We start from the raw sequence: 133,325 nt of genomic DNA on the forward strand, positions 1-133,325 counted from the left end.
TTTGCTGAATCATTACTATCAGAATAATCTATCTGACCTGGAATTTATGTAAATCCCTTCAAGTTCCCTTTGTGGCAGAAGATGGTGGATCTCTCTTCTGGATTATCTTTTCTTACCTAGTCTCTCAACTTTAAAAACTATTACTAGTAACTACTGATGGGTTTGGGGCTCAGATTTAATTTATACCCTCTTTATAGAAGCCAGCTGGGTAGCATATTAAGAACAATGTTGTTCACAACACTCAATTCTATACCCAGCTGGACTCCTTAAAGATGCTCCATTTCCTCATCATGGCACAATGAATAATGGGCCATTTAATCTTTATGCAATTATCTGTTATCCTTATCTATCAGATGGTTTCAATGTTCATGGGACTTAATGCATCCAGACTGGCTGAGATTGAATGCAAATCCTATCACTTACTAGCCATATAATCTTGCCCAAGGAATATTAACTTCCTGATGCCTCATTTTCCTCACTGCCTTCTTCTTTTTAAATGGAGGGAGGAGTGGGGGTAGAGCAGGATAGGGGAGGGAAAATAACACTTACCACCTGTTGTCCTGACACATAATAATTACTGCATGTAAACCACTTAAAACAGTGTCCGGCTATTAGCTTTCATTTAATCTGGTCAGCTCTGAACCACAAATGACAGAAGGCTGGTCTTTTATGATCTACAAACTGGACTAAATGACCAATGTACTAGTGTTGTGCAGATATAAATCATTTTGAGAGTACAATGCAAATCTTACTAACACATTAAAGATTACAAGAGCTTTTGCTATGTAAATTTTTTCAAATGTTGACTTTTACTCACCTTTCTGTCTTTTCTCTCCTTCTTCCCCCTCTCATGCCTTCCCTCAGTATACCCTGCCAGTTTCTTCCCTAGCACTTACTACAAGTTTGCTTTATTTTTTTCCCTATTTGTTTACCCCATTAGATGTATTGCCTGTCTTGCTCATTTTCAGATCTGTTAACACATATCTAGAATATAGCAGGTATTAAAACATATCCTACGTGAAACAACACATACATTTTAAAGAAATTTTAACCCATACTAGATAAAAATTGAAGTAAAAATGGTTGCAGGTTCCTATTTTTAAGTAATAATCTAATTAGGGATTTCATCTCATTTTAAAAATTTTATTATTTATCAAAAACAAGAGCGGCAATGTTTTCTATACATTTTCCCACCCAAACATGTTAAAAGATGTGACAGTGAATATGTTCTATACCATTTTAGATACCCTCTTCCCTCAATTGCAAAAGATAAAACATACAACATACTGTAGGTTTATTTTTATTCAAAAAGTTACTGTCTCAAGACATAAATACAAATCAGAAAACAGTACAATTAGGACAATAGAATGTGGAGGACAACAGGTTAGAGTAATATATAAAACATTTTTTAGCTGGTTGAAAACAAAGCTGTAAGAACTGCTTTCACAAAGAAGTACTCCTTTCAAGAGTGAGAAAAAAAATCAACTTAGGTTTTAAAATCATATATACAGTCCTCTCAGCAGTTCTAGTAAATGCAGTGGTGTGAAAAACATAGGCAATACTTTTGCACATAACAATATATGTTGATGGAAAATCTGTTAGACAAGTGTGGTTTCATCTGTTATTAACCATGATTTAATAAAATAATTGTATCTTATCATGATCTTTTAACTAACCTATGGTTTTTGGCTACCACAGCCCAATGCTTGTTGATTTCTGACCCTAAGAACTGGAAGCCTTTTGGTATTCACCCATCTGAAGATATTCTTGTATTGCAAGCATATTAAGGCATGGAATGATTAAAATAATACACCTCAAGAACTGAGAGACGACTGACAAAAGATAGATACACATGTAATATAAGTTAATATTTTGTTTTAAACGATGTCTAGCTGCCTAAGCCTCGCAAAATGAGTTGATGTCAAAATGGCAAGTAGCCACTTTCTGTTTTAAACTAATTATTTGTGAAAGGACATAAAATGAAGTTTAAAGCTTAGCTTTCAAAGAATATTATGGGTTATGAATTCTATTATCCCATCTAATTTACATACAGAGGAAATGTACTGTAACCTGTTAGAAGTATCTTTACCTGAAGACTGCTTGCAAAGACAGATAGATAAAACAATATAAAATACAAATTTAAAAATCATTTTAAAGCATGAACACTCATGCTTTTCTATTTTTAAACATTGTTAAACTTTCAATATATTTCTGAAACCTCATAATTTTAAGTTGGAATTTAAAAGTAAGAAAAAACTAAACAAACTGCGCAATTATAAAATCAGCACCAATTTATATATATATATAATTTTATTTAAAATTTAGATCCCTATTCCCACACTCTAATAAGCTGTATAATTTTTGTTTAGAATTTTTCTGCAAACATACTACAATAAGCTTCTTTTATTTGGAGACAAAATACAGTGGCACTACTGGAAGGAATATCACAACATTACATTTTTATCTTAAAGGACAAGCAAACTTTCAGGGTTGATAATGGGATAAGCATGTTTGAGACTGGTTACCTTCTGGCAGTTCACTGCATCTGGATATTTCTGAAAAGTATAGAGAAGCTCTTGGATTTTTAAAAATATCTTAAAATACATTTTAGATGAAAAAATTGTAAAAGTTCTGCTTATAAGTTTACCTTTCTCCACAATTACAATATTTAAAAGAAAGTTTTGTTGATTGATGTTTTAAGCATTTAAATTTAGAATGCTAAAAACAATTCATTCTATCCTATAATTTCAGGGTAGGGGAATAAATTCATCCTTAACTTTGTTTCTTGGATGTAAACAGAAATCCAGCAGAGGTCATCATTACCTAGTACACCCAGTAAATAAATGTGAGAGGATTCATGTCTGTACCAAATGCCTCTTCAGATTGTTATATTTTCTTTTAAAAAAGCATGAAGTAATTGATTCAAAAGCCAACTAACAGCGCATAAATAAAATATTTACTTTCTAAGAAAAACTGTAGCTTATCATCAAATTGTTTACTTGTCCTTTACTTTTTTCAGGCAAACAAAACTGCCCTTCAATGCACTTGATCTTGGTAAGCATAAGCATGTCATATTCTCCTTAGAGAAAAATCTGTACAGAATTTCACTGTATCTACCACACTTTATTTTAAAATTTCTTCTTCCGTTTAGAAAATGACTTCACCACAGATTTAATTGTGTACTGGTATTAAAACATTGACACCCCAAGAACCTAATGAGAGAGAGGGAAAAAAACTCATTAAAATCATCATTCATTTCTTTGTAAAATATGTCTATAAATATCACATTAATAATTGATAAGTTCAATAACATGCCAATAAAATCACTTTGAAATATTCCCCACTTAGGATACACAATTCTAAATTTAAAATGGCCATCAATATATAATGAAATAATAACATCAGACCTAATCAGGATGCTACTTACCTCACAAATAAAACTAAGACTAGGGATCTTGTCTCATTTATGTTAACACATACCCCTAATACTTAGATAATGCTCTGAATATAAGCAGTCAACATTTGTCAAATGAATTAATGTGATTCTGAACATAAAGTTCTGGCACAGATTCATTACAAAGAGTTAAGAATGTGTTACAAACTTAGCCATTTGCACTGTGAAGTGGGTACAGTTTTTATAAAGAGATTTGAAAATGCAGGCCAAAAACATCCAAGAGTAATACATGTAAAAAGCAAACAAACAAAAACCCAGAAAGCTTCTATATAAAATCTAGCTTGAGAGAATCTACAAGTTTTAGGATATCAAATAAGTAAGGTGAAATCTGGTCAAACTTATATTGATGTTTTTGTACATTACAGATGGAAAAAGAATATTAGGTAAAATCTAATAATTGTCACTAACTAAAAAAAGCGAAAGCAGTGGGCTTCTCTGGTGGCACAAGGGGTTGAGTCTCAGGTCTATCAAGCTATCGCCAGCTACTGCAGCATGAGATCGATCCCTGGCCAGGGAGCTAAACCACATGGCACAGCAGACCCTTCCTGTCTCACCCGCAGCTCCCCTCAGCAGTATATTTCAGTAGATCTGCATGTTCTGCTCCCCACTCTCTCTCTCTGGTGAATCCTCTCACCGCCCGCAACTCTGGCCTACACCCCAGTTCTTGTATGCATAAATAAATCTTTAAAAAAAAAGTAAAAGCAGATGATAAGTGGAGCAACTTCCCCTTGTTCGTTAAATAAGACAACTTATATATATATATATATACACATATATATATATATACACATACATACATACACACACACACACACAAAGTTAGGCTAGTCAATTAAAATTCTAGCACTTACTACAATTTAGGTCACATTTTAAGATACTATAATGGACTAGTAAGAATACTAAAGGAAAAGATAATGAGCCAAGATTGTGATGACAGTTATTTGTAAATTAAATCTCATTTTAACCAAAACCATGAAAATCACAAAATGTTCTGATCTGAAGGAATTGTTTATTTTCAGACCAAGAAACAACTATCTGCAGCCTCCTTGTAGTAAATTACCAAGAAAAGTGTTTAGAATTCCCAGTAATGAGAACAAAAAGAATTAATGCACCCCCACTTCCTGTCAGTCACCAAAGCCATACTCTTCACCCCTCGTTCCCACCCAACTCCCAACCCTCCAACAAGGTTCATGGTTCTCCTTTATTTAGAGTTTGGGTGCTTATTTCAATGTTTCCACCAAAGATGCCTAGATGATGTTTAAAGGCCCCTTTTATCCATAACACTTTTGGGTTGATGGTCTGATGATGAATAAAAGGATCAAATCTTAACTAGCAATTCCTAGTGTAGCGTGTGGCATGCAGATGAACTCAAGTTCTTTCCAAACTGAAAGCCTAACTAGAAACCACCTGAATGGATTTTTTTTTTTTGTTTTTATACATTACACTGAACCCTTTTGCCAACTTCATACTACAGAAAATACTAATAATATGAACACAGGAGAAGAATGACAATGGTGACACTCTCTTTTCTGAGCCAACACAGACCACACCTGCTTGTGGTGTTGACATTAATGAACATTTAAGCATGTATTTTAAACGTACAAATAGCAAGCAAGTGTTCGTATGTGATGGCAATACTGGTCCATTAGTATCAGGAAGTAATCATTAGTATAATGGGATAAATCAATGTTGTTATAAGATATAAAACTAATTAATTTATAAATTTAGAACCTTATGTATATGCAATCCCCAAACTCATCTGCTCAGAATTTTTGTATCACCACTTTGAATCATATCATGATATCATGTTACAAAAGGTAATATTTAGAATATTTTAGTAAAAAAACTGAAGTATCTATAGTAGAATGTTTTGAATTCACTCAGAATGGAAGACTCTTATAACTGGGTATAAAAGGATTTAAATCCCAATTTTACTATTGTTTTTGATGACTCACATTATCATAGGTTTGAGTAAAAACAGATATAGGTTATTATATAAAGGTAATCTCACATTTTCACATTCAAAAATCTCTATTCCATTTCTCAAGTTTTTGAGACAAGCTAAAGATTAATGCATATTTAAAAACTATTATTAAATATATATACAATTTTGAAAATATCTAAGCCTTTAAAGATGAGCACTCAGTTATGCTAATGCTGCCATCATGTGGTAATACTGTGAAACTACAGGTAGAGACACGCGCTCATCTTCCTAATTTTAGTAGCAGAGCAGCTAAATGACTTTTTCTTTAGTTATAAAATAATAAGCATGAGGATGCCAAAAAATTTCTATTAAGTAACAAATAACTTTAGGTCCCTATTTGGCGTTACTCAGAACGTAGTTTTCTCTAAATATTAAATGTCAAAATATTTTTATACGTGATTCTCATTTGTTTCATTACTTTGTAATAGCTAGTCAGAATATAGCTTTTACAAATCCAGTATCTAAAGTAAAAAAAAATGCCTAATTTTCCTAACTTCAGGTGAAACACTTGAAAAACACCGAGATCTCTTAATTGCACATATCAGTTTTAACTACAGTTAATCATTTCAATTTCAAAATTAATTTTCTTGATAGTTCTTCTAAATGAGGCCTTAAATTAAGTTCTGGGAAGAATAATAGTAGAGACACCATGACATTTTTCTGTCAAAAGGAGCTCAGATTAAATTACTACTCTGACACCAAAGTTGTATAATTGTAAGCAAGTCAACTGAAACACCACTTCAGTTTAATTTTGCATAGGAGTAAAAGTAGGAATTCCAACACCTTTCCCACAAGATTGCTGAGTGGATCTAACTAAATCACCTAACATAGTGTCAGATACGTAAGTTCTCCAACACTGGCTTCTTTCCTTTTCACTTCAAAATGAGTCAAGGTACACTAGAAGATGACGTTCTTGACAACAGGGAGAGTATCTTATTTTAGCACCAACTTCCATCCCAATAAATTGTTGAAATAATGGACTCCATCATACCTGCTTGAAATGATTCTCCCTCAATATGCACTTAACTCTAGTCATATCGGCAGGTCTCGGTGACCTATGCTACTCAAAATATGGTCTGCAGACCTGAACCATTAACAGCACTTTGTTAGAGATGTAGGACCTCAGGCCACACTCCACACTCCAGACCTACTGAAGCAGCACCTACACTTTAATAATAAGCTCTCCAGATGACTCATATGCACATTAGAGGCTAAGCACTGATTTAAAGAATTATAAAGTGTTTGTACAAAGATTTTTCTACCTGCTGCTTTATTATGGCTTTCAGCTCAAATAACTGGTCTTGTTATTATGTCAACTGAGAGTTAAAAGTTCTTCTAAGAGCTAACTTAAAACAGATGATGAGGTAAGGAAGGGTAAGGAGTTAACAGCAGAAATTGGGGCACAGAAGTCAGGCCTCAGAGAATGATACAATCACCTGAGGCGGTAGGTGTTAGGAGGATAGGATTGGAAAAAGTGTGGAGGCACTAAAAAGTGAATGGACAGGCAGGTACTTAACTGACTTATTCATTTGACAAATGAAACCAAACACCTAAGGTAGTCAGAATTCAAAATGAATAAAATAATTTATTTTATGCCCAGATTTCAGTCTATTAGACAATGTGTAATATCCTTTCTTACTACTTCAGTATGGTAATTATCAAAATACGAGTGTACATAAAATGTTGTGGGAGCTGAAGAGGTCTGTAAAAACTTCGCAAGTAATGTGAGAACTGACTATTAAAGGAAGAATTCACTTAAAGGAAAAAGGAAAAGGGCAACTCTGGCAGAGAGAAAAGCTTATACAGAGTTACGGAGTCATGAAAGAGCAGTGTGTCCGAAAGGAACTAAAAGATTTGGTATGGCTGGAGTGCAGGATACAAGTAAGGAAAAGGTCAAGGTTAAGCTGACAAAGGACTCAGATCACAAAAAGCTTTGTTTGCCAGGCTAAGTAGGCTGCATTTTTTCTTAATGGCAATGGGGGAAAACAATCAATAGAAGACCTAAAACTATAAGTGAAATGACAAGATTTGCATTTTAGAAAAAAATGACCCAAACGAAATATATAAAAAGGAGTGGGGCAGCAATCCATTTTAAAGGTTACTGCAATAGCCTAAGTGAAAACTGAGATGAACCTGAGCCAAGGCACTACAGGGGAAATCTATGGCACAGTGGAGACTGTTATAAGAAGTACTTAAGAAATAACTGAATTGATAATGCCCAATAATAAACAATTATATCTCAATCCCCTTCTCTTAATTTTCAAAGCCTTTGTTAAAGTTCTATTTTTCACCATGGCTTCATGTCATGATTATTATTATTATTATGGTCATTTTTCTTCTCATTCACTCTACTATCTACAAATGCCAAGCAAATTTTTCTGAAACACAATTCTGATCATATCGCTTCCTCATTCAAAATCTTTCACTGAACTACTCAGGTCTACAGGAAAAGTCCAGATTCCTTAACAGAATACTTAAGTGCCAGTTGGTCAAGGATTCAAAGGTACTTTAAATCTGTTACCACCACTGCATCACAATTCCTGACCCCTACTCCTGAAATACAGCCTGCCTGCCTGCCTGCCTCTTTTGCTCCTGTTCAATTGTTTTTATCTATTCTCAATATGAGTCCTAGTCCTAGTTCTTCAACTTCAAACTTAGAGACTGCCTATACTTTTGATTTTGTAATCCTGGGTTATATTTAAATTAAACCTACTGATTCATCCATAATTGAAGCTGGATCAAAGAAATCAGGCTTCAGTTCTGTTCTCTCTCGTCTGTTCTTTGATGGTGGCTAAGGGGAGAAAAAAAAGGAAGTTGGTAATTGCCATACCTGTAAAGTCAGATAGTAACAGAAAATATGGAAATTAATGATCATTAAAGGTGTTCACATGGCCTTTGTAATTGCAAGTATACCTCACAATACTTCAAATACTGTATAATTCAAACTACAGAATGTTTAGAAAAGCAATTCATTGGTGGAAAATTACTCTTAAAGACAACTAGAAAACTCACTTTTCACTTTACCTTTAAAAATGCCTCTCTCAAATAATTTTCCTTTAAGGGGACCAAATTACATTATTCTGAACAGAAGCCATATTGAATAATTTTGTTTTACCAAAAATATATCATGGTATACTGAAAAGCCCAATCAGAAGACCTGACTTATTGTAAGTCTCAGTTTTACTGCTTACTAGTTTTGTCTCCTTTGATAGGCAAACAGTCTAAGTTTTAATAGCCTCACAAATGTCTCCAAGCTATTTCACAAAGTTGAACGAGATGAAATATGCAAAAGCATTTTATATAGAATGCAATCCTAATCATGGAATTATTAATTAAAACTGCAATCATTAAAATTAATAATTATTAATAAAGGATACATCCTTACATTTATATAACTTTCTCCTAAGTTAATTTTACTTTATTATCTAATATGGAAATTTGTCTCAATAACAGAGTAGTATCAAGTTAATAATGTACTATTATGGCAATGTTAAACAAATGGAAAATTATAAAGTAATATGATACTTAGTACAGTATTAAGTCAAATGTATTCTTTAAACTGTATTTTCATGAATTAGCCTGAAAGACAGGCATAGTATTTATCATCTTAAACTAGGATCTACCACAGTTTTACCAACTTCACCCTCTTTATCCCAATTTCTTCTCATATACTTAAATACCTGTTAACTAATAATTTAGCAAAACTGTTTTCATACCAAGTATTTTTCTCTTCTAATAAACAGACAATATAATTTCCAAAGGATCTAAATTGAAAATCTTATAAAAATCATTACGTGTCTTACCAAGTCTATATCCATAGTGTCAAAATCCATTCCCTCATTAAGATCTTCAATCCTCCCTTCCGAGGACATCATAACATCTTCAACAATTGGCTCTTCATCATCTTCCATTAGGCTCGTACCACGCCGACTAGAGAAATATAAAAGAAAGTCAAGATCTGAACCTATATTGTGACTATTAATATATTGGCAGCAACTATGTGGCACTCTATAGTCAAGTGTAATGGAAAATGATGGAATTAAAGGTCAGGGAGAATGATTAGGCATTGAACATGTCATCAATGATGTCAAAACCCCAATGTTTACTTATCTAAAAAATGCTTAGGATTATGTTTATTTTACATTACTTGAATACATTTAGCTTGATAGTTTTGATATCCCATATAAAAGTTCAATGAGAATTTCCCACATGGGAACAGATAAGATACCTCAAATCCTTTTTGAAAGTAGGCAGGGTACAAATTAATAAACAAACATAAAACAGAGACCAAAGAAATAACATTTTCAGAATATATAAATATTTTCATTAATATATACTGTTAAATTTTTCCCATCACTCACTCATTCACTAGGTAACCAATATGTATCAGGCATTCACTCACTCATTCATTCACACAGTGTCCACTACATGCCAAGTTTCTACTGTGGACTATGGATGCAAAAAAATAAAGATGATTAAGACATGATTCCTGCCCTCAAGGAGCTCACAGTCTACTATGGGAAACAGAGAAAATTATAACAAAAAGCAATAAATACTCGAAGAGTATTCATCAAGTGGCATGAATATATACTGACAGAAACCGATCTGCTTCAGGAAGAAATGAGCAACACTGGTGCTGAAACTTGGGATTCTGCAGCCCATGAAATTCAAAATTAAGACATATCAAGACAAGTAAAATAAAAATTTAGACCAAAAGTTCTGTATGTTATAATTAACAGGAATAAACTCAAATGTCAAGTTCATAAATTAGCCCAGATCAGCATAAAGGAGTTAATGAAATAGTGAATTTGGAGTATCTTGGTTCCCCCAGTTTTGGCCAATGTTACCTTCTTTTTCTCACTCAAAGACTCCCTCCCCAAAATCAATTATTAACTGAATACTTGCTTACAATTTACACAATACTATGTTGAGTCTTAAAAGATAATATAAATATAGTAAAACATGTTGTCTAATCCAAGCTACCCAGACAGATATGTTGCAATGGTCACTATTTCCTAAGAGTTCTGGGTAATAAATGAGTGTTCCTGCATTTGGTGGTGCAGATGGTGAAGGGGATATGTGTGCTCTGTGGACTATGTTATAGAACATTAGAAATCCATTCTGCATTTCATTTGGATTATATGGAAGAAGTATGTGCTATAAACTATAAAAAAAAGATAATTTGGTAATTTTCATTTACAGGGTAGATAATGTTACAGAAAAGGCACAAAACAAAAATAATTTATGGTTTGAGCATTAGGCCGCTTAAGATATAACAACAAAAAGAATTTTCTGATAGGTAATAGTCAATTAATTGGCATAACCTCCTTTAGTTGCCTGGGGAAGTTTACCTATAAGGGTGAACTAAACTATGAACAAAAGAATAATGATAAATGGTACTGAGTAATGAGATGCTGTTGGGACTGACAAAGTTTTCAGGGGAGAGATATGGACCAATGATTGCATGGCAGGATTCTGAAAGGTTTGGATTGATGACTAATTGGAAGCTAAGAAATGAGTTGCTGAATCCAGCATGAAATAAGTGAGGGCATATGTATGTATCCAAGTATATACATTAATTAATAAGTATGTGGCTACAGAAAAAGAAGACAAAACCAAGTAATAGTATAGATGATGGTCGTATTAGATAAAGTTAGGAACAGAATCTATGCATGTCATAGATAATGTTTTGTCTACCAAGGTTCATAAGATTACTCACTATAGGACTAAGTAAAAAGAAATTAAATGGGCTACCACTCATGTGGTAAAGGATCATTTCTTTAGAAGAATGGGTGAAATTCTCATCATTTAAAAACCAACAAAGCAAAATATAAATTCCTTAAAAAGGTAACAATTACTATCTCCCAGTATTAAAACATATACAACATTATTTACAGATACAAAGCTTTCAAACTCAAAAAATTAAATAATTAGAATAATAACCAATCATCTAAAGATTGCTTGCCGCTCTTTTGGAGCCAAAAATAATAAAGATTTGTAAAATCTTCATACAGATTCCAGTGAAAACAAAGTATCTAAAAGTTAAACTACAATTTTTCTTAGCAATGACATCTATTCATTCAATGAACATTTTGGATGTGCCAAGCACTGAAAGGCGATGAAAGTGGTCCCTGCCCTTGAGGAGCTCACAGTCTAGAGAAAGGGATAAACTCATAAACAAATAATTACAATACAAGTGGTAAGTGCTACAAGAAATATGAATATACACAGCACTATGGGAGCACAGATGACCGCAGCTTCACATAAGGTGACACTTGAGCTTATTCTTTTACCAGGATTTTATCTGTCAGGGAATGGAATATAATCGGGGCCATATTTTAGAAGATCTCGCATGCCATGAGCTAAGGAGTTTGGACTTTATCCTGCTAGCAATGGGGAGCCATGAAAAGGTTTTAAGTTAAAGAGTTATGTAATCAGATTTTTATTCTAGAATAGTAATTCTTGATGGCAGTGTGAATGATGGAGTGGTGGTGGGAGGGGAGTGAGGGGAGGGATTCAGCGAGAGGATAAATGGGAGACTTGAGGGAAGAAAACAAGTTAGAAAGCCAAAACAATAGTTCAGGTGAGAGATGAGAACCTGAACTAAGGTGGGGAATCAAGATAGCTATAATTCTGTGTACCAAAATAAACAAGGATTCATAGTTAAACTTTTCCAACAGATCAACCTAAGATTGGTCCTTTAGCTAACTAGTTAATATTTAAGTTAAAAAGGTTTTTTTTTCTGTTGGAAAGACCAATTTTTAGTTCCTTGATTATTTCAGCTTAGTTACTCTAGAGTTTGCTGAAATTTTTAGGTAAGGCACACAATATGTTAAAATGAATTAGTGAACTTCCTAGACTCAGACAATAAGGCACTCTCACTTACATGGCATGCTGAAGATTAGTTCGCAGTTTAACATAGCTCATTGCTGCTCTCTCCTGCTGTTGCCTTGCTTCCTCTTGTTGTCTTTGAGCTAACATCCATGTTACCTGCGTGCTTCAAGGAGAATTTTATTCTTCTTTTAACTTAACTTTTCTCTATGTAATTAACAAAGTTATACTACAGAAAATGAGCAAATGTACTTACTTATAATCAAGAGGAGTTTGATGATGTTCAGTCTGCATTGGATAGACACTCATGAAGCTATCCTCAGGTCGTAATCTTTTGGGTTCTCTCATAATAGTTGAGGTGAGTTGTGGTGTCTGCATCATAACTGGGGTATGCAGTGTTTGTTCTCTGCTTAGCCACATACTATCACTACTACTGCTTTCTTCAGCTGAAAAAGAAAATAAACAGCAATAAAGTTCAGTCACTGATTCTGACTGATGAGATGTCTAAACAACCCGTTCAGGTCTACAAACATCTGACTGCTTTTCAAATGCTAATGCTTGAAAGAGAGGAATACAAAAGCATGTAAAATATAGACCCTGCCCTTAGATCTAGTTGTGCAGAAAGAAAATACAATTACAACACAGTGTGCAAAGTGCTGGAAGAAAGGGAAGCACAGGTAGAATGGGGGCAATTAGACGGATCAGCGGCAGCTACCCAAAAGTCACTTCTAACTAGATACTGATTGGGTGAACCATGAAGTTTTCTAGGCAAGGGGAAGAACTTAAGCAAAAGCACTGAGGCATGAAACAACAATGACAAAACCATACTAATCCTTGATATTCAGCAATTTTTGACCCATAAAAAAAATGCAGTTTGGATGGTTCAAAATCAGTTTGGTACTAGTAGGGTAAGCGGGGAAAGGAAGGCTAAATAAAGAGGCAGGAATCAACTACGGAAATCTTATTGTGCTAAGGTAAAAGGAACTACTTTGAAGGTTTTAAGACAGGAAATAATGTGGTAGGTTACAGGTTTTAATCAAAAGTGTGTGGAGGGTGGGCTTAAGAACACAAAGATAGTGTTCAGTATTTATCCTTTTTCCTTCAAACTTACTAATATATCAATTTCTATGGCCTTCTTCAAAAAGCTAAAGAAAGAACATTGACTACTGTGAAATCTGAAGTAATGTGGTTAGCTAATCTACCTTTAAGATGTTATATAAATACCAATTCAAATATATTCCTTGAAATCTAAGGAAATAGAGATTTGACGGTTTAGCAGAAATCTGTAACTATTAAATATCTGTTCAAATAAGGAAATCTTAAACATTGGTAGTCATATCCAGAAATACATTTAATTAACTCTTTTTAAAAAAAAGAGAAGGGGCCTCCCCGGTGGCGCAGCAGTTGAGCGCTGGGTTGCGAGGCTGCCCGCTGCCTCTGCGGCGCCGGTTCGATTCCCGGCTGCTCCCCGGCCACCGGAGGAGGGTCCCACATGGTGTGCAGACCTCTCCTGCCGCCCGCTGCTCCCCTCAGCAGTGTACTTCGGTCCTTCTGCCTGCTCTGCTCCCCGCTCTGGCTCTGGTGAATTCTCTCACCCTCCCGCGCTTCTGACTGTACCCAGTGCATGTACAAACAAAAAACAAACGAACAAACAAATAAATAAATAAATAAATAAAACATGCCTCTATAAAAAGAAAAAAAAAAAAAGAGAGAGAAAAAAAATTTATTTCCATTTCCCATAAACCGTCAAACCTAGTTATTTTAACTAGTCGGGGATACTGTAAGAGATGTTTCCATCCACTGAGATGTCAGGATTATATATACCCAATCAAGTCTAAGATTACATGAGTTCAAGTCTGCACCATTATATTAGTGAACGAAAGACACCAAAACTATTCATTCCTGAGAACCACCAAGTTCTAAACACTTATATACCACCTGATAACAGCTGAGGAATTATGTGCCATTTTTTTTAAAGGCCCATAAATCTTTGACACGCCTCACATTAAGAAGTGCGGGATACGTCCCCTTCCCCTTGAATCTGCGCTCTATGATTGCTAGGTCAATAAAATAAAAGTAGAATTAATGCAACACCAGTTTCTGGTCTTAAGAAACTAGCAGCTTCCATTTCTTTCCTTTCTCTTGAGACACTTGCTCTGATAGCCTAGCCACATGCTGTGAGGAAGTCAAATAGCTACATGGTGAGGTCACATATAGGTATTCTGACACATAACCCAGCTAAAAACCACCCTCAGATATATTTATAAGATGCCTTCATATGATTTTAGTTCCCAGCCTTTGAGTTTACGTATGCAAATGCGTAAAACAGTACATTTATACATACTGAACGTTGTGCACAATTTTTAATAACATACCTCAAAAAAGAAAAAATTCTTAATAATTCAATCGGTAAAAGTCAAATATAAAGAGAATAACTATGTTCTTACTGAGTGCAAGTTGCATGCCTTCAACCACTTTCCGTTTTCCTGTAGATGGTTTTGATTTTTTACTCCGCACAGTGGACCCCCTACTGCTGATTCCACTAATGACTGACATTGTGTCATCATCACCACCAGCTAGCAAAGAATTTCGGTATGACATCAGTGGAAGCCATACATCTTCTCTTCGGAGTGACATCTGAAAGGTCATGAACTTTTCCAAGTAAACATACCTTAAAAAGGAGTACAAACCATTAGTTTTAATATATAAAGCTGTCATAAGACTTTTCTTCTGTTTCTTTCCTATCTTATTGCTCGCATACTATATAGAACATTCTGTCATTCAAAATTAGAACTAAATAAAAGGCAAAGTGAATTAGCAGAAAACAAAATAATAGTTGATAATTCACAATTTCTCAAAGCATACAGTAACAATTGAAGACTATTAAGTGTTTTCTACAGATGGCTCTGTTCTTTCGTGACTTTTCAAGTCCTCTACTAGAAGAACAAACCCAAGTCATATTTCTGGAAAGAGAACTGGATCTAAAATCAAACAACTTGCGCCTCCCCTGGTGGTGCAGCGGTTGAGCGCTGGGCTGCGAAGCTGCCTGTAGCCTCTGCAGCGCTGGTTCGATCCTCGGCCGCTGGGCAAGGGTCCCACATGGCGCGCAGACCTCTCCTGCCGCCCGCTGCTCCCCTCAGCAGTGTACTTCCGTCACTCTGCCTGTTCTGCTCTCCACTCTGACTCTGGTGAATTCTCTCACCCTCCCACGCTTCTGACTGTACCCAGTGCTTGTATAAATAAAAATAAATCTTTAAAAAAAATCAAATCAAACAACTTGGTTCTAGTCCAGTTATACCCATTTTTAGCTGTATGAGCATGGGTGTATTACTTCACTACTGAACCTCAGCCTCATCAGTACACTGATGAGCAATTTTCTACCAAGAATCTCACATTAAATTATTCAGAGCATTTCACTTTAGTGAAATGAGCATTTCACTTGTTGAGCATCTAAATGACACTAGCAATGAAAATAAAAACACAAAAAGAGACTTTCGAAATTTTCAGTATAGAAGCAGCTCAGGACACACAGAATAAGATACTCCTGATGGATTGCGAATATTGCCTATTAAAAGCTTCCTTCTTAGTTAGGTTAAGGCCAGAAGGCAAATAAGAGTAAGTTGGGCCTCCCTGGTGGTGCAGGGGTTAAAGTCTCAGCGTTGTCAAGCTATGGCCAGCCACTGTGGCATGAGTTCAATATCCGGCCAGGGAGCTAACCCACAGAGTGCAGCAGACCTCTCCTATCTCACCTGCTGCTCCCCTCAGCAGTGTATTTCAGTAGATCCACCTGTTCTGCTCCCCACTCTGTATCTGGTGAATCTTCTCACCCCCTGCACTTCTGCCTTACACCCGAGTTCTTGTATGCATAAAAAAAAAAAAATCTTTAAAAAAAATACATAAGGTAATGAAACTATACCTCTTAAATTTACAACTATACTATGAAGAAAAATTATAGAACTAAAATGGGAAATTATGCATGAAATATAGTTAATAATTCTTAAATTATAAAATTTCTGAAGTATAAAGTTTTTGTGTTAATACAATCCTATAATTCTAATCTGTGGATGCAGCAAGGAGAGATGTCAAGTATTAACAAGTGATCTTTAGGAATTCCAAAACAAAATTGAATAGAATCTTTGCAAATACATACACTGTTCTTTTGTCTTGTCGGAGTAATTTAGAAGAAAATTCACTCAAAATATCAAGAAATGCCAAATTTAAGGGTGGGTGGCTCTCCCCTTGTGGATTAGGCTCTTTAAAAGCAAATTCAATGCCATCTCTGCAACAAAAAAGACAAATGTTTAAGGAAGGACTACAATACAAAATTAATAACTTAGAAAGGAAATTTCACTGTAAACTTTCATTCTACTACAAAGATGTTTACTTTGCCATTCGTTTAATATGAGTAATAGAGAACAATGAGACTATAGTGTGAGAATAAGGAAATATACTGAGAAAACAACCTAAATTCTCTCACATAATAGTGAATACATTTATTTTTAAAGACATAAAGGAAACCTACTATAACACATAGGAGTAACTTCAAAATAATGATTAAAAGATTATTTACACTGATGCATTTAAGAGTAAAGTCTCAAAATTACATTATCCTTGGTCCATTTTAACTAATCTTTTTTAACAATAAATATCTCTATTAATCAAGACAACAACCTAGCATTATACTCTATCAAAAATAGAACTATAAAAAATTCAGATGAAGCCGGGGAAGAAAAAAGGCTTTGAGATGAAGAAAATTATATATTACTTGTCAAAATAATTATTACCTATGTGATCCTTAAATATCACCTAAACTATCACCTAATGTATTAAAAAGGCCTAAAAAGGAATATGATAGTGTCAGAGTACAGTTGAAGAAGGCATGGTACTAAGTTACAAAGGAGTGGAAAAGTTTTGTAATGACACATTTAACACTTTGTAACTAAATAAGCAAGAGAAGTAAAAGAGATGCTCAAAATAAACACATTTCAATGAAAGAGTCTAAGCCTATCATTTTTTCCAAAGACAAGACTCCTTAATCCATAATTAAGAAATAAAGGGTATTAATTGTTGGTTATGTTAAAGCTCTAAAACAGACTCATCTCAAAAGTACAACTGACCACTACAGTACATGCCCAAAAAGAAATCAGACGATTTCCAATTTTGATAGGACAAAAGATATTCAGAAAGAAGGCTATGGCTCGAAACACAAGAAAGGATCACTATAATACAGAGACCAGAACTAAAAAGAGAAAACTTGAAACAATGGACTCAAACCCCAAAAATCTCTCTAACCAGCTGTGAGATAATGACAAAAGCTGCTAAAAAAGAGATTTTGTAATACCTGGTGAACATATGCTGCTTTTCATCACATAATTTACAAAGATTTTGTATGGTTTTAATTAAAGCAAAGATGTTCTATAAAAAGGAGCTTTAGTTCCAACTCATGTTAATGAATTTAGCAATACAAATGGTTCTTAAGAGATACGTCACAGAGTTGTAAACAAATAAAAAAGCATCAATTGCATTTGGTGAGTCTAAACAAAAGAGCTAGATAAAAAAAAATTTCATTAAAAAAATATGAGAGCAGAATAAAGTATGTGGAGATTACTTGTGTAGCATAGCAATGGCCTCTCGGGTTTTCAACTGATCGAGTCCAAAAGTTAAAGCAAAACGTCGAGCAAGTTCTTTGATGCCACTGAATGTTGAGGATGATCTATCAAAATTATAGCCATTTTCCTGTATCATTTCATTAAAAAGCTGTGGGGGGGGTGAGGAAAACATGTTAAAATTGTGGTTTTTTCCAAATTAACTGGATTATTAACATCTTTTAAATTACCATATTTTCTTTTCAAAATACACTACTGTTCCATAAATGAGGCATTGTATTTTATTTTAAAGTATGTATGCCTATTTCCTTGTTGATAATTAATGAAGCACCATTATTTTACATCCTTGTTAATACATTCATTGACAGTATAGGATTTCTCCCTTCAGGTGTATTCACTGCAGCTCTCCCACCACCAAAGCATCCATAGTCCTCTGCCACAGTCCATTATGCTCTCCCCCCACCCTGAAACATGTATTCTTAAAAAATGATACAAATGACCACAATTGTAGCAATTTATAAATTCACACTAAATGCAGTTATTGACATTAGAATCTCTTTAGGTTAGTAACTGCAGAATTCTATTTTGGTATTAAGTGGCTATTACAACAGCACATAAAAATGTAAAGAAAAAGGATGGGATTAAATTATTAGGCAATCATGCTCTATTATCGACATTTAAGTGGTGAATCTTTATATCAAGAATTTTCATCATTTAAAAAAAAACTACTTTTCAATTAGCAAATTGCTAGGGTTTTTAACAGGTAAATTGGCTACCACTAATAAAAATACAGTGAAAAAGTGGGCACTCTGATCTGCTAGAACAAAAACTGAAATTTAGCAACACATGGTGAAAGCTTTTAGAATATAGACGTTTTAACTAAGCAATTTTACTCATTAGAGTTAATCCAAAAGGATTAGCAATATTTAAACACAATGCATAGCCACAAAAATGTTTTAGTACTATTTATAATGGCAAAGATCATTTAAAAAAGAAAACTCAACATTAAACAAGATCTTGGGTAAATTATAGTCCCTCTACAAAATGAAATAATACACAGTCATTAAAATGCTGATGACAGTACTTAATGACATGAAAGTGTTTGGGACTTATTAATACCAAAAAATGCAGGCTTATAAAATAGAATGCATAATGTTACCATTTTTTGAAGAAAAAAAGATTTCATATAGACATAAAAACATCTAAGAATTAACTACTAGAAACTAAACAAGTTATTGTCAAGCTCAAAAATTAGGGGTAAGTGGTACTTTTTCAGGTACTTTTCCAGTATTTTCAATACTTTCCACAGCAAGCAGCTGTTACTTTACAGCTAAAGAGTAGTTATTTAAAGGCTACTTTTAAACCTTGTAAATGCAATTAATTTTAATAAAGAATACCCAAACAGGCAAATGAAATTAGAACTTTTATGCCTAGATTTCTAAAGCAAGAGTGTAGCAAGCTGAAATAAGTTAGGTTATATATTGCACACAAATGGTATATAGCAACAAAAGTATATCAAGAGAGTAACCGTGACTTAATTAAATCTGCCTGCCATTGCCAAAATAAGTGATGTTATGATTTATGAGATGTTTATTAAAATAAATACAGAAATGTATGAAAAAAAAGGAAAATTTACCTAAAACCTACCAAACAAAGCTAACCATGACAATCATTATTTTGAATATCTAGATAAAGAGAAATGTGTAATTTTATAGGGATGCTGACCTATAATCTTTTTTCTTTTAACTTTAAACTATAATATTTTTACAAATTAATGAACATAGAACTATAATTTTAAGTGCTACACAACATCTGCAGAGATGTACTACACAATATATTCATCTAATATCTGACTGAAGGACATTTGGATTATTTCTATTTCTTGCTATTACAAGTATTGCTAGCATGTACAATTTTGTATACCCATTTTTACAAACTTGTACTATTAACATCTTGGATAAATTTTGAAAAGTATAACAACATGCCTAAAATGGCATATACATGATAAATTTTAACATACGGATAAACTGCCCAACAGGAAGTTTTCATCAACATATCCCACTGATGTTATCGATTTCCCCCATACCTTAGACAGTGTCAACTTTACCAGTATGAAAACAAAAAATGATCTCACTTGCACAATATCTACTAGTAAGACCGAATATCTTCTATTTCTACTTTCATGACTTGTCTATTTCATCGTTTGTCCATTTTTCTACTGTTACTTTGAAACAACTGTGTTAATTGTATTATCCCAAAGCCAGTACTCAATGTCTTACCTGTTGCAAACTGAGAATAAGGGTCTTTGCACACTGAATTTTGTCTATCTGCCTTGTTTTACTCATTGTTTCTTTGATGATATCTCCATAGTCATTATAATACTAGAAAATAAATTTCCACAAATTAAGCTTTGTCACTAAAAACTACTGGGCAATTAAGACCTATTTTATATTAGTCTTGTATGTATGTCACAAAGCACGTATTTAGTTGAAATTATGCATTCAACAACATCAAAGAATGTTACTGAAACTTTAAGATTATCTTGAAGCACAACATAATCCCTAACTTCAGCAAACTCAGAAATATCAAACAGTTAAAATCTAATCACATTAAGCTCTAGATTTGGTTTTAAGGAGATATGTATTAAATAATAGGTTATATAGATTATCAGAATTAATACAATATAATCAAAGTTCTTGTGCTCTCTATTTAATGATAAAGAACAATATAATCAGTCACTTTCACAACTTATTCATTGCTATTGGGATTAGCTCATGTGTAGTTTTTAACTTTAATATTTGGTGTACAGAAACTAAAGTCTTTTAATAAAAGAAAATTTACATTACACATGAAATTTTTTTAAATAAAAAATACAACTAATACAACTTTAAAACACCTAAGTATGAAAATCTAAAACTTGCAAAATTACTTCATAAACATCTCTAGTGTTAAAAAACAACTAGCAATCATGCCAAACGCTTACAATTTAAAGTAATTTTTAATTGTACTAACGCTCTGCCACGTAGCAAAGTATCCCAAAGCAAGAACTAACTAGGAGTGATTAACTTATGATGATTATTTTGTGAAAGCAAAGACGTAAAAAAAAGTTACATTTATAAATTGGATTTTACATGAAAAAGGATGGAAGAAAACCTATTTTACTATATTTAGTACATTGACAATAAATACCCTTTCCAGCATTACTTTACAATGAAAGGATTTCACATGCATATATGGAAACTGGGAATTAACTACTACGAATCAAATCATATCAGAGCCAAAAGGAACCTTAGCAATCACAGTGGAACAGATGAAGAAAGGCATAATACCAAAAGATATTGAGATCCTCAAGGTCACATGCCAGAACTATCACGTAAGTCTTCTTACTCCTAAAACACTATTTTACGTTGTATCAAGCAGAGGATGGACATCATGTAATCTTTAAATCACGAAGGGAAATTTCAAAGATAAGCTATTTCCAATAGTCCAAATTTAAATGAACCCAATAAACCAATAATGGCTGTTAATGGAGTTGTGGAGGTATTGCTAAAAATATTAACTATATTCAAAGATATTTCTTTTATACTAGAAATGTAATTTACTATTTAAAAAAAAAATTCAGTGGTAACCAAGCATAAAAACCAATGTCAGTCATTCTCTGTAAGCATTATAAAAATATCTTGCTTTTCATTTTTCCACTTTACCTTCATATACTGTTTGAAGATATCTGCAGCTGTATTCATCTCCACCACAGTATATACAATTAGCTTACAAAATGCTGCAAGTAAATTTCTCCTCTTGTGTAGAGCTTCAATTTTACTGGCTTCATCCTCCTGCTGACCATCTGGGGGAAAAAGTTTCAAACACTAAGCCATCTGTATTTTAATTCAGCCATGTATCTTTTTTTTTTTCTAATTCTCACTATAAAACACCCTTTTGGGAGACAATTTGAAAAATAAGGAGAAAATATTTAAATTAAAATAAAAATTATAATCACTCTTAATATCTTAGTGAATGACTAGCCCATTAATTTCAACAGACAACATTTTTGTGAAGTCAAATAATCAGAAGGTTGGCTGGTAAACAGGAACAATTGGAATGCATTCTGGAAGCATCAGAAGAACTAATGCTTAGTGAAGCTGCTATAAGTTTGTTTAACACTCATAAATGAGAGATGCATGTTCACTCTGTTGGTTAAGGATCCTTCTTCCCTGAGGGGTCAACCTCAGAAATTCTCCTATCCCTTTCAAGGATGATCCCATTCCACCTCACTCTACTCTTACTGACACATACTTCCTTTATACATATTACATATATTCCTTTATTTTTTATTTTATATAATTCTTACATCATTTTTCATTTTTTGCACAATGTATGCATTTTAATTTTGGTTATATTCCCCATATAATTCCCACCCCCCTTATTTTGGCTCCAATCCCTTTTCCCCCCACCCCCGTAGTGTCTCTCTGGTTTATAATTGCTTGTTGCTTTTGATTTTTTCTTTATTATAATTAGTTTTTTCCTGGTCCCTTATTTAGGTTTTCTAAATTCCTGCTATGAGTGAGACCATCCAGTATTTTTCTTTTTCTTTCTGGCTTATTTGACTGAGCATGATCCCTTCCAGCTCTATCCATGTTGCAGCAAATTGCATGAGTTTATCTTTTTTGATTGCTGAATAATATTTCATTGTATATATGTACCACATCATCTTGATCCAGTCATCTATTTTTGGGCATTTGGGTTGATAAAAGGACTGATCACAAAAATCTACAAAGAGCTGATGAGACTCAACAAAAACAAAGTAAATAATCCAGTCAAAAGATGGGCAGAAGAGCTAAAAAGAAACTTCTCCAAAGAGGAAATGCAAATGGTCAACAGGCATATGAAAAAATGTTCAACATATATTCCTTTAAACTGACCAAGGAAACCATTTTGTCTTTTTTTCTCTCTTTTTAAAAGATTTATTTATTTATTTATTTATACAAGCACTGGGTACAGTCAGAAGTGCGGGAGGGTGAGAGAATTCACCAGAGCCAGAGCAGGGAGCAGAACAGGCAGAAGGACTGAAGCACATGCTGAGGGGAGCAGCGGGCAGCAGGAGAGGTCTGCGCACCATGTGGGACCGGTGGGTCGGGGATCGAACCAGCACCGCAGAGGCTGCGGGCAGCTTCGCAATCCAGCGCTGAACTGCTGTGCCACCGGGGAGGCCCCCATTTTGTCTTTTAAAGATAACTTTACTTACTTTTGTTCTGATCCATTCTATGGGATCTTGACATTTGGCTATCAAGGGGAAAGATCTATTTCCAAATTCATTATTGAGAAAAATAGACTACAGCTGCCTAACTGTCAAAGGTTTGTTTCTAATTATTTGATAGTGTGAATAAAAGTGTGATAAAGCCTTTTAAATATAAAAGGTTATGTATTTTTCCTCTGGACAAACGTTACAAATAAAATTAATTATAAAGCTTAATGTAGTTTAGTTTCTTTGCATATCGGTGAAGACAATTTTTGTGCATTTATTAGCCAGTTATATTTCTGTTTTGTGAACAGTAAGTACATATTCTATCAGATCTTCAACATAAAATTCCCAGGAACAAAAAAATTTTTTAAATGAGAATGTTGTCACACAAGTATTTATTTTACCCTGTCTCACTTATTTTACTGCCTTTGATAATTCTTATAACCATTAGTAAATTAAATTGAAATTTTAAAAATAGGAGTTTAAATAGACCATCAGAAAAAGTTTTGTAATCACAAATACATATTCCAAAAGTTAAAGCCACTTGCTTAGAAACAAAAAAAAACATATTGGTTGCTCTCTTAAAAGACGTACACACTCAGGGCCTCCCCTGGTGGCGCAGCCATTGAGCACTGGGTTGCGAAGCTGCCCGCAGCCTCTGCAGGGCCAGTTTGATCCCCGGCAGCCAGCAAGGGTCCCACATGGCACGCAGACCTCTCTTGCCACGCCCGCTGCTCCCCTCAGCAGTGTTCTTCCTCATTCTGCCTGTTCTATTCCCCACTCTGGCTCTGGTGAATTCTCTCGCCCTCCCACGCTTCTGACTGTACCCAGTGCTTGTATAAATTAAAAAAAAAAAAAGAATTAAAAAAATAAATAAAAGATGTACACACTCCTGCAAGCTAACTTTTTCTTAATGACTTTGTGAATATAACGGATTATTTCTATGCACTACTGTTTCTAATCATTGATTAGTACTGCTCCCGGAAACTAGAGAAATACATTTTCCCCCCTAAAGACTAAATTACCCAGATATTTTTAAGAGTTTTTGAGCCCTGGTTTTAAGTTTTTCCCACTTTGTATTTATCAAAAATTAGCACCTTTTCTTTTGTGGGGGTATTAAATAATGTCAAAAAACATGCCTTTCATGTTGAATGCATTCTGTATTGTCAGTGCCTGCGAAAGTATTCTTGAATTTATGCTCCCTTTCTAATCTGGTAAGTGCTAACAAATAACCAAGTGTAGACAAAACCAGGGAGGATGAAAAGCAATGGAAACTATCATGTTGCTGGTGGGAGGATAATACAATATAACTTCTTTGGAGTATTAATTTGGCAACATATGATCAAGGATAAGAAGTATGCTCTGAAAATACACATTTGTAGAGGTTTCAGCCTATAAACCCCCAAAAGATACAACAACATAAACCAACTTTACCTCAATAAACATTTTTTTTAAAAGATGCAGATATAGTATATAACCTGTTCTTAGGTGTACACTAGAAAAGCATTTGCACATATGCTCAAGCAGAAAAATACTGCAACAGTATTTCTTTTTTATTTTTTTACATCATTGTTCATTTTCAAACAATATTGTAACAGTATTTCTAAGAGAAAAATTAGAAACAGTCGAAACAATCAATAGGAAAATGGGTAAATTGTGGTTAATTCATATTATGTAACATTCAGCAGTCAAGATGAATCTTCCATAACCACATGTCAACACTGAAAACACCAAAAGCATTAATTTAAAAAGGTAAGATGATAGACAAAGATGTGTGAGATACACATAAATACCCACACACAGGAATACTATTCAACTATTTAAAAATACTGCTCTAAGTTTCTTTGCATATCAATGAAGACAGGTTTTTTGTGCATTTATTAGCCAGTTATATTTCCTCTTTTGTGAACAGTAGTGTATATCCTATCAGATCTTCAATGTAAAATCTCCAATAACAAAAAAAATATATAAGGACATTGAAGATGATTATGCTAAGTAAAATAAATGAGACACCTACCATAGGATTCCACTGATAGGTGGACTCTAAGGAAAACAAAGTCAACCAACCAAGCAAAACGAAACAAACTCTTATATACAGAAAATAGATTGGTGGTTACCAGAGAGGAATGTGGCTTTGAATGTGGGTATGGTTGATAGAAAATCAAAATCAACAAGCAACTATAAACCAGAGACACACTGCGGGGGGGGGTCGCGGGGAAAGGAAGGATTAGAGTCAAAATAAGGGGGGAGGTGCAATTGTATGGGGAATATAACCAAAACGAAAATGCATACATTGTGCAAAGATGAAAAAAAAGTAAGAATTATATGAAATAAAATATTTAAATAAAATAAAAAAAAGAAACTAGACTTTTTGGTGATGGTGATGAAGTATATACAGATGTCAAGTTATAATGTTACAAATCAGTATTATTTCATAATATTTATTTTTTTAAAAAAGCAAGATGCAAAATAAAATATATTGAATATACCATTTAGGTGGAAGTTACCAATAGAAAACGAACTGTTAGCAGAGACAGAAAATTCCAGTAAAATAAAATTAAAATGCAAAGGCATGATAAACACCAACTACAGACAGCAGTTATCTCTAGGCAAAGAGAATGGGGTTGGAAAACGATACAAAACAAGGGCTTCTTTTTTAACTATGCTTTTTATTCCTTAAAAAAAAATTGAAACAGCAAAACTTGACAAATGCTAGGGCTAAGTATATACAAAAGTGAAATATTTTCCCAAAGAACTGGAATACACTTCACTGTTAAAGCATAAATCAAAAAAATAACGAGAAAATGTCCAAGACAATGAGCATAATTTCAAGGAGCTCCTAGAAAACTCAGCCATATCAGTTAGCTTATTCTCATTCTATTTTCCCAGGGTCTAAATGATCTATAGAGGTAATAGCAACTAACAGAGAGTCATCAAAACTATCGGCTTTGGGAAAGTTTCTATGAAGTTTTAAAAACTATTCACTTTTGGGGTCCATTTCAGATGTTCGCTTTTGTCAATGTTTTAAATGCTACATACAAGTTAGGACTTCCTTTACATCCCTGTAACATTTTGTGCATGCTTCTATTTATTATCAAATTATATTACTACAATTTACTTGTTTTTAGTTATGTTTCCCACTTGAATATTTTTTTTAATTGTCTTATGTTTGTTGTTAATTTTTGGACAGTATTTGATATCTCCCCTCAGGTATAGTCTCGTAGTTCTCCCACCACCACTGAATTGGAATTCTTAAAGGAAAACACCTTGTCTAATTTTGTGATATCCACAGCATCTAGTAAGTATACTGTCTACTGACCAATAAATTTCTAACGAACGCTACATGTTAAAACATAATTAACTGATGAAAGCAAAGGTGATTTTTTTTTAAATATCAGATACTCTTAGTTTTTTTTTGTTTGTTTGTTTTTAAGATTTATTTATTTATTTATTTATTTATACAAGCACTGGGTACAGTCAGAAGCGCGGGAGGGCGAGAGAATTCACCAGAGCCAGAGCAGGGAACAGAGCAGGCAGAAGGACTGAAGTACACTGCTGAGGGGAGCAGCGGACGGCAGGAGAGGTCTGCGTGCCATGCAGGACCCTCCTCCAGTGGCCGGGGAACAGCCGGGGATCGAACTGGCGCTGCAGAGGCTTCAGACAGCTTCGCAACCCAGCGCTCAACCACTGTGCCACCGGGGAGGCCCAAGGTGAAAATTTTTAAGTATGTAAACTTTAGTAATGGACCTTCACACCTGTTTTAGCTACTCTTGGTTTCTCAATTCTCTTCTGGGTTAAGTTTCTTATACTAGAGAACAAAGCTCTTCTTGACAAACTAAGTTACAAGTCATGTCTAGAAATACATATATTTATTTTGATTCTGGTTTGCAGTGATGTGTCAGTTTATGTAAGGACATACATATATTGATGTTATAATCTCCTCCCAGGCATAACTGAATTAAAAACAAACCCAAAAAGGAGACACCAAATACTACTTGTTTTTCCATGACCTCTAATTCAAATAAGGCATCTGTGCATGCAATTTAAGTAGTGAAGAGTAACTTAACATAGGATAAGGACATTGTTTGATTATTTCTCTGAGGACATTCTGTATTGCCCCAGACTTATACAGGAAAGTTTCAAACATTTCCTAACAGTGAGAAATCAGTTTAATACTCTCAACCAAAACAGGAAAAATCTATGTTAATAAAAATATTCAACTAAAATGTCATTTAAGCATTTTATTCTCCTCAAATAACTAAATATTGCTATTACTGATGACTATGATGAAGAGGGACTAAATTTTATTAACAGTAATTAGTTACTTTGCTGAATTTAATTAAGTTGCAGTTCTGTGAGGTAGCTATACAAATTAGAAAAACAGGACCAGCCTAGTAAGAAGCAAAGACCTGACTCCAAAGAGATATCAAACTGTCTTTACACTGATGAACAAAATGGGGAAAAAAATGTGCAACCTGTACCTGTGTTTCATTTTTTAAGAATAAAATATCATGCAACAGTTAACACTTTAAGTCAGTCACTTAAATTTGATTTATGGTAGACAAACATTTAACAAAAAAGATACAATAAAATTACCTGCACTGTTACTATCATCATCTTGTTCAATGAAAACATGATCCAGAATAAAACTGAGCAACTCAGATTGCAATGAAGAATCAGGGGTGTAAACTAATGGCTCTAACATGTCACGCCCTCCTGACATAATTTGATGGCTGAAGATCATCAAAATATCACATAGGATAGTGAAGGCCTATTGAGAAAAAGAAGACACGTCATAAAACCAAGGTTTCTTATCAACTTTCACAAGATACTTATATATTTAACAGAAATAGACTCCAACTTTTCATTTTTGAAACCCTTAAGGAAAAATTAATGTTTAGCATTTTCTTAAGACTTTAAAGCTGAGGAGTATAATCTCTGTAACAATGATTACTAATAATTTCATTATGCTATATTAACTGGTAATTTCACAAAAATTCATTTCTGTTTTTTTTTTTTTTTTGCAACTTCAAGTGACTTGTACAATGTCAGCATGGCCAAAACACACAGTCAGGATTCACCCTTAGGTTTTGTGACTCCAAATCCCACAATGTTTAGCGGTATACATTCTCAAATGTGAAATATAGACTTGATACCATTATCCTCTTTTATGGAAGAAAAAATAATTATAACAAGAAGAGGATTATTTCCTAGAACAGCTCTTCGAGGAGTGATCACAAAGCCAATGACACTTTTTAAGCACTTTCATTGTCAATATATTTGGTAATTAAGTAGAACAAGTATAACCAAATATGGGCTTGCTTACTACTTATAAGGCAATACCTGATACTATCATAATAAACACTAAGACTGCTTAGTGAAAAGACAGCCAAGAGTTTTAAATGGAGTCAAACACAGTAAATTAGCCAAAAGTTAACTGGAAGAAGTTATCTTTTTGAAAGAGGTAATGAAAATAGAATTGGGGGGGGGGGTCACAAAGTCAACAAGAAATTACATTTAAAGGAAGACTACTGCCAGAAAAACATATTATAATAGAGGTAAAGCAGATCTTAAATAGTTTTGCCTTTTTACAACTAAAACATTTACTTTCTCTCTAACCTTATACTCTTACCCCCTTCTTTCAGTCTCTTGCCCTCATTTTACCACTACCGTAGTAATTTGCCTATCAGGATATTTGAATTCACAAAAACTTTTGCAACATATACAGTAAGAATATAAAGTGAAAGCTTGTGATATTTACTTATATTAGGAGAACTGACACATCAAGTGAGTGGACCAAGACATATTCCTAGAAACTGTTAGGAAAACTGACAACTAATGACCAAATAGTTAATCTATAAGGCCTGAACAGATTATACAGAAAGTTACACATGATAACTTCATAAAAATTCTACTCTCCAAAAGGTTAGCTCTCAACTCAATTTACTGTCTTCAAAAAAAGCGTGTTTCTTTTACCTTCATGGTAGAGATAAAAACTTCAGTTTCAAATTGTTTTTTTGTCAGTTTATGTACTTAAATCAGCAATGTGATACTTGCAGCAATATATTATACAATTTTGCAAGAGAAACACAAAATTCAGTAATTGGATCTTGGCCACTTAATATCTTTTAATTTACATGTGCCCGGGCATACATAGTTCAGTCCTCACTTAATGTCATCAACAGATTCTTAGAAATTACAACTTTAAGTTAAACAATGTATAATAAAGGCACGTCCTTAAAAACTACCCTTTTGTTCAAATAGTCCTGGCCTATTTTCTCCTCATCAACATTATAAGGAAACAGGGCCTCCCCGGTGGCGCAGCGGTTGAGCGCTGGGTTGCGAAGCTGCCCGCGCCCGAGGCGCCGGTTCGATCCCCGGCTGCTCCCCGGCCACCGGAGGAGGGTCCCACATGGCGCGCAGACCTCTCCTGCCGCCCGCTGCTCCCCTCAGCAGTGTACTTCAGTCCTTCTGCCTGCTCTGCTCCCCGCTCTGGCTCTGGTGAATTCTCTCACCCTCCCATGCTTCTGACTGTACCCAGTGCATGTATAAACAAACAAACAAACAGAACAAATAAATAAAGCATGCCTCTATACAAAAAAAAAAAAAAACATTATAAGGAAACAGGGTTCAAAGAAACATTACTTGAGAACCTGCTGTATATATGGGAGGGACAAAAAGGAGTTGGAAGTAACTAAAAAAATGAGACTAACGAGTAGATATTAAATGTAAATTTGTAACTATAAAAAAATCCAAGTATGTTTCATTAAAATTAGTTTGAAATTTTAAATTGAGTAAAAATAAGCAATAAGCAAAAGGGTTGGCTAAATTTACATGACTTCCTGAAAGCTTTAGGAAGTAAATATACTCAACTAAAATAAGTAGTGCACCCAATATAACACAAACGGCTGAAAATCGCTCTTTTGAAGACTATTGGGATCCTCTACCTGAATACATCAAGATAAAGCAGGATGAAATGATCAAAAAAACCTTAAAAACATCATAAGCATTTTCACTAAATCATTAATATTTCTTATAAAATGATTATTAAAACATTTTCCCACAGAAGCATTTAAAAAGTATGTACACTAAATCTTAATTATTAGGGAATTAGAACAGAGTAGGCTCTTGGCCCCAGAATCACAATTCATTTTTACATTTGGAAAAACTACCTATGGCACCAGGTAACAATTTATTTCCAGAATGAAAAGGTTGACAGTAATGGAATAACAAAAGCATGAGGTGGGAAGATAAAACTCTGAAGGCAAGTGATTAAAATTCTTATTTCAGGCAAAGTCCACATAAGGAAAAATAACTTACACACTCAGGATGGGTAGGAATGTCAACAACTGATAATATTCTCAGAATATATTCTCTTATGAGTGTTTCTTCCCTAAGGCATACTTGTTATACATGTTACTTTCAGAAATAACTTCTGCAATTTCATATACCTAACTTCCATATATAGGTCTGTTTACCAAGTGCATCATAAAGAAACAACATAAAGTAACTACAATATTGGGGCAATCTATAATGCAGTTATAAACTCCACATGAAATCAATCAATTTTATTGCGTGCAAAAGGAGTATGTTAATATATTTGGGGGGGGCATGGACATACATATCTCTACTTGTCTCAATCTCAGTATTAAGTTACGTATATTAGTTGATGTATTTATTAACAATTGCTTACCAAAGATTGCTATGTATAATTACTAACCTGTTCCTTAACAGTAGTATTCACATTGGTCAGGTAATGCTGACATATCTGACAGAACACCCTCATCTGTTTCTTTAAACGAAGCAAATCCTCCTTGAAAAAATTTAACAAGAGCATTTTAAAATATAAACACTTTTAAAAATTCACTCAGTATTTTTAATTACAAAAACAGCACAGATTTATATTAGCTATGCTTACACATTAACATCTTATTATTAATCAGAAAACAAAAACTATTTAGACCAATTTTCTGACAAATCTACAGTCTTTAGGGCCTCCCTGATGGTGCAAGGGATTACATCAGCACAGTCAAGCTATGGCCAGCCACTGCAGCACGGAGTTCGATCCCCACTTCTTGTATGCATAAATAAATCTTTTTTTTTTAAAAAAAGAAATTTATATCAATGTGTTAGGGTGTCCCTGGTGACACGGGTTACAGTCTCAGCGCTATCATGCTATCGCCACCTACTACAGCAAGAGTTTGATACCCAGCCAGCCAGGGAGCAACCCACATGACACAACAGACCTTCCCTTTCTCGCCCACTGCTCCCCTCAGCAATGTATTTCAGTAAATCCACCTATTCTGCTCCTCGCTCTGTCTCTGGTGAATTCTCTCACCGCACCCTACTCCCCATACCTCTGGCCTACACCCCATTTCCTGTATGCATAAATAAATAAAAATAAATCTTTTCAAAAATAAATTTGCTGGATGTTTAGCAAGAAGTTCACTATTTTCAGCTTTTATTTTTTACTGAGATTTAATTGACAAAACATTATATTAGCTTCAAGAGGAGAGAATAACAACTCAATACTTGTATATATTTCAAAACTATAACCATAAGTCTAGTTACTAACATCCATCACCTTATAGAGAGTCAAATTTTTTTTTGTGATAAGAACTTAAGATCTATACTCCTGGCCAAAAAAAAAAAAAATTATTTTAACAGTACTACTACATTGGCTTTCAAGGGGAAAATATCTATTTGTAGCTACAGTAGCATCTTGTACTTAATAAAAGCTCAAACATTTTAAATTTTTAAAATTATACCATCATTTTATGTAAAACATTATCAAGAAGATTTATTTATGAGAAAAAAATACCTATAAACAATGTATAACTTTCAGAAATTGCTAAATTTATTAAAAATGTGCCTGAACAACATCATACTATTTATGACTACAAATACCATGTTCAAGCTTCTAATTTACAAAAGGAAAAGGCAGTACAAGGATTACTATTATGAATAAAGTTTTGAAAAGTCAATGACCTGATAGCTAGCACATTATATTCAATCAGAAAGAGTTATCATGAGTTTGGAACATCAGTAGGACGATCCTCAGTTGAGGAAGACTTCCACAAAATACCATAAAGGCATAAGGAGATCTAGAGACAGACTGCTTGTTATTATCAATTTATAAAATATAGTAGCTATTATCTGCTTGTTTCAAAGGCTCTTGGTCATGATATACAAAATATATATATACACACACACATATTTGACACTTGAAAATATGAAAATCCATAAATTATGCCATCATCAAATCTGAATAATTTGTAATTTAAAATAATACTCCGAAACAAAACATACTGAAGTTCTTTAACACTGAATATACGTAAAACTACAAACGCAATTGTTGCTAAAGGCATACATGCCTAAATAGACTAGAAAATAAGCAAGACTACTGAAATAACTGGTCTTATTAAATGTGGACATTTGCTGAAATCAATTAATGCTATTTAGTCTAATAAAAACTCCACTGAACCACCACAAACCTTTGTAGAGCTGCTTTCAGTTATCTTTGCAAGCTGCCAAAGGATTACATAGTGAGTACATTGCAGTGCATGAATAACAATCTGTAAAAAGGACCAACAGAAAACAGTTAAAATTAAAAAGGCATTGGTCTTCATTCCCAAAGTTAAATATGTAACATGTAAATAAATAAAGACCTGCTCAGGCATGTCTCCATTTTCAATTCCGGTTTTCAATAGTTTGTAATTACAAGCAAACAAATCCCACTTTGAGAGATCATGGGCACTGTAAAAAAAATTAAAGTATATTAAAAAGTTAAGCTTGATCACATTTGTTTTAAACCTGAATGTTAAGGGAATGCTGTTAAAATGTTAGAATAAAAATAGTAAACTTCTCAGCCCAAGCATGACGCCCCCCAAATTTTTTTTAATACATTCAACTTGTCAGTCATTCCCCAATTCAAAACATGACTCTAACAAATATTTTTTCCAATGCACGAAAAACCTAATAATTCGAAGCTACAACTCCTAAAACAAGTTGGTTTTGCTTTTGCTAGTTTTAAGAAACTTACAATTGAACTTACTTATGAAAAGCAGTTATTCTCTTCAAGGTTGACAATACCTGATAAGCATCATCTTCATCAGGTTCTTCACCCTATAAATAGTAATTGTATACAATATGAAAAAGAAATAACCCCATAGGTGAAAAATCCTACGCTTATCACATAGATACCATTTTGCAAAGAGAGAAAAACCCAGAAGTCACATGTTAACTTTGTTATCATTCAATACCTAGAACTAGCGAAACTAAAAGCAATATGGTTGGAGTAATGAAACAACAGAGCTGTTATCAATTACACCCAAAAGAGAAAAAAATGAATGAGATTCTCTCTTTTTCCTTTATGTAACCTTGGCACGGAACTTAAAGACATCTATGCTTTCACAGTAATAAATGCATTAGGACAATAAAGAAAAATATATTTGAGGCCAAGCAAGACAACACCTTAAGTCAAAACACTAGTAAACTTACTGTATTGAACTCTATGTACTTACTGGTTTTTTACACACTAACTTTTCTATAAAAAAGTAATCAAGCTTAATTAACAAAGCACTGCTTCATTTTAAATTAATCTGCCCTAATCCAATCATATCCAGCCAAGAGCAGTCATTGAAAGTTTTAACTAAGAATGTGATCATTGTACATCAACACATTCGCACAAACCTCAATAACCAAAACTTAGCAAGCAAACAATGTCACATACACAAAGAGAAAATTAATTATTAAACAAGGAAACTATAAATTACAAAGTTCACATTATTTCTTCAGCACTAATAGCAATTAAAGTGATAGGGAAAAGGCTAAATGCACTGAAAAATATGACATTAGCTTATGTAAATAAAATAACCTAAATATTTCCAGAAGAGATAAAAATTGTAATAAAAATATAAGTGTATCTGAGTATCATGCTTTAAGCCCACTTGGAAACATAAAAGAACATATGAAACCCCAAAATCAAAAGCAGGCATAACAATAATTTATCATACTATCCAGGACCACAAAAGCCTTACCTCTCTAACACTGACAAACCACTAAGAAATACTCTATTCTGTGAGGGTACATGGTGATACACTAGCCCTACTTCTCTGTTCCATTAATAACCTGTTCTCCCTAACAGCCTCCTGCTCAACTAAACCTTGGTAACTACCCAGATCTTGTCTTTAAAATTTTAAAAAGGTATTAGTTTTGCTTTCACCTTCTTCAAGGCACAAATTCTTACCCTCTTCCTGTTTTGGTAGAGGAGTAATAGTAGCATGATGAATCAGAGAGAAAAAAATCTGAACATCTTTTCAACATACAACTAGGGACTCTCACCAGGACTGATGACTAATTCAGTTACTAAAGAGGAGGGGCGCAACTGACAAAAAACTTGTAATACATACCTCTTGCAGAAAATCTTCAAGAAGCCGGTTAAATTTATCTGCCAACTCATCTATCAGTTGACTTCTTGAAATATCCACTCTGTTGAAGATTGTGAACTCTTCATTACAAAGAGCATGGTAAGTTTTAGAACATGCTTCCAAAACATCTGTATCTGTGTGCTTCTCTACAATATTCCGGATCTGTCGTAGTAAGGCATCCAAATGCTATAAAATCAAAGTGGTTTTCATTAAAACTAATGTAGCTATGATAGGCATAAAACAGCTATACCACCACAGTAAGAAACTTCAAATACAGGAACTCTACAACCAGCAGGTGTAACTCTACAACCAACATATATTTTAAGGTGTTTTTCTAATCATAATATATTAGCTCATCCATACTTATTTCCTCAACTTCAATGGGAACATCACCTTATCTAATAGAGTTTTGTTGAGGATGTTAACACATATAAAAAAAAACTTAACAGTATTTCCTCGAAAACAGTATTCACTGGATATTAACTGCTTTTGTTTTATAACTGTTATTATCCAGTTACCCACCCCCAATCTCTTTTAATGATTAGTGACACAGTCACATAATGGCTAGGAATGAGGGCATGGGTGTGGGCATGAAATCACAGGGAAGTCTCATGAGCACCAGCATCCAAGTCCAAATGATCTAAAATATACAAGATACATAAAATATAGGTTTCCTTTCACATTAAAAGTTACTATTAAACATATTCCAAACAAAATAAGCAGAATACGAGGGGATGAGCTAAACTAAACATTTCTTCAAGGTTTTGAAAAAACACCGTACCTTTTCTAGTCGTCCAGTGGTATATATTTCCAAGTCAAAGTATTGAGGCAACTGCAATAAATTAGTCACCTTCTCTGCATCTACAGAGTACTTTGAAATGAAAACAAAAAAATCATGTCAAAAAACATCAAAATCTAAGTAAACATAATGATAAAATTCCATGTGACATATTTATGATTTATTAATAACACTCTGATATTGACATAAACTTACTTTAGCTAATAACTGAGGAAGGGCCACAGCAAAAAGTTCAGTGATTTTTGTCCTGTCATCCAGCTGGGTCTTCTTCTCCTTTGCTGTCAGTACCTAAAGTAACAAAACAACATTCTACTGAATGTTTAAGATATATAAAATAAGCAATAAAACTGCATTTTAAATGACAGTTACAAAAATCTCTAGTATAAAAATTAACACCCAAACATGATAGAGAATAACTTACACATGATTTTTTTCTAATAAATTTAAAATAACAAAAAAACAAACCTTTTGAGTAGTTCTAGAAGGAAAATCAATTAAACTAACCAAACTTTACCTCTGCATGAAAGGAGAAGCAGTTAGGAATAGGAAATGTAGTTTCAGGAACTTATATAATAATGGGATAGAGTGGCATTTCAGCCTATCCTAAGCTGTGTCATGACCCATGAGCTACAAAAATTCAACGTAGGTTACTATCATCACAAAAACAAGGGGGAAATATAAAGAAAACAGAATGTCTCACATCTGTAAGTTTCAGTGTTGTTTGAAATTTTGTTATACACAACACACACACACACGCGCGCGCGCGCACACACACACAGATGTTTCTAAGTCATAATATAAAAATGTATTTTCGTGTTTCATAATCAGTAAGTTTGAAAGCCATGGATGATACTGGTCTACAATGCAGATCCATATAATTTTTTATATATATAGAGGCATGTTTTATTTATTTATTTATTTATTTGTTTATTTTGTTTACACATGAACTGGGTACAGTCAGAAGCGCGGGAGGGTGAGAGAATTCACCAGAGCCAGAGCGGGGAGCAGAGCAGGCAGAAGGACCGAAGTACACTGCTGAGGGGAGCAGCGGGCGGCAGGAGAGGTCTGCGCGCCTTGTGGGACCCTCCTCTGGTGGCCGGGGAGCAGCTGGGGATCGAACCAGCACCACAGAGGCCGCGGGCAGCCTCGCAACCCAGCGCTCAACAGCTGCGCCACCGGGGAGGCCCCCAGATCCATATAATTTTTATGATAATGTATTAAAATCTAATTCCAGGAAATAAGAATTTCCTGATTTTAATGAATATTTGTCTTTATTTCTAATTTCATATTAAAAGAAAAAGAAAGCAAATCTATAAATAAACCAAATTGGACAAATGCAACATGGACTACAGTAACCAAGCAAGTATCTTATGGAAGAAATTCAAATTCCCTGAATTGCTAATGCTTTAAAATTGACTTCGAACACATTTATAATCAAAGGTTCTTTGAAAAATGAAATTTAAGATTCCAAAACTTGGTTCTATGGTTACAAATAAGAATTTTCTTTAAGATATTAAAATGAGAAATATAGTTTAGAGTACTGAGAATATACTGCCTTACCCTTTTTCCTGTTCCTCTTCCCACAGGAGGATGACATTCAGCTGCTTGTCGAATGGTACAAAGCATTATTTCAATCAGAGCACTCTCTTGTCTATCTGTTAGCGCTGGGGGTGGGGTGGGGGGGAGAGATCAGAAAGAGTCAACCTATTTCTTTTCCCTGCCACTTATAATTGTTACGTAATAGTTCATTCTTCCTGTAACAGAATCTGACCCAATATACTAACAAAAACACCCTTACTATATGGCAGAAAGTACCAGAACCAAATCAGAACTTCTTAAATATTCCAAGCATGTACACCAATAGAACACATTTGAGCAAAAAAATATCATCACAAATTTAAAAAAAAATTCAAGAATGTGGACAATTACTTGTTTCTACATAGTATAATATTCATGTGTATAAAAACAAAATTATTCATAAAGTACATTTTCAATCATTTAATTTTAACATAGGAAGACAAACAAATAGAGTAAGTAAAATTTGTTTTTAAAATTGTTGACAACAAATACCGTAATTAAACATTCTTACCTTCCTCTCCACTAAGTGGCTCCTCTAGCAACAAACTATTCATACATTCCCAGTCTTTCAGCAGCTCAGTAGCACAGTCCCACATACTATCCACAAGATATGCTGCATGCTCATGTAACTAAAATTTAAAAAAATAAAATAAAATTTAAAAGGGGGTAATGTGCTTAGACAAATAGCATATTAGCCTTAACTCAAAAGAATGGAACCTTTGCTGATTATCATTATTTGCAAAGGACTATATTAAAGACAATCCTAGGGATGTATTAAAACTGACTAAGTGAATTTAGTAAAGTGGCGACATAAAAAAACCAAATGTACTTCTGTAGACAAAAACAGAAAATTTAAAAGCTCTTTGTGATTGAGTAACATATAATATGAACAACTAAAATTTATGCTGGGGCCTCTCAAAATCTGGTAAACAGATACATCCTCAAACGCAGGAAGACCTAAAAGTTGATGTTAAATGTAAATCCTACAAATATAAAACCTACCAACAATAGTAATAATAGCCGATACCAACTACTGAGAACCAACTACATTCTAGTTCTGAGTTAAAAAGAGTTTTACATGAATTATCTCAGTGTTACTTCAGAAATTTTTGCTGACATTTTTACTAGGAAAATGAAACTTATAAACATTAACTAAAACAGGGTTATACAGTAGCAAGGAGCCCAATTCATAATCGGGTTTTTCTGACTCCAAAATTCATGCTCTGAAGCACTACATTGAAATCTTATTATTTGAACATCTTATTAAAAGTAGAAATATTTTGTTTGATTTTGTGAAATGGGTAGATCTCTATCCTATTGACTGTTATGCGAGAGATTTTAAAATGAACATTTTAATCCCATATCCAAACTATTTTGAACTTAAGTACAAAAGTAAACATCAACTAACCTCACTTTCCAGAAAGAAAAAAACCAACGTCTTAACAAGGTTGGCATTTGGACCTTGTCTTCCCCTTCTTTTCATCATTCCATCCTCCTCTGGATCTCTACGGCTGAAGAGCCTGTAATCAACACAAATTATTTACTTTTAAAGCAAAAGAAACAGGGCCTCCCTGCTGGCACAAGGGGTTAAGTCTGAGTACTATGAAACTAACGGCAGCCACTATAGCATGAGTTCGATCCCAGGCCAGGGAGCTAACCCACAGTGCATAGCGCACCTCTCCTGTCTCACCCGCTGCTCCACTCAGCAGTGTATTTCAGTCAATCCACCTGTTCTGCTACCCAGTCTGTCTCTGGTGAATCCTCTTACTCCCCGCCCCCTGCCCCACTGTACCTCTAGCCTATACCCCAGCTATCAAATGCATAAATAAATATATTTTTTAAAAACTCCCTTACCTATTAAAAAAACAAAAAAAACCCAACAACAACAAAAACATCACCAAACCTGTATGGATTCCAAACATAAAACATCAACAACAAAGGAGTTAATGTTAATGGGAACCGGAGAGGTATAATAGTGCCCAACTTTATACCCAAGCAAATTAACTGCTATAAATCTTTTTTTTTTAATTTTTTATTTATACAAGAGCAGGGGTACAGGCCAGATGCGCGGGAGGGTGAGAGGATTCACCAGAGACAGAGTGGGGAACAGAACAGGTAGACTGACGAAATACACTGCTGAGGGGAGCAGTGGGCGAGACAGGAGAGGTCTGCCACACCATGTGGGACCCTAGCCGGCCGGCCAGGATCGAACCGGCGCTGCAGAGGCTGCGGACAGCTTCACAGCGCAGCGCTCAACTGCCTGCGCCACCAGGGGAAGCCCTGCTATAAATCTTTTTCCTCTCACACTTCATGGTACTTTTAAAGTTCTCCTAAATTACCTTCTTAAGCTAATTGCTCCCTTTTTAAAAACTCTGATGTGTTTTATGTAATCATGTCCTTTTGTGAAAGTACTACAATTACTAACCTATACTATTTATGGATATGAATCTGTAGTATTAAATATTGTTCTTTTAAACTAAACATATAATAATTTCCTTCTATAGGTCTTACAAAATTTTCCCAAGTTTAAACTTAATGGCCACTTTCTACGGATATCATGGTCATAACCCTTAAAAACAACAAAGGATAACTATCACTGCATTAACAATGAAAATAGAACTGTAGCATGATTCCTTCATATCACATATCCTTTCTAATGAAGGCTTGCTTATCCCCAAAAGGGCATTTTAATAAAATCTTACAATATTGTTTAGTCGGCGTGGTTGATACTGTTCCCTTTTTAAGCCATTATAAACATTTGCTGAATGTGTTCTGTGATCAGATATTCATACTACTACCCATCCCACCTAATCTGAGGTGTCAGACAGCATTATAAAAGTAAAGACTACAGGACTTTTGGGATTTTTATGTCAAACATAATTATCATTTTAAGCAAAATGTTTTCATGCATTCTTTTTTTTTTTTTGAAAAGATTTATTTATTTATACAAGCACTGGGGTACAAGCCAGAGGCTCCAGAGGGTGAGAGAATTCACCAGAGACAGAGCAGGGAGTAGAACAGGCAGAAGGACCAAAATACACTGCTGAGGGGAGCAGCGGGTGAGACAGGAGAGGTCTGCCGTGTCATGTGGGACTCTCCCTGGCCGGCTGGGAATCGAACTGGCACTGCAGAGGCTGCAGACAGCTTCACAGCGCTGTGCTCAACCCGCTGTGCCACCAGAGAGGCCCTGTTTTCATGTATTCTAAGACAAAAACTGAATAAAGATTAAATATTAGAGTATGGGCAATATTAGGAAATTGACATCAGAGAAAAAAAAAGGAGTGAAAAATTAGAGATCAATCTTAAACATTATGGTATAGTTAAGTATATTTTTAAGCATATCCATTAAGACATGGACACATTTCCCTTTAAAGAAATAACTTTCAAAGGAAAATTGAAACTTAAAGCAAACAGTAAAATCTGAAAGTTTCAATCTCACCTATACTTAATGATTTCTTCAGTAAGTTGTATGTTTTATTTCATTTTAACATGATAATATCATAAAAGTACACTTTAGAAAATAAATTACAAATATAGATTTACTTTTTGTAGAGAAATTCTCCAGCTGCTACTGCTACTGGCCGGTGAGCCGAATAAACCAGATGGTAGACATTTTCACAATCTTCAGCAGTAAGAACTTCTTCACTACTCCTAAAAAGTAAGGAATGAATTGTTTTCTTTTAATAGTGTCATAATTTTAAGCATGACTACAGAAACCCAAAATCAGACCTTAAAAAATATTACTTTTACAAACTTGTATTAAAAAAATAAAAATGACTTTGATTATTGTAAGCAAAAGTTTGCCCTAACAAAAGAAGTATTTCATTAAATTCTAAGGTTAATGGGAAGTAAAATTAGAGCAAATACTGAATGTGTGTAGTGAAAACATATTAATATTAAAATTTGACAATGCCAGACTAAATCATATAAATATAGTGGCAACTAAAAGCTTTGCATTAATAATCAGAGAACACTGCCTATATTTCACAGTAATATTAAGGAAAGAGATATCACAACATTAAAGTATACTACCACCCCAATTATCTCACAATGATTAATACGGCATCCACCACATACTGAACACCATAAGGCAATGCAAATGGTTTTTCCAATTAAAATTTAAGTACCACCAACATTTTATTACAATCTATCACAGAGAAAAATCTCACAAAAATGTAGTGCTCCTTTTCCTGATCTTATTTTAAAAGAACAAAATTAACCTAACAAAATCTTGGTAAATCAAATCATTATTAGGCCCAGTAAACATAGTACCCCAATATAAACCTTGCTGGGTTCCTTCTTTAGGGTCTCTGCATTCAGGATCCTGGTCTCTGCTACCTCTTACCCTCCTAAATATGTGTTTTTTTTGTTTCAATCTAGGTTTTCACCATTATATGTAAATTTAAAAATCACAGAACCGGGGCCTCCCCGGGTAGTGCAGCAGTTGAGCGCTGGGCTGCGGGACTGCCCGCAGCCTCTGCAGCGCCGGTTCGTTCCCCGGCCGCCGGCGAGGGTCCCACCAAAAAAACAAAAAAAAAAACAAAACAAAAAAAAAAACAAAAAAAAAAAAAAAAAATCACAGAACCACCAAGAGAGAGAAAACCTTAACAATATTAAATGGCTAGTTGAGAAGCTCAGATCCTTTTTCATTTTCTGCTGTGCTCAAGATTTCTGAAAGCCTAGTATTTAAATACATAGCCCTCTTTTTAAGAAGCAAAATGATAATGATGAAATTTAAGTATCAAAATCACTTTGATTTAAATGACTTTATAGAACACTGGACTGTTTTTGCAGAAACCACATGTATTGTTTTATAATGAAAAGAATTATCAAAATCCATTCAAATATAGTAAATCTGCATTAGTTTACTCATGTTAGCTGTCTGAGAAGGAAAGTTTCCAACAAGATTCAGTTATAGGTATATACATGGCCAAATCAACATAAATGATTGGCTGTTACCCTTCAAAGTTATCAGAAAGAAAGACATCCATAGGGTATGACAGAGGGAAGGGGAAGAAGTTAAAGAGGTAAATATAGAATACTATTACTTTCTTATACACATTTCGGTACTCTATCAATATTTTTAAAAGATGTACACATACTCATAATTTTTAAATCCAATTAAAAATTAAAGGGAAAGGGCCTCCCCGGTGGCACAGCGGTAGAGCGCTGGGTTGCGAAGCTGCCCGCGGCCTCTGCGGCGCCGGTTCGATTCCCGGCTGCTCCCCGGCCACCGGAGGAGGGTCCCACATGGCGCGCAGACCTCTCCTGCCGCCCGCTGCTCCCCTCAGCAGTGTACTTCGGTCCTTCTGCCTGCTCTGCTCCCCGCTCTGGCTCTGGTGAATTCTCTCACCCTCCCGCGCTTCTGACTGTACCCAGTGCATGTATAAACAAAAACAAATGAACAAACAAATAAATAAATAAATAAAACATGCCTCTATAAAAAAAAAAAAAAAATTAAAGGGAAAAACTGCAATGTTAAGACTGCTCCTCTCCCTCTCCTGCAGTCACCCAAGATGCCAAAGGAAAGATGGCCAAGGGGAATTCCGAAGAGAGCCCCGACCCCAGTCATTCAAGGAAGCAGAAGGCCAAGAAGGTGGTAAATCCCCTAATTTGAGAGAAGGCCCAAGAACTTTGGCATTGGACAAAAGAGACCTCACCTGCTTTGTCAAATGGTCCCGCTACATACAGCTGCAGCAGTAAAGGACTGTCTTATATAAATGGCTGAAAGTGTCTCTCGCCATTAATTATCAATAGTTCACCCACGCCTTGTACTGACAAACAGCTACTCAACTGCTTGAGATGACGGAAACGTACAGACCAGAGAACGACCAAAAGCAGCAGCACCAATTGTCAGCCTATGCTAAGAAAGCTGCTGGCAAAGGCTATGTCCCCTCTAAGAAGCCACCTGTCCTTCGAGCAGGGGTTAGTATTGTTACCACCATGGTATGATCAAGAAGGTTCTGCTGGTGGTGACTGCACATTACGTGGATTGCATCAAGCTGGTTGTCTTCCTGGCTGCCTTGTGTCACAGATCCTACTGCATTATCGAGGGAAAGACCCAGCTGAGGTGTCTGATCCACAGGAAGACTTTTACCACTGTCGTCATCACATACGTTAATTCCAAAAATGAAAGTGCCCTGGCTAAGCTGGTGGAAGATACTAGGACAAATTACAATGGCATATGATGAGATTTGACATCTTTGGAGTGACTAAGTCCTGGGTCTAAAATCTGTGGCTCACACTGGCAGACACCTTCAAACACAATTAAGCGCAGTCTCAGAAAATGTCATTCCATCTAGAGCTGCCTTCTTTTAATGACTGCAATGTAGTTCATTTCATATAAATGGGGATAACCACCACCATGGCCCAAAGTTACTGCTATGTTATCTCATATACTTCATTAAATGAGATAATCCATATAACATGCTTATTTAGCTATTAATTTTTCCTCTATTGATAATCATTCAGTTAGTTTCAAAATCCTATCACTAACAATGCAATGTTAGAAAGTCTGTAAACTTTAAATTTTGAACAGATGTTGCTAAGCTTTTCTCTGAAGAGTATATACCAAAATTTATATTTCCACCAACAGTGTGTAAGGGCCTGTTTTTGCACAGCCTCAACAACATAGTATATTACCAACTACTTTTGTATTTTTGTCAAGCAACAGGTTAAAAATGGTTTCATTTCATTAATTCATGTCTCTTAAACTGTGGCTAAACATTTTTTCATGTTTAAACTTTTGTCTTTTGTGAGCAATCTCATTTTTTTTTAAATAGTGGAGGCAAGATTTTTTTTTTTTTAAAGATTTATTTATTTATTTTTACACGCACTGGGTACAGTCAGAAGCACAGGAGTGGGAGAGAATTCACCAGAGTTAGAGCGGGGAGCAGAACAGACAGACTGGCGAAATACACTGCTGAGGGGAGCAGTGGGTGGCAGGAGAGGTCTGCGCACCATGTGGGACCCTCACCCAGTGGCCCGGGATCGAACCAGCATTGCAGAGGCTGCGGGCAGTTTCGCAGCCCCAGTGCTCAACCACTGCGCCACAGGGGAGGCCCCAATCTCGTTATTTTTTGACAATTTTAGTATTTACCATTTTTTTAGTTTACTAATTGACTCCTATAACACAAACATTTTGCTGAATCCATCATTTGTTTTCTGAGTTCATGATAGTTAATTCTGTGATTTTTCCCCCAGTTTTACTGAGAATGTGATTTTTTGGGGGCTGTCTAGATTTTCTGTCACGCTCAGAAAAATCTTGCCCAGTCATTTTACATATAAAATTTCACATTCTCAGAGTTTTCACCCAGTATTTCAGTGGTTTCATCTATTTGCATTTAACCATATTATCCACCTGAAAACTAGTATAAGCAATGACAAAAATTCAATTCAATTTTTCTCTCAAACAGAATGTAAATGTCACAAAACCATTTATTTTCTGAAAGGAAATGCCACCCTCATACTATACTAGATTCCCAGATGTATTTGTGTATATCTCTGTTCTATTCCACTGTTCTCTGCTATCCACAAACCAGTAGCAAAATTCAAAAATTACTGTAAGTTTTGTATATGACTTTAAATCATATTGAACAGTCCTCAGAATTTCACTGGCTACTCTAAACAATGAATTTTCCTGAGAATATCAGACTTGTTAGCATGCTATGTTTTTAAAAAGACCCTTTCATGATTATTGTTCGGCTCATGTTAACAACCTAAATGTCTACTGACAGAAGAAAGGATAAATAAAATGTGGTATAAATATACAATGTAATATTATTCAGCCTCAAAAAGGAATGAAATTCTGATATATGCTATCAGTACGTAAACCTTGAAGACATTATGCTAAGTGAAACAAGCCAGATACAAAGGGTCAAATTCTTTATGATTCCACTTACATGAGGTACCTAAAATAGTCAAGTTCATAGAAATAGAAAGTAAAAGCGTGGTCATGAAGGGCTAAGAAGACAGATGAATGGGGAGAGTTAGTGTACAATGGGAACGGAGTTTTAGTATCTAATCATTTTTAAAAAGTTCTGGAGACATGATGGTGATGGCTGCAGAACAATGAAAATATATTTAATGCCACTAAACTGGACACTTGAGTGTGTTTAAAATGTGTTATATTCATAGCTATTACCACAATGTTTCTAAAAAGGAAAAAATGAATTACATATCAATATTCTATTTTAACATAACAGAATATTTTAAATTCAGCTTGTTAACAGAGAGGCTTCAGGAAATACTTTTAAAAGGGACAAAATACAATAACCATAACTAATACAACTCAAGTGCTTAACTTTAATTCAAGAGCATTTAAGACAGTAAAACAGAAAGGAAGCTGTCCAAGGGAATAACACATGAATTCCCAGTCCAGAATTTTCTAGTTAAATGGTTCTCTCTTCCTGTCTTTCTAACTTTACATGAGAAAATTAAACTTCTATCTGTAAAACCACATTATGTAAGCTATTAAAATTTAGATCAAGATAAATTTAAATCAAGTACTCTTATGTATTACTACCAGATATCTGGACATTAGTAACAATTATACTTACTGTAAAACAAGAGTGAGTAATTTTATTGCTTGGACTGCAACATCATATTCTTTGTCAAGGGTCATAGACACGATTCTATCCTAAGAATGAAAAAATTAAAATATGTTTAAAAGGGGAGCAAAAGAAAATTATTTTCAAATTATTAAGTAATTTTAAATACTTAAAGTAAGACTAACCTTGAACCGACTGGTGAAAAGCTCCAGTTTAGAATTCAACTCTTTGTTATAATAAAGCCCTTGTAGAGCAGTGAGACATTTGAGTCTTACCTCACCTTGCTAAATGACATGAGAGGAGAAAATGCATTAAAACTCTGCATACCATCAACTGGAACATTCAAGATATATTCAGTATTGACTTCTTTAATGTTTTGAAAACTTGTTCAGAGCAGTACTATTGTGAAAAACAATAGCATATTTCACAGTTTTACTTTACAGAAAGTAATAGTTTAAGGGACATATGCAATAGTGAAGAGGCAGCCTAAGAGAAAGGTAAAGAATAAAAAAAAATCTAAAAGGTCAGAGGCCAAGTTGTGACTTATAATCTGGTTAAAATACATGTTTGTCAAAAGAATGAATATTAAAGGAAAATTTTAATAAAAATATATAGCACTCAGATATTAACAGAGTAAGGACTCTTCTTTCTGCTCTAAGAAATGCCTCACCATCACAACCATCACCAGCCTACATGACTCTAATAATTCAGTACAAATATTAATTCAAGACTGAAGGTTAAAACTGTAGCCAAGATTCAATCATCTAGGGGATATTGTGATAAAACATGTATTTTCATGAAACAGACAGAAAAGAATAAAGGAAAGGCCCACAGGTACGTGGTCCCACTACATCACCTTCATGCACATAACTCATCATGAATGAAAGCTACATATAGGCTATGTCTATCTATAGAAAGACAAGCAGTCTATAGGGTGTATCTTACCTTATCATGCATAGTCCAACCAACATATTTTAAATAACTGTCATTAAGAAAGGCATCACTATACATTTTCATCCAAATGCCAATTTCTTCAATGCATATAGCTCGGATTTCAGCTATTGCATCGCTGAAGAGAGAAAGGAAAATTGTGCATGTTAGTACCACTATGCTACAACAGGACTTGTAGTTTATTCAAGACATGACAAATACTTCCGTACATACCATGAATATACCATTATCTTAAGAATTATTGGGAATTTAAAAGTAGAATTGGGCCTCCCTGGTGGCACAGGGGTTAAAGTCTCAGTGTTATCAAGCTATCGCTGGCCACTGTGGGATGAGTTAAATCCCTGGCCAGGGAGCTAACCCACATGGCGCAGCAGACCTCTTGTCTCGCCCGCTGTTCCCCTCAGTAGTGAGTGTATTTCAGTAGATCAGCCTGTTCTGCTCCCCAATCTGTCTCTGGTGAATCCTCTCACCCCCAGCACCTTTGGCCTAGACCCTAGTTCTTGTATGAATAAATAAATAAAAGTAGAACTGAAGTATAGCCCCTGAACACCAGGAGCTTACAGTCTAGTTGGCAAAGAATAATTGTTACCACATAAACATTTAAAATTAAATAAAATTACAAATAAAATCCAATCCCCACATTTTATACCATGTCATATCCCAGCTTAATCGCTCCTGCTGGGCATGATATATTCAAAAGACGGCAGACATATTAGTCTGTGGTTAGCGCATAATTTTCCAAGCAAGAATTAGTTACACACAACACTGAGGCCAAGCTCAATTTGGATTTGAATGTCAGGCTAAATTATTTTTAATTCATCCTGTAGGCACTGGTGAGTCACTGAAGGCTTTTGAGCAAAGAAATAATGCAACAAAAGGACATTTTTAGGAAAACTGCAATAATCTCCAGGTGTGAGAAAGATGAGGGAATAAACTGAAGTAATGGTAACACTAATAGGCAAAAAGATAAGAATGGACACAGGAACATTACAAAGGAAGCATTAATCTGATTCAATAACTGCCAAGCCAGAGAAATGAAGTTGAATAAAAATGCCACCAAAATTTAAGAAAAGGTTACAGCAGAAATGGTGGTAAGATTACTACTTTATTTCTTTTCTGTGCTCACTCAAAATAACAAAAAAAAGCTTCATTTATATCTGTATAAATTTTCCAAAAATATTCAAAAGGAGGAGAGTCAGGAGTCAGCATGTATAGTTTATAGTAACATAGTATTTCCAAAAACAATGAAGCATTCTGTAGCCTGACTGCTAACAATAGCAGTAGCTTCCATTTGCCCGGCAGCTAAAACATTACCCTATTTTTCAGATAGGAAACAACTTGGGGTCAGTTAAATAACTTACCCACAGTATCTAAGTCAGTAGAAGAATTTAAATTCCAGCAATAACCTTATTCCAGCACTCTTTCTACTATTCTTTGCTGCCTAAACCACTATATATCCAAACATGAATAAGTAAAAATTACACAGGAAAAAAACGTGTCCCAACTTACCGGTATCTATGTACAAAAACGCCCTTAAATATTGCATTCATCATATTTTCTATTTCATCTTGATTTTCTTGAAGCTGAAAAGAATACATCATTTCTTTTCAATTATAAAGAAGACAACCAACAGCACATCTAAAAGTTGTTCCAGGAGCAAATGGAGGATTTTCCAGCATTTTGGTGGTTATATCTAATTTTTTATTCCAGTAGACAACGGTAACCACATAGAAAAATTAAATGTTACATATAAGATAACTAAAGTCCCTTGATATCTGGACTATTTGACTTGGCTTTTAAATTTTACCAGGTAGATTAATTTTTAGTAAAGAAATGTTAGCTTGTTACTATACATATCTACTATGTAACATACATGTTCATATCAAAAAAGCATAGTCATATTTCATTATCTTGGTTTTTATTACCTGTAAAAGGACAGTCATGCTATCTAGTGCCTGCTCAAAAAACAAAAGTGAGTTGGGTAAAATCACTTGGTAAGAAATTTGTCTAATAAATTACTTTGAAGGAAACAAGGTTCATGTGAAATAATCAAATAAGGATTTCAAATCCTGGTTGGTTTGTCTACTCCCACATATTTTAATTTCAGAGCTTGAGAGTTAAGAGAAAATTATTTCAGAAATTGAGAGCTACCAGAAAACTTTTCCATAATATAAACATCAATTACCTTTATATTGTGTTCTATGCTTTTTTAAATGCATTATTTTCTTTTCCTAACTATAACCTTGCATTAGCAAATAATGCCAACAAGGTCACATACTTCTTATAATCATTAGCATAGTCAAAAGTACAGATGGTTTTACAAAATGTTTAAAATCTTAACTCTCATCTAGAGGTAATATTGTAATACAGGAATTTTAATTTCAAAGCCTATTTTCTTAAATTTACTCATTCTATTTTCACAAAATTAAACTTTCATCTAAGAAATAGGCTGTAATTTCTAGGACTAAGATGTGTGTAATGGTTACATAAAAATTATCTGATGAAATTTACTAAGTAAATCAAGGAACAAAATTCTTCAACTTCAAACTATATGAAGAATATAAGAAGTTTAGGGAGGAGAAAAATGTGGACAAAAATTTTGCTGGCTTCTTTTTCTTGAAGCAGGGCATTTAAAAAAGTTATTGATGAATTCACAATTACATATAGCTACCAAGCCCCCCAAATTTCAAGATCAGTAAATTTATGATTACGATGGCAAATATTTTAACTCCACTGATTACTAATTTTGAAACTTCAGACTGTGCCTATTAGGAAAAAAAAAAAGTCCCCAATTATAACAAAATAATTTATCACCAATGAAGGAGGAATTTAAATCACAAATACATCACAAGATTTTATTGACTTATTTAGCATAAGGCTGAAAAAATTTTCCTCATTCATTAATGTTATCCAATTGCTTCCCATACTACACAAAGTATAGCCTATAATATACTTCCCATACTACACCCTAAATAGCCTATAAGTTATTTCTCTAAATGATTTCACATAAGTGAAACCTCATTTCATCAACTTGTTGGAATGGTCCTGGACTCCTTACTTGAAGCCTTGAACTCAATCCTAGTTGACACAGAGAGAAAATTTTGACATTAGGGATGTGTTGGCATGAATAGTCATCAAAAAAGACCTGTAAACAACCTGAAATGTTATTTAAATTTAAATCTTCAAAAAAAATTTATCAGACGAACTATAACCAATATAATTAACGGTGACTAAGTTGATCACATATTAATAGCTTAAATATCCAATACAAAGGTTTACCTCTTTCCGCTTTTGTAGCAGAAGTTCTAGCCTCTCATTGGCTCGCTTTCCAATCATTTTATTCCGTTCTGCCTCATACTGTCTTTGTGTATTATCCATATTAATGCTAAGATTTAGTGCCACATTCACCAAAGCTGTCATCAACTTCATAGCTATTTTTGAATAGAAAATGTTGAAATTAGTCTCACAGATGCAAAAATTTACAAATTAAGATCAAATTAAGATAAGCTATAAGCAAGATGGGCTGCTCTGCTTCTAAAGGAAAGGAAAACTGCAACTGCTATAAATAATAGTAAAACAATAACTAATGTGCATTAAACACTTACTATATGTCAGTTACTTAAATATTAAATTCTCTCCATGGATTATCTTCTAATCCTCACAACAGCTCTCAAAATTAATTATTATCCCACTTCATTCATGATGAAATCGAAGCACAGAGACTAAGAAATGTGCTTCAGGGCCTCCCTGGTGGCGCAAGGGGGTAAGTCTCAGCACTATGAAGCTATCCGCAGCCACTGTAGCACAAGTTCGATCCCCTACCAGGGAGCTACCCATATGGTGCAGCAGACCTCTCCTGATTCGCCCACTGTACCCCTCAGCAGTGTATTTCAGGCAATCACCTGTTCTGTTCCCCATTCTGTCTCTGGTGAATCCTCTCACCGCCACCGCCCCCCTCCCCGTACCTCTGGTCTGTACCCCAGTTCATCTATGCAAAAATAAATAATCCTAAAAAAAATGTGCTTTAGATTACAGTTGTTACAAGAAATTAAATGAGGATTCAAGACAAGGTAATCAGACTTCAGACTATGTTCAAATCACATATCCCCTACAATGACCTTTTTCAGATCATGATTCACCTCAGCAGTCATTTAGTTATCTCAATAAACCAAAGGGGAAAGGAGCTTGAGCGCCTTATGTCAAATTACACTGTGAGTGCAGAAAGACTGGAGTTACATCAGTAGGATTTCCTTTAATCTCACGTTTACATATTATAAAGAAAATGAATGGTAAAATTATGAATACCCCACCTAGAAGAAAAGTCAAGAAAGAGGGAGGGAGAAGTACAAAGAGCAAAATATTTAATAAAATGCTTTTTATCAGACGTTCTGCAAATTCCTACCTTATATTACTAATTGAAAGGTCTCACCATTTTACGCTTTTGCTTACTCAAGACTGTTGCTCAGACCTGGTTCACTAAATGGTAGGACAACACAAAACTACATCATAATGTGTGGCTATTGGCTCTCTTTAAAAGAGATTTCCCAGGGGCCTCCCTGGTGGCACAAGGAGTTAAAGCACCGCACTATGAAGCAATCCGCAGCCTCTGCAGCACGAGTTTGATCCCGGGCTGGCCAGGGAGCAACTCACATGGTGCAGCAGACCTCTCCTGACTCATCCACTGCTCTCCTCAGCAGTGTATTTCAGTCAATCTGCCTGTTCTGTTCCACACTCTGTCTCTGGTGAACCCTCTCAACCCCTGCATCTCTGGTCTGTACCCCAGCTCCTATATGTAGGGGGGATTTCCCAATCACCTGCTCTGAGCTATTTTACACCCTCAACAAACTAGTTTGTCATTCTACTCTAACTAAAATCTTTCATCTTGGGTTTCCCTGGTGGCACAGGGGTTAAAGTCTCAGTGCTATCAAGCTATTGCAAGCCATTATGACATGAGCTGGATCCAGACCCCAGCCAGCAGACAACCCACAAGCGCAGCAGACCGCTCTTGTCTCGCCCACTGCTCCCCTCAGTGGTGTATTTCAGTTAATATGCCTGTTCTGCTCCCAACTCTGTCTCTGGTGAATCCTTCCCCACCCCACCCCATCCCCACCCACCCATCCCTCTGGCCTACACCCAAGACCTTGTATGCGTAAATAAATAAAAAATAAATCTTTGAAAAATAAAATATCTCATCTTATACCATCATATTTGTTATTTACTTTAGCCATCAAAGTTTTTTTAAGATTTATTTATTTATTTATTTATGCCTACAAGAACAGGGGTACAGGCCAAAGGTGTGGGTGGTGACGGATTCACCAGAATCAGAGCAGGGAACAGAACAGAACAGTGTATTCTACTGAAATACACTGCTGAGGGGAGTGGTGGGTGAGTCAGGAGAAGTCTGCTGTGCCATGTGGGTAGCTCCATGGCCAGGGATCAAACTCATGCTGCAGTGGCTGCAGATAGCTTCATAGGTTGCGTCTTAACCCCTTGCGCCACCACGGAGACCCCAAGTTCTCGACATTAAATGATAACTTAAGGTAACAGACCAAAGTCACATTCATATTTTGTGACTTTCAAACTAAAAACAAAAACAAAACCTGTAGGGAGACTATATTTTATTTTTTTTAAGCAGAGGACTTAGCAGAAGTACAGCTTTAATCACAGTTTTAATTCTTAGGAAAAATATTCTAAAGAAAAAAATCTCTACCCTTAGAGAATGAAAATTTTTTATATAAATTGAAGTAGTCTCTCACTAAGGCTTAGAATACTACAGTGACACTTAGTTGATCTATTCAAACTCAAATCAGAAAGCACATATTCAGCAATGTGTATCAATTATACCTTTAGCATAAAGAAACCAAAGAATTTTATTAACATCATTACCAAAATCACTTTTCTAGAATTGTTTGAGGTTTAGAAATGTAATTTGTTCCATTAAAATTTAAAAACCAAAACCCTAACTCAGTCTAAATTTACTAAGAAATATTTAAAAAATCAACTTTTTGTGTAAGAGTAAGCATCATCCTGTAAGGACCATCATACGAGGAGGAACTACGTAAACCAGAGACAAAATAAGGTTTATTAGGACTACATGTCCAGAATGACTGACAGTCTTCCCAAATTTGCTGTCAATATCCTACCTGGTAACTCATTTTTCTATCACTAACCACCACTTTTCTCTTCCTGTGGTATACTAAGTAATGAAGCAGATTTACCACAAGAAAATTTCCATATACAAACTATAGAATGCTTTCACAGAACTGAAACTGAAAATACCACCACATTCCCAGTAATTCAGGGGCTTGGAGGGGAGAGGAGAGCATGCTCTTAGTGATTACTTTATAAACAAAATAAATAGCATTACTTCATTTCTTTCAAGTGAAAATCATTTTCATCTCTAATCTAAGGAAACAAACAGAAAATGTTGCTAAATACTAACCTGCCAGGGTACTTGTATGTCGAAATGCTCTGACTTGTGAGTCAGACAATCCTGTAAGAAGTGAGATGACTGTATCCATCATGTACTCATCGTATATGATACTATATTGACACTGCCGTACTAATACACCAATGAATTCACAAAAACTGGATTTGAACTTTTTCCACTGAGGACCAGCCATGGTAAGTGGATAATCTCCACTATCCTAAAACAAAAATTTAAAACAGTAATTTCATTTCAAATGCATGACTTAATAAAATTTTACTTGTTTTTGAAATACCCTAGGCAAAAGCTGGTAAGACTCCTTCATCTCACCCTTTTTCTACTATAAATCCTCAAATTAAGCAGTATACAAAGACAGAGATACATTTGAACATCTCTATTCTTTTTTTTAAGACCAAAGTGGATATTCTGAACTTACCTTAACCACAGAAAATATAGACCAGTTATTCAGAGGTTAAATTAAAAGGCTCTCAGATGAAACGAGCCATTCCAATGAGCAAAGACATATTTATTAAAGTTCTTTAAAACAAAAACAGAACAAAATCTATTCTTTTAAATTTCAATTCAAAGAAATGAGATCATAATCTCAGCCAGCCTAATAGAATGATATATAAATTATAAATAATCAAAAGATTAAAATGAATAAACATAAGTTCAGGACATCAAATAGTCAATAAACATAAACAACCAAGTTATTTTTTTTTTAAGAAAAGGAAATGAAGATAGCATAAGCCTGGGAAAGACAGGACTCAGAAATCTCTCCATACAAAGATGGGGCATCTTCCAATGAAATTACACTAAGATTCTCCATTAAAAACAATCAAGTCCTTAAAAAATAAAAGCAGTGGGCCTCCCTGGTGGTGCAGGGGTTAAAGGATCAGCACTATCAAGCTATTGCCAGCCACTGTGGCATCATGAGTTCCATCCACAGCCAGGGAGCTGACCCACATGGTGCAGCAGACCTCTCCTGTCTCACCGGCTGCTCCTTTCAGTAGATCTGCCTGTGCTGCCCCTCACTCTGTCTCTGGTGAATCCTCTCAACGCCCTCACCTCTAGCCTAGACCCCAGTTCTTATATGCATAAATAAAATAAATCCTTAAAAAAATAAATAAAAGCAGAGACCAATATACAGAATCTCTGATAGTCTCGAACAAGAGTATCCAAATGTCTTAATGTCATTTTATCAGTACAGTTTAGTAAATTTTTTAACAATTAACTTCTCTCATTAGAATACTAATTTTTTAAGTCATGTCATACATAAGTTCAAATTATTCTTATTTAAGAAAAAGGACCTATTCCTCCCTCAAAAGGTTTTTTTCCATATTTTCTGACTGATTCATTTAGTGACTATATTGAAATGTATAATCTTAATGTTATTAGCAACTTGGTTTGTTGGTACTTTCAAATCATATTTCAGGATTCCTATCTCAAATAGTTGTTTCTTTTAATAAGAAGGTTCTCACTAAAACATTTAATATTAGAAAGTTAAAATATCCATAATTACCTCTCAACTACTTGGAGACTGATTAATAGCAACTTAATGATCATCAACGCTGTTTTAACAACTCTTGCCTATCTTTCAGATTTTGAAAATTCTTTCAACAGATTAAGAAAAAAATTATGATCAAATAAGATTCAAATGAGACTAGGCTTACTACTTGAAAATTCACGGTGAAAATTTTTGAAGACTGAAAGTACTGGTACTGGAATACTGATACTGAAGAGAACAAACAAAAGCCCATGCCCTGAAGAAGTTACATATTACAGTAAATCTAAGTATGCTTTTATTGGTTAATTCTTCAAAGATATCACTGTGAGAAAAAGTCAGCTCAGGTCTAATTTACAATTTACTTTTATTACTATCATTATTATTACTCATGAAAAGTGAAGATTTTAAACAGTTACATATTCCTTTGCTTAAACTACCTGGTTCCCAGCATTTGACCAAATCTTCCTTTTCAAACATTCCCATGTTCTTTGGCTCTAAATTTTATTCCTTAAATTTTAATTTTTTGACAATAGCAGTAAGCATTTAATAAGTTTTCACTATACTTTAGACAATGAAAAATGTTAAGAAATTGTTCACATTCCTAAATTCAATCTTCATAAAAAAATCTATGAAATGCTATTATTAATCCAATTTTATATGTCATAAAACTGATGTTAAGGCAACAATCTGCCCAGTATCACATAACCATCATCTGACTGAATCTGATGCCAAAGAACTTATGCAAAACACTAATACTCAGAATTTAAGAATACTTTCCAGAGTAAATCAAGACCAATGTGCATAACCTTATAAAAACATTTAGGGTATTAAGTTACCTCATCAAACTCTTCAGTCATTTTTCGAATTATTTCAGAATTCTGCATATGTCTAAACATTTCTGCTGTAACAACACCTGAAATTTGCAAGTATGAGAAGTTAATACATGGCAGAATGAAAAAAAACAACACTAAAATATCTGCAGTCACACAATAAGGCACACTTTATCACATGATCTTTACCATGATACTCAATGCTATAAATAAAACACAAGAAAATGTCACTCTCAACATGCACAAGAACACAGCCCCACTTCTAACAACAGTCCTTCCTTTACAGTACAATCACCCTTGGTCATTACTACCTGACTTACTTTTACTCATGCCTACAATATGTATACTGCTTAGCTCATTTAATATAAACCAAATGTCATCAAGTATGAGGCAGCATCCTGGATAACATTTGAAACTGTAAGGATGAACCTGAACATAATAAGGGAAAGAGTAATATGAAGAGTTCATTTTAGTCAGGCATCTTTATTAAACACTAAGATATATAAGGAAGTAAGCCTTACTTACTAAGCCTTTAAAAAGGCTTCATCAAAGCTAGAAGGGATTATGCTCAGTGAAATAAGTGAGAAGGAAAAAGAAAAATACCAGATGGTTTCACTTATAGGAGGAATATAGGGGAACCAAATAAGGGATCAGGGGAAAAAATAATAACAACAACAAAAAATTAATAGGCAACTACAAATCAGAGATATTCTGCAGGGGAGGAGGGAGAGGTACCAAAACAGGGGAGGGAAGAGCACAAGGGACTATGGTGATAGTGCACGGGTGAACTGGAGGTGGGAATTCTATGGGAACTACACCTGAGAGGAGAAAGCAAACATTGCACAAAAATGAACTATGATGTAAAATATATATATAAATAAATTATATCAAAAGGAAAAAAAAGAAAAAGTCTTCATCCTCTGAGTTTCAAATAAACATAACTTTCAGTTCCTGCCCATCCAGAAACCTGTAACCTTCTTCACAATTTAAAAGAATAACAAAATAACAACATAAAGAGGAGACAAAATAAACTATTAAAGGTAATACATAATAAATGTCATATTGAATGAGAATGACAATGGCTATTCACAGAAGGGGGGGGGCACGCGAGAGAGGAGGGAATGAATACTAAGTCAGGTGTTCCACAGAGGAAAAAATTGGATAAGGACATTTAGAATTTTAAAGGAGTACAGATAGGAAAAGGGGAAAGAATGTACATTATAAGTAGTAGTAAAAGTTAGCCAGGCAGAGATCAAATGAAAAGATTTCTAGGGAAACGTTATGAATAGGAAAACAATGCAGGAAAATGTACATGTATTTCCACTGAAGGGGGTGTCAGATTACAAAAAAAAAAAAAAACCATGTAAAGACTGGACTTTCAAAACCAAAATTCTGCATCGTTTATTCCTTGCCAGTCTTACCACTGAATGTCTTGGTACAGGAATGAGATTTGTTATAAAAACTGGATATAATAATAAGATTTATTTCAATTGGCCAGAGTTATATATTGTATATGCATGTGTGTGTACATAGATTTTAAAACACCTCATTCTCTTCTCAATCCCAAACTTGAAAAGAACTACCAATACTTGAGCTACTGAGTTCCTTCTCTATGGGCATGCAATTTAAAACCTTTTGCTAAGTTTAAACTACCAGAACAGGAATTAATGTCCATTGGGCCTCCTACATACCAACCGTTTCACATACTTTTTGCCCTGGTAACAGATACGGAAACTAAGGCTAAATCAAAGAGAAGTTAAATAATACATCTGAGGTTATTGAACTACATCATGCTACATACCCCTGAGGTAAGATCAATATCTAATGGCGGTGTGGAAAAGCCCTTACTTACCACAACATTAAAGAACCAAATGATTGTTTTTAAAATATTAGCACATTTGGAAGAAGTAACATTTCCCTGGCTAAAGAAACATTCTCAAGAAACTTTTGAAGGGTTGTCTTTTTATTTCAACCTAGACTCATCGTATCTCTTCAGAATCTTCCTATACTTTATACCCAAGTGTGGGAAACTTGACAAAATACTAGAGAAGGACAAGGAACTTAATCCCTAAAACAATGTCAATGAGATTAAACATTTATATATAAATCTCAAAGCAAATATAATACATTTTGACAAATGTCCCATTTCTAAAGCACCTCTTCTTGAATCTTGTAGACCATTTAACTGCCACAAACCCCAAAATAAGCAGAAAAGAAACTAGCTGTCACAAACTCCATGCATGTAACTCCTGAGGTCGATGTGAAAGCACCATCAGGGTACCATCAGAGTCCACTGCCTTAAAAGTATGAGAAGCATGAAGTGAGACTGCTAAAAATGGGTAAACTGAAAAGAGAGAGCTGACCAGGAAAGAAGGAAACAATACTGGCCACCGTATCACCAACCACAGAAGAGCCTGGAGCCATTCAGTGTAGAGTGAAACGTCCCCCACACCCCACTGTGCATGTTATAAGGCACAACTACAGTGAAATAACTGATGCTAGTAATGACAATCCCAAGTTTATAGGACAAGGTTAAAGTACACTGAGTCTACTTAGAAAAGTTTCTAAAGAGAATATAAAAGGATTCTATTCAAATGATTATTTTTAAAGTACTTAATGACCTTAACTTTGATTATATGGTAAACTCTCCTTTTATGGAAATTTCTTAATTCTAAAATAAATATTATAATTGTGCTTCAATCTACCTTATTTAAGTTTTCAGCACCTTAATTAAAAAAAAAAAAAACTTGCAACCTACTTTGTGACAATGTATATCCAAATGTTGAATGACAAACCTTTTGCTTTATAAACACACTAATGCCAGAAAAGAAATGAATCTGATAAAAGGAAAACGACATGACTATGACCATGTTTTAAAACTGACCAAACCATGCTGTTATAGAGAACACTGGCATCAGCTCAGCTGTTCCACAAACAACCTTTCAAAGAATCTAAAGAGAAAGTACATGGCCCTTGCTTAAATAACAGGCACATGCAAACTTCTACTCCAGAAAGACTGGATACATGCAAAATAAAGGCAATATTAGCACTGAATATTGTCATCAATAGACTCAATAAGAATGTAGTTGTCTATCAGGTATCACATACACAATGTTTAATATGCATACTGCACTGAATATTGTGATCAACTTCGTATAAAATGCATTAGCTTGTATGTGATTTTCCAATTCCAATAGCAGTAGTTTTAAAGAAGTGTTGCAGAATTAAAGGATAGACATAAGCAAACTGCTTCTTGGAATTCTTTTTGAGATTTATTCAAGTCAGTTATTCTTCAGCATCTTAATTTTTCAATATATTATGCAACCTTCCCTCCTGACTTCGATTGCTTATGTTTTTGGTGCCATATTCAGAAAAAAATGTAATTCCCCTGAAAACTCTGTAACACGTATTTGCCTGGATATCTTCTAGAATTTCAAGTATAGGTCAAGTATTAGGGAGACACAGGATAGATGAGAACTTGCCCATGATCTTTACTAACTCATTTACTAATGCAGCTCAGGGTGTATGACTCCCCAACTTACATAATCTTTTCCCCCTTGCCAAAATCTGTGCTAAATATTTTTGTCCCAGAAGATATTTCTGTATTCTGTGTTTTCTCCATCTAACTGTAAAATCCTTTAAAATAAAGTAAAAACATTTTAATTAAGACCCCACCTCCAGAGTTTACCTTTAAGAAGAACTGGCAAATTCACCAATACCTTAACTTACTTACCTACTTACATTTACTTACTTACTGTTATTCATGGCACTTTTTAATTCCCTACACTTTAAAATGCCCTGCCACTTGAACCTGTATCTCTTCATTATCTTCCTTCTCCCTTCTTAATCCATTTCTTTGTTCCTAAAACCAGATGCTGAAAGTGGGAAATGTATCTAATAAAAGTAACATAACAATTATAAATTACCCAAGTGTTTAGTTAACTTTCATGTATGAAAATAGCTTTCTTAACAGAGTTCTTACTTTGTTCTTTGCTCTTTTTAACTCATACCATCTAAAGGTGATAATGTAAGCAATTCAATAGGTTGGCATTATTTTCCATGTAAACTCTTAGTAAATGTTTGGTGGAACAAAAAGAAGAGACCAACTAAGAACACTGCTGCCAAAAGAAATTTATCTTACCTTTACAGCCCGAACACTGAATAAAAAAGTTGATGAGGTCAAGAAGTGCTATATCTCGGTCATGCTTGTATGACTCTATCCAATCATCTACCACCGACTACAGCAGAGGGGGGAAAAAAAACATTAGCTTTACCTAATGTTCTAAAACTAAGTCTGACTGAAGTTATTGAAATTCAATATTAAAAGTGGTAATTACATTACTTTAAGCTATATACATATTTACATACTACTTTTTAAAGTCAAATTTTAACAATAAAAGAAATCAGTAAAATTATCTCTTAATAGTATATATTAAGATGGTCATCGTCTATTTATTTGCAGTAAAAAGAATCTGAAAACTATAGACCACAACTCTATAATTGCTCATTATTTCTTCATGACGTTAAAAATATCCTAGAGGGCCTCTGTGGTGGCCTAGGGGTCTCAGCGCTACCACCACAACTGCCCTCCCGTGGCAAAGTGGCCTGGGAAATCAACAGTTTGATCTGGGCCAGGGAGCTAACCAACATGGTGCAGCAGGCCTCTCCTGTTTTGCCCGCTGCTCCCCTTAGCAGTGTATTACAATGGAGGTGCCTGTTCTGCTCCCCACTCTGTCTCTGGTGAATCCTTTCACCCCCCTGCACCTCTGGCCTACACCCAGTTCTTCTATGCAAAATAAAATAAAAATCTTGCAATAAAGGAATAATTCTCTTTAAAATATCCTAGAAAATACTGTCACATATTTCTTTTTGACAAGAATATGCACTGAGTAACATTTAAATATTAACACTGTAATGGAATGTAATAAAAATACTTTCAAACAAGTAAATGCCTCAATGAGGAGCAAAACAAAAATAACAATTTTTTTTCTACAGTAAGCACTAGTATTATTTATAAGAAAGGCAAACCAGCCCTATCAAAATCCCACTGACGTCTTTGTAAAAATTAAAAAGTGGATCCTAAAATTCATATACTAATGCAAGGGATCAGACTAGACATAGCAATCTTGAAAAATAACAAAGCTGAAGGACAAACACTTCATGATTTCTAAACTTACCACAAAGCAACTGCAGTAAACAAGACAATACAGTTCAGGCATAAGGATATATATGTAATTCGAATGTCCAGTAATTGAGAGTCCAGAAACAAACCCGTACAGTGGATTGTTTGATTTTTGACAAGAATGCCACGATAATTCAATGGAAAAAGAGTAGCCTTTTCAACAAATGTGGGAGTGATTAGATATCTGTATGCAAAAGAATGCAGTTGGATCCTACCTCAAACCACATACAATATGTAACTCAGAACAGATTGAAGACCTAATAGAAAAAACAGTAGAAAATATTCATAACCATACATTAGGCAAAACCTACTTAGATAAAAGACCAAAAGGACAACAGAAGAAAAAATGAATTTTCACTTATTCAAAATTAAAGCTGTGTGTTTCAATGGACTCCATCAAAGAAATGAAAAAGACAACCCACAGAATAGGAGAAAATATTTGCATATCTTATTTTACCTGATAAGCAATTTATGTTCAAATATATAAAGAACGCTTAAGATTCAATAATTTTAAAAAGCAAAATAACCCAATAAAAAAAATAAGCAAAGGATCTAAATATACATACAAATGGCCACTAACATGAAAAGATGCTGAAGATATTGGCTATTAAGGAAATGGAAATCAAAACCACAATAAGATTGTAACAACACACCCATTAGGGTAGCTATAATAAAAAATTCAGACTGGAACTAACGATGGCAAGGATGTAGAGAAATGAGACACTACAATACCACTGGTGAGAACATAAAATGGTGCTGCCACTTTGGAAAAGAATTGGCAGCTCCTCAAAAGGTTCAAGTTACCACATGATCCTGCAATTCAACTCCTAGGTATATATTAAGAGAAATGAAAACCCATGTCCACACAAAATCTTGCACAAGAATAGTCACAATAGCATGGTTCACAAAAAGCCAAAAGTGGAAACAAACCAAAGATGCATAAAAAGATGAATGGATAAACAAATTATGGTATATCCACAAAGTGGAATATTATTTGGCAATAAAACAGAAGTTATAATACATACACAGCATGGATGAACCTTGAAAACATTATGCTAAGTCAAAGAAACCACTCAAAAAGGACCATGAAAGTTATTCCATTTATATGAAATGTCCAAAACAGGCAATTTACAGAAATTAGAGTAGTAGCAGCCTAGACCAAGTGCAGCAGAGGAGAAAGTGACTGCTAATCAGTACAAGGTTTCTCTTTGGGATATTGAAAATATTCTAAAATTAGATTTTGGTAATGGCTATGCAGCTGTGAATAAACTAAAAACCATTCAATTTACACTTTGAAAATGTGAATATTTATGGTTTGTTAAGTTTATCTGAAAATAATAATGATTTTTTTTTAAAAAAATAGGGCAAAACTAAAATACAAAAACAGTACTTTATTCCATTGGCGATAGAAGAGGAAACCACCAAACAGACAAAAACAATTTTTAAAATTTTTTAAAAGAAAATGATAAAAAATAACATAAACACAAAAATCCCAAAGGGAAAAATGTTTTAAAGCTATACCAATAAATCAGAAATATTATCTATGAAATACCTGGCTTGGAAATTGGAGATATTCTAAAATTTATTTCATTTCTAGATTTCAATCCTTTTCTATGTTTTACAACAGCTTTTTGTATGTTAACCAACTCAATGTATGAAAGAAACACATTTAAGATTATTTCCAAATATGATACAGGGAATAAATATCAAAAGAAATTACGGGATTCTGACAGTTTTAAAACAAGCCATTAAATTGTTCGGCAACACTACCCAAGAACTGTGGTCTACCCCATTCCCTAGAACAGAATACAGTACAAGTAATGTTCCCAAGATTAGGCTATAGACAGTCTTCAACTTCTGCACTGGATCCTTGAAGCACTAGAAATTGGACACTCCCTCTTCTCTCAGAACACTGTTAAAACCCAAAAACTATACTGTAACAACCCCAAGTCATGGAAACAAAACTACTTGTAGGTACTACTGGTAAAAAGTGCCAGCTAAGCCCAGCCTTTGAGTCACTCCAGACTCGGCACCAAACATGAGCAAAGAAACCTCTAGATGGGCCTCCCTAGTGGTGCAAGGACTATGAAGGTCTTGGTAGCCACTGCAGCACGAATGCAACCCCGGCCAGGGAGGTGACCCACATGGCACCGTAGACCTTTCCTGTCTTGCCCGCTGCTGCCCTCAGCAGAGTATTTCAGTCTATCTGCCTGTTCTGCTCCGCACTGTGTCTCTATTGAATCCTCTCATCCCCCATCTCACCCCCACCCCACCCCCAACCTCTGGCCCAGCTCTTGTATGCATAGATAAATAAATCTTAAAAAAAAAAAAAGAAAAGAAACCTCCAGAGGATCACATTTCCTCCAAGGTGTTTATGTCACCCTCAAATACTCAAAAGCGGTCTCAGCTAAAGCCCCAACCATCCTGGATGGGAACAGAATCATCCTTACTTATTTCTATCTGAATTCTAGACCCACAGAATCATTAAGCATAACAAAATGGTTCTTTTACATCACTACCTTTGGAGTGATTTCTTATGTGGCAATAGATATCTGAAACAAGAACCATTCTCATCAATAAAGACACAAAATATTTTATGAAATCTTAAAATAAAACTACCATATCACATTAAAGAGTTATTCATGAAGATCAATTAATGCAAGGCTGCTGTAACAAAAGTAATCTATTACACTGAAATATATTTAAAACGTTAAATGATCAAATAGTAAACTAAGAGTTTAGTCGCTAAAATTCCACATCTATTATCTAATAAATCTAGTGGCAGATGCAGTTTTTCCTTTCTTAAAATGTAAGTACTATTTTAAAACCAACAGTTAATCTCATACTTATTCATTCACTCAAATTACTAAAACAGGTATATTCTGGAAATAGAAACAACACATAATGCTCAGTCTTTGATCAAGGAGTTTACAATCTAGAAGAAAATTCAGACATATACACAACTATAATATTCTAAGTGCCATAAGAAACACATTTAAGGGGGGAAGGATATAGAGCCCAAGAATACCCCTCAAAAAGAACAGTGATATCTGATACACTCAATCCTATGTAATATGAAAGGGATAAAAGAAGCCCCATTCTAGGCAAAGAGGAAATACAAAAAGAGGGGCCTAGGTACAGAGTAAATACTGTGGACATTAAATACCAAAGATGCCATAAGGAAAATTGGGCTGGAACTTCTAGATAAGGAAGAACTTTTAGAAGTTTGTTAACAGGACATTTCCTTAATCAAATCTGTTGTTAGAAAGTTAACACAAATGGATGTACACAAAATAAATTGGTGGCAAAGTTTCAGAGACATCAATGGAGAGATACTGTGGACATTCCACTTTTAAGGGGAAAACACAACTACAAACAAAAATAAATGGCATGCAGATATAATCTGAATATATATGACAAACCATAAGCAACACAAAAATAAGGAAAACGTTCCTTCTTTAAACACTGATACCACTAACAAAAAGAATTAAATATAAAGCCAAATCCTCACATTTTGTACTAAAAATGTTTGATGAGCTAAAAAGTTAAACACAAACCCTACAAAGTAGACAAAAATAGAATAGCTTAATTAGCAGTGACTAAGTTGAGATTTCTGATATTAACAAAAATGAAAGACAACAGAAAAAAAACTGCTACCATTAACTACTTAGAACAAGATATAGAGAAAAGGTATCATATAAAAAGAAAAGTAATGAAATGGTATATAATATACCTGAGATAAATTACCCATTTGATTAAATTAACCCGAAGGGGGAACTAGTGACAGGGGAGTGATTTTTTAAATTAAGAAATCACTAAACAAACCATAGCACAGTAACATAACATTACTTATTCTAAATTTTGAGGTATATGCAAAATAATTGTATAAATATTAAACAAGAAACAATGCATACACTAATTACAACTATATAAACGCCAACTTTCATATATAAATGAAGGTGAATTCAAACTTAAGAAAACACATTACTTTTGTACAACTGGTGACAGATCAAACTAAAATGGTGATATTTTACATATAAAAATGGTTTTTATTAGTCCCAATTGATGCTTGAAAAGTTATTCACAAAACCACATTTATTGTGATAAATCCTTATTTATAAACAAGGTTTATTATTAATAACAAAAAGCTTAAAATAGCTAGTTCTTGCTAAACCATTCACAGTGTACCTTTCATTGAATAAACAGTCTGCAAAAGAAAACACTTGTTTCCTATAGTTTTTATAAATTAAATAAATTTACTGGGCATTCGTGTTCTTTGAGCATAGTGATACTTAATTTTTTTAATCCATGTGGGTTCAACATACATTGCAGGGCCTCCCCGGTGGCGCAGCGGTTGAGCGCTGGGTTGCGAAACTGCGCGCGGCCTCTGCGGCGCCGGTTCGATCCCCGGCTGCTCCCCGGCCACCGGAGGAGGGTCCCGCATGGCGCGCGGACCTCTCCTGCCGCCCGCTGCTCCCCTCAGCAGTGTACTTCGGTCCTTCTGCCTGCTCTGCTCCCTGCTCTGGCTCTGGTGAATTCTCTCACCCTCCCGCGCTTCTGACTGTACCCAGTGCATGTATAAACAAAACAAACCAGCAAACAAATAAATAAAGCATGCCTCTATTAAAAAAAAAAAAAAAAACATACATTGCAAAGTCTTACTACCCCTGCTGTCATAAAGTTATGGAGATACAAAATTAAGATGATTTGACATCGATGTGACCCCAACTTTTTATTCTGCTAAGAAACAGAACAAGTAATAAAAATATGTAATAGACTACAGTAACAAAAATAATTCCATTCACAAAAGTGGGTGATTATAGTATGTCACGCAATCAAGAATTCTATATGGGCAGCTTGTATTTGTATTTTAATGGCAGCTATATAAATGTAGGGGAAATTGAAACCTTATAGTGACGGTTTACATCAGCATATTTTTGACCAAATAATTTTAAATTATATGTCATTAAAAAAATAACGCAGAAGAAAATAACTTAAGATACAGCTTAAAGCACAATACACAGATTTCCAATTTTCTGACTAGTTATTGATTTCTAATAGTACTAGAAATATTTTAAACACAATCAGAAAAATCAGGGATGTGTTTTATATAACTCACTAAGTATAAAATACACCTATAAACTGGGAAGAACATAATAAACATTACCTGCATAGCACTCTTGCCCATTTTAACAACTTCAAACAACATCATGTTTTCCACTCCATTCTGTTGGTGATGACCATTCATTCGGTTTGGTCCAGAAGGAGGTTTTCCTCCTCCATTTCCACCTTTTCCCTTTTCACCTGGGCCCTTTTTGCCTTTTTTACAAGTCTGCATAAAAATACAAGTTGGTTAATTTATATCATCCTTAATTAGGAGTTCAAAATAAAGCTATAGTAGAGACAGCTGATAGGATACACAATTATAACATGCTTAAACTTGACCTTAAGGAGAATGTGATACATATGTCATAATAAAATATGATTGTTGCAGTTTCTTTTTGTTATCAACTTTGTTTATACTCCTCACGACATTGTAGTTTTTAAGAGCACAGACTCTGCATACTGACAGAACATATGGGTCCAAATTGCCATTACTATTTAATGTGTGATCTTAAATTTAAGTTGGTTAACCACACTGCTTCAGAGAGATTTTTTTGTCTGTAAAATGGGGATAAAATAGCACTTCATGGAATTAGTGATTTAGGGTGCAGACTAGCGTGGGCAACAAGAATAACAAAACTCTTTTATCATATAAGGAACTCATACTTACTTCAACATTTTAACTGGATTTCTACTGTTAGTTTTATACATCATTTCAATGCACTCACAAAGGAATTCTAAATAGTACCAATAGATGTTATTCAACCTCATTCTTGTCCTGGGCCCGTCCTCCTCCCTCCAATACTTACGAAAATTCATTAATGAACACCATGGAAAATAAAGCCACTTTATAAGTAAGTTGTCAATATTTGGGGGATGAGAGGCACACATAAATCAGTGAAAACATTACCTTCATGCCTCAGATATAAAATACCTCCCATACCTTTAATACCTTCTTACAGAAAAGCAAGTCATTCTCTAACCCAGAGTCCTCACTTCTAAAATGTCAGTTGTAGGAAAATCTTTACAGATTAGATTACATGATTTCCAAAGCCTCTTTTAAATCTACATGTTTCGATGATCAAGAGCAAGGGTTGGCAAAGTTTCTGTAAAGTACCAAACAGTAAATACTTTAAGCCTGTGTGGGTCACTGTCTTGTCATATATTCTTTCTTTTTTTCTTACAACCCTTTAAAAATATAAAAACATTCCTGGTGTATGAGTAGTATGCAAACAAGTCATAGTTTGCAGACCCCTGATCTATGGCCAGGTCTACAATTTATTTCCACTGACAGCCTGCATGTTTCTGTACTGTGTTCCAAAGAGAACCCTGCCTGCTTCAAGAACTCAAAACCACCTACCTTATTGCTAACAATTCAAACCCCTTCCTAACAACTGAAAGATGTTACTTGCTAATTTACATTATTTTGCTAATGAGATTCAGTCTTCTAGAAGTCATTCAATTCTTAATTGCAGAATGAAAGGCTTTTGTCCCCATTAAAAAGAATTTCAGGGCCTCCCTGATGACTTAGGAATTAAGTCTCAGAGCTATGACCTGCTAAAGCCTCAGTTTCAATCCCAGCCAGGGAGCTGATCCACATGTGGCACAGCAGACATCTCCTGTTCTGCCCACTGCTACCCTTAGCAGTGTATTTCAGTAAATCTGCCTGTTCTGAATCCCACTCTCTCTGGTGAATCCTCTAACCACTCTGGCCTATAACCCAGTTCTAAAATGCAAAAATAAATATTTTTTTAAAAGAATATCAAAGTATGAAAGAAAAGATCAACTACAAAGAACACACTAGAATAGTAAAATATGTCAATGCCAATCAACATGGAGTTAGATATTTGCAATTCATTATATGCCTTAATATTTCCAGTTGATATGAAAAACTAATTAGTACAATTAAAATGGCTCAATGGATATACTGTGCTAGAAAAAACAATGTGCAAGGAGTGATAATACAGGGAAGTATAAGAGGTAAACATGCTAACCTGGGTACAATCTTATAAAGAAAAGAATCTCTACAAAAGACTATGAGGAAGTATACTATAGTGAATTATGAGCACCATCTTTCAACATGCATGGGCTCAAATTCTCACCACTGAACTCTGGATCTGAGTCTCCTATATAAAGTAAGGAAGTTTTATAATCCCTAAGACTGTTCAAGTCTTCAATTAGGTAATATATGTAAAATTAGTAATACAGTGTATGGAACATATATTAATGTCAAAACACATTTGCTCTTATTGTAACAAATCCTTGATCTGATGACCCTTAGCACCCCACATATAGCAGTGGCTATGCAAACAAAACTGTGGCACAAAAACTTCAAGGAGTACTATATGCATGTGCCACTGCAGGTTTTTCCCCAAAATAATAGATTATATCAAAGTCAGAAGTATAGAATTTTGGTTTTGCAAGATGGTTTATAGAATAAAAATTAGTTTTCTACTTAATAATCATATACAACCCAGTAAGACTGGCTGCCTTTGAATAGTCGTGAGTTGACATTTTTATATTCATTCTCTCTCTCTCCCCTTCTACTTTTAAGGGACTAAGAAAGCATATGAAATTATGAAATACATGGATTATGTACACTCTAAACAAATATTCCAGTAACTAGTTAAATAAATTATGCTCTACACACAAAATGTGATGCTACAACATCATTAAAATTAGAGACAGGAAAAATTGACTATAGCAAAGCTGCTGGCAACTGCTACTGATTTTTTTAAGCATACTGAACAGTTTGCATAGTATGCTTCCATTTAAGTAAAATTCTATGAGCATGTTTTATATACAGGTGTGTGTGTGTGTGTGTATATATATATATATATATATAAGTGTTCAAAATTAGCAAAATAAATTACCTATGGGTAATAGGATTATAGGAAAATTTGTTTTGTTCGTTGTCCATTTCTGTATTGCTTACATTTAAAAAAAAACCTCCTAAGAATATATGAATCCAATATTCATTATGGAAAAGATGATGCTGAACAAAAACAAGTTATCTGTTGCACAAGGTATTTACACATATGCACAGAGTGAAATGCACTTTCCAAAATTGCAAAATGATTTAATCACTCACCAAGTTATCCATAGCACTCAGGCTACTCACTCATACTCCAAACTTACATTCTATTGACTCAGAAAGTCACTTTGTCAGTTTTTATCCCAGATATTACTTATAAAGAGTAAAAACTGTCAAACCATTAGACTTCAATTGGTATGTTACATTTTTGGGGTGCCTTATATTTGACTACTCATGTGAAAGTAAAAATAAGTCAACATCACATTTTGCTTAACATATTGGGTATTCCAAAATAAACCACTAAAAACAATGGTGTATTTATTAATTTCAATTTTACAGTAGTGGGGACAGATAATCAAAAGATATTTAATCTAGAAGCCAAAGAAACCACATATGCACAGAAGGTTTACCACATCAGTGGGGGGGTGGTAAGGGGGGAAGGTATTTTTAAATATTGACAACATCTGAGACATAATTAAAAGTATGTGTGTATACATATATATAAAACTACATATACACATATACATACATATGAGAATGAATTGTCTTAAAAACCAAATTAAGTCACATGTTCAGTACATACTTTTCCTTTGCCCTGCTTTTGGTTTTTTCCTTCAATGTCTTCAAAATCTGTGTCAGAAGAAAAATGTGTTTCTGACTCCCTGTGACAGAAAGAGAAGCAATTATTTTAAAACTTCCTTAGAAATGTAGGGTTTCTAATTTTTGCCATATTTTCTAAAAGAAAGACCTGGTTAACGGAATTACACAACTCCATATTAGGACTGAATGTAATTAAGATGTTTCCCAAAACATCATATCCAAAGCATATTACCAAATATAAAATCACATAACCAACTACAAAAACAATAATCTAAACCATTAAAATGAAACTAATGGCAGAGAGACACAGAGAGAGAGAGAGACAGAGAGAGAGAGAGAGAGAGACAGACAGGGACAGAGAGAGAGATAGAGAAAGGGGGAGGTGGGGGGGGAGAGAGAGAGACTGAGATTAAAACCAATGGCTCTCAAAATTTTTAACCCTAGGAACTATGTTATTTTGTTGTGATGGTTGTTTTCATTTTCTGATTCAAAAAACCTTGGTGCCCAAGGTAAACTTTATTTTAACACCAGGCATGTAAAGTTTTATTAGAGAATCTTACCTCTCCTACTTCATTCAAAAATAGTATTTGTAAATATAGATGCCACTACATAAAACATGTTTCTGAAAGGATATGTTTAAAACATTTTTATCAACTAAATCATGTGAAATACAGTAAGGAAAGTATACTAATTGATCAAACTCCTTTAAGAAGTATAAAGGTGGAAAACTATAGACAGATGAGCTTGTCCTACTACTAAGAAATGGTGGTCTTGGCTAAGTGACAACTTCTCATCTATAAACAATGTAGAGGCCTCCCCAGTGGCGCATCGGGTTGAGTGCAGCGCTGTGGAGTTGTCCACAGCCTCTGTTGCGCTGGTTCAATTCCTGGCCAGCCAGGGAGCTGACCCACATGACATAGCAGACCTCTTCTGTCTCACCCGCTGCTCCCCTCAGCAGTGTATTTCATCACTCTGCCTGTTCTGCTCCCCACTCTATCTCTGGTGAATTGTCTCACCCTCCCGCGCCTCTGGCCTGTACCCCAGAGTTCTTGTATAAATAAATAAATCTTAAAAAAAAAGAACCTATTTATTAAAAATGTATATGCAGGAATTAAATCTCTATGTCTCATCAATCTCTAAGATGCTTATCTACAATTCCGAGAAATTATCCCCTTTTGGGGTAAAAGGGCATGTTTTATATAAATCTGGTTTTTCTTTTAAAAAAAAAAAGATTTATTTATTTATGCATACAAGCGCTGGGGTACAGGCCAGAGATGCTGGGGAGTGAGAGGATTCACCAGAGACAGAGTGGGGAACAGAATAGGCAGACTGACTGAAATACACTGCTGAGGGGAGCAGCGGGCAAGTCAGGAGAGGTCTGCTTCGCCATGTGGGTTTCTCCCTGGCCAGCACGATCGAACTCCTGCTGCAGAGACTGCGGACAGCTTCATAGTGCAGTGCTTAACCCCTTGTGCCAGTGCCACCAGGGAGACCCAAATCAGGTTTTTCTCATACATAAGGAAAGTAGACTAAATACACATGTGTGATACTTCCTATATGCACATGTATGATACTTCCTATATGTATCTTAACAGTAATAACATACTTCCATTATTAAGGCAAAAAGCACCTTTAAATTGGTATCTGTGTCACAGTGGATTTAGAGTTGAAACACAACCATAAAAAATACAGGTTTAACCATCCTTTATGAGTAAGCCCAGTACCAGTTTTGCTTTTAAAAAAAAAAAAAGGAATCAAAGTAAAAGTCTATTTTGTAAAGCTTGTCTTTTCTTACTAAATTTCTTCTATTTCTATTGTTACCACTACAACAACCATTAGTGAGTAGATGTAAAGTAGGAATATTTTATGACTCTAAAGTAATAGTTAAGATACTAAGTGGGGGGAGAGGGGGAGAAATAACTATACTGCTTATTTAAACAACGTTTGAAAATAGTGGCAATCCTAACAATCTCCCAAAATGTGAGGAGAGGGCCTATAATAAATACCATTTCCCAGAGTTAAAGCACCAAAAACTGAATTGCTGCTATAGTAATAACCTGAAAGTCATGCCTCTTACATCTTAAAAAGATCATTGTCATCAATATTCTTTCCACATGCCTATATGGCCTTGCAAAATAAATTTAAATATCTTGGTGTACAAGTAATACTTCTTTCTTCCAAAGATATTTGTGGAACATCAACTTTCTCAGAGAGCTCAAGTAATTGTTATAAATCTGCAAATAATCACTAGTCTTCACAATATTCCAATGGCCACAGAATAATCAAAGGCTCAATTACACTCTTAATTCTCATCTCCAGACTATCCCAACTAAAAGAATGAGCCACTAGGGATTTGATTACTAAATGGAAAACATGAACGAAACTGAAGTGAGTAATCAGGATGGGAATCTAAAATATCCCCAATCACAGAAGTACTCTTGTGCGCCTGCCTTTCTCCAATACTACCTGCTTTTAAGACCAAATGAACATCAACAACAAAAAACCTTTCCTAGGTGAAATAATGTATGCTTATGGAGCATACTGGGTTAATCTTTTAGTGGCCTGAAAGGCCATGAGTCATCTATCACATGAATCAATCTTCCATTCCTTTCTCAACTGCACCCCCACCTCACATAGCCAGTAAAAATTGGCTGTCTTCTCTACCTTCATGACATCAATTTCCTCTTAACTCATTATCCTATCCCAGGCCATAATTACTCAGGATATTCTAATCATCAACAGTCAAGTTTATAATACAAATCTTTTTTTAATTGTCTCTAATCTTAACAATTTTTATAGTTTCCTAATTTCCAATAGTCAATTCAAAAAATGTTTTCAGACCATTCCATATCCTCCCTCAGACAAACAAAAACAGGAATTTTCCTCAAGAAACTTTTAATAGTCAATATACACTGGGATTAAAATCACATTTTTTAAAACCATGCTTTGAAATATTGGCAATATCCCAGTGGACCAACAACTTTCAATGAATATAGAATTTTATAGGGCCTCCCTGGTGGCCCAGGGGTTAAAGTCTCAAAGCTATCACGCTATCACCAGTCACTGCAGCTTGAGTTCCACCCCCTGCCAGAGAGGTGACCCACATGGTGCAGCAAGCCTCTCCTGTCTCGCCTGCTGCTCCCCTCAGTGGTGTATTTCAGTGGATCCGCCTGTTCTGCTCCCCACTCTTGTCTCTGGTGAATCCTCTCACTTCCCGCACCTCTGGCCTAGGCCCCAGTTCTTGTATGCAAAAATAAGTAAAATAAATATTAAAAAAAGAAAATAGAATTTTATAAATGAAAATCTACATACCATCAAAAGCAGAGAGAAAAAAAAAGTTATGCACAGACAGTTTAACAGATCATTTTTCAGTGAGGCACAATGTGAAAATGAAGCTAAGTATGAAAACCACTATTACAAATAGTGGTTCAAATTATTTTCCACATCAAACACAAAAGAATAATTAGAATAAAAGTTGAGTAAGACATATAGGTAAGCTTTTAAGACAAGGATAAAGAAAATATGTTAAATTCACTCTGGATCAATATGTACATAAATTTGTTTTGGCACAAAACATGGAAAACATGTCTTACCCTCCTGTATTTGTTTCACAGCCTATCATTTAATTTTATAACAAAAACCTGACATTACACCCTAAATACTACTTCATGGTACATATCCCTAACTAATGACACTACTTTTTAAGAATTTCATGACACGTCCTCAAAACAGTTACTACTGTAAAGCCAATTATGGCCTCAAAAAAACTGCACAGCAATAACTGTGTAGTGCCTGATTTTTAAAATTTAACAGTGATCATTCCTGTTACAAAGCCCAAGAAGCATTGATATAAAATGTATCAAACTATACGGACTATCTTCTAAATTAGATCTGAAAGCAGTACTTTTAACTTAAATACATTTCCCATTTTGTGGAAAAAAACAAAAATCATCATAATATACTTACTGTAGCAGATTAAAATCAGTTGGTATTTCTGGAGCTGCTATCATTTCTTTATCATCTTCTGGAACGCCCCAATGTCAGAAATATAGTCATATATTTACGTGTGTAACAATGGTTTGCTTCTTTCTTCTAAGACGGGCAATTCCTTTAAAGGGGGGAGGTGCATATTTATTATAGACATGCCAAAAACATTGGGAAGGATAGTTATAACTCAACAATTAAATTCTCCCAGTATCTACAGATGTGTTTTAGTAAATAACGATTTCTTTCCCTTACATTTAACTGCTTTTTCTTGATATGGATGTTACTACTGCTATGGCCACACAGTAACAGATACAAGAAGTTTATATTATATAGGCTTTTTTTTTAAATTTATGATTCTCTAGTCTGGCCTTAAAAAGATATATGTATGGTCTATCTAGAAACAGGATATGATTCTTTTACTGGTCCTCATGATTAGTTTGAAACCTAATAAAAGACTCCTGAAAATTCTATATAGGCGTTTTACTGACGGTATATATTAAAAAACCTAAGATACGGTTTTAAAACACTTTAAAAGCAGGTTCTTCTACCACAGAAGAAACATACAGTGCAAAGTTTGGCAAATCAATAAATAACCATTTCATCATGATAATACCATACTGAATAGCAGATGAATGCCATAGGAAGGGTGTTATTTCTAGTTTTGAAGTTCAAAGATGCACCAGAGTTCTAAGTTCTAAGGCTTGCCATCACATGTAAAACTGCAGTTCTGAAATGAGAGAGTGGCCTAAAAGCAAATGACAAGTCTGTAACAAAAATGAGAAAATAGGATGTGTAAAGCTCTCAATCTTACATGTTACTTCCTTTTATAATTTTATTTTTTGTTTTATTTCCAAGTGAATCTAGTACTTGGTGACCACCAAAAGAAAAAGTAGGTAAGACTGACTTTACCCACTTACAAGTGTTCAGCTATCACATACTGATGAATTTCTATTGATCTCTTCCATTAGAACAGACATTATACAAGAAACACCGCTCAATTTTTCAATGGCTTTTAAATCTCTAAAAAGCACCTCGTGGCAACTAGTATTTAATTAACATACAAAGTTCAAAACGCTGTATTTCCTCAATCTAAGCTGCCATGAATAGCAAAATAATGAGATAGGAAAAAGAAAGAATAATCCACAAATTAAGCTCCGAATAATCAAGTGTTGTCTATACCACCACACTGAGTTTTTCCTTCTTGAAGAGTACTTATTATTTTAAGAATTTTAGACATAACTGTTAGCATGGTCTTCTTGCATTAAATCATGGTACTAGGATTGTCCCACTTCAAAACCACTGTTAATCTGGTTTATTCTTATTGTTACCTAACAAGAAATACACCAGAGTTGTAAGTTCTAAGGCTTGCCATCACATGTAGGATACACCCCAGCCTCTCAAAAAGTCCTAACTCATTTTTAAAAGTAATCTTTTTTAAAAAGAGAAAACAAATTTTGTATTTGAAAAGGAGCTGAAGAGGTATAGAGCTATTAAGTTCTAACCAACAGGTCAGGTCATCTGAGAGATGGCAATAAAGTGGTCATGTGATGCTTGTTTCATCTGTCTAACTCTTCCTTCTCCCAGCACTTTTATAAACCCAACTTGCTGCATTCCTTAAATACAGTTTCCAAAACTACTTTAAAGATAATTCATAAACATATTCTCTTTAAGGGACAAAAAGAATGTATCAGTTCTGAAAAGCAAAGAGCACTAAATTAAACAAGTAGTATATAATACACTGCATTAGTCTAAATAACACAAAATTTCTAAGGTACAATAACTGGCTACCTTCCTTCCTAGTGAAATATTTGTTTTAAAATGTTTCTAAATATTAAAAATCCATCCAACCATTTAAAATTATCTACCATTTGCCAAATGCAGCGCTGGGCACTGGATATAGAGTAGTGAACTAGAGAGCAATGATCCTTGCCCTTATGGAGCTGTTATAGAGCAACCCCGATATTAAACGGGTTCCTGGCTGTGGGTCCTCACCCGCGCGCTTTAAAGGGACTTATGAATACTCCACTACAGACACACACAAAAGGGTTAATAAAAGGTTTATTTACAAGAGAAAAGGAAATAAGGAAAATGTACAACTCAGGGAGAAAATAGGGAAATAAAGTCTTTAATGCGTCCTACCCGATCCGACGACCTGGAAACCCAAAGTTACTCTCAGAGCTGGCCGGATGCTGCGAGCTGGTGGAGAGCCAAAATGGGGGATCCCCAAAGCCCACGTGTCTGCCTTTTGTATCCACCTGGCTGCTTAACCCCACCCTCAGGTCCCAGCCACCTTCCCTTGGGTGGTGATGGGATTTGGAGTTCCCAGTGTCTTTGGCTTTGACCTGGGGTGGGGGTGGAGTCCACAAAGCCTATATGGAATTTGCTTTGGGACATCCTTTTCCCCCTAACAGAACTACCTGTAACAGTAAATGTGACAACACATTTATTTCTACAGTACACCTCCTGATCTCTATTTGCCACCTAGTATTACTAAACATAACAAAATTCCATGTATCTAAGATTTTTACTATTTTAATCATTCTCTAAATAACCAATTTGCCTCCAAAACAGTTTTTCATAGAACTAAAAAAAAATATATAAAGTTGTTCTATAATTTAAAAGCAAGGGATAATATGTAAGTTAGCATTGGGTTTGCAAATGTAAACTTTATGGGCCTTCCTGGTGGCACAAGGGGTTAAGCATAGCACAGCACTGCGAAGCTATCCACAGCCTCTGCAGCACGACTTCCATCCCCCGGCCAGCCAGGGAGCTACCCACATGGTGCAGCAGATCTCTCCTGTCCTGCCTGCTGTCCCCCTAAGTAGTGTGTTTCAGTCTGCCTGTTCTGTTCTCTACTCTGTCTCTAGTGAATCCTCTCACCCCCCCACTCCCCGCAGCTCTGGCCTGTACCCCAGTTCTTCTATGCATAAATAAGTCAATCTTTAAAAAAAAAAAAAAAGTCAACTTTACCTGCAGGAAGAATTGGAAGCTTCAACCTTTTTACTTAAAATGCCTATACTGTGTATAAATATAATTTGCTTCCCCCGAAGTCTTTCATTTAAAAATCTGCAAACAAGGTCTTTAAATATACTTAATGCCAACTGACCTAAGTTGGGAATCCAAAATGTAAGAAATTGACTTTAATAATCAAACTCACTATATCATTCCTAGCCTACAGTAGGTTATTAATTTTGGTTTAATATGCTCAAAGATCACAAGGTGGAGCTCTCACCTAATGTCAAGGAAAAAGATTTTTATCATGTGTACCAATTCTCTGTAGCTACTAAAAAAGAGTTAATATTCCAACAACTTTGGAGGATAAAGCATAGAAACAAAATTTGCTTCGACTCTCAATCACTGTTCCATCAAAAAACAGATGCAATAACATGTTTCTGGTTCTCCTTTCAAAACACTAAGTAAATACATTTGCAGATAGGTTGAGTAATAAAGTTAAACCACATCCTTGGGTACAGGTCCACACTATTCTGCCATTAAAGGTTTGTTAAATACATTCACGTGTAACTACTGGACTAATAAGATGTATATTTTTAATTCAATGCATTAAGTTTAAGGAAATGCTCTCAGCAGCACTGCTTTTAATATAGAATCAAAAAGCTTTATGTTATCTATAAGGAATATGTTACATTTGTGGCCTGTTACCTGAAGTTTAGATCCCAAGTTAAAATCAGCAACAAACTTTCTTCTTAGAAAAACAAAAATAAATAAAAACAAAACAACAGCAGCTTTCTTCTTCTATTTCTGAAAGCCTGTTGGACAACTACCATAGAATATAAACACAAATATGTATTACTGTATTATTATGTTTGCATCTTTAACTCCAAATAATGACTTGCTAAATTCATTAAAATTACTCCCCAGAAAGCAAATTACACACAAAATCTGATTTGTTTCTTTGATACTGTCTTTAAATCTTAAATTGCTTCAAAGTCCTTTTAATTCACTCCCAAGTGGTCTCAAGACTGAAAATAAAAAGCCACAAAACAGAGTCACCACTAACAAGGTCCCTCAGAATCCACATGCTCAGGATTGGGGAAGAGCACTTCAAGTAGCTGGTGTGTTAATTCTTTCCCTAAGAATGCAGAAACATTAGACTGGTAAAAGGTAGCAAATCCCAGCACAAATACTCCCATGCTACCCTCCTAACACTCACCCCCATCCTTTTATCTGTGAAAATCACACCTAGGAAATGTATATAACCTTCTGAAATGCTAAGATTATAATACACATAAAAATAGGAACTACCTAAATGGCCAGATTAATTTATGGTACAAAAATGTAATTAATAATATTCATGTACTTAAACTAAGATGACTGTAGCAACCTGATGACTGTAGCAACATGATGACTTGTAGCAACATGTGCAAAGCCTGATACAGTAAAAGGCCTATGTTATAACACAATATTAACAAAATAAGCAAAGGAAAACAGCTAATGTATCTATCAGAAGGGTGAAAATGTGGGTAATTTTTAAATTTCAAATTTATTTTTTGTATAAAAATAAGGAAATTATGAGGATGGAAAATTGTTTTTTAATGTCCTCTTAAAAATCTTACATACCTAAAGAAATACAAAACTATCTGCTGATAAAGTCTAATTTATTCATATTTCAGGACCATAATCTCAAAGTTAAGCATCTACAAAAAATGAATTTTATCATAAAACTATCTGTATTAATGTTCACCTACTCAAGATTAGCAGAGAACAGAAACTTTCTTACAAACTCCTGACAAGACCCAAAGGAATGTTCCTTTTATTCAACTTTCTTAGAAGACAGCAGACAAAAGTCTGTCATTAGTTTGAGAGTGGATGTTAGAAGGTAGATTAGTTCCCTTCAGTAGCACATTTGATCAAAACAGGAAAAGATACTCAATTCCTATGTCAAATGCTACATGGCAACTTTTGAGTATACAGGACAAGAAATGAAAAAGCTCACCCAAAAAACCCACTTTCAAAAGAAAAGGTACAGTCCCTTTAATGAATAATAACCTTTAAAAAGACTTACTGCTCAAGAAGATATTTTTCCACCTCTATCTCCCCAAGTCCTGCTAATCTTCTGAGCAAATGACAGGGTGAAAAGAACGACATGAGCAAAGATGATGTATACTCTGACAAGTAACAAAATTTTAACCTGAAAGTTTGACTGCATACTCATATTACAGTTACCACATATATCACTTGCAAATATATTCTTTCCACAAACCTAGATGGAATCCTAAAGAATTTTTTAAAGATTTTTTATTTTTTACTTATTTATGCATACAAGAACTGGGGTGTAGGCCAGAAGTGCTGGGGGCGAGAGGATTCACCAGAGACAGAGTAGGGAGCAGAACATGCAGACTGACTGAAATGCACAGCTAAGGGGAGCAGCAGGGGAGACAGGAGAGGGAGAGTCAGGAGAGATCTGCTCTGTCATATGTGGATTAGCTCCCTGGGTGCGGGATCCAACTCAGGATGTAGTTAGTGTGATAACAGTGAGACTTATTAACCCCTAGGCCACCAGGGAGGCCCCTAAAGAATTTCTAATGGTAGTTCCTGCTCTAAAGCAGGAACAGCTAATCTACAGATGTTACAACTAGAAGAAATCTGCATACGAAAGAATTAATAACTGTCTACATATCCCTACAAATTGTAGGGGAGGTCAAATATCTGCCCTCACAAGCTGAAGAACTAAAAAAGAAGGGAGGAGCCAAAATTAAAAGGGCTTTCTTAAACAAGTAGAAAAATCAAAACCCACTAACACCATAACACTTCAAAAACAAGTCCTACTTTCAGGAAGAGGGGAAGGAGCAAGCTGGGGCACAGTCCACACAGATAAGGCATCACTACACACTGCCAGAAAGTAAAGCCAGATAGAACTAGAAACATCTATTTCCCTCCTATTTTTTAAAGATCTTTAAATTGAACTTAATTTTGTCTTTTATTAATTTTATAGCAGGTGCTCAACAATCTTCCTAGTTTTCTTGTCTGCACACATTTCCCAATACTTTCCAAATGTGATTAAGTCCTCACCACAATTAGGATCAACTGGTCCAACCTATATACTCAGCTTGCCCCACTTCCTGACCATCAGTTCTGATTTCTAAAGAAATTCTAGCATGCCACCCCTAAACTTAGCAACAGGTAAGTACAGCTGGTCCTCAAATAACATCGTTTCACTCAACACTGTTTTACTTTAACACTTATATGGAAACTGCAAGGACCTGCTTTCATTCCATATCATTTTGCTTAGAGCTACAATTTCCAAGAATCTATCAACAATACTGAAGACTTAATGCACTACCAAACTGAGGAGGGGAGAAAGGAGAAAGAAAAAGCTTCTGCCTTATTCCTGCAGACCCACTAGTCTAACAACCTCAGTTGCAACCTCAGTTGTACCCTGTGCCTCAGTTATCCAAGGATCAATCAATACCCTGCCTTGTTCTTTCTGTATCGTATCTACCAATATCATCCCAGGAGCTGGATCCTTCCCCTAACACCACCCCAAAAACAGTCTCCCTGTGTCTCTGCAGTTGCCCTAATCTGAATGCCACAATACTGTCCTCTTATCTGTCTACCACAGGGGCACTGACTGCTGCTAGACACTAGATACTATATCATACCTGATATACTGGACACATATAAGCTATCTAATTCCAAGTCTGTTAATTCCCCAGTATGCCCTAACAAGCTTCAGCCAACTAGACAGTATCTGGCCCTAACCGAAGATAATTACCAAAACAGGTAAAAAAAAAAAAAATCCCCCCCCCCACATACTATGACCTTAAAATCATCTCTCAATCTGCCAAGGTCAACAGCTACATCATCAATAAATTTTAAAAGTACTGTCCAGCTCATTCTTCATCTCATTTATTCCTGAATACCAAAATTTGCACTCACCTTGTTGCAGTTATTTTTATTTTTTATAGTTTTTTTTAAAGATTTATTTTTTTTTTTTATTTAAGCACTGGGTACAGTCAGAAGCATGGGAGGGTGAGAGAATTCACCAGAGCCAGAGCAGGGAGCAGAGCAAGCAGACTGACCAAGTACACTGCTGAGGGGAGCAGCGGGCGGCAGGAGAGGTTTGCGTGTCATGTGGGACCCTCGCCAGCAGCCAGGGATCGAACCGGTGCTGCAGAGGCTGCGGGCAGCTTCACAGCCCAGCACTCAACCACTGCACCACCAGGGGAGGCCCTTTTTTATAAAATTTTTTTTCTTATATTGTTGTAGTCCCCATAGTTCTCCCACCATATCACTGGTTAGCCATCACCACATACCCCTGTGTTCATCCCTCCCCTGCACTGCCTCCCTCTCACTCCCTCTTTTGCTGTCTGCCTCAGTTCTATGGTCAGCTTGCTAGTTTTGACTTTTTCTTGACCCTTTGTTTGGTTTCTCTATATTCCACATATTATTGAGACCATCCTTTATTTATCTTTTTCCTTCTAAATTCAGCACAGTATTTTTAAAAACACGGTCCAATGACATAACACTCTGCATGTTAACAAAACGTCATTACAACTGTGTGTAGTGGTCATCAACATTTCAGAGCCAAGATTCAATTAGCTGATATAAAAGGAATTATCTAGAACTGGAAATAAAATTCACATCAATGAACTAAATTCACGTGTTAACACTTGTAAATAATATACAGTGTGATACAAACATAATACATTACTACTCTCAAACCCACACCACACTGGGCACCACTGGCTCACAGGCAGATTCTGAGCAATAGCAGACAGCAAGCTAAACTTCTTAGCAAAGTAAATGAAGATGATTCTACCTGGATTTCAAGGGAAAGCCAAATTTTTATTTCCTTACTCTCAGACTGAATACATCAAAAGCTTCTGCGTTCATTTATTCATGATAGTAAAAGGTAAAATTCAGTTATAACAAATGCAATTCATTTAAAACAAGATAAAAACAAAATATAAAATAAAACACTTTAAAGAGAATGGACAATTTTAATTCAACTTTGGAGACCTGCAGTTACTACTACTAAGCACAATATTTGTCATTTTGATGTGATCCCAAAACATAACATACATGGTGCATATTTAATTTTTGTACCTTCCACTGATTATTAGCTAATACCTTATAAATATCTAGTATTAGCATCGACTAGATACAAACCACTAACCTTTCTTCTGCTTCCCAGTACGCAATTCACAGGCTTGAATTATATTCAAGTTCATAAATCAAATACGATTTCATAATGAGGTTGATGGACAAGTATAATTACTTCCCATTTCTTTAATTCAGATCTAAGAGTTTGGTTCTTCATTTGGTAATTCTACACAGTGACAGGAGAATCACACATGTTGCATCTGAAATTATTTTAATTCTCTCTAACCCTAAGCTATCCTAAATAAAGATTAAGGCATGCACATTACTTTTTAAAAAAGGAAATCTAAACGTGATAAAGATACAAGAAAAAAAAACGCAGACCAATATCCCTGATGAATACTGACAAAAAATTCCTCAACAAAATACTAGCAAACCAAATTCAACAGCATATTAAAAGCATCATACACCATGACCATGTGTGACTTATTCCCAGATTGCAAGTCTGGTTCAACAAACAAAAATCAATTACTGTAATGCGCCACATTAAAAGAATGAAGGACAAAAACTTCATGACCATCTCAACTGATGCAGAAAAATCATTTGGATAAAATTCAACATCTTGCCATGGCAGAAATACTCAACAAACTAAAAATAGAAGGAAAGTAGCTAAATATAATGAAAGCCACCTGTGAAACGCCCACAGCTAATAACATATACAATGGTAAAGACTGAAAGCTTTCCCTCTAAGATTATAAACAGGGCAAGGATGCCCACTGCTCTCAGTATTTCCATTCAACATAGTACTAACAGTTCATACAAATCAGAAAGGAATAAAATTAGCTCTGTTCAGAGACAATATGGTCTTATATGTAGAAAGTCCTAAAGATTCAATACCCCTCTCCAAAATGCTCCATTAGAGTAAGTTCAGCAAAGGGGCAGAATACAAAAAAAAGTCAACACACAAAAATCAGCTATTACTATACACTAACAATGAACAATCCAAAAGGAAATTAAGAAAACAATTCCATTTAAAATAGCACCAAAAACAATAAAATGAAATACTTAGGAACAAACCTAACCAAGGAGGTGGAAGACTTACACACTGAAAATTACAAAACATTGCTTAAAGAAATTAAAGATACATATAAATAGAAAGAGACCTTGTATTCATGGATTGGAGGATTTTTTGATATTGTTAAGATATCCACACAACCTCAAAATGATTTACAGGTTCAACACAATTCCTATCACAATCACAAGAGCATTTTTCACAGAAACAAAGTCATAAAACTCAAGGAATTCCAAATAACCAAAACAACTTACAAAAAAAGAGTAAGTTGGGCCTCCCCGGTGGCGCAGTGGTTGAGCGCTGGGTTGCGAAGCTGCCCGCGGCCTCCGCGCCGCTGGTTCGATCGCCGGCTGCTCCCCGGCCACCGGAGGAGGGTCCCACATGGCGCGCAGACCTCTCCTGCCGCCCACTGCTCCCCTCAGCAGTGTACTTCAGTCCTTCTGCCTGCTCTGCTCCCTGCTCTGGCTCTGGTGAATTCTCTCACCCTCCCGCGCTTCCGACTGTACCCAGTGCTTGTATAAACAAAACAAACAAACAAATAAATGAATAAATAAACATGCCTCTATTAAAAAAAAAATTAAAAAAAAAAAAGTAAGTTGAAGGCTCACACATCCTTATTTGAAAACATACTACAAAGTCACAGTAATCTAATAAAGTGTGGTACTGGCAGGCAGAAATATAGACCAATAGGGGCCTCCCTGGTGGCACAAGGGTTAAGACACAACCTATGAAGCTGTCCTCAGCCTCTGCAGCACGAGTTCAATCCCTGGACTGCCAGGGAGCTACCCGCATGGCGCAGCAAAACTCTCCTGATTTGCCCGCTGCTCCCCTCAGCAGTGTACTTCGGTCAATCTGCCTGTTCTGTTCCCCACTGTCTCTGGTGGCTCCTCTCACCCACCACACCTCTGGCCTGTACCCCAGCTCTTGTATGCATAAATAAATAAATCTTAAAAAAAAGAAATGAAATATAGACCAATAGGCTACTCAGAAATAAACCCTCACATATACATTCAAATGATTTTTAACAAGGGTGCCATGACAACTCAATGGGGAACAGTAATGTCTATAATGGTGTTAGAACTACTGAATATCCACATGCAAAGAGAATGAAGTTGGGCCATTCGTTATCTTATACCATATCCTAAGATTAATTTAAAACAGATTAAAGATCTAAATGTTAATAGCTAAAACTACAAAAACTCCTACAGGAAAACATAGGGGGAAAGTTTCACAACACTGGACTTGACGATGAATTCTTGGTATGACACCAAATACACACCAAAGCAAAAGTAATAAATGGAACAAGAATTTTATACATCAAAGAATTATGTTGCTATGTGCAATTAGCATAGTGAAAAGGGAACCCACAGAACAGGAGAAAAATATTTATAAATCAAATGTCTGCTACTAAGCTAATATCCAGATTTTTATGAAGAATTCCAACAACAGAATATCAAACAGCCCAAATAAAAAAATGGGCAAAGAACTAAATCAAAACCACAATGAGATACAACTTTAGAACCTCTGGGGGTCTCGTTGGTAGGGGTTAAGTCCCAGCACTATCATTGCTGCAACCTGAGCTTGAACCAAGCCAGGGAGCTAACCCAGATCCAGCGCAGCAGACCTCTCCTGTCTCCCCCACTGACCCCTCAGCAGTGTATTTCAGTAAATCCACCTGTTCTGCTCCCCACTGTTTCTGGTGAATCCTCTCCCATACCTCTGGCCTAAACCCCAGTTCTTCCATGCAAAAAATAAAATGAAATGAAATAAATACTATTTAAAAAATAGACCCTCTGGGGAGGCTAGAATGGAAAAGACACACATAACATGTGTCTGCAAGGATGTAGAAAAAATGGAACACCTGTGCATTGCTGGTAGGATTCTAAAATTGTGCAATTTTTATGGATTAACAGTACTGAGGTTTCTCAAAAACAAACTACCATATGATCCAGACATCCTACTTCCAGGTATATAGCCAAAATATTGAAAGCTGGATCTCAAAGATATATTTGCACACTCATGTTCATAGCAGCACTATTCACAATAGCCAAGAGATGGAATCAGCCCACATGTCCATTAACAGCTGAATGGACAAACAAAATATTAGACACACATACAATGGAGTATTATTCATCCTTAACAAGGAAAGAAATCCTGTCACATGCTACAACATGGATGAACCTTGTGGACCTTAAATGCTTAGTAAAATAGGCCAGTCATAAAAACAAATACTGTGTGATTCCACTCACATGAAGTATCTAAAACAGTCAAATTCATAGAAACAGAAAGGAGAATGGTAGTTACCAAGGGGTGAGGAATGAAAAAGAGGGAAATTGTTAAATGGGTAGTTTCAGATTTGTATGATGAAAAAGTTATGGAGATCTGCTTCACAACAAAGTTTATTTACTTAAAAATGTGCACATTAGGGCCTCCCCTGGTGGCGAAGTGGTTCAGCGCTGGGCTGCAAAGCTGCCTGCAGCCTCCGCAGCGCTGGTTCGATCCCCCGAACCCCGGCCGCCGGTGAGGGTCCCACAAGGCGCAACAGACCTCTCCTGCCTGTCTGTTCTGTTCCCCGCTCTGGTGAATTCTCTCACCTTCCTGTGCTTCTGACTGTACCCAGTGCTTGTATGTATGTATGTATGTATGTATGTATGTATGTATGTATGTATAAATAAATAAAATGTGCACATTAAGGGACCTCCCTGGTGGCGCAGCGGGTTGAACACAGCGCTGTGAAGCTGTCCACAGCCTCTGCAGCTTGGGTTTGATTCCCGGCTGGCCAAGGAGATAATCACATGGCGCAGTAGACCTCTCCTGTCGCACCCGCTGCTCCCCTCAGCAGTGTACTTCGGTCAATCTGCCTGTTCTGTTCCCCACTCTGTCTCTGGTGAATCCTCTCACATTCCCGCGCCTCTGGCCTGTACCCCAGCTCTTGTATAAATAAAAAAAAAAATAAACCTTTTTTAAAAGTTTAAAAAAATGAGCATATTAAACTGTGCACTTACAAATGGTTAAGTATACCCCTTTTATCAAACAAGTTTCTCTAGAATTTACTCACAAGATTTTACAAATCACCAATTACTTAAGAACACCTTTCTACTATACAAACATACACAACTATTGATATCTTTTGAAATATAATTTTAAAAATTGACATTGATAATTGATACCAACACTCAGAAACCTTTACTGAGTTTTTTGTGTGTATTTTACATGTTTAAAATTACCAAAGTTTATGTAACTTAATGGCAAACAATCCAAAGGTATTTGTAGCTTAAAAAAAAAAAAAAAAAAGGAACAGTTGAACAATGTGAGGTAGTCCCAAAGATATATTTAAAGTTATTCATTGACAAGATATGAAAACTATCATTGAAACTCATTTAATGTTCAACATTCCTCTCCCTTGTTCAAAATATGCTGGTACAAGGCTCAAAGCTCCCTCACCAGAGAACAGCACAGAACTTATAGCTGGAAAACAAACATTAAGAACCTTCTAGTAGTTGGGCCTCCCTGGTGGCACAAGGGGTTAAGAAGCAGCACTATGAAGCTATCCACATCCACTGCAGCACAAGTTTGATTCCAGCCAGGGAGCTGACCCACATGGCGCAGCAGACCTCTCATGTCTCGCCTGCCGCTCCCCTCAGCAGTGTGTTTCAGCAGATCCTCCTGTTCTGCTCCTCTGTCTCTAGTGAATCCTCTCACCCCCCGCATCTTTGGCCTGCACCCCAGTTCTTGTATGCGTAAATAAATCAATCTTAAAAAAAAAAACTTCCTAGTAGAAATTCAGGCAAGCTGCAAAGTCTAGCATGCCAAAATGACCTCGTTAGATGACACTAAGAATTAGGAGTTACTGATCCCTAAAATGTAGCATGTGATTCCACTAAACATAGGAGAGGGAGCTTATTATTAGTATACTTGAAATGACCAGTAAGAAGAGATACCTAAATGTTTCATATATGTAGTTAGATTACTAGTGCTAGATAGTATCAGATGCCACATTTTGCCCTATAACCTGTTCCATTTTCAGTGCCTTTATACACCCAGGATCATTACTTTAGTATGCCACTCTCTAACAGTGAAAGAAAAAAGGGGGACAAGAGAATAATTCTTAGTCTGAGCTCCAGAATGACAAGAATTTTCAACTTTCCTAAAGCAACTGATGAGAACAAGATTACTTTATATCAAAACCATTACAGGTATATTAAAGCATCCTGCAAAATATCCCCAAAAGAATTATCTAAAAGCTAAGGAAGCAAAATAATGAGTTTGAAAACATTTAATATTAATTAAGAGCAATATATTATTAAAGGCAATTATCTAATAGGACTAATGTTTCTACGTATTAGGTAAACCTGAAAGTAAACTCTAATGCAGAGGCTTTTTTCTTTTTTAATCTGTTAAAATAGAGGCACTTTGATTACAAATTTATTCACTGTGGAGTGAAGAAAAAATCTGACTTACCAATGCACACATAAAACAGCAGAAATAAAGTAACTCTGGCCAGTTGCTCTTCTCTATACTTAACTATCTCCATCTATCCCTTAGTCAGAAGTCATTACTTCTCCCAAAGGGAGATTTATGGGTTGTTTGTTCCATATGAAATAGCCATTCTCTGCTGAGGTTCCAGAACAGTCAACAGATCACAGGAAGATCTTTGGGCATTTGAGTGAAACTAACAGCTATAGTTTAACTGCTGGTCTTCAGTCAGGGCCAATAATGCAGATTTTTAAACTGGAGCATTTTATAGTTATTACAATTTTGGATTTAAAGTGGTAATTGTGCCAATGATTATCTGCTATTAGTCAAATAAGAAAATTCTTCCTTTCAATTCTTCCTACAAAAAAACATGCTTTAATGGCCCACCACAAAAAGGTTTCTACCAAATAATGTAGCCAAATCTGAAAACAGCATTAGGAGAATCTTCATATGCAAGTTATCTCCCAAGTTATTGTAAGATTATTACTTTGGGTCAAGTACTCAAAGTGTACTCTTCAACATGAAAAGCAAAAATAAACTTAGTCACGGACATCAAATAAACAACATGAGCATACAGAGAAAGCAGGAAGAGATTTTATAACATAGTACTTAATTTTTTTTTAATTTTTAAAAACTAACACACACTTCATCCTTAGTGGGTGAATCTTGACGAAAAGGAATACAAAGAAATTTTAAACTTTGGTGTTTCGTCAGGGGCTGGAGGAATTAGTTTTCAATGGGCACAGTTTCAGTTGGGAAAAATACAAAAGTTCTAGAGATAGATGGTGTTCTAGAGATAGATGGTGATATTTGCACAACATGAATTACATAAAGTCACTGGTCTTTGTAAAACTCTTTTGCTATTAAAAATAGCTCATGTGGGGGGGGGGCTCCCTAGTGGCACAGAGGTTAAATTTCAGTGCTATCAAGCTTTTGCCAGTCACTGCAGCATGAGTTCGAGCCGGTCAGGGAGCTAATCCACTTGGCACAGCAGACCTCTCCTGTCTCGCCCACTGCTAGCAGTGTATTTCCATCAGTCTGCCTGTTCTGCTTCCCACTCTTGTCTCTGGTGAATCCCCTTACCCCCCCCCCCCGCACCTCTGGCCTACACCCCAGTTCTTGTATGCATAAATAAATAAAATAAACCTTTTTAAGAAGTCAGGAGAAAAACAAATACCAGATGATTTCACTCGTGTGTGGAATATAAAGAAACAGACAAAACTGAACCAAAACAACCCCTAGAAATCTGACTGTAGAATTGACACTATCAGAAGAGGAAGATGAGGATGAGCATCAAAAAGGTAAGGGGGGTCAAGTAAACTATGGTGGAGAATTATTGATGCATAGGTGGTGGGCATGATGCGGAAACATCAATCTTAAGAGGTGTGACCCTAGACCCCTAAAACCATAGTGTAATAAACCAACATTACGTCAATAAAAACTAATTTAAAAAAGAAAATCAGCTTTAAACCACGAAATCAGCAACATCTGATACACAGGATGACCCAGTTTTAGAGAAAGTATGAGTTGCTGAGAAAGAGAAACACACACACTTCCCCCTTTCTGCCTTTGGGCCACTTAATCATCTGAACCTTGTTCATTCAAATGACAGAAACCCACAGTTCAATGATGCATTTCCCCAGAATGTCCTTAAGAAGCTTCCCAGAGTCTAAGCCACCAATGGTCACCACACCATTGTTTCCACAAAAAAGAAACATGCCATTCCTAAAAGAGTGCCAAAGTTCAAGTTACACAAGACAGAAATTCTCCAAGAAGTTCATTCCATATAGACATGAACTCACTACTGGACTGTTCCTCTTGCCAGTTTCTAAACAAATCTAAATAACCCAAGACAAAAGTCTACTCAATTGGAAAAGTATCAGTTAAAGGGTGTATTTATTTTTAGTTATGAGTTTAAGAAAAATACAAGATAAATACTTTAGGTACTTGTTATATTTTAACATCATCAAGCCCCTTCACAATCCTGATGAGATGCTGCAAAAACAAAAACAAATGCTTTTTCTATTAATGAAATTGAACCCATGGCTCCAATCACAATGTTTGTCTCATTAGCCCATGAAAGGTGCTCATTCCCAATCTGTTTCTTCATCCTGTAACCGTAGCTGTCCACTTCTATTCAACCTAGAATCATTTTTTAAGATCCAGTCAAAACCCTATCTTCTAGGATCAATTCCTGGTATCCTCACAACTTAGTTATCCCTTCCCACCTTACCCCTAAATTCATTGTATTTAAACAATAAATTCTAATAATCATCTCATTATTATTCTATAATAATCTAATAATTACCTCTGTTCTATGAAATTCTCTCTACTCCAACCCTTAATGAATTGCTTCTTTCAAGTACAATACACTCACAGTCAAATGCACAAAATTAAGGATTCCAATTCAAACATTAAGCATCTCTGTACTAGCACTGTGATAGCCATGAGGATTAAAAATAGGCACAATTTTCAAAAGGTAAGAAAAAAAATGAATAAAACATGAGCTCTATTTAAAGACCTTAATGATAAAGTCTTTAGGGGTGAAAGATACTAATGTCTTCAACTTACTTTGAAATGCATTCCCCAAAAATGGATGATCAATGCATAAAAGGGAGTAATGGCTAGATGGACAGATATATGACAAAGTAAGTACAGCAATATATTAAGGTAGAATCCAGGTGATGGGTCTATGGTGATCACTGTACAATTATGAGTATTCTAAGATTTTTCACAATAGAATGTTGAAGGAAAATGAAGAAAACATAGCCACTGCCACTCACCCCCCCAAATGAGCTTACAGTACAGTGAAAGTGCCACACAAGCAATTACAATTAAGTACACTGAATGAGCATAAATATGCATTAAAAACCCCAAGGCACAGCAAAATAGCTCTGAACTGGGAAAGGGGCACTCTGATATGGTTTCCAGGTGACCCCAATCTAAATATGAAACAACATGTACTGTTATGCTGGCAAGTGGGTACAAGGGTATTCTAGGCATTAGAAACAGCTCAAGCAAAGAAACATGTAGGCAAAGAAACTACCCTGTATATTGAAGAGCTAAGATCAGTTGGATACTACAGGGGAGAGGTTGGTTGGTTTGGAATGCCCTGATAAACTAGGGAACCTCAAACACTGTCCCCTCTCTTTAAGGAACACTCCCTGTAGTCTCCCAGATAAGTACTACCTTTCTGTTCCTATACTTTACATAAGTGTTCATCATTACAATGACCTTGGTGGTTGAATGTTTTGCTTCCTTAGCTACTTTCTCTATTAAGAATACAGACTGTGGAGGCCTCCCTGGTGGCCTAGAGGTTAAGTCTCAGCGCTATTATCACTACAACCTGTTTGATACCAACCAGGAAGCTAACCCACATATGGCACAGCAGAACTCCCCTGTGCCTGCTACTCTCAGCAACGCATTTCAGTAAATCCAGCTGTTCTGCTCCCCAACGTCTCTGGTGAATTCTCACGCTGTGCTCCTCTGGCCTACACCCCAGTTCTTCTATACAAAAATAAATAATTTTTTTTTTAAAAAAATACACACTGTGTGGACAAAAACTGCCTCTTTTATATGCAGTTCACTGAGAAGACACCAATATAATACATGTATAGCAAAGTTCATTCTTTTGAAATAAAGTTATGACCTAAATCCTATCTCCACGAACTTCACTCACAACAAAAAATATGTAGGCTAACTTAGAAAAGAGAAATACACAATACCACTTTTTCTGGGAGAAAAAATAACAAATGACATGCATGCCCAGAAAAATTGTGCAATTTTAAAAGCTACTAGGGTGATTAGATTCATAAATACAAACTACTTGCTGCTAAAAAAAATGTGCTGATATTATAAATCTAAAATCATTTCAAGGGGGAAAAAGTTAAAGAGCAATACGTGCAAATATGATCCAACTTGTTTCTACCCAGAAAATACCTAGAATACCAAGAAACTATCAGCAGTGGTTTCCTCTTAATGTTATAGAGCAACCCCGATATTAAACGGGTTCCTGGCTGTGGGTCCTCACCCGCGCGCTTTAAAGGGACTTATGAATACTCCACTACAGACACACACAAAAGGGTTAATAAAAGGTTTATTTACAAGAGAAAAGGAAATAAGGAAAATGTACAACTCAGGGAGAAAATAGGGAAATAAAGTCTTTAATGCGTCCTACCCGATCCGATGACCTGGAAACCCAAAGTCACTCTCAGAGCTGGCCAGATGCTGCGAGCTGGTGGAGAGCCAAAATGGGGGATCCCCAAAGCCCACGTGTCTGCCTTTTGTATCCACCTGGCTGCTTAACCCCACCCTCAGGTCCCAGCCACCTTCCCTTGGGTGGTGATGGGATTTGGAGTTCCCAGTGTCTTTGGCTTTGACCTGGGGTGGGGGTGGAGTCCACAAAGCCTATATGGAATTTGCTTTGGGACATCCTTTTCCCCTTAACATTAATACTGGGAATAGAGTGACTAGAGTTTTTCACTTTATGCCCCTATTGTACTGAATCTTTACCATAAGAAGGGATTATTTTTATACAAGCAGTAATAAAGCACCTTCTTTTGAAGCAGTTTGCTATAACCATTTAAAAATCCCTTTAAAAACATGAGGACCATGCTACAGAACCCGAAAGTCCTCTGGATACTACTTCAGTAAAATACTTAACCCAAGAAAGGCAGACAATACAAAGAATTACAGTATAGGGAACTCTCAATGGTTTCACTTGCATACTCCATGAAGATTAATTTAAAAGGAATGGAAGAGACAGGCAGATACAGAGAAAGAATCAATTTAACAATATCCTTAACTGGAACACAACTGAAAAATCATTCTGTAAGTTTTCAAACCACCAAGACCATGACACCATTTATCCAGGCATATTTTAACAAGCTTTTTTTCAAAATCATAACATAAATGAGAAATGCAAGAATCAATGGTGCACTGTATCTTGCAGTACTCACAGAATAGAAAAAGAGGACTCAAACACCTCAACCAGTCTTTTTTATGGACGCAATGAAACAGAAAAGAACACATACCATAAAACATATCAACCATAAAATATATGAAGTGATTCAGAAGGCAGAGAGCAGTAAAGTATTTGCTTTGCTGATTGACAAGCTACACAAAAAGCAATGAGCACAGAAGATGACAAAGGATGGGTTTCCCTCCTAACACAGCAATGGGACATATACTTGAGACTTAAAACATACTTCTTTTATGTCACCAAGAAGTTGAATATTCTCATATAAATCCATTAAGGTACAAAAATAGTTATATTTAGGTCTGCTTATTTGGGCTATAATTTTCATGAACACTAAAACTCTATGGTAAAAGGCAATGGGGTTGAATAATAATGTGTTAAGAGTTAACTGAAAGAATAAAATGTTAGATGCTGAGGCTATTCTAGTCTCCTGGAAGTAGAGGAAACAATATACACCTAGGGCAAACCCCCATAATGTTTAACGGGCATTGTTCTTCAATGCACACTACATAGGAAGCATATGACCTTTGTTCCTCTCCCCACACATTAGTTTTGCAATGTCACGTATGAGTTTAGAGTCCTCAAGGCATCTTCCTGCTCTAAAATTCTACGGTTCTAAACAACAGAGAACCAGAACCAGGAACACAGACAGATGTGTGTTCTAGTGCTTAATTTACCACTTCTAGTTGTGTGACCTTGGGTCACATTGTTTGGCTCCTCATTTGCAAAATAGCAGGAATACCACCAGGCCCCCCTCCCTAAAGATTAGTATGAGGACAGAGTAAAAGTTCTATGTAAATTCTACAAAGTATTAAGGCTATAGTGGAATCATCACTACTAATACATTTGGTTAACACACAGAATTTGATACTAGGTTAATACCTTCAACATAGGAGAATTCAGTGCAAGCAAAGGTATTTCTCTCCTCCAGCCCTCCTACAAATGGTGGGAAGAACACAATACAGTTTTAACTACTCTTTTCTTACCTGCTTTAGATCTTCTACAATTTGCAAAAGAAACTTGTGTCAGTTTTGAAATACACCAAATCAGGTGCTGAAAATAAAAACTTGTCTTAACTTGTGAAGATAAAACTGATCAGAAGAAAATATGCTAATAATCACAGCTCAGATAGTGAGTTCAAACATAGTTACATACAGCATGTTTTTATTTAATGAACTTTGGATTGGCATTTTTTCAGCCTTACCTCTAATTTCTTTTTTTCTTTACTAATAATGACAGGCCCCTGAGGTCTCAAAACTTCTTGCTTCTCAAACGGTTTTAAAAACTGATTCAGGGGCTCCCTGGTGGCGCTGGGGTTAAAGTCTCAGTGCTATCAAGCTATTGTCAGCCACTGCAGCACGCTCCAGCCACGGAGCTAACCCTCATGGCACAGCAGACCTTTCCTGTCTCACCCACTGCTCCCCTCAGCAGTATATTTCAGTAGATCCGCCTGTTCTGCTCCCCACTCTGTCTCTGGTGAATCATCTCACACACACACACACCCTCACCTCTGGCCTACACTCCAGGTCTTGTATGCATAAACAAAATAAATCTTAAAAAAAAAACTAAATCAAAGCCTGAATGATTTCTAAAAGTTCAGAAATTTACTAACATTCACAATTATGACTGAATATATCTCTATAAATATTTTAATCAGTACCCAGATAAATCATTATTCACTCATTCTACAAATATTTCTTGAGTACCAACTATGCAAAAGGCATGTTAATGTTACATTGTTTCAATGTAGTGAATGGAGTCTTACTCTCCTCTCAAAAAAATCACCTTGTTTTATTTTCATGTAGCCTTTACCACTGAACTTGTTATTTTCTTGTTTCCTTGTGTTCTCTCCCCCGTCCCAGAATTTGAACACCATGGGAGAACAGAAACATTAACAATCATGATCATCTTTTGTTGTAAATATTTATGTTTCCAACTAAAGTCATAGTCTATATAAAGGATTCTTGAAATTCCAATTTGCTCCTAACTTCTCTGCCCACACCTGAATGTTTCTTTACTATAAAGTTGCTCATGGGTCTTCAATTACTCAAAAGTTAGCCAGCCCAAAGCATTTTCAGATAACCTTAAAGAACAGTATCGTTTTCTATAGGTTTCATAACACCTTGACACTGGCCAATTTTCAAGAAGGAAGTATATGGTTGAAAGAAGTCTATTAAGGACCTGGCATAACCATAAATGCAATCATAACATTTTTTAAAGACCTGTATCAAACAGTCGACTTTATCCCACTCTTGACTAAAAATAATCATTACTATCAAGAAATAGGCTGAACTAATAAAAATTTAATTTCATTGTAGGTTTCTTTGCTAAGATTACACAGTAGTGAGGAAAACAAAATCTGGGCTTTCCCCACTGGTTCTCTCACCTTTTTATTTACAAAACACTTGAGCACAAGTCATCCACAAACTGTCCACTGAATGCAATTTAGCACTACTGGGCTAGACAAGAGGATGGATTACAGATTTCCTAAGCACTAAATTTGGAAATTGAAAGAATACTACAAAATAAGGTGAATAGACATTACAAAATAATATATGAATCCAATTTAAAATAACTATCTACTATCACTACACCTTTAATTAAACAGAAAAAGACTATGCACTTATAAAACACCCTCAGACCTCCTTGGTGGCGCAGGCAGTTGAGCGCAGTGCTGTGAAGCTGTCTGCAGCCTCTGCAGCACAAGTTCAATCCCAGCTGGCCGGCAAGATACCCCCATGGCACAGCAGAACTCTCCTGTCTCACCCGCTGCTCCCCTCAGCAGTTGTATTTCATCAGTCTGCCTGTTCTGTTCCCCACTCTGTCTCTGGTGAATCTTCTCACCCTCCCGCACATCTGGCCTGTGCCCCCGGTTCTTGTATGCATGAATAAATCTTTAAAAAATTTTAAAAAAGACCCTTAGGTTAAAACTTAAGTGTTTTCAGTCATATTCAAAATATCTTGCTGAAAAGTAGAGAAATTAAAATTTGTGCAAAAGATACATCTAATAAAAGACTTATCAAAAACATGTAAGAAATCTTAAAACACAACAATATGAAAACAAATTGATGAACAGCCAAAGATCTTAACAGGCACCATACCAAAAAGAGAGAGAGAGAGAGAGAGAGAGAGAGAGAGAGAGAGAGAGAGAGAGAGAGAGAGAGAAGAAAGGGGCCACCCAGGTGGCGCAGGGGTTAAAGTCTCAGCACTATCAAGCTATCCCCAGCCACTACGACATGAGTTCTATCCCTGGCCAGGGAGCTAACCCACATGGCACAGGAGACCTCGCTCCTGTCTCGCCTGCTGCTCCCTTCAACACCGTATTTCGGTAGATCTGCCTGTTCTGCTCCCCACTTTGGTGAATCCTCTCCCTCTCCCTCTCTCTGTCTCTCTCTCTCACACACACACCCCCACACCCGCACCTCTGACCTACACCCCAGTTCTTGAATGCATAAATAAAAATAATTTAAAAAGAGAAAAAGAGATGGTAAATAAGCATATGAAAAGATGCTCCACATCAAATGTCATCAGGGAAATATAAATTATGTATCATCACAAACCTATTAGAATGGCCAAAAACCAAAACACTAAAAACATCAAATAAAGGTAAGGCTGTGATCAGCAGAAATTATCATTAATTGCTGATGAGAATACAAAATGGTATTGTCGCTTTGGAGGAGAGCACGGTGATTTCTTTAAAAGCTAAACACCTCTTACTATATGATCCAGCAATGGCACTCTTTACTATTTACCCAAAGATACACCTTGAAAACATTACACTTTAAGTGTAATAAGTAAAACAAGCCAGTCATGAAAGGACAAACATTCTGTTTCCTCTTATATGAGGTAGCTAGAATAGTCAAATGCACAGAAACGCAAAGCAGAACACTGGTCACCAGGGACTGTTTGAAAGCAGAGGGGAAATAGGGATTTGTTTAATGGATACAGGATTTCATTATAGGATAAAAACATTCTGGAGGCGGATGGTGGTAACTGTTGCACAACAATGTGAATGTACTTGACACCACTGAACCATATCATTAAAATAGCTAATGTGGTAAAATTTTATGTATATTTTACCAAAATGAAGTAAAGTTTTTGGAATGAAGTAGTGGAATTATGAGTGGTTTTTTTCGGATTGATAACAATTTCTCTTTGAAATATTATCCCAAGCAGAAAAGTAAGATTTTATAAGATACTCGTCTGGCATTATTTCTCTTTTTTTCCTAAAGATTTATTTTTATACAAGAGCTGGGGTATAGGCCAGAGGTGCGGGAGGGTGAGAGGATTCACCAGAGACAGAGCGGGAAGCAGAACAGGCAGACTGACGAAGTACACTGCTGAGGGGAGCAGCAGACGCAACGGGAGAGGTCTGCTGTACCATATGGGATTCTCCCTGGCCAGCCAGGATCGAACCCACGCTGCAGAGGCTGCGGACAGCCTCTGCAGCGTGGCGCTCAACCTGCTGCGCCACCAGGGAAGCCCGTGTGGCATTATTTCTATCAAAGGTAGCTTTTCCACAAATCCCGAGGAAAACTGAAGGGGCCTAAACATATTTCACATGAAGTACAAAGGAGGAAAAAAGACAAAACAGTTTTCCTTTTCAAAATACATATATTCCAGCAATTCCAATCACTTGTATCACAGCTATTCTGAAGAGGGAATCAAATTGTAGTATGTTATTCTAATACTAGCGACATAACATACTCAAGTATCAACTCTTTGATTATCTACACTAATAATATGTTTCACACAAAGTAATTCCAATAAAACCTTACTTCACTTTTTAGGATGTGATTAAGATGTGCCTTGTTTTCTTGCCCAGGCGACTTCCCAGCTTAGTCTTGTTCTTGTTTACCTGGAACCCAATGTGGAAGAACCCAACTCCCAAGAGATGCCACAAAGCAAACAATCTACATAAGGATAATCACTGATTCTATCAGCTTTAAAGATAATTTTAACTTGACATAATTGGAACAACAGTTTTTATATTGTATACAATTTAAAAGCATCTCCCAGATGGGAGAACATACCATCTGGATTCTTTTCAATTTGAGATGCTTATGGATTTTGTCCTATATTTTCCTAGACTTTCTCCTATCTTCCTGACCACTCTATGAATGGTCCTACTTCTTCCTCCTGCCTAATTTGACAATTAGGTTTTCCCCCTCTGCTCTTTTTTTATTTATAACTTCTCCCATGTAAAAGCCAATGTATTTTATATGTGGGACATTCTACCATATCTCCTGGTTTCAATCTGCTAAACTCCAGTTGCCTAATACTGAACACATTACTGATAGAAATTTTTTGAGTAGAAACAAAATGAATTATGTACTATCAAAGTAATTAACTAAGACATTTTATTCAGCGTTTCAATTCATGGCAATTTTTTTAATGGTTTTTATTTATTTTTTTAAAGATTTATTTTTATTTTTTTATTTATTTATACAAGCACTGGGTAGTCAGAAGTGCCGGAGGGTGAGAGAATTCACCAGAGCCAGAGCAGGGAGCAGAGCAGGCAGAAGGACCGAAGTACACTGCTGAGGGGAGCAGCGGGCGGCATGAGAGGTCTGCGCGCCATGTGGGACCCTCCTCCGGTGGCCGGGAGCAGCCGGGAATCAAACCGGCACTGCAGAGGCTGCGGGCAGCTTCGCAACCCAGCGCTCAACCGCTGCGCCACCAGGGAGGCCCAATTCATGGCAATTTTTTAACATACAAACATATGTATGTATGCAGGAATGTACATGGTTTGTGTATGTTATCTACTACTAAACTATAAAAAGGAAAGCTAGGAATCCTCCTGTTAGTAGTAGCCAGCTCTCTGTTTCACATCTATCTCCCCACTGTGCACATCACATACGTACTACAGTCAATGAAAGAACCTCTAGGCAAAATGAAGGGCTGAATGTTAGTTAAGACAGAAGCTGAAGGCACACCTCTACTAAGAGACAGATGGTTTCACAGAACCTAGAAGCTGAGCTGAGGGCACATACTCTGGGAATTTTAAGTAATTCAGGAAACTAGGAGTCTAAAAAGCACAATGAGACTCAACTGCATCCTCACTCCACCTCAAAATAGGCTCAAGCGCATGTCACAGCACTTGTCTGTTCCAAGAAATGTCCATCTTGGTGTACTGAGATTAATTCAATTTAATTCTAGATCAGCTTGCATATAAGTTTAGTGAGTCTCAGTATACACATAACATATTTATTTCTCAAATATTAAGCACGTATTATGCAGGCACGAGTCTAGGTGTTAGGATTAAGGCAATGAACAAGACAGACAAATATCCTTACCCCTCACTGAGATCATACAGAACCTATAAGTGTGAGGAAAGAGACAACCTATGTAAAATTATGCTTGATGGCTTTAAGAGCTATAAAACAAAATAAAGAGAAAAGGGAGTGCTGGAGACAAAGGATAATATTTTACATGACATGGTCAAGAAATGCTTCACTGAAAGGCTAATTATTTGAGCAAAACATCCTGAAGAAACGAGGAAGTAAGCCAGGGACCAGCAGGTACCAAGACTGAATTTGGAACCTACTTGGACAAATCACTTAACCTCCCTGCTCCTCAGTTTTCTCATCTGTAAAATGGGTACAGTATCGCCTACACCATTTAAGTAAAGGTAATTAACAGAATGTACTCAATAAATTAGGATGATTACTACAGTTACCTGAGGACCTATCATGCCTGCAAAAGCCTCCAAATGTTGTCTGGCATACAAAAGTCACTCAGAAAAAAAGACTTATCTAATTTCCACAAAAATATGTAAGACAGATTTTATGACTGGAAAACCTCAGGAACAGAGATTTGCTCTCCTGATCCCTAAATTTCCTATAAGGACGAAGAAAACACAGCCCCCAATTAAAGGAGTTATTTTAAATACACTGCCAGGATGAGAAAACTGTTCACATTTATGTGGACTTATCAGTAGTGCTGCAGCGCTAAGAACAGTCTCTACAGGTTACCTGGATTCATACACTATTATGTATGTGTCCTTGGGCAGTTTTAAGTTTTCTCTTTGTACCTGTTTCCTCACCTATAATCAGAAAATAATAATAGTAACTACTTTACAGGGTTATGGAAGGACTGAATGGGTTAATTTTTTAAATCATTTCTATTTCAGTGTCTACCATATAGTTATCAAGTTAGTAATAGCATAAAAGTAAAAAAAAGGAAATCACCATCAAAATGCTTCTACTTTCTATAGAGAACTTTAAATATACAGGAAGTGGAAAACAAAAAGGAAAATGAAAAACAGAGTAACAAATACAGGGGGTATCATAACATTGCATAGATTTAGATCAATTAACCTGAACAGACTGTCACTATTAGTATTTTCCTTTCTGGGAACACTAGTAATGAGACATAAGCCAAAAAGTCTTCTGAATAACATTTTGTTTCCAAGTTTGTTTTATAGCAAGCTTTAATTTAATTTAAAACTTAATTCCTTAAAATTTATCCAGGTGTCTCTTCACTAGAATTAAAACAAGTACAGTGTAACAAACTTTATTCTCCCCCCACCCCATTCAACCCTCTTCTAGGGGTTACTTGACACTTATTATCAAATATGAAACATATCACATGTAACTTCAGGCTAAGAATAACTTACCCTCTATAAGCTCTTGATAGAAAATAAGCATTTCTCCTACTCAATCACCAAATGTTTTCTGACTCCTTTGAAAAGTTTAACTTCCCCCTCAGTCTCATCAATTTAGGGTTCTTAACTCCTTTTATTCTCTTTCCAAAAAAGAAAAAAAGTTATCACTATGAAATCTATAAATCATCCCACTGGGAGGCAGTGTATCACCATGTAAAGAAGTGTTCGGCAATTAGGTAGAATTGGATTCAAAAGTAGGTTCTACCACTGACTACCTGAGTGAACTTGGGAAAGTCAACAATTCTAACATCAGAAAAGGAAAATACCAACTTCCTCACAGGAATACAAAATAAAATATTAGGGACCCAAGTATAATTTTCCATGTAGATGCTATAACTACTACCTAGATAACAAAACTTTTATCATTAATGCAAAGCCATCAAAGGTAAACTAACTATTTCTTCCAACTTACAGCTCTTTAATATGAATACTAATAATGCAATCACAATGCAGGATTACATTTCTGGAAAACTTAAGACTTAATTCAAACACCATATGAAATTCTGTAGTAAGATACACTACAAAATGAGACAAAGATTCAAAATTAAAGATATAATTCCTACTCCTAAAGTTATCAGGTTGTAAGAGATTTAGATATTCACCAATGTTGTATATTTAAACACTATGTATTAATAGATACACATACCCATACACACAAATAACTACCTCTCACATTAGATTTGCTGTTTTTCTGCAGCAACCAGATAACTGTTTCAGTCTAACTTCAAAGACTTATTAACTAATTTCCTACTAAATGATCTTTTCTAGTATATTCCCATATTGTCCAAATAATCCCTCTGAAATCTTTCAAGTATATTTAGGACACCCAAATATGAATGTAAATACTGCATACTTGTCAATGAATTGCAGTACTTTATGCATTGATTATTTTAACCAAAACTCAAAAAAGTACATACATATATTCAGAGCTGGAAAAATCCATTTGTCATTGACAAATCTGCTTTTCAAAAACATACCTTCATGCTTCTGCTTCCCTGCCAGCCATGGCTAGCACCACTTCCTCAATTCTCCTGCCAGGAATAAAGTCTTTGGAATGTCTTTGGCCTGAATGAGTGGTGGAAACTGGGAGGGACATATCCCACAGGGAAAATATTATGGCTCTGCTAATATTTCCTACATTTTCTCATCTGCTTTAGTGTAAAAGGGAAATTCTCAAAGTTTTCATGTTGCTATGCTTAATATTATTTCTTAAAACCATAAAAAGGCCTGTTTTATTTACTAAAAGGACACTAAACATGTTCTTTGTGACACTATCCTAGTTACCATAAAGTTTGCAAACTAGGCACATTGATGGGTGTTGAAAAATTCTCCTTGTTTTTGAAAATAAAAATTAGAAATCCAAGAAAAAAGAATATCATATACCCTAAAATGGAAATACTTCACTCAAACATGCCAAACCTATATCATATTTATCATATAAAGAAAATGAGGGGGGCGGGAGGGGAAGGATTGGGGTCAGAATGGGGTGTTTGCAATTGTATGGGGGAATATAAAAATAAAATTTAATATTAAAAAAAAAAAAAAAGAAAATGAATTTAATGAGTCTCATATTGGTAAAGATATTTCAAAGCTAACACTCCAAGAATCCAAAGTCAAAAAGTAAAACAAAAGCACGTACAAATTTAAATTCCTATTTTAAAGGAAGGATTCAGAACGAGAAATAAAGACACACAAGAGTCCCATACAACAGAGTGACTTTTTTGCCTCTTTTGTTTTTAACAGAATCACAATATTAGTTAAGTCTCAATCTTTATTTTTTTTAAAGATTTATTTATTTATGCATACAAGAGTTGGGGTACAGGCCAGAGGTGCGGGAGGGTAAGAAGATTCACCAGAGGTAGAGTGGGGAACAGAATAGGCAGACTGACTGAAATACACCGGAGAGGAGCAGCAGGCCAGACAGGAGAGGTCTGCTGTGCCATGTGGGTCACCTACCCAGCATGGGATCGAAATTGTGCTGCAGTGGCTGCCCATAGCTTCACAGTGCTGAGACTTAACCCCTTGCGCCACCAGGGAGGACCAGGGCTCAATCTTTAGATAAAAAGTAACTGGTTATAGGAGATGATCATTGGCTCTTTTAGTTTATTAACAACCACCAAAGATGGAAGCATTCCACAGCTATTAACAGTCCTAAGTTGTTATTTTTCCCCCAAAGTTTTTCAGAGTTGTTTTAAATACTTGTCACTTAATTTCAAACTAAGGACACCATATCAAAACTGCATTAATGGCTTTAGGTTTTTTTTTTTAAGGTTTATTTATTTATGCATACAAGAACTGGGGTACAAGCCAGAGGTGCAGGGGGTGAGAAGATTCACCAGAGACAGAGTGGGGAGCAGCAGGCTTGTCAGGAGAGGTCTGCTGCACCATGTGGGTAGCTCCCTGGCCGGCCGGGATCGAACTCATGCTGCAGAGGCTGCGGATAGCTTCATAGTGCTGTGCTTAACCCCTTGCGCCACCAGGGCAACAGGTTTTAGCCTACTATTTTTAACATATGGTAATCGCAGTATATCATGTTTTTTTTAAGGTTATTTTTAAGCCCTTGGGATAATAAAGCTGCACTGACACTATTACCTGAGGGCAGAGGGTAGGCAATCTAGTTTACCCTAGTATTATCTATTTCTTAGGCACTTTAAGAAACAGCTACTAAAACAATGAATGAGCTGTTTGGAGGACCTCAAGAAACATAACTTCGCGCATAATTTCAAAGGGTTCTCACAGTTCCACCCCATTCTTGTGTCCCAGATTAAAAACCAGTAATATTGTTTTTGAAAACCAACTTTACTAACTTCATGTAATAAATCAAATCCACAAAGTTGACCACTCACTATGCAGCCCACAAATTTCTTCACCTGAAAGTCTGCCTTCCAGTTTCATGATTACTATAATGAACTATAGGACTTAAAATTTTTAATAGACCTACTTAATAATTTCTACTGTTTATAAGACGAAGATACCAACAAAACCTTCAAAAGTGAACTCACTAGGAGGGGAAAAAACACATTCCTCAATGAAATATTAGAATAGTATAAAAACAAAACTCAGGGGCCTCCCTGGTATAGGCAGTCACTGCAGCAGGAGTTTGATCCCCAGCAAGGGAGCTAACCCACAGGGCGCAGCAGACCTCTCCTGTCTCACCCGCTGCTCCCCTCAGCAGGGTATTTCAGTCAATTCACATGTTCTGTCCCCCACTCTGTCTCTGTTGAATCCTCTCACCCCCCAACCTCTGGCCTGTACCCCAGTTCTTGTATGCATAAATAAATTTTTTAAAAAAAAACCTCAAAGTCACCTTTAGATCAGCTCTCAATCAACTCCATTAAAAGAAAAAAAAAGAGGAGGGAAATCTCAGTGTCCAATACAGATGAGCAATTAAACTGAGATCATTTCTCCAAATGCTTGAATTCACCTTCAGGAATCTTCTGGGGCAAGGTGGGAGGTACCACAAACAAATAGACCAAGAATACAAAACTACAAAATTATCAAAAATGAAAAAAAGGGCCTCCCTGGTGGTGCAGGGGTTAAAGTCTCAGCACTATCAAGCTACTGCCAACCACTGCGGCATGAGTTCAATCCCCAGACAGGAAGGTAACCCAGTAGACCTCTCCAGTCTCACCCATTGCTCCCCTCAGCAGTGTATTTCAGCAGATCCACCCACCTGTTCTGCTCCCCACTGTCTGTGGTCAATCTCCTTATGCCCCACACCTCTGGCCTACACCCCAGTTCTTGTAGGCATAAATAAACATAAATCTTTTAAAAATGAAAAAGAACTATTAATTCTATGAAATGACTTCAATATCTATAAAACTTACATCTCAAATTACATTACAGAATCAGCTGAACTTCAGCTAAGTCTCTAATACCACTTGTCTTTCTTTTCTAATATCACTTCTCCCGAGACACAAATTTCTTACAGCTGTTGTCTCAGAAGAAATTTCCCTCATGTATGGGAAAGAAGTAAACAGTAAATAGCAGATTCATTTCACTTTAGGTTTTTTATAATGGATGGTTTTCATTAAGGGAATCTGAATAATATGTAAGGAAAACTGATGTAAATAGTAGTTAATTTAAGTTTACTCTTTTATGTAAGTAGATCTGAGAAAATCTGGGAGCTTTCCCCACTTTTTTCTTTTTGTTAGTTGGACCTCAGAGAAGTTGCTTCTCAACATTAAGTCATAACCACTCAGATCTAATTGTAACTTGAAATAAGTCAACTGGAAATTCTACTGATCTTTTTTTAAAAAATATTTATTTATTTATGCATAGGAGTACTGGGGTACAGGCCAAAGGTGGGGGGGGGTGAGAGCATTCACCAGAGACAGAGTTGGGGAACAAGAACAGGCAGACTGACTGAAATACACTGCTGAGGGGAGCAGCAGGCAAGACAGGAGAGGTCTGCTGCACCATGTGGGTAGTGCCCTGGCAGGCAGGGCATCTATCTCATGCTGCAGAGAGCTTCATAGTGCTTCATAGTGCTATGCTTAACCTCTTGCGCCACCACGGAGGCCCCCAATTCTACTAGTCTTTAAAAAACACTGCATCTCGTCTTTTACTGTAAGACCCCAAACCAGTAAAAACTTCTTCAAAAGAGTAAAAACAAACTCAGAACCTGGCAGTTTAAAGTAATTCAAATCAGGCCTCCCTGGTGGCACAAGGGGTTAAAATGCAGCACTATGAGGCAATTAGCAGCCACTGCAGCACAAGTTCCATCCCTGGCCAGCCAGGGAGCAACCCACATGGCACAGCAGACCTCTCGTGTCTCACCCACTGCTCCCCACAGCAGTGTATTTCTGTCATTCTGCCTGTTCTGTTCCCCACTCTGTCTCTGGTGAATCCTCTCACCCTCCATACCTCTGGTCTGTACCACAGTTCTTGTATGCATAAATATATAAATCTTTAAAAAAAAATAAAGTAATTCAAATCACTTTCATACCCAAAAAAATCTCCATAGGGGTTTCAAATCCCTTCCTATCACTAATTGGGCAGGCTACTTGGCCAACCTTATGCTTTGATTATAGGGTCATCATACATTCTCATTTCTCTTTCAACAATCCTAGTTTATGCTATTATCCCAGAATGCCATCCGGTTAGTACCCGCCCCTTTCAGAAGTATTCTGGTTTGAACAAAAAAATCATATGGTCACACTATCTCATAGGGTTATGAGGATTAAGTGAGTTAATATACAAAAAGACATTTGTGACAGTGTCTAGCATACAGTAAGAGTTCAGCTAGTGTTAGTTATTGTTAGTGACAGTTAAAGACTTCACAAAAAAGATTTTAAATTGTATAATGAACTGTGCTCCTACAAGATTCCTTTTCACAAATACAATTAAGCATTTAACATCCCACATTCGATTCCTTAAAACAACTCAAGCAGCTACTAACTGCTTAAAATCAACACTAACCAATTTATTTCGGAGATGGTAATATTATCAACAGCATACATATATCATATATCAGTTTTAGTAGAGGTTATGTTAGTTTCACTGATGAGAAAGTAATTGTGAAAATTAGCAGTTTGCCTAATGCCCAATCAAGTCCCTTAATACTCAACCAGGGCTCCTCACATTAACCATGGAACTCAGAAAATGATTAGTGACAATTTCCTGAATTCTCCTCAAGAATGGTTGGTATATAACCAGTATCTTTATCTTTCTAGATACACAGGAGAAAGAAAATAATCATTACCTACAATGGACGCCTTGGGGCATTATCTTGTTGTAGAACACTAGGGTCTTGGTATTTTTAGAGTACAAAGGGGGAAATGTGGGCGAGAAAGACACAATACTGAATATAAAGAGTCTAAGTAGAAAACTGCAGTTCATTACCTGGAAAAATTATTTCCTACAGATGAAGCTTAAGAGAATGATTAACAAAAAAAAAAACAACATATAAATTTGACTCATGGCTAAGAAATACAGTTTTACCTCATTTCCACTAATTTATCTTAGGTCAGAGAGACAACATCTAGCATTTCCTTCAGCTAAAACCTATACAATTTATGAAAAGCAAAAAGGAAAAAGAGGGAAACCAAGGAAAACTAAGATCAATATTCTGATCGCTAATAAACTAACAACCCAGGGCCCCAATATTGACTGATAACATAATAAAAATAAGAACCAGAAAACTGATGAAGTGAAAAGATAAAACTAGAACAGAAAGTAAAAGCAAATAAAGGAGATATTAACACTTGGAAGGAAAGAGAGTATTTTTAAAATACCATTAAAAACAAAGAAATTCCCCTACATAACCAATCAAAGCAGTGAATTATTAGAAGAGTAACTTTAATTTTTTTAAGATTTATTTATTTATGCATACAAGAGCTGGGGTACAGGCCAGAGGTGTGTGTGTGGGGGTGGGGGGTTAGAAGATTCACCAGAGACAGAGTGGGGAACAGAATAGGCAGACTGACCGAAGTACACTGCTGAGGGGAGCAGCGGGCGAGTCAGTAGAGGTCTGCTGCGCCATGTGGTTTGCTCCCTGGCTGGCCGGGGGACCAAACTCGTGCTGCAGAGGCTGCAGACAGTTTCATAGGTTGCACCTTAAACGCGTTGCACCACCAGGGAGGTCCCTAACTTTAATTTTAAATTCAAACCTAACAACTCAAACAAACTGAATGACTGGGGAACTTTTATGAGACATACTTCGTTCAGTATAGAGCATGAATGACATAAAGGGAAAAAAAAAAATCAATGAAACCATCCTAGCTTCCATAGTATGATCCCCCCAAAATCAAGACTATAATTCAATATATTATCCCAAATGTCTGTATAATGTCCATATTCAAACAAAAAGGCTCAGATTTATTTCACCTATTTCAACTATTAACATAAAACACAATTAAGATCTTCCTATAAGATAGCAACTCATCTAACCCTGTGTAAAGACTTGTATTTGGGCCTCCCCGGTTGAGCGCTGGGCTGCGAAGCTGCCCGCAGCCTCTGTAGCACCAGTTCAATCCCCGGCAACCAGCGAGGTCCCACATGGTGCCGCAGACCTCTCCTGCCATGCCCGCTGCTCCCCTCAGCAGTGTCCTCCATCTGTCTGCCTGTTCTGCTCCCCGCTCTGACTGGTGAATTCTCTCACCTTCCTGTGCTTCCGACTGTACCCAGTGCTTGTATAAATAAATAAAGAAATCTTTAAAAAAAAAAAAAAAGACTTACACTTACCTTCCACTACACATGGAAGGAAAAAAAAACCCTCCATTTTGCAAAATTAAAATGACACATGCTTTTTCTGGTGAGAGATTAACCAAGACCTAAACCAGTTAAGGCAAACTACTGAGCTTAACAAAAACGGACAAAGGTTTTAAAGACAAAATAATTTGTGTGTGAATTCAGGCTGTCAATTAGTGTCATGTCATTGATTCTGAGAGTCTCAATTTCCCCTCTGTAAAATAATAACCACCTATCTTGCAAGTACCTGAGAAGATTAAATACATGTTAAAACACATAGTACAGCTATTGGCATTCAAAAGGAACTGAAATGGCAACTAAATTAAGAGTTTCTAAGAATATCTCAGAATTCAAGTTATAGGTCAAATCCCATCACAACAGATGTTATCCATTCAAAAGGGTAAATAGGACTTACTTTTTTTTTTTTTTGCTATCTAACAACATGCAAAAGAATTTAAACAATTTGCTTTACAAAAGGAATGTTACCTTAGAGTTGTAAGATTATCAAGAGTTCATCGAAATCTCCCTAGTTTGTCTCATCACACCTAGCCAAATATTTTCCAACCAAACATTGAGATTATTCAGTCTCTTTCCTTTGCGGGGAGAAGGGAGTTTAAAACTTCAATAATTTCTTAACTAGACTAGACATACGCAAATACCTCCAGATAGTATCAGATAGAACTATATCAAGTATACATTAAAGTTCAGATAGCAGAATAACACAGCTGCTTAAGAAATGAGGATTGTTTAAATGCACATATACATAAACTAAGACTCCACCCAGCTAACACTACTTACAATGAATAAATATAAAATTTGGCTAAATTAAATGCAAAGAAGGCAACTCGGGAGACTGGAAAACAAGTCAGACTCACACATATCATTGCCAAACAGAACAAGCAATCACCACCACTTATGATAGTCAGATATAAAAAAGTATTATACAGGGTAGTATAGAACACAAATTAAAAGTATATTAAACATACAGCAAATGTAGAAAATTACCAAAAGAAATGTAAAGAACTTTTTAAAATAGCTTGTATCTTTAAAATTTGTTACTCTCCAACGATTATAATCACATTTCTGGATGTACTGATATCCAGAGCTTAACTGAGACTCTTCCTTCACTTTGCTACACTCCCCAACTTATAAAAGGGTATATAATAGTGCTCTGCTATATAGCAAGCGGTCAAGTTTAAGTCTTAGAATAATCTGCTAATTCAAAGTGCTAATACAAGTGCAGGGTTATTTTTTAATGTGAAATGCAAAAAAGTCACAACATTAAAAAAAATATGAACGCTGTTCTTAGAGGTAATACAAATGACTGTCCATTTAATGTAAATTCTAAATGCAAAAGTTAATTTGCAGCAAAAACTTAAGTCTTCCATCTATTATAGAGAACTCAAAGCAAAAAATATGCTATTCACTGTTTACTCCCTTCCCACACATGACTGTGGGTGGCATCAGTTAAACATGCAGAATATTAAGCGTTACTAAGCTGTCCAAGGCATATTTTCACATCTAACCCTATGTTCCCAAAGGACAGATCTGAATCTGACACTGGCCCCAACACCCCACCATACCCATTTTAACTCATAAATTCTCAGGCGAGGAAGTCAAGAAAACAATGAAAAAAGAATGTAGATTTTAACTATGTGGGATTTTTAAAAATTCTAACTAAATAGACTTTAAAGTTGCCAAACTCATATTTGTTTAAACTCAAAAGTTAATTTGCAGTTAGTAGTTTAGCTCTTGCCAACCAGGATAAAATAAATCTGAAACCACAATCCTCATCTTCCACTTAAGAGTATTTGCATGCAAATAAGAATTCAAAATATGTAATTTGTCTTCTCTTAACATCCTTCAAAAGCTAAAATGTTGAATATGAAATATACAGACTAATATTAAGTTATGAAATGTCTATTCCCAACTGGAGTGAAATTTTGCTTTAATAATTAGGAAACACACTTCATGAAACACAGAAATTAAATATCCATTATTTTGGATTCCCTTTAGAACTCTGACATATACTCAAAAACGGGGGAAAACCTGACAGTGAACAACACACAATTGCAGAAAATAAAGCACTTACCTCCCCAAAAATTAGAAGCAATTCAAACAGACTAATTAAAGAGACTGAGAGTTTTAATTACAATGCACTTTTATTTTACTGAAAGGTAATGACCAGAATATTAATTCAAAAAAATCAAAGTATTTTATGTATCAACTTTTAACTAATTGCAGCACGGGGGGAGGGGAATCTTAGCTCATTTTAAAATCTCAAGTCTGAGAAAAAGAATCCACCCCACCTCCACTGCCAGTTTCTGATACTTTAGAATATATAGTTATTTCACAGTGGGAAAGAATGGCTAATAAGTACATTTCTCTTTCAATTCTCTTCTCTACCCATTCATTAAATACCAAATACTGAAACTGAATTCAACTCCTACCTCGATCTTCCTACCAGGAATGTTCCCTAGGGCACCAGAACGAATCCCTTCCACTGTCACTTATTCCAACTGCCAAAGCCCCTCCTATTAATAGTAAATCCTTTTTATACTGACTCACTGTAACTCCAAGTTAATGAAATTGACACCAAGCAGAATTCATAGAATTTGCAAATGGAATTTTCCTATTTTCAAAGGATTGAAAAAGAAACTAAAAGTAATGTGCATTCAGACTAATAAACACTTAAAGTTCAACCACTTTGTCAGGATTTATGTTGCTTATTCTATACTGGTTCCGTTTAAATATTTTCTGATGGTTTGTATATCAGGCATTGTGTAATTAGTTTATACAAGAAGTCAAGTTTCCCATGCAAATACCTGACAGGTAAATATAAACTTTAGTTATTACACCAAATCTGCCTGACAATTTGAAGTTTTTCTTCAAATTTTTTTCTGTACAGAATATTTCCAAAACACAAAAGTAAAAAGGATAGTACAATGTAGCTCTCATGTATTCATCATCCAGTTACAATCAACTCAAGGACACTTTTGTTTCATCTCTACCACTCCCTTCCCCCATTATTAGCTTCAGAAAAGAATTAAGAGGAAGACACCCGTGCTTAGTAAATGCACTGAGGAAAATCCGAAGATAACGAAAGTATCAATAAGTCAAGAATCTAACAACTTAACTACAGTCACCCTACACAACGCCTTGTCAGGTGGTAAATTTAAGATTTCGGTTAAAATCAAATCGCCAACTCTAAGAATTTTCATGAAGTCCATATAAAATCCAATGGACTTACTTAAAAGTATATCTAAAAGGATATATTGGAACATGTGTTGAAAATGAACTTAAATACCTACAATTAGCTGGCATTCACGTAGCACCTCAGCTCAAAACGAAAAAAACCAGACTATTTAACATAATGTGTCATAAAATTACAATTCAACCACTTGAAAAACCGCTGAACACTTATGCCTTTAAACTGGTCCTTCTGAGCCCTAATTATAGATTGATATCAATGCAGAAAGAAAACCAGACATTTTAACGTAAGTGGTTTAAAATGTTCAAAATTAACCCCACCGTTCACTAGAAAATATATGAAAGCAAATCTAAAGTACCTGAATTGTATGTCATTAAACAGAATGTATCCACTTTCCAGGGCTGTTTTTTTTTTTAATAAGTTCACATATACCCTTAAACGCAACGCGCTAGGCTACAGATAGAATTAGAAGACCGCCTCCTGCTTTTGCTCCCAACCAATACGCAGAGAGAGAAGGTTGGCAGGAAAGTGCTGCGAGGACAGTAACAAACACCAGCAGCTCCCGAGCAGGCCCTGCTAGAGCCAGGAATGACGCACTTCGGTAACCCGACTCTTTCTCCCCTCCACCCCCGCCCCCAGCAGCGGTGCTGACACCGCCAACAGCCCGGAGTAGGAAAAAAAGACAACAGAAAAAAGGCAGAGGTTGGACCGCACCAGGTTTCATCAAGAAACCTCGATTATTCCTCTTTCGACACTAACCACTAGGACTAAACAGGAAAAGAAGCTTCGTGCTTAAGCAAGTCCCATCATGGTGGTTTAAGAGTCACTAAATTAAGCTGATAATGAGTCCAATCCACAGAGACAAATACAGGGTGTGGCTGCTGTGAAATACGGCGGTCCGTGGGAGAAAAGGGGGTATGGAATTTACACTTCAGTGTAAGGGCAAGATGGGGCGGGGGGGGGGGGTGTGGGGGAGAACGGCCCGCGCATTTTAAGGAAACACAGCAAACCAACGCCAGCTTTTCGTTTACTTAAACCTAATCCTACATATCAAAAGTTCCTAATAGATATATCGTGTCGACTGTAAATAATCATTGAATAAAACACCATGACCCTCAATTAAAAAAACTACATCCAAAAGAAAGGAGGGGTCGGAAAAGGGGGGATGGTAGGCAACAACATTGAAAACATTTCTAGGCCACGGAAGAGAAACTCTCACAAACCGGATGAAACTAATGCAATATTAAAAATTAAAGCTGAACACTGCAGCACGAAAAATCACGATAAAACCCATCACAGTTCAGGATTAAAAATAAAATGACACAGACCAAGGGGAGCAGAAACTAAATATCGAAAGTACAGCGGTTACAAGAAAGAAAAAAAAAAAAAACTAAAGGCAAAACAAGCCATTCTCGCGATGGGGGAAAAAAAGGCAGAAATCAACAATACGTTGGCGAATGTAGGCCAGAAGAAAATGGGAACGGGGCTCAAAGTTTTGCGGAACTACTTGATGCTGTTTCGCACACCTTCACTCTCCTAAGGCCCATCCCGACCCTTCTGGTCCTAAAATCGCCGTCCACCGATCAGTGGGTTCGTGAGTTAAGAAAAAAGAAAGTCACCCCCAGCAAGAATAAAAGTGTGGAGGGAAAAAGCAGCGGCTGCCTACCTGGGGCAAGGATCAGCTCAGTTCGTGCCTGGAGAAAGACAGTGCGGGTGGGGGTGGGAACCAAAAGCAGCACTAAAACTAAAACAAAAGTGGCGCCAAAACCCCCCAACAAACAGCGTTCCACTCCCGCCCTTCCCCCCTCCCCCCTGCCCGGCAGGCCGGGCCCCCAGCGAGGCCAGGTCCGCACGCGGGGGCCAACCCCGCCAGACCCCAACCGATTTATAAAATTGTCGCCCGAAGCAAACTGACCGAAGTCGGGCCGCGGCAGGGATGGAGAGATCGATGCCAATCGCTGGCCCAAGCAGTTCCCCCACCACGCGCTGGAGATGATGGGGCGGGGGAGAAGCCGAGGGGCCCGTCACATGAATGTTGTTCCCTCTCTAGGAAGGGAGGAAGAGAGGGAGGGAGCGGAGGGAGGGAGGAAAGGCAGGAGGGGAAGGGAGAAGGGAGGGGGCACGAGGGAGGGGTGTGATCAGAGTAGATTTTCCCTCGCCTCCCTCGGTCCGAGGCCCAAATATACACAAGCGAGCCTCGGCCTCCCCTCCCCCAGTTCCCAGCACCACCATTTTGCTCTCCGCCTTCCCCTCGCCAGCCGAGCGCGCGCTCCCCCACCCGCCCCGGCCTCCCCGGCCACCCGCCCCCGGCTCGCCCCCCACCCCACCTCCAGCTTGGCCTCTCCCGGGCTTAAGAGCCGGCCGGAGAAAAGGCACCTAAGTCGACGGCTACACAGAGAAGCGGCGCCTCCATCTTGCGCTGCTCCGCGTTCTCCATTTTGGGCCACCCATGGGGGGGGGGTCTCCGTAGAGGCCCCGAGGGAGAGTTGGGCGAGGGAAGGCAGCGAAAATCTTCAGGAGGGTAGTGCAAAAGAAGAGTCCGGCGGTAGAAAGCCACTCTAGGAGTAGGAGGTAGGGAGGAAGGGGGCTGGAAGTTCCTGGGTCGGGTGGAGGTGGCGACTTGGGGGGAGGGAAGAGAAGGCAGAAAAAAGGGTTGGGGGGACGCGGGGACCAGGCGGATTCTCCCCGTCGGGACTTAGCCACCGGCTCCAGGGCCGCCCCTTTTTGGGGGGCAAAAGGCGGCTGAACGGAAATTAAATGGCCAGAGTGCCCCGTCTCCTTCCCTCCCAACTCCTCTCGCTCGCCCTATTTCCACCACACACACCTCACGGTGGGCCCCGCGCCCTCCGGGTGCCCCTCCAAACTTCTAGAAGCTTCGCCTCCGCCATTTTATAACTTACCTCCCCCCTCAGCGTACACAGAGGCAGCAACGAGACTGTTCGCCTCCCCCACTCCTCCTTCCTTCTTTCTCAGGCCGGGGGCTTCTTCACCCCTGGGCTGGTACAAGATAATTTCCCCTTCCTCTTCTTTACACCCTCGAAATCTACTCAGGGACGGAAGCTCCCGCGGTTCTAGAGCGGTGGGGGTTTTGAAAGTGGCGGTCGGATCCGGCGGGTTTTTTTTTTTTTTTTTTTTTTTTTTTTTTTTTTTTTTTTTTTTTTTTGGTGGCGCTTCGGGATTGTTTGGGGTGTTCGCTCTTCGGCGACTTGGAGGCTAATGGAACGCGCAGGCGCCATCTGTCGGCCACGAACCCGCGCCCGGCTCCCGTTGGGGGAGAGCGGCATCTAGCGGCAGCGGGCCGCCACTGCCACGCCGCGCTCCCAGCCCTCCCACCCGGCGTCCTCCTCCCAGTCACCAGCCAATCGGGGCCGACAGCCTCCCGGGTCCGGCGTCTCCGACGCCGCCTCCCCGCCCGGCGCCCGCAGGGGCGCGCCGCCGAGTGGGGTAAACAAGGTGCCGTGCCCGCGCCTGACTTACTCATTCCTTTGGCAGCGCTTCCGCCGCAGGCCCGCTCGGGCCGCGTTTCCTCTCTTTATAGGAGGGAGAGGGGGGTCGGGAGGAGGGCGCTGGGAAGGTCCCGCGGAGCCCCCGGCCGTGGGAAATCGGAAACGGGGCTCGCTGGGGGACTCTTCCTCGGCCCCTCCGCCCCCTGCGCCCCGGAGGTGGCCCCGCGTCGTCGGGCATCACCCGCCCACGTCCCCGCCGACACGCCCCGGCCGCTCGGCCCCAGCGCGCCCACCTTCGCGTCCCCGCAAGCCTTAGTCCTTCCCCAAACCAACTCAACTCGCGTTAACTCTGGCACCTGATCCCAAGTGATTCCGGAGCTCGGGGGCTGGGGGTAGCTTTGGTTTCCCTTCTGCTGCGGCTGTGGAGAGAAAAGCGAGCTGGTTCTCTACCAGGAACAACTGGCACGGGAATTTTTTTTCTTTACAACCCACTATGCGTCTCCCAGAAAACGTGGTCTCTGCTGCCAGGGGCTGGGGAACTGGACTCCTCGGCCGGGCCGCGCGCTCCACCAGTTTAGTCTCCGCTCTGGCCTGGGGGGCGTGAGGAGGGGGGTGGGCGGGCAGGAGGAAACGGGACGGAGCGAAGTGGAGGGAAATCGAAATTTGGGCAACAAGAGTCAAGGCCGAACCACCCGGTCTTCCCCGTTTCCCGGGAGCGGGGGCGGCCTCGCGCCTCATTAAGAATTGGGGTTCCTCTTTAGCCTGCCTTCCCCCCCCAAGATGTTTGAAGTGCGGAAGGACCCCTTTCGATCCTTCCACCCCAGTTAACGCTCGTCTTGATCACCCTTCTTTTTATTATTATTATTTTGTTTGTTTGTATTCGAATTCAGCTTCCCGGACCTTCGATGACCTAGAGCTTTCGACGCTGGGGGAGAAAAACTCGGGGCGGGCCCGTCCCCGCCGAAGCGCTGCTTTCCCTAGGACAGGAAGAAGTGACCTATTACAGCGTCTCCATTACTGTTATAGAAGTTCCCAGATACATCCAATAGTGTTAAGAGCTCTTTGTTTCTCTTTCTTCATTTCAATGCTGAGTGAAGATATTTCTTTAATATTAAATTATTTCGCATTCGGAGAAAAGGAATAACGATAAATTTAGTAACGATAAATTTTCCAAATGAGAAATAATGAACGCCCCCATGTAAATCATGCCGATTTCACCCGGTATCATTTCCAAAGCATTCCTAATACAATGTAACGATTCTTTTCAGTCCTTAAATTATATTATTTCCTTTCTTGTGACTAAGTTGCTCTCCCATCCTCTATTGTTATTTTTCCCTGCAACTTTTTTTAAAAGTTATGGTATATTTAATCAACTGAATAATAAAAGTTAAACAGAACGATCTAAATATCAATAATAAGGAATAAAATCTGAGACATTTTTACTTTAAAGCTTTGGGGAGTGGCATACTATTCAAGATAAATTTCCATTTCTTTAATACACCATCTTTGGTAGACTGTTACACAGTTTTTAATAAATTTGAGTTACAGAGTGATGCAGCTAGAACATTAAATAGGAAGTAGTGGAAATTTACAGTTATATGAGTCTATGCAAAATTCCACTTAAGCTAATAAAAAGTTGGGCTCTATACCATATCATTTTACATTAATTTGGTTCAATTGTGCCAATTTAATATCAATTGATATTAAATGATTTCCTGTTTTAGTATTAGCAGAAAACTAGTGCTTTCTACTCCAAACACCGCATTTATAGTACATGGTACAAGCAGTTTTTCATGTGTTTTATAAATTTACATTCTCAGTTAATTGTCTAAGCAGCAACTGATTCCTTAAACAATTTTATACTTTGAACCAAATTGGAAAACTCCACTGTTTAGTAAACTTACTTTCATTTTGTGAAAAGTACCGCTGAAGAACATAAATAACTGAACTGATGTTTAAGGATGTTCCACAGTAGCCCCTTTTTTTCCCCTAGAGTTTATATTTTTAAAAAAAATGGGCAACAGGAAAAAACATTGAACCTTTAATATGTGTAGATCACAGGGCCATGTGCCGGGTCCTGTCCTAAGAAGTCATAGGATACTGAAAACCCAAGGAGGATGCCCTTAGAATTTGAGGACAAAGTGAGAAAATGCCATCAACTGAGATATGTCACTGATGTAAAATATGCTTTAGCTTAATTATTTGTAGTATGACCTTCATGACATGGAAAAGGGAGAGTTGAATAGTTGGAACTTGTGAATATTTGATTAACTGTGTAAGGGGCAAATACTTGGATGCAAAAATATTCCTTTCACTAGAAATACATATCCCACAGTGTAGCAGAGATAATCCACCAGCCTTACCATAGTCTGAATAAAGTATCCCACAATTCTCTTTGCTCTGACTTTGTGCAAATAGAGTACACTTCTGATGATGAGTTCAGTTTTCCAGATAGTCTCCATATAGCTTACATATATTTTTTTCTAACACCATTCTAAATCTGACCTCAAATCCATAAGCCTAAATATGGATAAATGTGAGTTCACAGAAATTTTGAATTATGTAGATCAAAGTACCATAAATAAATTCAAAAGATAAACTCTAAAAGAAATTACTTGCTACATGAATGATGAAGGCTAATTTCCTCAAAAAACAAAGAACTGTCACAAATCAATCAGATAAAAATAAATACCCCAATGGGCCTCCCTGGTGGTGCCGGGGGGTGAAAGACAGAGTGCCATCAAGCTATTGCCAGCCACTGCAGCATGAGTTCAATATCTGGCCTGCCGGGTAGCAACCCACATGGCGCAGCAGATCTCTCCTGCTTCACCTGCTGCTCCCCTGAGCATTGTATTTTCAGTGGATCTGCCTGTTCTGCTCCCTACTCTCTGGTGAATCTTCTCACCACCACCACCCCGCACCTCTGGTCTACACCCCAGTTCTTGTATGCATAAATAAATAAATCTTTAAAAAAGAAAAATGGACAAAGGCTCTATAGAGTCAACTTCTTGAAGAAAAATGTACAGGACTAGTAAATAAAGCAGTGCTCAACTTTATTCACCACTAAGAAATACAAATACCACTTCTACCATCTTGGCAGAGCTTTAAAATCTTTGAAAAACATAGAAAAAATGTGTCATGACTTTTCTGACAACCCATTTTCATATAGATATGTTCATACAAATTACACAAAGATACAGAAATTTTTTCATAACAGCTTTATAGTAAAGAAAAACAGACAATGTAAATGGCCATCATTAGAGTACTGGTTAAAGAAACTAATACATCCATGCAATGGGGTCTTATGCACACCATTAAAACAATGAAGTATATGTTGTCTACTGCTATGTAAATATGCCTAAAATGTGTTAAATGTACAAAATGAAGTTGCAAACAGCTTGTACAATGTGATCCAATTTGTTAATATGTATATTTATATGCACATATATGTGCTTGCTTATGCTTAAAATATTCATTAAGAATATAGTAGAGTGGGGCCTCCCCGGTGGCGCAGCGGTTGTGCGCTGGGTTGCGAAGCTGCCCGCGGCCTCTGCGGCGCCGGTTCGATCCCCGGCTGCTCCCCGGCCACCGGAGGAGGGTCCCACATGGCGCGACCGGAGGAGGGTCCCACATGGCGCGCAGACCTCTCCTGCCGCCCGCTGCTCCCCTCAGCAGTGTACTTCGGTCCTTCTGCCTGCTCTGCTCCCTGCTCTGGCTCTGGTGAATTCTCTCACCCTCCCGCGCTTCTGACTGTACCCAGTGCATGTATAAACAAAACAAACAAACAAATAAATAAATCATAAATAAAAATACATGCCTCTTTAAAATAAAAAAAAAAAAAAAAGAATATAGTAGAGTGGGCCTCCCCGGTGGCGCAGCGGTTGAGCACTGGGTTGCGAAGCTGCCCGCAGCCTCTGCGGTGCTGGTTCCATCCCTGGCTGCTCCCCGGCCACCAGAGGAGGGTCCCGCATGGCGCGCAGACCTCTCCTGCCGCCCGCTGCTCCCCTCAGCAGTGTACTTTGGTCCTTCTGCCTGCTCTGCTCCCCACTCTGGCTCTGGTGAATTCTCTCACCCTCCCGCACTTCTGACTGTACCCAGTGCATGTATAAACAAAACAAACAAATAAATTAATTAATTAAAACATGCCTCTATTAAAAAAAAAAAGAATATAGTAGAAACCTAACTTTTGCATCTCAGGGGAAGGGAAAGGTGGTGGAGACTCCCAGGGTTTTCATATTACTTTTCACTTTGCACATCGCTACCTTGTGTTAAATTTTGAGCTGGTATTAGTTACTTGATTTTAAAGATCTTATACTCTGGAACAGTTTGGCATTTTCTTGTGAAGTTAAACGTATCTCTTATGACCCAGCAGTCTTACTCCTGGGGCATTTATCTTAGAGAAATTAAAATTTATGTTTATGCAAAAACCTATATATAAATGCTCATACATTTGTGATCACCAAAACCAAGAAGTGCATCAACTGGTGAATGGTCAAACATGCTAGTACATTCATATAAAGGAAAATTACTCAGCATTAAAAGGAACTATTGAGGACCTCCCTGGGGGTACAAGGGGTTAGGATTAACACTATGAAGCTATCCACAGCCACTGCAGCACAAGCTCCATCCTGGCCAGGGAGCTGACCCACATGGTGCAGCAGACCTCTCCTGCCTCGCCTGCTGCTCCCCTCAGCAGTGTATCTCAGTCAATCTGCCTGTTCTGCCTCCCACTCTGTCTCTGGTGAATACTCTCAACCCACACACCTCTGGCCTACACCCTAGCTCTTTTATGCATAAATAAATAAAAATATTTTTTAAAAATAAATAAAATAAAAGGAACTATTGATATATTTAACAACTTGAACGAACCACAAGGGCATCATGTTTAGTGGGAGAAAAAGCCAGTATCAAAGAGTTACACTCTGTATGACTCCATTATATAATCTCAAAATGACGAAAGTGCACTGATCACAAGCAGATCAGTTAGTGATTGCCAAGGGTTAGGTTTGGGAAAGAGAGTGACCATTAAGGGCTAATCAGAGCAAGGTTTTTTCTGGTTCTGGAATATCAATAGTTGTGTATCCTGATTGTGATGATGTTTTTGTAAATCTACAATTTAACGGAACTACACACACACACACACACACACACACACACAACTGCATGAAAAAAACTGAAATCTGAATAGGATCCATACTTGAATTGATAGCATGGTGTCAATGTTGCTTTCCTAGGTTTGACCGCATACTGTGGTTATATAAATTATTATAGGTAAAGCTGTGTGAAGGGTACATGGGAATTTTCTGGCTTTTTAAAGATTTATTTTTATTTATTTATGTGTACCAAAACTGGGGTACAGGCCCAGAGGTACGGGGATGGGGTGATAAGATTCGACAGAGACAGAGTGGGGAGCAGAACAGGCGGATTGACTGAAATACACTGCTGAGGGGAGCAGCAGGCAAGACAGGAGAGGTCTGCTGTGTCATGAGGGTCAGCTCCCTGGCTGGGGATCAAACTCATGCTGCCGATACCTTCATAGTGCTGAGACTTAACCACTTGTGCCACCAGGAAGGCCCGAATTTTCTATTATTTTTGCAACTTTTTATGAGTACTAAACTATTTCAAAAGAAAATGTTATAATAAAAAGTTTAGTACTGGTAATAAAAGAAAATAATAAGTTTTAAATTAATAAATTGAATTTCTAGTTTACAAATCAGTTTTGTATGAAATTGGATATTATGACTTAATTTCCAAGATCCTCATCATCCCTGTATGAACTTACATGATTAAGGGCCTGATAGTTTGTTAATCAGGAGTAGACTAGGGCCTGTTGTGTCAACAGAAAATAGACATACCAATAAGCAAAGCTGGCACCTTCTAGGACATCTCAAATGCCATATTACTGAATTTGCTGATTTTTAAAATTTTGAATACCATGCAATATTTCCAGTATGAATAAGTGGAACTGAAGCTATATATACTGAAAATTCACTGTCCCTATGTCTAGTTGCTTTTGCACCAAGCGCAATTCTGGTTAGAATTCTACCTTGCTTTTGTACTTACTTGCTCCCTTCTTCCTTATTTACTTTCATTCACTTACATACTCTCTTATTGACTCAGTTGGCCTATGACAATACTCCTCAAATGTTAATGTGCTTAAGAGTGACCTGGGAATCCTGCTAAATACAAAGAATGTTGCAGTTTAAGTCTAGAGCTAGGGCAGGACATGAAGTTCTGCATTTCTAACAAACGCCCAGGTCAAGCCCAGTCCATGCTACAGATCTAAAGTCCACACTGAGTGTGAAGGCCTGGAGGACAAAGTTCAAACCCTTTGGGTGCCTTTCACTGCCTTCCACGGTTTTATCCAAATCTCATCACTCATAATTATAGACTCTCGGACAACGTGCAATATAGTTCACTTTTGTACCCCCAACACTTAATACAGAACCTGAAAAGGTGCTTGAAAAATATTTGTTGACTGAAGGACTAAGTGAATAAAGAACTATTATACATTTTTTAAGATTTATTTATTTATGCATACAAGAACTGGGGTACAGGCCAGAGGTGCAGGGGGGTGAGAGGATTCACCAGAGACAGAGTGGGGAGCAGAGCAGGTGGATTAACTGAAATACACTGCTGAGGGGAGCAGCAGACGAGACAGGAGAGGTCGGCTGTGCCATGTGGGTCACATCCCTGGCCAGGGAGTGCTGCAGTGGCTGCTGATAGCTTCACAATGCTGAGACTTAACCTCTTGCACCACCAAGGAGGCCCCAAATTCCTAGTTTATATGAGAAAATCTCCACAAAGCCTTCTTCCATGTCCCATTATGAAAATAATCTCTCATTTTGCAAGACTTCTACTAGATTTTGAATGCCTTGCAAATAATAATCATAAATAGTAATCATGTGGGCCTCCCTGGTGGTGCAAGGGGTTAAGCACAGCATTGTAAAGCTGTCCATAACTGCAGCAAGAGTTCAATCCCTGGCCAGGGAGCTACCCACATGGTGCCCAGACCTCTCCTGTCCCACCCACTGCTCCCCTCAGCAGTGTATTTCAGTCAGTCTGCCTGTTCTGTTCCCCACTCTGTCTCTGGTGAGTCCTCTCACCCCCCACACCTCTGGCCTGTACCCCAGTTCTTGTCAGCATAAATAAATAAATCTTTTTAAATAAATAGTAATCATGTGTGTTAATATTTGTTATGACCACCATACTTAGCACAAATGTTAGCTCATAGTAGAAAATCGATGTTTATTAAATTGAATTGGAAGAGTAGAGAATTATTTAGGTCAGCAGTATGCATTAGAACATTTTGTTCTAATCATAGCCATTTCTATCTTCTCTGCTGTCCAGTACTGTAGCCACAGGTAGCTATTGAGCACTTGAAATGTGGCTAGTGGCACAGGAATTCAATTCTTTATTTTAATTAATTAAAACCTAAATGTAAATAGCCACATGTGGCTAGTGGCTCCATAATGAACAGTGGCTGGCTAGATAATTCTAGTTACAATTGTTCTTCATTCAGTGTTATTTACTGAGTGCCTCCTATGTGCCAGACACAGAATAGGCTACAGGCTGGTGATACAAAGATGAATAATTCATGGTCCTTGACCTCAAAGAGCTTGCAACCTATTAAGGAAAGATAGTAGGGATTAAATAAATCCAATCAAGTATTATCGGTGCTATTATAGATGATTGACAAAGTATAATGTGTGTACAAAGGAGAACATAGGCAGGCGTCAGTAATGAGTTTTTAAAGAAGGTAAGAGTTGAAATGACAGAGTAAAACAGAAGCTTTACCCAGAGAGGAGCATGAGCAAAGCCTTGGAAAATCAAAACAAAAGACTCTTCACAAGTAGTTCTTCTGGCTGTCACCTAGGAAGTGAAAGGCAGGAAGCCTACTAAGAGAAGAGCTGCAGAAGTTTATGCCAGAGACAGAGTCAGGACCCCAATCACAGAGGGCGCTTGGAATGCCACGCCAAAAAAGGAACTGGGTATCCCATATGCATGGGAAGCCATGCAAGCGACAAGCTCTGTTTGACATTTTAGAAAGATAGTCTTTGGAGCATGGATTGAAACGCGATAGACTGAGAGGTGAGGGGGCTTGCACTAAGCAGTGGCAGTGAAAATGTAGTCAGGGTTTAGACAGGGTATGTGTGCATGATAGTCTGAAATAAGGGGTAATTACAGTGAACATATTTGTTGTGTCTTTATTTGATAATCCATTCAATTTTCCTTTTTATTTTTTATTTTATTTTTTGCATGCAGAGAAAGGCACAGCCTTCACTGAATGGCCAAATCTCCATGGAAGCAGAGTCGAAACTTGGTATGAATATGTGGAAATTTCAAGGAAAAAAAACTACCTCTTCCTTCTGCTTAAATTGTCTCAGGAATACTAGCCAAAATAATTCATTCCGATCAGTAGCTAATTCTTCCACCGCTTAATGCTGGCACTCGTCCTAGTTATTTGTATTAAGCAGTTAAACATGTCAGAGGATTTGTTGTGTAGAGAGATGACATTTGCATTATTTTTTGAGTGCCAACATTTAATAAACAGCCACAAGAAAGACTTATCAAGGCACAGGCGGACCAATCAACTCAGACTTGTGGATGACTTTAAAGGTCCTATTGAGGTGCAGGATTTTTCAGTATATTCAGGAGACGTTTACCATTTTAAACCCAGACAATTTAATGATTACATTAGTCTTCATTTCGTTTGTTGCTGCTGTGAAACTATTGCTGGGTATTAGTTTTTATAGGAATAGCAGTAATTTTTGGAAGCAGAAGCATAGTTGTTAGCAGAATAACAGAAAGAAATGCCCCCCCTCCAAATAAATATTTTTTTGGCTATTTCCTTATATTGCTAATATTGATTTGGTTAAAATTAACATTACCCACAATCGATGATAAGACCCTCTATTACTGACACACATACAGGGTTATAAAACAAAGATCAGATTAATAACTAAGATGGACACTAACATTAGTATCAACAAAGACTACCCCTTGAATTTAAGTGCATTACTTGTAAGTGCATTCATTAAAAGTGTTTGTTACTGGTATCTGCCAACATTAAGTAAAATTCAAACACTGGAACCACTGTCAACATTTGATGTCTATCATTGGTAACAAGTTTACTGTTGTATGTTGATAGCACTTCTATTGTTAGACACTAGAAACTGATGCTAGAACTGCTTGTGGAAAGATTAAGAGGTGTGAAGAAAGGACAAATGGAGATTTGCAAAGCGGAAGAGGGCTAGAGCCAATAGTGAAAAAATTCCCATGGATGAAAATCAAAGATAATGTCCAAACTCATAAATTTTTTTTAAAGATTTATTTATTTATGCATACAAGACCTGGGGTGCAGGCCAGAGGCATGGGGGGCAGGGTGAGAGGATTCACCAGCGACAGAATGGGGAGCAGAACAGACAGATCCACTGAAATACACTGCTGAGGGGAGCAGCAGGCAAGACAGAAGAGGTCTGCTGCGCCATGTGGGTTAGCTCCCTAGCCAGGGATCAAACTTGCTCTGCAGTGGCTGTGGATAGCTTCATAGTGCTGCGACTTAACCCCTTGTGCCACCAGGGAGGCCCACATGAAATTTTTGTATGCACTATTCTACTTTGCTTTTAACCTGAGCTGATACATTCTCCAAAAACTTAGTGGTGTTAAATAATGATAATAATAAGTAAAATAATAATATATTTAATATGCCCTTCTCCTGGAAGTATCTTTCAAACTTATCTTTCCAAGAAAGAAGGTAAAGATCTACGTTCTCCTAGTTTTGAACTTATGTATTATTCCCTGTAAACAAAATGTGATCACCCAGGAATCGATTTAACCTTGTCCAAACACTTGTTTCCCAAGCCTCTGAGTCCTTTGGAGGACTTTGTGAAGTCTCCCATTCTCCATTGTGCTCTCTCTTGAACACCACATTCCACTTTGGCCCCTTCCTTCCAGTTCACAGAGTTGTGTGGAAGTTACATAGAAGGACATCCAGACCAACACCCTCATTTTTCAGATGAGAAACTGACGAGTCCAGAGATTTTCATGCCCAGTATGCGGCAATGTCCAAGGACAGAGTTAGTTCTCTCTAACCCCAGTTCTTTCATCCCCAGACAAGCCCCAGGCTATTTGTCTGCACCACTAGAGAACACTTACCAGACCAGATTGAGATACCAGACTAGAGGCTTTTTCCTGACCAAACTTCTGCTTATTCATTTCAAGAGCAGAAACAGCTATCTAGCACCGGAGATACTCAGTAAAACTTGGTGCTCAATAAACACTTGATGTATCCATTAGTTTGGATTGCCTTTCACATTGTCTTCTCTTTTTTTCAAGGATGCTTTTTATTTACAAAGCGATATAACCTGACATGTATTTTCTTAGAGCTGTAAATGAAGAGCTGGCTACCAACAATAAAAGTAGATGACTTGGTTCACTGAGGGCGGACCATCCAAATGTCTAGGTGCCAAATTATAAATGAGATCATCCTTGGAGTCTTTACTGAGGTTTTCATCTTTCAGATTTAAATATGGCTTATAGAACACTTCAAGAATCAATTTAAAGTCACTTTACTGGGAAAAACATTATAGTCATTTAGACATTCTTAAAGGAGAACTGTATCAGTTAGTAGCAAAAGAAAATGCAAAAAAATGAGTACCAGAAGTGCTTGTACCTTTTTTATTTTTAATTTTTTTCTTGTTTCCCCATCCCACTTTTTTTAAAGAACACTTTGCTACAATTTAGAGTGAGAAAATGATAAATTTTGATTACATTTTCCAAAGGACAACCAGATGAAACTTTATGAAGTTAATAGTCTAAGATGCCAATCATCACAGACTTTTTAACTGGGGTCTTTATTCCTTTATGAGTTGTTGAAATGTTCTTAAGGTTTACAACCTACCATTCAGCAAGTTAAGACCAATAAAACACCCACTTGACCAATTCAGTCTTTCCCAAGACAAAATAACAAAACTTGTGACACAGAGCTCAAAAACCTTTGAAGTCTAATGATCAATCAGATTTTTTATACATAGTATAATAATGGTATGCTGTTTGATTAGTTTCTATCATTCAATTTGCAAATATCAGTATGTGAAAATTAAAAGGCAATTTTATTAAATTAGTTAACAAGACCAGTATTTGCTGTCATGACATCATTAGGATAGCTACAAATGTTTATAAAAATCACAAACGCTATTGATTTTGATGGCATTGGAATGGATGAGACACATGGTTCCTTTGCTTGTAAAAAAGATATCATAGTCATATTTTCTGAAAGTATATCTTTCTGGAAAGAGTTAATTAAAGATGAAGAACTCTAGATAAATTTTCTCATATGTGTGATGTTCACTGCAGCACTTTTTGTAATGGAAACAACATAAATATCTATCAAAGAAGAGTAGATAGGGCCTCCCTAGTGGCGCTGGGGTTAAAGTCTTAGCACTATCAAGCTATCTCCAGCCTCTACTGCAGCAGGAGTTCTATCCTCAGTCGGCCCGGAAGCTAACCCACATGGCACAGCAGACCTCTCCTGCCTCCCCCACTGCTCCCCTCAGCAGTGTATTTCAGTCAGTCTGTCTGTTCTGCTCCCCACTCTGTCTCTGATGCATCCTCTCACCCCCATGCCTCTGATCTACACCCCAGTTCTTCTATGCAAAAATAAATAAATAAATCTTAAAAAGAATCAAAAAACAGCCTTATGAAGTAGGCATTATGACTCCCATTTCATAGGTGACAAAAATGAGGCACAGAGAGATTATGTAATTTTCCCAAAATCACACAGCTAGTAACATGTACTGCAGATATGCCAGAGTCTCTGGCTTTATGTTTGTGTTCTTATTCACACTTGTATTCCGCTTCTAGTACTGATAGTGTGCTAATATTTATATAAAGCTTAAAATATACAAAGCAATGTTCTACAGTTTATGAATAGATGCATACATGGCAAAAATATGAAAACGTTTGTCTAAAGAAAAGGCAACAAATTCACTACTGTGACTAGCTTCTGAGAAAGGTAGACAAGGGAAATGAATGGGGGCAGGAAGCTTCAACTGCATCTGTAAAGCCTTCTTCCCCTTTTCCTTTTTTTAAAGATCTTCAGTAAACATAAGAAATTATTAAGATTTGACAATGATGGGTGGTAGGTACATGGAAATCTATTATATTATTCTCTATATTTTTCTGTGTATATTAAAAAATTTCATAATTTTGAAAACAGAAATTTACAAAGAAAAAATGAAAAGGTATAATACAAAGACAATTTGTCTTGGCTCTCAAGTGTAATAAACAATTCTGATTGTAATTTTAAATATTTATGCAAATAATGCAAAATGAACATTCTGTGAAATTCAGAAATCCTTTTTCATTTCATTTGAAATGCACTAGGATTTTTAATAAAACCTAAGAGATAGGGTCTGAAAAAATTAGATTCTACAGATGTAAATAATGAAAGCGTCACAATAAAATACCATTAGCATACATTCACATAAGTCACACATACATGGTCTCTTGAGGGACCATGTCCGAATTCAAACCAGAATAACACGGAACCATTTTGGAATTCCTTAAATGCAATTCTGTAGTTTCACACATTTAAATTACATTGTTTTTAAAAAGTCACACTTAATCAGAGAAGAGAAAGAACTCTGAAAACAGCCATCCTGAAGTATACTGATAAACTACCAGTTTGAAAAGATGCATAATTCTTTTTGAATAATAGAACACTTTATTTGTGTAACAAATATACAACATTTTAAATTTAAAGGTCAAACCATTGATTTGGAGCAAGGCAGGAGAAAGGAGGCTATTCTATCTCTCTGTTTACAGACATCCAAGAAGTTACACAAGACCTTCCTATATCTAAGAGGCCGTGAGTTTTTCTTAGTTTGGTGGAAAGGGGGGGTTTCAGTTTCTTGCAAACGGAAAGAAACACTTTTGTTTCTCTTTTTTTCACTTTAAGACAGATAATCCCCCAAATAGATATCATGTCACTGTATCTCTCCTTACAAATACAGTCAAGGGAGCATGGGATTTTATAAGTAATATTCTAATTTTCCTCCTCTTAATTTTTTTCTGCCTTTCTCCTACTTACATATTTCAAAGCACATTTTTCCTGTCCAGAGAATTATCCCCAGCCTTTAACCTGGGAGTGAGAGGAATTGTCCACTGCAAATGTTGCTGTCTGGTTACTGTGCCCATAAATTATGTTTCTGAAGCATTGACTCTCAATGTTCTAAAGCAGTATTCACTCCACACTCTGGGGGTCAGACAACTTTTGGTTCATCCTCCAATCTTGAAAGTAACATGGAGTTAATTACCATGTTTATGAGACATTTGTTGCCTCTTCTTTCTTCCTCCATTTGTGTGAGCTCACCTTTTGGTGTGGAAGATCTGAGAAAAGAAGGTGAGAAGGAAAAATCAAGAAATTATAATACCTTTAATTTGTATGTCCTAACAAGGAACTCCAAATACTTTTATTTTATAATCTTGCATTTGTTTTTGCAACTTCCCTGAGAACTGTATGTGGGAGCTAAGAGGAAGGACTTGAGCAATCACTTAACTTTTCAGTTTCATGATCCGTTAACTGGGAATAACAGAACAAGCTTGATATACTTTGACTCTCTGAAGGTAAGGTTAATAATAAATATAATACATGAATTCATTTTCCTTTTAAAAAGTCAGAAAATTAAAAAGTTAAAGCTATGTTACTAAAGGTTCTCCAGAGAAGAGAACTTAGTATATATAGATATAGATAATATCTATATCAACACTGATAACCATATCTATATATGTGCATGCACATATGCATATGTTCATGAATAAATGTATTTTGTAACAAATATAATGAATCAGGGCCTTCCCTGGTGGCACAGCAGTTGAGCGCTGGGCTGCGAGGCTGCCCGCAGCCTCTGCAGCGCTGGTTCGTTCCCCGGCCGCCGGCGAAGGTCTCACAAAGAAAAACAAAAAAACAACAAAAAGAATAAATATAATGAATCACTATATAATGCCATAGAGATTATATTACCTATAAAGATATATATAAATGTAATTTATACAAATATTATATATAAGGGGGCTTCCCTGGTGGCCGAGGGGTTAAGTCTCAGTGCAACCACTGCAATGGCTCTTGGTGGAGGCCTGAGTTGGATCCCCAGCCAGGAAGCTAAACCACATATGGTGCAGCAGACCTCTCCTGTCTCGCCCACTGCTCCACTCAGCAGTGTATTTCGGTGGATCTGCCTGTTCTGCTCCCCACTCTGTCTCTGGTGAATCATCTCACCCCCAGCACCTCTGGCCTATACTCCAGTTCTTCCATGCCAAAATAAATTCTTTTTTTTAAAAGATTATATATAAGGAGATTTATTATAAGGAATTGACTCAACACAGTTATGGAGGCTGAGAAGTTCCAAGATCTGCAGTTGGCAAGCTGGAGACACAGGAGAGCCCACAGTCTAGTTCCTGTCCAGATCTGGCAAATTTGAGTCAAGAAATTTCAGTTTTAGCAGCTCAAGTAGCCAGAAGGAGCATGGGTCAGCCTTTTTGTTGTATTCAGGTTTCCAACTGATTGAATGAGGGCCACCCACGTTAGGGAGGGCAATCTGCTAAACTCAGTCTACTGATTTAAATGTCCAAAACACCCTCACAGAAAAATCCATTATTAGTGTTTGACCTAATATCTGGGTACCTTGGGGCCTAGTCAAATTGACACATAAAATTATCCATCGTAGTCCCCTTGATCACCTCCCAGCTTCCTATAGATAACTATTTTTGAGTTGATGTGCATTCTCCTAGATAAATCTTTTAAATATTTTACCTGAATAAATACAGAAAAATATTTAGTGTTGCGGGCATTATGCTAAGTGAAATAAGTCAGGAGAAAGACAAATACCAACGATTTCAGTTGACGACAAAACTAAACCAAAACAAACCTTAGAAATATGACTGCAGAATTGAGACTATAGAGGGGAGGATGGGAACAAAGTGGGGAAGGGGTGCAATGGCTCAGGGCAAAGGACTATGGGTTCTTTGGTGGTGGGTGTGGTGTAGTGATATACATCCGTTTTAGGGGAATAATGCGAACTTATTCCCCTAAATTGTGTATAGTATTGTGAACCAATGTTACCTTAATGAAAAAAATTAAACTAAAAAAATTGTATACTGTCATATTTTAGTATTTGACACAAATAGTATCATACCATATCCTTTTGGAGCTTGTGGTTTTCATTCAACATTACGTTTTTGAGATTTATCTGCGTTGGTATACATATTAGCTCATAATTTTAACTACCGTACAAAATCCGTGTGTCCCACTGTATGAATGGGCTACATTTCATGGGGTTTTTCCTGTATCGATGGAAATCAAAGATGTTTTATCTGGAGCCTCCCTGGTGGCCTAGCGGTTAATTCTTAGCGCTATCACCACCGTGGCCTGAGTTTGGGATTGCTGGATTATGAAAGGCCAGGGTTGGGTATAGTAGAGGAAGATTAAGCAGGCACCAAATGGTGAAGGGTCCTTGTAATCAATGCTAAAATAACGACTTTGAACTTTATATCTTGAGAGTGATAGGAACCCATGAAGGGTTAGAAAGAGTGGGCTAACATCAACAGCTGATTCGAATAGAAGTATGGAGGTTAGCAAAGGGAACAAGAAGAGTATCAGGAAAACTTTTGAGCAGGCTGTGACAACAGGTAAGAGGAGAAACAAAGAGGCTCAGGACTAAAGTCACATGCTGTAAGGGAAGGATGGGACCGAGTCAAGAGAGGTTTAGGAATTGTGATAGGTTGCATTTGGCAGTAGATGAAGATTTGAGACTCCATTTCTGCCATTCACCCGGAAAAGAGATACAGGAGAAGCAATTGGGTAAGAGAAAATGTCCTTAACTTCAGTTCTAAGTGCTTGTAAAACAAAATCTATTCTTTAGCGTGGCATTCAAGGTCCGAGGTCTGATTGCAAACTATATTTACAACTGCATCTTATAGCTTTCCCCTTATCAGATATCTGAAAGCTGTTCTTTTAGACTCTGTACCTGTTTCCCATTTATACTCTTGCTTCCTTCAAGTGATTTAGGGGTATGCCAGATCATAGCCAACGAAACAGACATAGAAAGAAGGAACATGATTATATCAAAGAGATAATTATATGTGATGGCCCTTGGTAGGTATATGGCTACTTCAGCTGTATCATTGTTAAAAATGGCTCCCCAGGGCCTCCCCGGTGGCGCAGCGGTTGAGCGCTGGGTTGCGAAGCTGCCCGCAGCCTCTTCAGCACCAGTTCGATCCCCGGCTGCTCCCCGGCCACTGGAGGAGGGTCCCACATGGCGCGCAGACCTCTCCTGCCGCCCGCTGCTCCCCTCAGCAGTGTACTTCGGTCCTTCTGCCTGCTCTGTTCCCTGCTCTGGCTCTGGTGAATTCTCTCGCCCTCCCGCGCTTCTGACTGTACCCAGTGCATGTATAAACAAAACAAACAAACAAATAAATAAATAAATAAAACATGTCTCTATTAAAAAAAAAATTGAAAAGAAAAAAACACATTAAAAAAAAGAAAGTTAAATTATCATCAAACTTTGTCCACAAAGATTTAAAAAAAAAAAATGGCTCCCCATGGATTGTTAAAAATACCTCCGTGAGTTCTTGTCTCTTTACAGTGTGATTCTGCAGGCCCTCCTATCAAGAGGGGGAGTCTATTCCCTCCCCTTGAATCTAGGCTGACAAAGTAACTTGCTTTGCAAATAAAATGCAGCAGAGAAGTGACATTCTGGGATGTCAGGGCCCAGGTAAACCTGAAGAGAACTAGCAGTGGGGGAATGGAAGTGCACAGCCTATTCCAGGAAGGGCAAGTGGTATTGTGTGGTTAAAGAAAAGAGAGAAGGTGGGGCCTCCCTGGCGGCATGCGAGTTAAAGACACAGCACTATCAAGCGATCACTAGCCACTGCAGCTTGAGCTTGATCCAGGCCGGGGTGCTGACCCACATGGCACAGCAGACCTCTCCTGACTCGCCCACTGCTCCCCTCAGCAGTGTATTTCAGTCAGTCTGCCTGTTCTGCTCCCCACTCTGTCTCTGGTGAATCCTCTCACCCCCTGCACCTCTGGCCTACACCCCAGTTCTTGTATGCATAAAATAGACAAATCTTAAAAAAGAAAAGACAAGAAAAGAAAAGATAGAAGGTACAAGGTAGGGAGTAGCTGACAAAGGATAAGCTGGGTCTAGGTCCAGACAGGAAATGCGTTACCATTGTGATTTAATGCTGAACTTAACTATATCACACCTTGGATCATCATAGAGAAATCACGCCCCTCTTGTATTGTTTCTTTCTTTTGTGAACTATCTTCTATCAAACTTCTTCAATGAAATTAAATCATTATCTAGTTTTGTTCAGTGTCATCAAGTAGAGATTATTAAGAAGCACCTTTAGAATTTAGCTGTCTATCCACTGGGTAGCTTAATGAAGCTTTTCATTTTTGGCTAAGTTTGCTTTTATGTTCATTTATTTAAAAAAAAAAAAGATTTATTTATTTATTTATTTATTTATGCAAGCACTGGGTACAGTCAGAAGCACGGGAGGGTGAGAGAATTCACCAGAGCCAGAGCAGGGAGCAGAATAGGCAGAAGGACCGAAGTACACTGCTGAGGGGAGCAGCGGGCGGCAGAAGAGGTCTGCGCGCCATGTGGGACCCTCCTCTGGTGGCCGGGGAGCAGCCGGGGATCGAACCGGCGTTGCAGAGGCTGCAGGCAGCTTCGCAACCCAGCGCTCAACCGCTGTGCCACCAGGGAGGCCCTTTTCTGTTCATTTATTAAAGAAGCAAATATTTATTGAGGTCCTAGCATATGCTAGGAACTTGGGGTTAAGAAAAAGTAAGGGCCTCCCTGGTGGCGCAGCGGTTGAGCGCTGGGTTGTGAAGCTGCCCGCGGCCTCTATGGCGCCGGTTCGATCTCCGGCTGCTCCCCGGCCACCGGAGGACGGTCCCACATGGCGCGCAGACCTCTCCTGCCGCCCGCTGCTCCCCTCAGCAGTGTACTTCGGTCCTTCTGCCTGCTCTGCTCCCCGCTCTGGCTCTGGTGAATTCTCTCACCCTCCCGCGCTTCTGACTGTACCCAGTGCATGCATAAACAAAAAAACAAATAAATAAACAAAACATGCCTCTATTAAAAAAAAAAAAAGTAAGCCACATTTCTTATCTTTCAGAAGTTCATAGTCTCTCTAGTGAGATTGACGGGTAGTAGATTACCACACCGTATGCTTAGCTCCAAGGAAAGAGAGTTTCATATAATTATTATTCTCTAAGACAATACTGATTTTACAAAAGCATCACCTTCAAGCTCCTTTATTTGTTTCTGAAATAATAGACTCTAGGTTTTTTGAACGGTGATTTACTGGGTGCCACTAGCTTTGGTTAGAGACCACCTAGAATACTTGAAAGTCGATGTAAACTTTGCTCCAAAAAAACCAGATTACCTATGATCAGGCTCCCATGTCAGTTCCTATATAATACTTTTCTGAGATCCTCATTTTTTAAGCTCTGATTAATTGTCTTTTGTTTTCTTCTTACAGCCTAGGACCTACTCTATGTTCTATGCATTTTTCATTCATGTAAAATTTTTCAGCCACTTAGAAATCTTAGAATTTGTGCTGTGCTAATACTTGCCGCCTCTGGATCTGGAGCTCCATCTTGCTTCTTTTCCCCTTCTTGCCTTCAATAATCCCTTTTCCAATTTCCTCCACCTAGTCTTCCTTCTGGTTCATTAAAAATTACTGTATAACCCTTTAATTTTTTTAATAGTGTATCTGACAGTTTCATTTTGCTCACCTCTTTGAAATCCTCCAGACCAGCCTTTCCTTTTCTCCCATGTTTTTACCCAATGTAGTGGTAATCTTGATTATGTGCCTGATAAGGTATGAATTCACTACTATTCCACGCTGGCCCTGAGATCCCTAACTTGGTCTCCAGGAAATTATTTTCCTTCTTGCTTGGATGATATCCTTCAAGTCTTTGTGGAGATGGAAAATATCATCCTGTTGTGCCTTCAGGATATTGTTTGAAAGACTGCTGTTATTTGCCAGGAATATGGTCCAGTAGTTGGACTTTCAGCATATGCATTAATCATTATTGTTCAGCCACACCTAGTCTTGCTTATTATACTAATCAGATACAAGGCACAGATTTGACTTTGACCCGGAATTCTTTTCAGTTTTAAATAAGGTGTTTGTTACTTAGGTTCTATCTGAATTACCTCATTATTGACTCACACGGAATAATTTAATTGGAGGAGGCTTTAATACTTAAACAGATGGGCTGAGCCGGTTCTTCCGCTTTTATTCCCTCAGGATAATAATTATCTAACAGAATATCAGTGGCTACTATAGAGTCTTGGCTCATTTTGGTTGTATTTACTGCTTTTTTTTTTGTTCAAATAGATATTCAAAACCTAGACTTAATATTTCTTCATTTCCACAAGTGTTTGTATCTGCATCACTTGCTGTCACTCGATGCTCTCAGTGTGAAGATTTAACCTTTATAAGATTTATTTTTCCAGACAAATCTGAGCCACTCATTTTGCAGTGATGGCACCTAGATTAGAGCAAACTTGTGCCCAAACTTCAGTATGACTTTCCCCACCCTTGTTCATAAAAATATAGTTCTACAATGACATAATTAAATAGGCATTGGAAAGTACAGTTGTTTTGTAACCAGTGACTGAAGCCAAAAGACTTACAGGTAGTGACCCCTGGAGGGGGTTGCTGGTGAGGATAGATAGTTCCAGGGAAAATGCCAAACAGTATTGCATTTTGGGGGTGGAGCGAAACAGAAATATAAGGGACTGCAGAGCGGGCGCGGATTCATTTTAGTCATTGGGATTCAGAGGTTTTCAAATATTCAGCATTTGGGGTTAGCAGGTTTCGGCCCCCACCATGCTGATCTTCCAGAAGGCTGTTGAGGGCCTCTGAAGGTGGAGGCTTCCAGCAGCCTATCACAGAGAGGAAAAGTTGGGAGGCTTTGCAAGTAACTGAGCGACTTAAACTCTTCCTGGTTTTGCTGCTGTTACAGCCTGGCAGAGAAGGTGAAGACCCTGAGCTGGACCCCTTGCTAAACTGCATGAGTGTGGCCATTTGTTGGGTCATTCAGCTGCTGCAG

The 133,325-nt window shown here is 36.8% G+C and overlaps 1 protein-coding gene, 1 non-coding gene and 1 pseudogene across 9 annotated transcripts; 1 reads left to right on the forward strand and 2 right to left on the reverse strand.

The window, feature by feature from the left end:
* Positions 1-1,284: 1,284 nt before the first annotated feature.
* Positions 1,285-113,655, reverse strand: STAG2 (stromal antigen 2). 8 transcript variants are annotated; one of them, XM_037511982.2, is made up of 35 exons: positions 112,646-112,959; positions 111,661-111,791; positions 73,070-73,211; positions 69,087-69,165; positions 65,534-65,698; positions 59,326-59,422; positions 55,191-55,267; positions 52,863-53,067; positions 49,700-49,851; positions 47,930-48,003; positions 46,415-46,538; positions 45,655-45,753; positions 45,479-45,558; positions 40,464-40,571; positions 38,329-38,440; positions 37,432-37,549; positions 36,903-37,006; positions 35,538-35,630; positions 35,325-35,414; positions 34,526-34,729; positions 33,169-33,239; positions 32,783-32,870; positions 32,609-32,689; positions 30,835-30,927; positions 27,711-27,885; positions 21,580-21,719; positions 20,155-20,256; positions 17,878-18,026; positions 16,420-16,548; positions 14,717-14,940; positions 12,526-12,715; positions 12,325-12,435; positions 9,242-9,368; positions 8,152-8,229; positions 1,285-3,212 (listed from the first exon to the last, which is right to left on the reverse strand). In XM_037511982.2, the coding sequence occupies exons 3-35, from the start codon at positions 73,111-73,113 to the stop codon at positions 3,189-3,191; spliced, it is 3,807 nt and encodes a 1,268-aa protein (XP_037367879.1). In that variant the 5' UTR covers positions 73,114-73,211; positions 111,661-111,791; positions 112,646-112,959; the 3' UTR covers positions 1,285-3,188. The 8 variants fall into 8 exon arrangements, with proteins under 8 accessions (XP_037367879.1, XP_037367880.1, XP_037367883.1 ...); XM_037511983.1 differs by lacking the exon at positions 112,646-112,959 and adding an exon at positions 112,073-112,390; XM_037511986.2 differs by lacking the exons at positions 111,661-111,791; positions 112,646-112,959 and adding an exon at positions 113,548-113,655.
* On the forward strand, positions 40,762-43,118 carry LOC119246376 (60S ribosomal protein L7a-like; annotated as a pseudogene).
* Positions 86,805-86,937, reverse strand: LOC119246833 (small nucleolar RNA SNORA2/SNORA34 family). Its single transcript, XR_005125584.1, has one exon. It is a non-coding gene; the product is annotated as a small nucleolar RNA SNORA2/SNORA34 family (small nucleolar RNA).
* Positions 113,656-133,325: the final 19,670 nt, after the last annotated feature.

This window comes from Talpa occidentalis, unplaced genomic scaffold (assembly GCF_014898055.3).
Source record: "Talpa occidentalis isolate TD23 unplaced genomic scaffold, MPIMG_talOcc4v2.1 talOcc4.15, whole genome shotgun sequence".
NCBI classification, from domain to species: Eukaryota; Metazoa; Chordata; class Mammalia; order Eulipotyphla; family Talpidae; genus Talpa; species Talpa occidentalis.

Coding starts and splice junctions, on each gene's coding strand:
- STAG2 (XM_037511986.2), bottom strand. CDS start 73,113: ATGATAGCAGCTCCAGAAATACCAACTGATTTTAATCTGCTACA. Junction 59,423..65,533: donor TGGGCAAGAGTGCTATGCAG/GTAATGTTTATT, acceptor CCTCTGCTGTAG/TCGGTGGTAGATGATTGGAT. Junction 48,004..49,699: donor TGCTACAAAAGCGGAAAGAG/GTAAACCTTTGT, acceptor TATTCTTTTCAG/CTTCAAGAAAATCAAGATGA.